General features: G+C 40.9%; 1 long non-coding RNA gene across 1 annotated transcript; it reads left to right on the top strand.

Moving 5' to 3' along the window:
• Window positions 1-25,333: 25,333 nt before the first annotated feature.
• LOC120384659 lies at window positions 25,334-109,158 on the top strand. The gene is made up of 3 exons (XR_005589019.1): window positions 25,334-25,453; window positions 87,249-87,368; window positions 108,257-109,158. It is a non-coding gene; the product is annotated as an uncharacterized LOC120384659 (long non-coding RNA).
• Window positions 109,159-144,179: the final 35,021 nt, after the last annotated feature.

Raw genomic sequence — 144,179 nt, forward strand, 5'->3', positions numbered from 1 at the left:
TGGTGGCCACTGAAAAGCTACACACGGGAGCCCTGTGGCCTCAGATTCCCAGCAGCCTCAGCCACAGAACTGCAGAGGCTCTGCAGAGTCCATCACAGGGAGGGCAGAAATCCTGTGCTGCCAGGAGCTTCTGGTGAGACTGGGAGAAGCCAGCTTTAATGCCACAAATTCACGGCATTCATGACAATGTTGTGGGAGTTGGCAACCTCAGGAGGTGAGTGAATTTTTTTTAAACAAAAGAAGCCAGTTTAGGATATGTGTCTATAGATGTAACTCTCTTGAAGAGGATGCTTGCTTTTATTTTTACGTGGGGGTAGGGAAGCTAGAAACATAGGAGATTAAAATCATCCCTGTGCATGGGGTGGACGGGGCCCAATGCCTAGCCACCATTTAAGTCCCACTTGCACCTTATTTTGAGGATTAAGTGGAACCTGCCAGCTTGTGCTGGCCTTTTCAATATTGCCAGCCCCAAGCGTTCAAAAACCACGAGTCTGGCCCTAAAAAAAAAAAAATCATGATTGCCTTAAAATCACAATATTTTTAAAGAATAATCAATTTGGAGTTCTTTATATTTAGAGGATCACACTGTTGAGCTTTTTCTCCACAACCATAAGGGGGTTGGTTTTATTTTTAAATGAAAATGGAGATTATTTTTACATCATCACATGACTCCAGAAGCTGGGGTTTTAAGAAAAACACCACAAATTGTGAGACTCGTGATAAAATCCTCGCAGTTAACAACACCGCCTTTCTGAGCAGGGGTGAATTTCACCCAGGGTGAACTTCAGTCCTGCTGCAAGGACTACCTTTAAAGTCAAACCCACTTATACCAGTGGCTTGTTAAGGCCAACACAGTCCTGGTGTCTCGGCTCTCAAAGTACAAAAGTTGGATTTTTAAACACTTGGCAAATATTGGCCTACTGCTCACTGGGAGATGATTATGACTGAATCCAAATAATTTAACTGTAATGAGAGGGTTTATTTGGGGCTATAGCATAGTATAGTATAGTATATTTGGGGCTGAGAAAAGGCCCCTGGGAGCCAGAACCATTAGGAGACCACAAAGATGACTTTAAGACTATCGATAATCTGACTCAAAGCTTACATAAGCGTTTGCTGTACATCACTTTAGTCCATGGCTGCTGCTATTTCTGAGGAGCCTGGTGATCTTCCAAATCATGTCTAGAAACAAATGAGAGGAACTAGAGCCATTTCTGTTTTTTTCCAGATTTATTACATGGTAAAATCTTACCAATGGGCCAGACACAGACACAGTACAGAATCAAGTAGTACAAATTACTCTGTTGATGAGCAACTATTGTTCTGTTGAAGGTCTGCAGTTCAAGTTTTATTCATCTCCCATTGTCATAAAAATGCATTTTGGACATTTGATAGCCGTTGGGATTGGGAGGGAACAGCCAGGGAGAGAAAGAGGTTCCATGACCCAGGAAATTAAAGCTCCTCACAGAATTAAAGAAGCAGCTAAATATGAAACCTATTCACATTTGACATGATTTCATTTAGCATTGGAAAAGGTGTTTGCTAGATAAAAGCCTCTACATTCAAAGATAACATTTAACATTTCTGCAATAGCGTTAAAAAAATCATTGGGTAAAAAGAAAAGTAGAAGAGGCGGACATTATCAGAGAAAGGTCTCTGGAAAAAAAAATAAAGCTCTCCTGAGATCAGTAGTAAACTTGCAGGATACCATATTTTTTAAAAAAATCCTTCTGACGGCTAAGAAGGGAGCCCATGCAATTTTAAAATAGCAGGCAGAAATCCATAGCTGGTTTAAAAAAAAAAAAAGGCTACTAGACCTTTGCTTACAACATTTTTAATTGTCCTCCCTAAACTCCAGACTAAAGTCTCATCACCTTCCACCCCACCCAATAAAACTATGTTGGTAAATATAATTACTTCTATTGTCTAATCAATAGCATATTGCTCATGGCTTCAGCTTGTTCAATATCAGAGTCTGAGATCACTGACTCCTGATACTTACCTCAAGATGCCAATATCTGTTCAATGCTGGATAAACTACATTAGTTACTTCAGCAACTGAGATTTTTTTTTATCTCCTTTAATAATCCACATAAGTAAGAAACAGTTTCTAGTAACCTAATAAGAACCATGAGGCTGACACATACTGAACTTCCAAAGTGCATACAGAACTTGAGGTGCTTATTTTGTATGAGCTGATAACCATATTCTGGACTAAATAATCTCACCTAAACTGGGCTCCTCACCCTAGGAGTCCAGTCCCAACCCTAAGGCCAGCTATATGGGGCAAGATGCAGCACCCACTCCCAGTGGGAATGAGGCCAGGACTCTCAGCAGAACAGAGATGTTCTCTAGCTTCTGCAGGAGCTATTCTAGTGCTGGTGGAAGTGCAGGAAGGGAACTATGCTGAGCTTCTCTTCCCACACACTCCTACAGTGCATGGACTCAGCCAAAGCATCCTAACACCTCTCACTTGTCTTTAGGCTCAGATCCTGCATGATGCAGATCTCAGTGTCCCTGCAGAGCCTCGTTGACTGAAGTGATACTAAAAGCAAGCGCCCACATTGGTGTTCGCAGGATCAAGGCCTTATATTATCGATTCTTCAGGCCGGGGCCCATGTTCTCTTACATGTTTGTACAGTGCTAAGCGTGATGGAGTCAAATCGTGATCTGACGCTTTGGTGACAACTGTCATACAAATAAGAGGCCAAGGGTTATTTTTTTGGTAAATGTGAAGTAATGCTGAACCTTCCCCCTCAGCTGTCGAGGTGTGGGGTCAGTGTGAAGCCATGTTGTCATTATGCCAATCAAACTTTCTCAGCCTATCAGAGGGCAGAGAGATGCATAAATGGGAAGGGCACACTGACCTGCCTTTGTACATCACCTCGGTGCTCCTGGTGACTGAACTGTTCCATTTCACTGGAACGGGACACACTTTGTCATAGCTTAGGCTAAACAATGTCCCATGATTATGAGGGAGTGAGAGAAACCAACCGATAGAAAAGGAGACAATATTGCTCACTATTTTAAGAGAGAAAATTAAACAGGTGACTCAGAATCTTAAAAGTGAGTTTCAATATTATTTACTGCACATACAATTCATAACAACATTTTCACTACTAGCTAAGTGAATGCAGTAATGACAGCCCTTATCCGAAATTACCAGAGAAGCTCAGGGCACCACACTGTTCTCAAGATGTTGCCTTTGTGTTCTCTCCTACATATGGCAACAGAACCCCATACTTTAGTATAAGAAATATGCACCAATAAATTATCTTAATTGGAAACACATTGCAAACAAAATGCAAATGGCAAGAAACAGTGATTGTTCACAAAGGCCTGTCTTGAGAGTTAATCTATACAAATTATAAACACTCGATAACTATCCTGGTTTTCAGACTAACTGTCTTTATGTCAGATCCCAGGACTAGGCTCTAGGGATTTCAAAATGTATCATGAAATAAAAACAGCTGCAAGGGAAATTCATATGACTAGGATAGGTGCCATATAGCAATTAACAGGCAGAAGTTTTGATCTGGAAAATCACATTTATTTTAATTGCTTCACTGTTACGTTCATAAAGAATTTGGCTCATTTTATTATTTTCCTTATTAGATATACTATTTAACTTTGGAACAATGTAGTCATTAGTTCCATTGTTCCAGGTTTTTCATTGCTCTGAAATGAATGACAGAGACATGTTCTGCAAGGAAGATTGTTTATAAATATTTATCGTAGTCTGAACAGATATTCATGTAATCCATCCTAATTTTCTGCCACATAATTCACCAGTTATTTTATCTAATCTGTAACACAATGTGTGGCAGGTTTCTTAACCTGTATGTCCAATAAGCTATTTAAAGAAAGTCTACCATCCCTTATAAAAGGGACAGAAAGAAAACCTATGAAAGAGCAAATCCTCCTTGGTTTTCTCCATTTTCCTTTTGTGGACTGTTTAAATAAGATCTGTATATGATTGCTTCCATCTCTGCCATATTTTTTTTTGAATCTGCAGAGATGAAAAGAGGTAGGCAAAATTCTGTCCTCGGAAGCACATCCTCAGCTCCCACTGGTTTCTGTATGCAGAATTGGTCCTCTTGTGTGTGTGAAAAGCTAAACAAATAGAGAGAACGAGTCCCAGATATCATGACTTTGGAAAGGTGTTGCATCTGAAAGGTATCTACATCTGAATTCCACCTTCAGTACTATAATGTATATATAATATATGTATAGGACTGTCTGTTCAAAATGTATATACTCTAACTGAAAGGAATCAGGAGGTGAAAAATGAAATTTGGCAGCTCTATTCTACGCCACCATTTGGTGCTTGTTGTGAGACTCTAGCAAAAGGGAGCTATCACTACAGGCATAATTTACTTGATTTTAAGGATTTGTATGAATTCTGGCTACAGACCAAGTAGCCATTAGCAAAGAGGAATGTTTCCCCATGCTCATTTGTTTTCTATGTGTGAATTTTCACTCGTCCAAACTCTCCCCACAAAAAAATAGTATTTGTCTTCATGAATTCCATGTGGAAATACAACAAAAGTCCTGCTAATAAATTATTCAAGAAAGACAACTGATTTTTTTATTGAAAAAATACTCAAAAAGCTAGTGTTAGAATCAAAATATCAGCTCCCTGTGATTTCAATATTTTCAATTATATATTATAAAATGCTACATATATAGCAAATAGATTCACATGCTCAAGGAGAGCTTTTCTGGGCAAATTATCCTAAACAGGGTAACTCAATAGCAAAGTAAGTAGGCTTTTAATGTTATTACTATTAGGAAAATAACATTAATATGAGACATATGCAGGCTGCTATTACATCAGTGCACAGTATTATTCAGTCAATATGCAGGCCCAGTGCTGTGGATCAGTGCAGAGTTCCTGGGCCTTTAACACATGTACCTTGGCTTAGTCTTAAGGTCAAAATCTAATAATGCAATTTTCTGTATTAAAAAAAAAAGAATTTAAAATCCATGTGTTTTTAATGATACGTCCAGGGTTTGGATTTTTTTTTAATTTGTCCTAGTCAGATTGAATGTGAACTTCTTTGAAATATGTGTTATCTATGGCAAACACTGAAACTAATTTGTGAAATAAAACAAACTTTACAAAAATAATCCTCTGTCCATTTATTTGTTTGAAAAGTTAAATTTTGGTAAAGTCATGTTTCAAATTTAAAAGGTCATTATTGGTAATTTGCATTTACTTATTGAAGCGTTACATTTTGACACGTGGTTTTAGTTTGTTATGTAACCATATAACATAAGTGTGCTGAGATAACAGAGTTTCAAAGATTTAAACATTAATGTGGCATTTAAACAAGACATATAAAAAGGATGCCTAGATTTAAAGAGTTTCCATTTCAAATAATTAATATGTTTTGGTTTCTTCAATTTTTGCGGTCTTGTTGCACAACATGTATCTAAGACACTGTCGAACGTGCCTAGTTTGGATTAAGATCTTGTTTGTGTCTATTAGCAACCCACAGCTGTCTCTGCTTTAAAAGTATTGAGATAAAATTTCATCGCAAACGTTAGTTAACACAAAGAACTAACATTATATTAAATGGGCCTGCCTATGATTGCTGGCCAGACTGGTGGCAGCTGGAACAAGGAACTTACATGCACACAGGGTTATAGTTCAGATGCCAGGGAGTCAGTGTTTGTTGAGCAGCTGATTGCAAAAAGAAAGCGGCACAGCCAAAATCCCAAACGTGCGTCTAGGAATCAGAGTCTAAACATAATATAGGAAAAGGACTCTTGGAGCCCAATGGTAATAAAAAAAGCTCCCCTACAGAGCTAGGATGACAGCAAAAGACTTCCTCCAGCCCCGAAGAGGCACATGATAGAAAAATCACCCTTTAGTCTTCCACATGCTTCTTGACTTCCTTCCCTGATAACACTTCTATTCCCAGGGAGATCAGTTATTTCCTGTCTCTTCAATCCAACAGCATTTTCCCTATTAATCTCCCACTGATCAGTTAGGCTTTGGTGCTAGACATGACCTGATGACTGAATCCCTCTGCAATCACTGCTGGGCTGCCTTTCTGTATAGGACTAGATTTTTAACTCTCTGTTTCCCAGACGGTTGAGTCTACACACCTCGTTACCTGTCCATAGTATAATTGCTAACAAAAAAATACATAGTAGAGTGTCCACAGATGAGGGCCTAATCATCCTGAGTACAAGTGAGAACCCACAGATTCCACTAGTTTCAGCAGGAATTGTGAATATTCACCTGTATTCAGAATCAGGTCCCGTCTCTACTAAGGCTAGAATCCACTGAAATGTTTGGGAGGTGGGGGAATGATATTAGTATTAAGTAAATTAAAGCCAAGGAAGAGGAGGCAGAATGAATGGCCAAATATAATTAAGTTTCCAGATTAGCTGCTAATTTTAAGAGTGCTAAGTACATTATAAGCATTAAACAAACAAATAATAACAAAGGTAAAAATATAATCTGCATTTTTATTTGAATTCTACTCATTCTTCGAAGAGTACCAAGAATTGAGGATAGATGAGACTAGGCTGCTAACCGTACCAGTTCTGAAATGGCAAGATAGCACAGCTAAATGCTCAGGTGTGTATGGGAGATACTTGACTTAGATTACTGAAGAAAAAAAAGTTACATAAAGCTCATGCAAGGTTTGATTGCATTTTCCATGTTAAGTTTTTTGCTGTTTGCAAGTTGCCCGTTGCCATCAAATGAATGGACTAATATGAAATGGGATCATGTCACTGTTCTTAAACACAAATAAGCATTCAAAGGAAAAACTTCTGTATCTAATTAGCAATACATAAGACAGGAGCCTAAGACAGGCTTGTGGTTATTGGCAGGTGTTAAAAAGAGTCCTAGAGATCAGATGTTCTGTTCATGAACAAAGGCAGCTTATTGGTGTACCAAGAAAAAATACAAGGACATATCCCCAAAACTCCCATGTTACTCAAGTCTAGGCATCCCTGAGTGCTCTGGCCAAGATTCAGCAAAGCACTTAGGTATGTGAGTAGATTCACTGGCATCCGTGAAACTATTTACATGCTTAAAATTAAGCACCTGCTTAAGAGCTTTTGTGAACTAGTCTTCTTTCAGGTAAGGATTCTCTTTAGTCAGGCTCCTATTCTACGGACTTAACTTTAACTTTTCCTTTCCAGGAACCTTCCCTTGACCCTTTAGCCTGAACATATGGTACTGGGGTTTTATAACCCTTCACATTACTAGCAGGTTTTCAGCTGGCTAATCGGAGTGCAACTGTCTCTGTAAAGCTATTCCAGTGCCTGGTTCTCTTTGTGTCCCTTCTTTTTCCAGATGCGTTATCGTAACTCAGCAGCTAAGGCCTTCAATGCAGTTAGAGCATTCTTTAGGAGACTCAAATTTTCCAGTACAAGTTACGTTGATATTATACCTTTTTTCCAGGTTACATTAAGCTGTGGGAAATTTAGATAAATTTGCATTCTACCTTCCTTCCAGTTAGTCTAGTAAGCTATGAGAACAGGTTAGCAGCAGAACTATTGATACCAGTATTGCTCGGTCTCCAGCTCCGCTTTCCTCATCACAGTGTTTCAAAGGCTTTCCTGGGAAAAGCAGTGGGAACCTCTATGGGCAAGTCTTACGCAAAACTCGGAGCAGCAACTAACATGACTTTGGGGCAGAATGTTCATGTTCCATATGGGAAAAACTAGCCTACAGTGTCTTCTCAGAAACTGAGTAGGTTTTGTGCAGCTGTTTAGCACTTCAACAACAAAACCCCAACAACAAATCATATCTTGACCCTTACCTTCTCTCTGCCTTCCATATCACCAGATTGAGGGGGGTGGGGCGAGTTCAGCACAATGTAAAATTACACTACAGCCAATTTAATTGGCCTCCATAGAGCAGTCAAGCATGAGCTAAGCATCTAATGTTACATAATGTATGATGAGAAAGCATGAGAAATTCAGCTAAATTGGGAGATGCTGATAAATCGGGTGACAGGTCACCCCATACCTCTCAACCATCTCATAAGAGGAACATTCTTCATCTGACTCCTTAACTTCACCCCCATCCCACTTTCCTTACTGTTTATTACTGCTACCAGAGAAGCTAAATAGTGAAGCAGAATTTTACAGAAATTATTTATGTTGTGTGAACTTTAACAATTTGAGTTTTGCATAGTTTCAGCACACCCCACCAGCAGCTTGAGTTTGCAAATGTTTGCAACCTCTGAGGTTGGTTTGTTCTTGGATGCCCATTTCCCTCAAACAAACACGTGCCAGTTTTTCAATAAATGCAGCAAATTTCAGCATCTTTCTTCCACTCAGTTCGAGCTGAAAGCTATACATGGCTGGTCTTATATAGGTGCATTTTGGTGTGTCTTCTAACAAATAGTGGCGGTTTGGCACCTACAGTAACGCAACAATAGCGTAGCTAAATAGGACCTCGTGCTGTAACAAATTTTAGTGCATTACTAAACTGGTCGCCCGTCACTGTATTGCAACCCCTTATATTTTATATGCTTCATTTTTCCCATGTGGAATATGGGATAACGTGCTTTGTGATATACTGATCAGAAGTGCTATATAAGAGCCAGGTGGTAGTATTCTTTATTTAATGCTAACAGCACACCCAAATGATAGAAATGGACATCATTATTCTTTCACTCAAAGGCTTCCCTTTAGGTGAAGAAGCATAATGAGTGAAAATTCATAGGATGATTGTGGTATGGAGTGAGCCTAATTCAGCCACATGAACTGAACTCTCATGAAGGGAGTAATGTGAACATCTTCTCGTCAGACAGCTCTACAAATGACTTCTGCTTTAGTCAATGGATTTTTAATGATCAAAATATTTTCCAAACTTTGAAGTGTATTTATTCTTCTTGTTCTTTCTAATTATGAAACTAAATGAAAAATTGCATGAGTCATTTCTTTGCTGGATTTAATCTCTTAGAATGCTATAGACGGCTCACAGAATATCCACGTCTGTCAAGTACCGTTTCACAATTTTTTTGGTCTTCAGATTTATTGCTGATATTTGAAATTCGATGTGGATGTCAGTTAGAGATTGGTCAGATGAGACAGTGCCCCAGACATGCACCTGGTTTTTTAATTTACTTCCCACAAAGATTCTTGCCAGTAAAACACAAGTGCTCAATATTCATATAAAGCAAAAAACAAAAGGGATATGATCATGGCAAGGGCAACTTCATTTTAAAAAGTGAGCTTAAAAGTCGGTTGCACTATTTCCCCACGATTACCCTCTGATAGCTTGAAATTTTGTTCCCAAATATTCTTTTCTTTGCTGAGTAAGTTCACTTGTTTGTAATCTTAGGGCTACACATGCTCTACTAAACAATTATTTTTAAGGAGTATTGATTAATTTGTCTTCAGAATAGGACATACTCAGATTCAAGACATTTTAAAATTTTAATGAGAGATAAGGAGAGTGAGGTAATAGCTTTTATTGAACCAACTTCTTTTGGTAAGAGAGAGAGAGACAAGCCTTCGAGCTTACACAGAGCTTTGCTTCAGGTCTGTATTATACCCTTCATCCAGAAGGGCCACAAAACATTTTTCAAAGGATAGGGGTGAAATGCAATGGAGTCAGTTCTGAGATGCGATGCAGTGAAGAATTAAATGGGACTTGAGTGGGGCACAGGCCTTGTGTTGGCCCTCTGCACAGGGGTGACTGTCACCTGAATAAGCTGGTGTAAATTGGCATAGCCCCACTGATCCCAGCCAAGTATCTGTTCCTGAATGATTATCAACATTCATCGGTGTCAGCTGGGAAATGTATAATATCTTCTCCAATGGGACCTGCAAGGGGAATTTAAGTAGGCAGAGCATACAATAGTTAACTAAATATAGACCTAGACCTGGAGCTAATCCCTTCAGGATATGGGTAGGTTCAGATCTGGATTTTGCCACGCAATACATATATATTCCATTATGCAATATGGAATTGAACCAGAATACCAAACTTAAACCTAGTCTTATGAAAATTGCTTTAGGTTATTTATTTACTTTTAGCATTATAGCTATTGAATCCAAGAGCCTTGTAGTTCTTAAATAAAACAATAAAATAAAAACAAAAACTCCTGAGTCTTTCCCCTGGGTGACAGGTTTCAGTGGGGTAGCCGTGTTAGTCGGTATCAGTGAAAACAATGAGGAGTCCTTGTGGCACCTCAGACTAACACGTTTATTTGGGCATAAGCTTTCATGGGCTATAACCCACTTCAGCAGATGCATGGAGTAGAAAATCTAGCAAGCAGGTATAATATACAGCACATGAAAAGATGAGAGTTACCTTACCAAGTGGGGGGTCAGTACTAACGGGGCCAATTCAATTATGTGGACGGAGTTGGCAATGGGGTTTGTTGCAGGGGTTGGTTCCTGGGTTAGTATGGGCCACATCCACCCTAACTGAATTGGCCTCGTTAGCACACTGACTTCCCCCCCACCCTGCCCCTTGGTAAGGCAACTCCCGTCTTTTCATGTGCTGTACATTTATACCTGCCTACTGTATTTTCCACTCCATGAATCTGATAAGTGGGTTATAACCCATGAAAGCTTATGCCCAGATAAATGTGTTAGTCTCTCAGGTGCCACAAGGATTGCTCGTTGTTTCCCCTGGGTGACTAATGGTCACTAACTCCGCTAAAAATCTCATCCAAATCCGCAGCATCTCCCACCCTAAAATGCTCCCCACCCTTCCCAACACCCACCTTGCTCCCCTCGGGTCCACTCAAAAAGCTGCTGCTAAGATAGGCTTCTCGGTCTGGAATTTGATCATGTCACTCCCTTCCCCTTTGAATCCTTTCTGTGAATACCCCTTCCCTATTCCATCAGATACAAGCTTCTGATCCTTCACACCATAGCCCTGCCATGTGTATTTACTACTCTTCTGCCCATTTGGTCACCAGTACCTAGCACAATGGGCCCTGATCCTGAATGGGGCCTCTAGGCATTACTGCAATGCAAATAAAAATGCATAATTAGTGAATTATGGTTAGATTTGCTAGCAAATATTTTAGATGTTCTTAACATGAGCAGTACAAGTTTTATAGACACACAGTAGCAAAAGTTCCTACAGACTAATATTGATATATTAAAACAGGGTGTACAATTATAATTATAAAGTTAGTAAGACACTTTTAAATGTGTCCTTAACCCCCAAAAAAGTACTTTGGAATTTAAGATTTACTACTGCATAATAAAGATGGCTTGTTCTGCTTTAATAGGGGAATTAGTGCTGTTGAGTGGCAGACTCAGTCCCCAGCAGGCAAAAACCTTTATACTGAGAAAATAAAACTTCTTTTTACAACTTCTTTCTTTCCACTTTCAGTCATGTCTCCGTTTTATTAACCAGCAGGCCCAGGTTTGTAATGCACCATTTCTCTGATTTAACCATATAAGATACGTATTGATATCTGGATGAGGAAAGCATAACTACCAGATGGGTTATAAAACATTTTAAAATAGCTGCATTTGAAGGATATTATACTACTGAAGTTGTACGTTTGTTTTATTATAAACTAAGTCAGACTTGTCTTAGGTTAAAAAAAATTGAACAAATTACTGGGGCAAACTTACTTTCTTTGGACTTCTACTGCGATGAAAGAACATAACTTTTCTCACTTTTTTCTATACAGTAGTGGAACGGGCTAAATTTCATATAGATATCTCTCATTATATGAAGGTATGAATGATTAAATGCCATCGATCCTGGGCAAGATAACGGAGCATCTGATAGGGACTCAATTAATAAAGAATTAAAGGAGGGTAATATAACTAATTCCAATCAATGCAGGTTTATGGAAAATAGATTCTGTCAGACTAACTTTATATCTTTTTTCGATGAGATTACAATTTTGCTTGATAAAGGTAATAGTGTTGATATAATATATTTAGACTTCTGTAAGGCTTTTGACTTGGTACCTCATGACATTTTGATTAGAAGACTGTAAAATGAACACATTAAATGGATTAAAAGCTGGATAACTGATAGGTCTCAATATGAGAGAGACAAGGTAGGTGAGATAATATGTTTTATTGCACCAACTTCTGTTGGTAGAAGGTACAAGGTTTCCAAGTGCACTGAGCAGTTCCTCCTCTTCAGGCCAGGGAAAGAAGTTCAGACTAAATTATCTGAATTGTCCCCTCTGGCCTTGGACTCTATGAATTTCTAAAATAAATGTTTGGCATCACGAAGGGCCCAAAGTACTCTAAATTATCACCCGATAGATGTTTGCTGTGCAAAATGATGTGTCTGTGCAAAATGATTTGGTTTCACTCTACTTCCTGGTGGACTTTTATCATTCTCACAAAATCACAATTATCACTAATTGGCATCCTTGACAGTAGTATCAACAGAGTTAAAGACTGAACAGACATGAACCAGAACTATGCTCTCTCTCCTTTTTGTGGTTCCTGGTCCAAAATGAACCAGAACCGTTTTCAGATCTTTGCTGTGTTCCGATAAGCTAAGTGTCCCCCTGTTTTTGTTCTAGTTCTGCTGCTGAAGGGGAAAGATAGGGCCAACCCAGGAATCGTAAGCCTGTGCAAAGCCCTAAGCAGTCATTTGTGATTCATATTGGACCTGATCCCAAATCTCATTGCCCTTCCTCTGAGAGATCTTCCCAACGAGCTCCCGGTATACCATGACCTTCACTTTCTTTGAATCCTCAGTAGCTCCCAATGTGAACGCTCACAGTTGTGGAAAAAAGTTATGGTGCTCAATAGTTCAGGCAGACTTTCTGTTGGATCTCCTGTGTTTCTGAATTTGAACACAATCTATGCTGGCGCTTCCCTGCTAAATATGAACATTATTATTACAGTCTGAGGCTTCTTATGCCCGTGAATTATAAAGCACTTTTATGCACACTTTAAAAATTATGGAATGTTTTCTTGCTAAGGGGCCATTTCATTGCACAAAGGACCATCTTTTCAGGAGCGGAATGTGAGTAATGTTCAGCCAATCAAGCAAAGCTGAACAGTTCTGTCAACCTCCACTGTGAATAAGATACTATTTCTCTCCGATAATCCATGTCATAATTGTCTCTGTTAAATTTATTGTGGCCCATTACCTTCTCTCTTCTGTTTTGCTTGAAGACAGCCAGGATGCAATAAACACTGCACCTATTCACAGTATAAGTGTGAATGGTGTTCCAGTTTTGTTGGTTGCCACTTTTCAGCGGGAAACTGGAAAAGGAGTTCAGAATAATTTATTCCTGCCTCATTGTCATGAATTCTGAGTGCAATTCACCATGAGTGCGGTGCAAAATGAGACGGTCAGCAAAAGCTGAGTTTCTGGCAGCCTTCAGAAACAGATGGCATGGACTAGCATGTCAGGGGGTTATACCTTTAAAAGTGTCAGTAGTTTAATGCCTGAAGTTTACCTATGTTTTAAAGATAATCAAATGTTCATGTGAAAAATACATGAAGTGCAAAGTTGACAGTGTAGAACTACTCTGCAGTACGAATGGGGGAGGTGTTTCTTTGGTGGTATGAAATTCTCCCTGGTGCACAAGGCCCTCCACACCACTTAAGACCGATGATTAAGGCTGGTGACTGAATTAGGCTGAACATGAGAGTGGTCATACATTAAGGCTTCTGCCCATATGTGCAGCACAGGTAGTGATGGGGTGATTCAAAGACAAGGCAGCAGAATCTGCGTTTATGTAAAGCGAGGAGTTCTAACACACACAGCAAGAGGCACGGAGGAGCTGCCGTCAAAATTCAAAAGTTGCCTGATCTTGCACCATAGACATCAATGTGAGCTTTACTATTGACTTCAAAGGGTGCTGGATCAAGCTGGAAAAGTAGCTTAGGTGAGGCTATGCTGTATCCTTAAACGCTCATCCCAGGGATGGGTTTTGGCACTTGCAAATTGCCGAAATTTCATCCACAATTCTTATTTAGCCAGATGTGAGAGTGCCTCATCTCTGTTAAAGATCCTTGCTCTGAAAGAATTTATGAACGGCAGAGTGGGGGAGGAAGAACACTGGGCAAATACATTTACTCTTTACATTTCCTGTATTATTCTAAGATTTTTATAATCTCACATACTCGAGTACTTTTCTATAAAGTACAATTAATGCGGACGTCATGACTTGTCTAGTATCATCCACAAGAGAATAACTAAGAGGATTTTTTAATCTGAATTTGTACAGGCTTTTCTGTCACTTTTTAAGCAGCTTCATTATTATTTTCTCTTCTATAATTTGTATAAAGTACTTAACATTCAAAACAGATCCTTTTTAACCTTTTGCCCAACTTGGCTTTTTCTACTTCAAGGGAGGGGGAAAAAATAACTTGAAGTATACTGGGCCTGGGTTCCTTCAGTCTGCAGGCTGTAAATGTTTTACTTTGATTTGAGATACATGACAATAAATTAGGGGACATTTATCAAAGCTGCTTTGTTGCATTGCTGACAAAAGCTGCTTTTTGCATAAATTACTGCATTATACAAATACACTTAGCAGGATCCTGTTTCTTTGATGTTGCTGGAGGAGATTTATGTTCGATGGGGTTTTTATTTATCTGCCCTGTTCACCTCAACAAGGGCTGGACATATTCCTCAATTAGTTCCATACTTCTAGAAATGACATATATATCTCACAACTAGAAACAAAGAAATTTAAACAAAAAAAAATCAAGTGCACTTTTCCATGGCAAGTAAAAACTACTGTACAGCAAAGAAAGTAAATATTTAGCCAAAGCTGTATCTTTGAAATCTTTGTTCTGAGAACACTTTGAAAACTATTTAAGTAAGTGAATTTTTGACCAAAAAAAAATTTCCTTTTCAGAAAAGCTTTTCTAGACTTCATTACCAGACTAAGTAAATACAAGTCCATTTCAACAAATACTTGATATCTGAATAAGTAGGTTAAAAGAATAGATTCCCTGTGCAGTAATCCTCTCTGGAACTGTATTTATGCTAAAATCTCTTTCAATGAATATCTAATAAACTAAAAGGCCATCTTAGGCTAAATGGTGAATTAAGATTGTTAAAAAGGAACTTGTCAAATGAATAAATTGGCTGAACAGACACATTTCTTAAATGAATACAGAATCTCTTAGAAACAGCTTCTGAGCTCTATTCTTCTGTCACTTACCATCACTGCATCTCAGCTTTCACGTAATTTATTTTGTTTCAAGGTCACCAGTTCAAGTCCAACCCCAGGTAGTGCCCCAAAGTTGTTACTCTGTGATGGCTGTTAAGTGATCAATGTGAAATGAGTTTGATGGACTCTGTTCCATCCCACGTGAAAAACACCAGTATAGTTGGCAACGGACCTTATTGGCAATCTCAGAAGAGACGATTGAAAGGCCATGGGTTACCTTGCCTTGGAGAGTGTCCCTCCAGGCCAGGGTTGAACTAGATTGGCAGGGCAGCATTAAGAAGTGTGCATCATTGCTGCCTATGTTGCACTAACTCTGCAGATAAATTCTCCATAGCTACCTAAGTGGTATCATTCATGGAAATTAATGGGCGCTATATCATTGATTTCAGTGGAGGCAGAATTAGGCCAATGCTAAGCACGTTTGAAAAATCTTGCCCTAAACCATGTACATATACCATGATATAAATTATCTCTAGTGTGCCTCTGAGGGCTTGTCTACCTGGTGTGTAAGTCCACACCTGTGTGGTAAAATTCTAATGTGCACTATTATGTTGCACACTAACTAGCCCATATGGACCCCGCTGGTGTGCCCTAAAAGCCCCTGATGTAGTTAGGGTGCGATGCAGTGTGTTACTTTATTGGCTGTTGGCTGTCATTCTTGTCATTTTCAAGGCTCTGATGGAGTCATAAAACTAACAAGAAAGGCGGCTCTGGAGCTTGTGCCTGGTCTCGGCTCCAAGTGGGGCTGCCACCCACGCTTCCAGCTTGGGCTTCTGCCTGGGCTACCCATTCCCCACTGGGAGCCCTGCTGCCCACTGGGAACAGGGCAGACGACTGGACTCCCAATGTGGATCTCCCCAGTGGAGGCAAGAAGCCCTTGGCAGCAGCCCCCTGGCTCCCAGCTGGGAGTGGGAAGGCGAGAAGTCCTGGGGAGCAGCTGGGCTCCTGTGGGGGAGCTGTGTTGAGCTGAGAGCACTGACTCTCAGCCCCCCCATCCTGCCCCTCTTCAGTCGGTGGAAGCACTTCAGGTGAGGATGCGTCCCACTGACAGAAGGAGGGTGGTGTGGACATCAGCCACTGCAGTAATTCATGTATCAAGCTCACACAGGTTGACTTATCTTTGTAGTGTAGACATAGCCTCACTCTCTTACTCTACCTGTGGAGCAAGAAAAGGTGTGTTTTGTTGGAAAGGAAGGTGTGCTGGAGGGTACAACAAAATGGAGACACTCAGTATGCTGGACTAATCCAGCATTTACTTTATCCCTAGAAAAGGAATAACTCCCTTATGCTTCGGATGGGTATGTTAAGATGGAAATATGGAATGTGCCAAGCAAATTGGTTGAAACGCTACTAAAGAAGAGAACTGTCAGACACAACAATGAATAGGATATGTAACATGACTTTTGTAAAGGGAAATCTTGCCTCACATCTATTAGAATTCTTTGATGGGGGGCAACAAATGTGGACAAAGGTGATCCAATGGATGGAGTGTACTTGGACTTTCAGAAAGCCTTTGACCTGGTCCCTCACCAAAGTCTCTTAAGCAAAGTAAGAAGTCATGGGTAGGGCTCTGTGTCTGTCACAAAGGTTGAGGAAATCATGGATTCTGTGACTTTCTATGACCTCCATGACTGCCGCCGCAGCCAGTGTAGCTGACCCCAGGGCTGCCCAAGCAGCTGGCTCCAGGACCAGCTGCTCAGGTGGCCCTGGGGACAGTCACACTGGATGCTTCTGGAGCAATCCTGGGGCCAGCTGCACTGGCCACTGCTCGGACAGTCCCAGGCAGTTGGCCCCAGGAACCGCCTGAGCAGCAGCCGGTGCAGTTAGCCCCAGAGGCCACCTGAGCAGCGGTCCCGGGGAGCGCCAAAGCAGCCACTGTCAATGGCCCCTGACAGCGGTCCCTCTGGCCCCCTGCCCCCCAGCAGCAACACCCCCACCCCAAGATTTAGTCAGGGTTATTTATAGTAAAAGTCACAGACAGATCAAGGCCCATGAATTTTTGTTTATTGCCCATGACCTGTCCATGACTTTTACTAAATATACCCATGACTAAATTGTAGCCTTAGTCATGGAATAAGAGGGTAAGGTAACTGGAAACAAAGGGTAGCAATAAATTATCAGTTTTCAGAATGGAGAGAGGTAAATAGTTGTGTGCCACAGGATCTGTACGAGTGCTGTTCAACTGATCATTCATAAATGATCTGGAAAAATGCATAAACAATGAGGTGGCAAAAGTTGGAGATGATACAAAATTACTCAAGATAATTAAGTCCAAAGCAGATTGCAAAGTGGTACAATGGGATTTCACAAAACTGGGTGACTGGGCAACAAAATGCAATGTTGATAAATGCAAAGTAATGCACATTGGAAAATATAATCCCAACTATATATATACAAAATGATGGGATCTGAATTAGCTATTACCTCTCAAGAAAGAGATTTTGGAGTCATTGTGGATAGTTCTCTGAAAACATCTGCTGAATGTGCAGTGGCAGTCAAGAATAGTAGTAATCATTAGGATACACATAGATAATAGAAAATATTATATTGCCACTATATGAAGCCATGGTATGCCCACACCTTGAATAGTGTGTGCAGTTCTGGTTGCCCCATCTCAGAAAAGATATATTAGAATAGGAAATGGTACAGAGAAAAGCAACCAGAATTATTAAGGGTATGGAACAGGAGAAATTAAGAAGACTGGAACTTTTCATCTTTGGAAAAGAGACAACTAAGGAGGGATATGATAGAGGTCTATAAAATCATAAATGGTACGGAGAAAGTGAATGAAAAATGTTAGTGACTCCTTCACATAACACAAGAACCAGGGGGTTACTCAATGAAATGAATAAGCAGCAGGTTTAAAACAAACAAAAGGAAGTACTTCTTCAACACACAGTCAATCTGTGGAACTCATTGCCAGGGGATATTGTGAAGGTCAAAACTATAATGAGGTTCACAAAATAATTAGATAAGCTCATGGAGGATAGATTCATCAATGGCTATTAGCCAAGACGATCAGGGATGCAACCTCATGCTCTAGATGTCCCTAGCCTCTGACTGCTAGAAGCTGGGAGTGGAACACAGGATCAGTCGATGATTGCTTGTTCTCTTCATTCCCTCTGACACACCTGGCATTGGCCACTATCAGAAGACAGGATGCAGGGCTAGATGGACCATTGGTCTGCTCTAGAATGGCTGTTCTTATCAAAGAATCATAAAATCATAGGACTGGAAGAGAGCTCGAGAGGTCATCTAGTCCAGTCCTCTGCACTCATGGCAGGACAGGTATTTGTCTAACCTGCTCTTAAAAATCTCCAATGATGGAGATTCCACAACCTCCCTAGGCAATTTATTCCAGTGCTTAACCATCCTGACAGTTAGGAAGTTTTTCCTAATGTCCAACCTAAACCGTCCTTGCTGCAATTTAAGCCCATTGCTTCTTTTCCTATCCTCAGAGGTTAAGAAGAACAATTCTTCTCCCTCCTCCTTTTATGTACTTATTTATGGGCTTAGGTGTAAATTAGAGCTGGTCAGAAAACAGAATTTCCATTCCATAGAAATTCCAATAGTTTGAAATTTGGTTTTGTTCTAAATTGGAACAAAAAAAATCAAAATTGTGAAATTTACCCTGGAGCAGAAATAATTCTGTTTGTAAACATCAAATTGTTTCATTTTTGATACTGTTGAAACATTATGATATGATATAAAATATTAGATAAAATCTAAATGTCAAAACAAAATAATAAAGTTAAAAGTAAATGTTTTAACCTGATCCAAACAAGAAAGTTTAATTATTCTTTTCTACACTTTTCCATTGAAATATTTATAGAAAGCAACACATTCCTATGAAACTGTTTCATCAAAACATAGGAAAACATATACAGTTCCCTCGAAGAGTATATTTGACTCTTTGCATTTTCTAAAGCAACCCACTTGAGCTCCAGAGATGTTTTAAGATGTACAAAAGACTCATGTAACTTTAACCATAGAGCTGCTATCAACCCCTCCATAGTGTCCGTGCACTACAACTCACGTGCTAGTATACACAAGTACATTTCCCTAATTGTAACTTTTCCCCTCCTAGTGCCATCATCCCCCCACCAGACAGATAGGTCAGGCTGCCAAAGGAGACGCTGGGATGGTCATATCAAGCAATGTTATAGGAAGTCACAGAACTGGCCTTGGAGCCCACTGTAGCTTTTGAAAGTGTTACACCTACACCATTCAGCACAGAAAACTTTGCTCTTGGCCAGCATGGACACTAGAGGCAGCAGATTTGGCACGGAGGTTCAGAAGTCCAATGCCTTTGTTATTCTCTTTATAGTCCTTTAAAATGTCTTACATGCAGTTTGGTCAATTTGGGATGGAGGGAGGGTTCCATTTCATCATGTGACTATTAATGTGCTCGCTAAGAAAACTCTTAACTTAATAGCTAAAACAAATATCAATGCCCTACAAAACCACTATTAAATAAATTCCTCAAGGCATGCCCAGCCCCATACCTTGTTACCATCTAGAGACTGGTATAGACTGCTCTACCTGCAGAAGTAGCTTGCATCCTGCCCTGCTTGAAAGGCCTTTCACAGTCACAACCAGATACACATGAGCGTATGTGACTCTCTTTAATTGCAGAATATTAGTCTATTTAGGATTTTTTTCCTGTGCAAACTAATGAGTCCAGAGGTTTCAACCAAGCACACGATTTACCCTTAATTGGCACCCTGGTAAATGGCCCTCTTGCTTAATTGCCAACTGCAGTCAAACATTTTAAACAAAATTTTTTCCATTAAAAATGGTGTTTTGTTTTTTAAAACAGAATTTGTCATTAAAAAGTTGTTTGCCACTATTGAAATGTTTCATTTTATGCAAGAAAAGTGCCATGATCTTGAAAGGTTTATAAAAATCATCAAACTGCATCAAAATTTGTTGTTTACTGAAAAATGTGTTTGTGTGATTTTGATTTTTTTGGGGGGGGGGACACTTTGAGGGGAAAATAACTGAAATTTTTCAAGAGTGGTTTCTCATTTTTCAAGCAGCTGTATGGAACAGATTCCACGCAAGGCATGTCGATGACCCTAGACAATGGATTACTGTTGGAATTTGTTCTTAAAGTCTGTTCAATTGGCATATCTGACCACCTGTTCAAAATAGTTACCTGTGCAGTTTTTGTATGAATTTTCCCAGGTTTCATCCTTCCAGCCCTTCACTTCCTTGATCTATTCTGGCACTAAAAAATGTCAGTCTACTCTCAGTACAGCTTTCCAACAGTCTACTGCTCCAAACTATGTATTTTTCAAATAATCATGGAGTAACTGCAAATATCGACCAATATAGTGTGAGTCTGATAATTGGGACAATTACATTATTGGCACATTTCTGTTTGTCTCAGGTTTTGTGCCAATTAAATGTGTTCTAATGTACAACTAACGGGCATGAAATAATGCATATTCTTTATTTAAAGTAATACAATATAAATTAAAATAGACTTCTCTGGTTTAATTATATGGACCAATTTCACATTGAGGGGTTACCATTCAAAAATATAAAATTGCAGAGAAAAATTCTGATAAGGCCTTTTGAAAGTGTGGTCCATTATCCTCAAATAAATAAGCGACAAGCATGAATTTCCATTGCTGCTATCTTGCCATATAAAGCACCCAAGCACCCATCTTGCCTGACCATTGGCCTCTTCGCTTTCCATACAAGACAGTTGTGAGGCATTTTCATAGGCCCTCAGATTCTGAGAAATATATGGGTCCAGAAGTCGAGAGTAATTAGCACCCTCTAAAATTGGAACTACGGTCTAAACAGCTCAAGCCTTCATTCTGCAAAGCAAACAAACAATCCCAGTTGAGAAGCCTTTGGCAGGGCTGGAGCAAATAGTTTACCGTTCTTATTTCTACAGTTGTTTAATCTAAACAGACAGCAGCATGTAAAAATATAAATATTCTATATTTGTTAATATAGTCTTAAGTTATTGCTATAGCTGTCTGTTTTGATTTCCAAGCATAGGAACCCCTGTGTATAACCCTTTCTTCATATATTTCTGTACAGAAATATTTTTTAAGAAGCCATTATCTAAACTGCTGATGTAATAAGGGCCTGGTATATGAAATACACTTAATAACTCAACCTTAGTTATTTATTGTGAACCAGGGTGCATTCTCCTTGATTCCATTTCCCAGCGAAATATAAGTGGAGCTTTCATCATGAGTGCTTGAATTTATGGCAAGCAGACCAAGTGACATTAAGAAAGCCACACAATCCCTTCATTCAGTCTTTAATAAGGAAGCCAAGGAAAAATTATCCAAGCTGGTTTGCGGGTGACAGCACAAGAACTTTTTGGAGTCAGAAAGTTAGCGCCGAGGCTCCCTGTCAGCCCATTAAAAAGTAAGGTTGGCATTCCCTGATATTAGAACCATGTGTGCAAAGGAATTTTTCTTCTGGTAAGACATTCCAAATATTGTCCCAGAGCCAAACACTTCGGTGTTAGACTAATTTAAGCAGTATGTTGGAATCAGCTCTTAGGACTTTGATCATATGGAGATCGTTTGTTACAAATTGAACTAACCCAGTCTCTATTTCTGGTGGATCAGAACTATGGATTTGTTGAATTAAATGCCTCATTTAATGCAGTTTGCACATGAAAAGAAAGCTGCACTCAGGAATCTGATAGTGAATTTTTCACCTAACCAACAGGTCTACTTTTTTATTACTTTTAAACCTAATCCATACTCAGTCCACACTGTTCCTAATAACCCCTAGGCTGTTTAGAGTGAAGGTTTAAATCAGCTCATATGTTATGGGGGGATAAAGCATCACTGAATTATCAAACCATGTAATAAGGAACACATTTGAATCCTATTCAAAAATAATTTTTATGAAAAAAATAGTTCTTGGTTGTTATTTACCATCTGAATAACCCAATTCTCTTTCATGGCAACAGTGAGGGAAATGTACAAAATGCTTTTGCAGACATTTGATTTTTTTTTCACCCCCTCAATGGCTGTCCCTATCTTTTGCAGCTGTACTATCTTGAGGGTTAAAAGTGCACAAAATAAAGCATTTCCACATATGGCTGCACTTTCTTTCCATTTCTTGAAGTTATAATATCTCTGACTGTAGATAATGATATTATAAACTGTCATTAGTGCATTTTGAGTATATAAAATACATGAAACAACGCTGGGTAAGTCCAGCTGGACTCTGAGCAGAAACATTGCAATTTGATTCAGCAAAACAGAAGACACACACACACACACACAGTTTTCAAGCAAGGTTGCATAACAGTGAGATGCAAGTATAACTTAATAGTTAACATAAGAGATGGTCACATCATCTTTGGAAAATTGCTTAAGTTTCTACAGCTAGAGTTGATACAGAAGTTTAGGCATGATTTCTTTGCATAGTTGGATTTTAGGATTGACACTGGTACATTTAGACCATTTATAAAACTGTTCTAATCTTATACAGTCTCATACTGATTCTCAGTTTTTACAAAGTAAACAGATTTTCTTTTTTCCTCAGCCAGCCCCTAGAAACTCTGAACTGCCAATGAAATCACAGGAATCCTCTCTCTTTGTTCTGAATGATTATAAAAAGTTTATTTTAAAAGAAATTAGAATTTTTTATTTTCTGAATTTTAAAAAAAAACACCTCCAAATGGAAGATAAAGCCTTTTGTGCATCGGGGATGTTTTTCCTTTCAGTCATCTTTGGCTATTCCGGTATAGTTGCAGTGGTGCAGCCCCTCAGGATAGATAGGCTAAATTGTTCCAAACCAAAACTTGCAGCTTAGCCTGGTTTCCAGAAGGGATGAGCTTCTCCAGTGGAAATAGAAACTTTGCCTTTGTACACGCAGGGTTTACAGTGCTGCAGTTATGCTGGTGGCTGCCCCTCGGCCTGGAATTGGGGGTAAAACCCCCAATGTAGACAACACCTAAGGGTAAAAAATCACCTCCAGTGTGGCAATCCAGTGTAAGGCCCTCCAGAGTGATTAAGACCGATAGTGGAGCTATGAAGGGAGAACAGCGGCACACAAAATCCTCTGCGCACCTTACACCCCACAGTAGCATATGCTGGGCCATAACCTAAGCTGCTGCATTTTACATTGTACTTCTAATGAATTCACTGGATCTACTGGCCCAGAGTTGACTGTGAAGAGGGCAAGCAGCTTGTTTTCGTGGATCCAGAGACTCCACCATGAAAAGAGTAAGGCAGAGTGGCTGCAGCTACTAGTCCAGCCCATAGGCTAGATGGTGGGAAGGAGCAGAAAGGATTTTCAGCAGCCCCACATCCTGAACCCAAATCTGGGGATGGATTTCATCTCCCAGTCCACCTTATGCTTCTGCCACATAGAGCCTGATGGCTCTGGCTTGACATGGGAGAAGTAGATTTCAGCTTTAATGAACAGAAGAGACAATGCTTTAAAAAAAAATAGTTACAAAGCAGATACTGATAATAAATATTTTTTATTGGCACGTAAAGAAAGATCAGATGTTTAATGAAATCAGGATGGGTTTGGGAGATGAACTCAAGCTGAACTCCCCAGATTTTCATGCAACTTCAATTAAAACAATTTTAGAAGAGCCACTGACAGCCCAATCTCTGCCATTGAAAATGTAATTAAAAATTAGCAATATTTTTGCGCTACATTTTCCAGTGAAATTTCAGCCCTAATCTTAAACTTTATATATTCTTGAATGGTTTTTTTCTTCCCAGATAAGAATTCTGTGTGTTTTATCCATAGGTTAAAAAGTTTATAATCAGTGTAATTTAAGTTACATGCTAATATGGCACACCAAGCCATCAATATTTCACACACACAGTGTCGTACATATATATATTTCTTCATTGTAGATATGCTGCTGGCAGTTACAATTTCGCTAAGTGCCATGACTAGTAAAAGGTTAAAATGTCCCTTTTTCCTGTTTTAAGTTGGGGCTTAGAATTTAAAACATTTAGGCTTGGGGTTAGTTTCTGTCTACCAGCCCCTTCCTATAAAACTATAGAAGTTCGTATAGTTCAGAGTTGGTACAAATCTTTTGCTGTGTAGCCCCTTTGAATATCCATGGGAGTCATGCAACTAAATCCTTGAGCATTGCTTTGAAAATGTACCCCTGGCATTTTCAGATGCTCTGAGATTCAATCTTGGAAGCAATGTCTGGGATGGTAACATGAACAATATTTTAATGCCATGATAGAAACCAGACAGCGGATCCTATAATATCAGTGGCCCAAAAGAAGTAACTGAACGTAGCTATCTAGTGGGAAAGTAAATTACGCTGCAAATCATTTAAATAAACAATATTTCACAGAATATTTTCTTACAGAATCATTTTGAAATTCCCTTAAATAACAGAAGTGTGTGAGGTGAGGGAAGAGGTTGCCTGAAAAGACAAAATTTAACAACATATGATCTACACAGGTACTAATACACACTTTATATGCACCAAAGTTGGATTCCCTCCTGCAGTTGCTTAACCTACAATTAAACATTAAATTATTTGTAAAATACAACTCAGAAATAAATGGGTGTATTGCACAAGCCTCTCACATGAATGTCAGCAATAAATAGACCTGAGCAAATACTTCCAAAAGAAGAATTTATTTGATGGCCTTGACCTAATTTCATTTTTTAAAAACAAACTTCTGCACAGATAATGAAATTCTTAGATTTAATAGTTCTTCACCAAATACATGGCCTGCAAATCAGTCATGACGATTTGTAATCCTAAATTTGCACTGCATCGATCAGTTACATAAGAGACAGTGTATTGTGTCTGTTCCTTGATTTAATCTCTTACATAACTAATTCACTAGCCCCTGCAAGCCAGGATTCTCTGGACACCATAGACTGTAGGTTAAAATAAAACACAAACAGTAATTTCTTAAAATCTAAGGGGTGAAAACTTGTTTGCATTAAATCAAAGGTAAAACTTCATTATGGCCAAAATTTCACCTAAGGTGTTTATTATATTAGCAGGCATAATAACATTTATATAGTCCAGTTCCCCACTTCAGTTAGTGATATTAATTCCTAAAGACTTCTCCAATATACAATAGGCTATTTTCAAGCTCGAGGAGACATCCCCCCACAGGTTTAAGAAATCCTCCCCCCACCCATTTCTTTTTCCAAGCTCCTTTAAATAGCTTTTCTTTCCCTAAGGTCATTTCCATGAGCACTTAATGAACTGTAGACCAGCCTATATTATAGACCCCTGTCTCTGCCCCTTCCCAGCATGCTTTGTTAAGAGGAGATTGACAGGCATACTTCCCTTCCCCCTAGGCTTTCAGAAGCTCAAGGTTGCTTTGCACTGTCTTAAACTCCTTTAAAAGGTAAGGTCCATTTCCTACAGCCAGCTTTCTGTTTCTTTGCTTGCTTTATCTGAAATTAGACTCCCACAGTCTGGTAACACAGGGAGGAAAAGGTAAGCACTAGTTCATGATTTTCTCTGTCTGACCAAACAACTGTGGGAAAATAGGTCCACCTGGTTAAAAAGGCATGGCCCTTCTTCCCTGGGGTCCTTTCCTAATTCCTGCTGATTGCTTGGGCCAACACAAAGCCAACCCTCCAAACTTGGAATTTTGTAGTCAGTGAAAATTGCTGTAGGTAAATGTTTGAGTATTTGAGCTAAAGTTCATGTTCCTCGGGCACTTGTGATAGTAAAGTTTCATGGCAAGGTAATGTCAAAGGCTGTCAGACTGAAATTCACTTTAAAAACTGAATGAATATTCGGATATCTTTTCCCACTATCCTTTCAGCCCTAATTATGAGACCTCTCTAACTGATCTCCTTTAGGGTTGAGATTGATGGGAGTTTAAGTGATTTCAAGCCCCTATTGTAGAATTTGGGACCTTATTGCATAAGTATTGTATATAGATGAGATGTTAGAGCAGAACCTGCCTGTGCAATATAAAGAAAAGTAGTTTAAATAAGAAGTTAGAATCTAATAGATTCTGGAGGAAGTGTACTAGTCTAGAATGGTTCTATGTTGTTTTCTCTGCGTTGGTATGGCTCTAAACAGATATGTGGCATTAAAAGACAACTAAACTACATTGTTTTCCTGGTGTTACCCCTCTGTGTAAGAAACTGCTGCAGTTGCCACAGTATTGTTACATGATAGTAAATAGGAGGAGAAATGGCCTGTGTGTTTGCAACTCAGAAGGGTCTGTGATATCATATATGGGAGCAGAAGTGTCCATGAGACAATCTTTCTATTAAGATGTGCTCTGAGTTATGAAAATATTTGAGAACCCCTGGGCTTGACCACACTACCTCCCATTTTGGTAGAGCTCTGTTGTCTTAGTCCAATTCCAGAGTGGAGATCCTTATTCTACCTACCTACAACTTCTTATGTAGTTTCAGTTGTGGAAGCTTTGCTTGTCTATAACTCTCAAAAGCTGTAGGATTTCATAGAAAATAAGATCCTTCCTATTACAGTAAAGTAGGAAAAATGGCAGAGAACTTTTCTTTGTATGTCTCATGTTACACTTCTCCCGGATTTTCTCATTTACTATGGGGAGTGGTACTTTTAAGATACTAGACCTATTGTTTTCACTACATAAGAAAGAAAATGGTCTCTCTCCGTGTTATGGAAGCCATCAAACTTTCCCAGAATGGCTTACTGTACTGAATGAAAAGAACATTACCACCTATGTAAAGCAGAGCCAGAAAGGCTGTAGTCATGGTGAAAGCATGCCTTTCTTTAAGCAGTAGCAACACATGAAAGACAAAAACATATTCCACTGAAACTGACATAAATAAGTGGATTTGCCATCTGAAACATTGTTTTTAGCAAGAGAAGCTTTTAATCCCCTTAAATTCAGTTCTAATCTGTCTTGGAAATGCTTGTCTAAAGAATATTACATTGATATAAAGGATTAAATTTATTAAAATTAAATAGCAGCCAGCATACTACTAAAGAATATCTTGTATGCAGTACTCTCCCAAGTGAATAAAACTGCTACAGGTAGGGGGAAAAACTCTCGAACAGTTGGCACAGTATTCATTAGAAATTCACACGTTATGTTCTTGGGCTTTCTTGCTCTGTGTGCTTTCCCCAATGAAGCAAACACTTTGGAATTCATAATACTTCTTTATCCCATGTGCACAAGTGACCTCCTCTCTTTTATGCACCTAGCAAATGAACAAGCACAAAAGGGGATAGAGTAAGAAGAAAAATAAACATGCCCTCCTCTCCCCAAATGCAGAAAAGAAAAGCAATCACAGATTGTGTAAGATGCTGAGAGCTGCCGCAACCAAAGTGCCAATGCTCTTTGTTAACCATGGTTTTTAGAAGCACATATTTTAGTTTCCTGATTGGTACATTGTAGCTGGTGTTAAACTATGTCAATTATACAACTCATCAGCCAAATGGTTTTTTTATAAATGCACTTTCTTACAATAGCAATTGAAGGAAACAAAAGCCACTTGCAAATGATATTAAAGCAGTTCTCTTGCCTCATTGCTTGGAGGCACTGTAATTAGCACCAAAAAATCCCAATATGACCAGGCACCCTTGTCCTGAATATAACAAAATTACAGTTTTACCACCATATTTATAGCAATCCACTTTCAACAATCCCATGGGAACTAAAATTAAATCTACTAATTTACCTGTTTCCAGTAGCATCTCTAATGTGCTAGGTGCTGTCCACCCACAGGAGCTGCAATCCATGCCCCAAAGAGTTTATAGTCTAAAGCCCCAATCCTGAAAGGTGCTTCAGAGACTTCTGGCTATCTGGAGCCCAATAGACCTTACTGCAAAGGTCTGTCCACATGGAACAGCCAGCAGGATTGGCACCTAAATCACTAGAGCCTATATTGCCTCCTTACTGAACAGCATAGTTGAAAATGTTATAGGCATTCTGGGGTTTTTTTTCTTTAATTCGTCAAAAAAGGCAGCATATACTTATGGATAAAATCCTGTTCTGACACCAGTGTAAATCCACAGTGACTCCGCTGAACTGACTCTTTGAGTTCTAGGAAGTCACACTGGAGTCTCTGTGGTGTAAATGCAAATGGTATTTGGCCCCTGTTTTGCGCTCATATTTTGTCTAAAGTAATTATATTTTACATAGTTTCACTCCGTTTTGATCGAATGCACAGCAGTTATGTCACCTCTGACTCTGATCCCAGCATTTCTCCAGCTAAACAGGGTCAGGACTGGTCAATAGTGGAAGAGCTCCAAAGAAAACTATGAATCAGGCAGTGGTGGTGGTGGTAGTGATTTAAAGCTCTGAATCTGCAAAAATGTATTCTTAACTTTAAGCCTCTGCATAGATCTTTGCAGGATCAGGGCCTGAGAGAGCATTGCTCTTTCCTCCGAGTCAGGACTGAATCGGTGCTCCAGCATGGTGATAAGGGGCACTGTGCTACTGGAGAGGCTTCATCGTTATGTCTTATCGAAAAGAAGTATTGCTCGCTCTGGCTCATTAAAGATGAGGCACTTTTTGTTACTAATACTAATAATAAACACTTAAATAACAGTTGTCATTCCTAGCTATCTTAGTGCTCTACAAAGTGGGTAAATGTTGTTATACCCTATTTTACAAATGAAGAAAATGAGGCACAAAGAAACTGTCTTGCCCAGAGTCACACAGCAATTCAATGGCAGAACTGGAAATGGAACCTTACTTTCCTGGCTTTCAGTCCAGTGCTATGTCCACTGGACCCAGGCTTCTCAAATGGTGATCTTCACAGAGCAAGCTAGTCACATAGTGTTGCTGGTTCTATTTTTTTTTTTTAATTCTGCTGACCTGCACTAAAAGACAATTAAACTGCATTATTTTCCTAACGTTACCCTGCCATATAAGCAATTTCTGCAGTGGCCAAACATATTGTTACGTAGAAACGTAGGATTGGAAGGGACCTTAAGAAATCATTGAGTCCAGCCCCCTATGCTGAGGCTGGACCAAGTACACCTAGACCAGTGTTTCTCAAACTGGGGTCGTCACTTGTGTAGGGAAAGCCCCTGGCGGGCCGGGCCGGTTTGTTTACCTGCCCCGTCTGCAGGCCGATCGTGGCTCCCAGTGGCCGCAGTTCGCTGCTCCGGGCCAATGGGAGCTGCTGGAATCGGCGCAGGCCGAGGGACATACTGGCCGCCAGGGGCTTTCCCAAGTTTGAGAAACACTGACCTAGACTATCCCTGACTGATGTTTGTCTACCAGTTCCTAAAAACCTTCATTGATAAACTTGGCAGCCTAGTCCAGAGTTGAACTACCCTTATGTTTAGAAGGTTTTTCCTAATAGAGAACCTATTTTGCTTCTTGTCCTACTTCCAGTAGACTTGGAGAACAATTTATCACAATATGTGGTAGGGATGGATGGAAAAGTGATCTTTGGTGATGGCAAATGAAGGAAGGTAGGTCTGTGTGAGTATGGGAGGGGAAGTGTCCATGAGACAATGTCTCTACTAAGATGTGTTCTGTGTTATGAAAAAGTTTGAGTCTCTCTACACTGGGCCACAAGGCCTCTTTCTTTTATAAGAGGAGCAGTTCAGATGTCTTAGTCCAATTCCCGCAGGGACAACCTTTTCTACCTACCTACAATTCTCTCTGTCGTTTCAGTTGGGGACGCTTTTTTTCCCTTCCCTTCTATGCAACTCTAGAAACCTGAAGGATTTCATAGAGAATAGGATTCTTCGTATAGGTGTTTTATGACTTTATTGTACCAGGCTGAAAAGTGTCCAACTTTTTTCCTAAGAAAGAAGGAAAATTGTAGGTGAAAGAAGCAGTTATTGTATAATGTGCAATTCCTTTTTTGTTGCCATTTTAGCACAGTCAAGTGGTACCTACTGACACTTTTATTCTGGGTAAAAGGCCAGGAAAATATTAAAGCAGGAACAAGTCATCAGGTCAATTTATTAATCAATATACAGACTTTCTCCATGGCCATAACTGATTTTCATAACCATAAGTGTGGTGAAATCCTGTCTCGATGCCAAATCCATTTTTTCTCACTTATGAACATCACAGTGACTTGAGAGACAATCTGTGCCAAAAACCTCACTCTCATCTAACTATTTCTATGAATCTCTGCTTCCAAGGTACAATGGCTGCCATGTAAATACATAGAACATGTATTAGCAATGGGCACATCTCCCAAAGGTTCTGATCATGGGTGCAGCATCTAAACCACTGGGGACTCATCTCACCAAAGTGAGCAACCATCACTCATCCCAAACAACATCCCTCCTTTCCCTGAGGATGCTCTTCCTCTAAAACACTCAAACTCTCCAAATACTTTGTCTTTGGTGGTAGGGTGAGGAGAAGGATATGGAAACTGCAAGTCCCCAATCTGGCATCTTCAAGAGATGATTCTCCACTCATTTTTTTGGCTCTTGGCAAACCAGCCAATAGGCAGGCTCAACCTACCTCCAGTTTCCAGGGAGGAATATTTGTGGAAGTAGGTCTGCCCACTCCCCTTCTCTACAGTAATAATTTAAATGGTACCCTGAGTCCTGCTGTTGACTCTTCATTGACATTTTAACACTCTGGAGCTGTACCTAGAATTTGAGAATATGGATTTTCAGATCTAATCCAGTGCAGCCTGGAATATCTTGGCCCCAGAATATCCAAGGATCAAAGGGAGAAAAGCCATCCACCTTCCTAGAAGATGCCTCCTTGGAGACTGGAGGGAATGCCACCAACAAGTTCCTCCCATAGAAGTGGGCTCTCAGCCTACCTTGGAAAATTCTGGAAGGTGAGGAGGAACAATTGAAGGCCGCATTTCCCAATTTGACAGTACAAAGTGAGTGGATGGTGGGGAACCCCGCCTACTAGAGAAGCAGGGATTCCCGTGGAGGCAGGGTGATGGTCATAGGAGAATGATGAATCTTCTTTATCGGTCAGGGAGGATTGGGGTTGGGGGAGCGCTAATTTTTCTGGTTGCATTTTGGCACTTTCTGACCAGCTGAAAACCAGAAATGAAAACCTCATATCTAAATATTAGCAGTTTAAATAAATACATAAATAAATGTTTGGGGTGTACAGGAGCAAGGGGATCTTTTATATGAACTAGTTTCTACCCCTAACAATCGTACCTGGTCAATTACTTGCTTATTTTCCCCAATCTGTGATATTAGCTTTTACAAAAACAAAAAACTTTGCTTTCAAAAGGAGGCTATTTCCATCATTTCAAAAACAAAATAAACGATTGCAGCCAAGAGAAAAATATTATATTTTGAAAAGATATATAGTTTTGTTGAACACATTTCTGACAGCTGTAATCCCTGCTGCCCAGAAGACAAGCTGCTATTTTGGCTCCCTTCCTCAAATTTTATGTTTCTAAAGGAAGGAATTTTCTTCAATTCAAACATAAATAATAACTAGAAAAGGAAAGCCCTATTCAAATGTCCCCAGATTATCATGTACAAAAATAAATAGACAAACTAAATATGTATTCTGTGCAATTCTGAACTACCTGTACCTCCGGGGGGAAATGCTTCATTTAATAATAATACCTCGCTCTTATACAGGGCATTTCATCAGTAGATCTCAAAGGATATTGTTCCCATTTCATTCAAGGGGAGATTAGGTACAGAGAAGCAAAGTGACTTGCATAAGGTCATCCACCAGGCCAGTGTCAGAGCTGAGGACAGAACCCAGGAATCCTAGTACAGTACCTTATCCCCTAGGCCAGACTGCCTCGCTAATTATTTAGTAGTGATTCTTACTTGACTCCCATTAATAAAATAACTGCAAATCCTGCTTATGGATCAGGATCCATAATGAACTTGGAGATCCTGAAACTCCAGCAGTCGAGTGACAGTCCCATTGATTCAACACCCTTCAACAAACTCACTGAATTTGCAGTTTTCAGAGTAGCAGCCGTGTTAGTCTATATCTGCAAAAAGAACAGGGGTACTTGTGGCACCTTAGAAACTAACAAATTTATTTGATCATAAGCTTTTGTAGGCTACAGTCCACTTCATTGGATGCATGCAGTGGAAAATACAATAGGAAGACACACACACACACACACCATGAAACAATGGGTGTTACCGTACACACTCTAACGAGAGTGATCGGTTAAGGTGAGCTATTACCAGCAGGAGAGAGAGAAACTTTTTGTAGTGATAATCAAAATGGTCCATTTGCAGCAGTTGACAGGAAGGTGTGAGGAACAGTGTGGGGGGGGGTGGAATAAACATGGGGAAATATTTTTACTTTGCGTAATGACCCATCCACTCCCAGTCTTTATTCAAGCTTAATTTAATGATGTCCATTTTGCAAATTAATTCCAATTCAGCAGTCTCTCGTTAGAGTCTGTTTTTTGAAGGGTTTTTTTGTTGTAATATTGTGACGTTTAGGTCTGTAATCGAGTGACCAGGGAGATTGAAGTGTTCTCCAACTGGTTTTTGAATGTTATAATTCTTGATGTCAGATTTGTGTCCATTTATTCTTTTACGTAGAGACTGTCTGGTTTGGCCAATGTACATGGCAGAGGGGCATTGCTGGCACATGATGGCATATATCACATTGGTAGATGTGCAGGTGAATGAGCCTCTGATAGTGTGGCTGATGTGATTAGGTCCTATGATGGTGTCCCCTGAATAGATATGTGGACAGAGTTGGCAACGGGCTTTGTTGCAAGGATAGGTTCCTGGGTTAGTGTTTTTGTTGTGTGGTGTGTGGTTGCTGGTGAGTATTTGCTTCAGGTTGTTGGGCTGTCTGTAAGCAAGGACTGACCTGTCTTCCAAGATCTGTGGGAGTGATGGATCGTCCTTCAGGATAGGTTGTAGATCCTTGATGATGCGCTGGAGAGGTTTTAGTTGGGGGCTGAAGGTGACGGCTAGTGGCGTTCTGTTACTTTCTTGGTTGGGTCTTTGCTGTAGTAGATGACTTCTGGGTACTTTTATGGCTCTGTCAATATGTTTGCACTGAAGCTTTACTCCACTTATGGCAAAGTTTCATTGGACTGCAAATGTGTCCCAGTGGGCTATTTCCCTTGGAATGCAGCAGTTACCACTTGACAGCTAGGTGTTAAATGCTGACTCTAAAGGAATTATCACTTTCACTTTGTCCCCTGCTCCAATAGCAGAGGAGGAGTAGGAAATACCCAATGGGCCCAACTAAAAGGAGATATGCCAACCCTTGCTGCAGTTGCTCCCAATGGCTAGTGAAGAGGAGGCAGGTTGGTCTTGCAGCAGATGCTCTCTGGAGGGAATGAGGTTGAGGCATTTCTAGTGGTCACCCCAAAAGTGACAGTATCCTCTGCAAGTGCATGGCGTCAAAAGGAGAAAAGGAGGAGCACCTCTCTGCTGTTATAACTCCTGATTCAGCACCCCTTGATTTCAATGAGAGTTGCATCAGAGCCATACTTCACTATACGAAGACTGATCTAAAAGAGACTTTTTTTTCCTCCTCTTCTGTCTGATACACTGCATATGATCCCAAACCATGCTGAAGCATGTTAACCTATGTGGCATGTTACAATTCAATGCAGTAATACATAATCCAATGCAACAGTTGTTTTTTAAAAGGTCTGACTGTCTCCATTAGATAGGTAGTACAACTGCTATTACAAAATAGGGATCACCCAAACAACTTTATAGCAATGGGCAAATACGAATGAAATAACCAAATAGGAATGATAGATGCAAACCAGATGACAAATGCATAAGCTACCTAAAATGCAGTAGAGTGTTATGTCTGATAATTAGAAAAGTATGTGATTGTTCTGTTAATTCTACCTTGATTTTAATATTAAATATTTTTCAGTGATTTAGATCTAGCACAGAATATTATTAAACCCCGTTTTGTGTGTGTGTGTGTGTGTGTGTGTAATATATATAAAAAATTGGCTTCAGATTTGTAAGAGACACTTGAAAAAAAAACATTGTCTCAGAACATACTGTCCCCTTCCACCTCCTGCTTCTGGCTTATATCAAGAGGCCATAATCCACCGTGACATCATAAATCATAATGCCTCACCAGCAGCAGAGTCAGATACCAGAGGAAAGAATCATCAAGATTGCTAACCAAACAAGCAAAAGGAGTAGGAGAGTTAGTTATTAAAGAGAGCTTATATATGTTTATCTTCAGTGCTTGCACTGTGAGCACTAGCCCTCTCTCCCTAAGCACGCAGACACCCACTATGCCTTCTTCCAGTATTACACAGTGGGTAGGATACTGTTGACTCATAAGTTTCTTATTATCTGTTTTCTTCAAATTCTCGTTCAGCAGAAGAAACATAATTGATCGCCCCATTAATGTAATTAAATGTCTCAAGGGAGCCGGGTGGAGACTTCATCCCTGAAGCCACATCGCTTTGAGGAAAGAAAAAATAACGACAATAGCCGAAGTACATAAACAGATGTTTCTATAACAACTAAGATAATTATTATTTATTTCTCTTACAGGCTTCAATTTCTATCCACAGGCTCCAGTTGGAGACTGGGGCCTCAGTGTACTAGGCACTATATAAACAAACTCTTCATTTGTCAATCAGGCTGGTTTGCTAGTTATTACATATGAGGGAAATGTGATGGGGGAAATTTGATAACTACTAGAAAATAGAATCAGTGAGTCATTACATTATTTAATTGGGAAGAGTTAATTCCATACAGTCTAGTCCAATGCTGGATTTCATAGAACCCACAACTCAAATGGGGCCAATTGAATGGAGTTTTCTGGTGCCCAGTCTGGCCGCAGCTGCTTTCAATGGGGAATGTAGAGGAGGCTAAAGACATAGGACTTGTGCTTTAGTATCTAGAGAAAAAGCGGGTGGGGGAGGTTCTGGGTTCAGGCATAAAACCAAGACCGTGTATGACTCTGGGAGGATGTTTGGCTTCCTTGAGCCTCTGCTAAAGAAATCATATGGCATTAAGAGTTGCTTCTTTTTTCAGTTGTATTTTGCTTGGCAGAACCTCAGAATATCCTTCTGACTCTTTCTTTCATGTATATTTTCGTATCTATTTATCACCACTACTAGCATTTTGTTTAGTCTTGAAGGAAAGATTGTCTTTCCGAAGTTGGACACTTTTTTGCATCTACATCCATCAATGCCTGAGATATCCCTGACCTTAGTTAAACCTTACGTTTTCTAAATTGTACTCTTATGTTCAGCAAACCCTTAGGCGCTACATTGTTAAAAGTTTACATTGAAAAATCATTTATAATTGGTTTGTTTGAATTATGCCTTCTACAAAGCCACCACGAAGGGCAGTATTAATTAGCAATGGCTTACATAAAGTCTAGACAATAAAAAAAGTAAATCTTTTTAGCGCTTTTAAAAGCTTTTAGTATTTTTATCAGTTATAACAAATGATACTGATATAAATTACATCTAAGAAAAAATGCCCAGCATAATCTACAATAAAGCTGTCCATTTGAATAATTTATTTTTCCTTGAAATATTTTCATGGTACACACATCTTGCTCAAATAAAAATATGTTTGTTTATGAAACTGAGAGACCCAACAAAAAATGTTAATTCCTTTTGCTGTAGCCACTTTGTGGGAGGATTAAATAATAAATTATAGTTAATGCATAATGCCCTAAATTGCATTCTAAAATAGCTGTTTTAATATAAGATATGTAATGATGACAATTACAAAGCATTTTTGAATATACTGGATGGCAGAGAATGTGAGAAATGTTTCCAGAGTTGTATACACAATGTCTGGGCTATATCCTCCAAACCATTAACCAAGTGGATAGTTCTACTGAAGTCATGGGGCTACTCTTAGGAGTAAGGCTCTGAAGGATCAAGCCCCTCTTTCCTAACTTCTTATGTAAGTGGATAACAGTAGCTTTGCAAAGTAGTTCAAAGCACAGATATATTAAAGAATCATTAATTTTATTTATTTATATTTATATATTAAACAATGCCACTGTGAATAAGCAGAAGAGGTTTTGGCTTGTGACACTCTGCACCAGCTGATCATGTGTAAGTTCATTAACTGGCAGTGACACAGCCACAAAACAGTAACAGTGTCTGGTTAATGCTAGGCAAAATATAATGGCAGTCAAAAAAATAAAGTATTTATACTATAGCTACCTTAATTTAGAAACAGATCGCTCTGTGAACTTGGAGGAGATTGTCAATAGATCATGATGCTTATATCAGTCTAGATCAGAACTTTCTCTCTAGCTGGGATGATGGGAGTGCATGTGCTGCAGTTTACTATCCTGTCATCTGATGCTGGCAAGGTCGACTTCCTGGGTGGAAATGTACGCCGGGTAAAAATGATTGCAAGCAAAATAAATTCTCGGGGCTGATTCTGATCTTGCTTACCCCAATGCAAATCAGGAGCAACCAAAGGTCTGCATGTTTTTGAATATATAAGGTTACGTTAAATAAATGTACAGTAGCAAAAATTCCAGAAAACCGTAAGGCAAGCTGGAAAAAAAACTGGTCAGGTTCCTTGAAGTGCTGACATTTTTTCACAGCGGGGAAAAAGAACTAGCATACATACAGGCTTTTCCTACTTAGAGAATTGCTCAAATTGGGGAGAAAGGACAAGCAGGCACCTACCCTATTCCAGGCTGTCAGCCTGAAGACAACTACCAACCTTACATAAAAAGAAATTGCTTACTTTCATCCCCGCTCTTTCTGACAGGAAAATGGAACAAAATAGAGGAGAATGGGGGGAAAGATAACCTTTCTTGATCCCTTTCTCTTGGTCTCTTCTTCCATCTTTTACTCTCACTTCCATAGCTTCTACTAAATATATTTCTTTAGAGAAAACTGATCTACATATATGAACACTTCCATGTCCTTTCACAAAATGCAGCACTCTGCAGCCATGTTTCATGTGGTTCTTTGGTACCATATATTTATTGTTACCTCCATAGTATCTATGTAACACAAAGAAAATATCTCAAAGCTCCATCTAACAATGTTACCTTCATACAAGATAGGTTTTTTTTTTTCTTCTTATGAAAGGAGAGAAATTTTAAAAAAGCTTGGGCAGGCAGGCGAGCGTGTGTGTACACATGTACAGTTAAACTCAAGCTTAGAGACATTGGCTAAAGTTCAGTATACAGTACATACCTTTATCATGTGAAGAAACTAAAGTTTAATTAAACAATAGATATCACGGCACATGGCATTTTGTGGAATTTAATGATCATGTGGGAAGAGTTGATGGGCTTAAACTGAGTTTTGTACCGTTACCTCCAACCATTCATTCATTTCCAGGAAATGGCCCAACCAAGTTGCTGAATTTTGTAGGATGAATTTTTTTTTAAAATACATGTTTAAAAGGAGCCCTTTTCCCTGTTTTTTAAGCAGGAAATATGCAGTATAATGCCAAGTTGAATAGAACAAAGTATGTGCAACAGCACGCTCATGAAATGGGAGGAGATTTGAACAATTATTCTATTCATCTTATTATTTCCCTTTGCATCCACCACATCAGCACTGTCAAAATGCACTGTCAACCAGTGCCATTGGGCAGTTGCCAATGGGATATGATTTTTGCTTTGTATACATCTACAAGGTCTACCACTAGGAGCTCTTTAACAAAATAAATATACTCAGTAGTAAGTGTGTTTAAAAAGAATAACCAAGTAAGAAGCAGAAATGTAAGAGACTAAGGCAGAGAAGAGAGAAAATTTAAAAACACTGACTGACAAATGTTCACACTTGTCTCCTCCAATCCACTTACTGCTAAATGCACAAGCACACCAAATGAGGCCACATTTCTCATGGTCACCTCAGAGAGGCACAAGAATACCTTTGGGTAAATATAGAACCAAATGCTGTATTGCCAACCCCACATGTTCAACAATCATGTGTCAGGCTCCAGAAAACCATGACACTATAAAATATAATAAATACCATATTTTTATTTGCCTTTGTGGAGGCGTTAGCCTTGAAGGTTCATGTTTGCAAGCTTTTATTTGTAACCTGAAGGCTACAAACTCAATTTTATTTTTTTTAAATGGTAGCGGGGTTTGTCACATAATCACATGACTCCAGGAGTCCAAACATTATGAGATTTGCAATTAAAATCATAGAACTTGACAACAGTGTGAGAGGAGACTAAATGTGATTATGAAGGCTGCAATGACAATGTCTGAAATGCACATTGGGCCTGATGCCCATTGATGTCTACAGAGAGACTCCTTTTGACTTTAGTGGGCTCTGGAACTTGCCAGGGGTTGGGATATGTAATATAAGAGGACTACTGTCACGTTTGGGTATATTCCTTGAGTGTCTGTTCTTCTAAAGCCTGATTGCTCTGTGGATTTTCTGTGTGCCCTTCCCCTAGCTCTGAAAATTTAGATTGTTCCTTCTGGGCAGTTATCAGCTAGGCAAGAAATCACCTTCTCTCTGAAGTTTATCACTGCAGAGTTAGCCCAGGCTGTTACTTGGGTGTTACCCTAACCCTCCTTCCCTCTGCAAATGCACCTGAGCTTGGTGATACTTTCACAGCTGGGGGTGTTGGTTAGAGCCCGGATTGTGCTTTCACTCAGGCTGGTAAACCACCCACTTTGCAATGAGAACTCAGGCTAAATCACTCAAATACTTACTGATAGTCCTCTAATGCCTTCTTGCAATTTGTGCCCAGAAAGACAGACAAATACTCCCACAACTCAATGGGAAACAAAGCATAAAGCAGCACAGCTTCCTGTGGCACAAAGAACCATGGGATAGATCCCAGAAGTCCTAGCACCATACACAGGGGAGTACAGCACCAGTGATTTCAGAATAACTTGGGTCTGGCTTTGCAGCATGTCTGCTCAGACCTGGGCCATGCTAACCTGAGTACTGAGACCAGTGGTGCCAATCTCAGCAGTAAAGACGTACCCTGAGTGGTTTCTAAATAAACATGCTCCTATTGTTACCTAACCTGTGGTCTGCTCTGTGTCTGTTTCCCTGCTGACACAACAAGCATCACCAAAAGAAATGAAACATGCCTTTTAACTAATGCTTTGGTGATAAAATCTGCAGAGTAGACAGGTCCTTAAGAACACTGGTCCTTTGCTGTCTTTTTGCCTTCCATTTATAATCATGAATGCTATGTTCTCTTATGCACATCAGTCTATATTATTTTACAAAAACCTTAAGGCCCTGTGCATATTATTACATTGCCTTTCTTCATTTCAACAGGCATAGAAAGATATAGCAAGACTCCTCCATTTCAGCCATCAGGCTTTACAAAGAGATGAGTTAGATACCTTAAAATAGAGACAGACAAATTCTAGTCTCTTACACTGGTGCTACTCTGTTCATTTCATGGGAATCAGGGTGTAATTGAGAGGAGAATTTCATTCTGGAAACAAAACACAGCGGCCATTATTGGCCCAGCAGTAGATTTCTCAAAGCTTTTAAAACATCAGAACCTGTTTTTATTGAGGGGGAACATTGGCCAGGACACGAGTGTTGTTCCCCTTTTTTAAAATCCCCTGGGATTTTTAAATTCAACTAGCCTAACACACATGTAAAAGTGAGCAGAAAAGAGCACACGCCTTTGCAACAGAACCCAGGAGACAGAGGTGGGGAAAAGTTGTTAACTAGGTTTGTGCACATGCTGGTTTGAAAACTTACCCAACAATGTCTGTGTACTTTACCTATGCTGGCTCTTTATTCTGATAGTTGGGTATAGTTGTTAATAGTCATTCAGAAAGAAGACAAATAAAAAGGATACAGTTTTGGAAGCATTACTATCTTAATATAGTTATTTATGTTGTAGAGTTAAAGGCTAGAAGGGACCACCCAATTATCTACTCTGACCTCCTGTGTAGCACAGGCCACCAGTGCGACACACACACTTAACCCATCAACCAAAATGAGACCAAAGAATTATATTCCTCAGGAGAATGGACAGTTATGTGCTCCAGGCAGAGCACAGAATAGGAGGGACCAACGTGCACCAGTACTCGAGGCCAGCGGTGCCAACTTTCTCCGGCGCTGGTGGATGCCCGCACCCCCCTGCCCTGACTCCACCCCATCCCCGCCCCTGACCCCACCCCCAAAGTCCCCCCCTCAGCGCACGGCATTCCCCCTCCTCCCCGCCCCGCGAATTAGCTGCGGCTCAAGGGCTGGGAAGGAGGAGAAGCAGGATGCGGTGCGCTCGCGGCGGAGGTGAGTTGGGGCACCCACCAATTTTTTTCCGTGGGTGCTCCATCCCCAGAGCAGCCACGGAGTTGGCACCTATGCTCGAGGCCCCTGCGATGGCAGGGAAAGGATTACATGAAATATTCCCAGATAATCTTGGCAAGTGACCCACACTGACACGCTGCAGAAAAAGGTGAAAACCCATTAAGGTGACTGCCTGGGGGGAAATATCTTCCTAACTCCACCTATGGCGGTCAGTTAGATCCTGAACATGCGAGCAAGAACCACTAGAAGCACTTGATAGATAGAGAATGCTGGATGCTTCCTCAGGGCTCTGCCACACCCTGCCCAATGTCCCATTTGCAGCCAGGCCATCTCTGATGTTTCAGATGAAGGAGATGTTTTTTAGAAAACGGGGAAAAAAAACCCTCCCAAAATATATGGGGCAGCAAACCCCTTTCTGGACTCTTCCATGGCTGTCTGAAACCCTGACGCATGAGCTTTAGGAACATAAGGAACAAGACCAGAAGTGAGCCCGTGACGGTTACATTTAAGTGGCACCTAAAAGTTAGGACCTTGCTGTGATGGGTTCAGTCACAGAGATCTTCCTGGGACTGTCACCTGATGTGCTGAAATTACCTCTGAGCTCGTTTTCCCTGCCAGCCTGGGACTCCAGAACCCTGCCTTGTTGAGCCAGACATGCTAGCCTGCTGCAACACAGACCCAGGTCTGGTCCACAGCCCCAAAGCTGCAAACTAAACTGAAAACAGCTCAGCAGGTTACTTGCCTCCAGACACCCAGCTCCCAATGGGATCCAAACCCCAAATAAATCTATTTTACTCTGTATAAAGCTTATACAGGGTAAATTCATAAATTTTCCGCCCTCTATAACACTGATAGAGAGAGATGCACAGCTGTTTGCTCCCCCAGGTATTAATCACTTACTCTGGGTTTACTAATAAACAACTTGATTTTATTAAGTATAAAAAGTAGGATTTAAGTTGTTTCAAGTAATAACAGACAGAACAAAGTAAGTCACCAAGCAAAGTAAAGCAAAAACATGCAAGTCTAAGCCTAACACATAAGAAACTGATTACAGTTAATATCTCTCCCTCAGAGATGTTCCAATAAGCTTCTTTCACAGTCTAGACTCCTTCCTAGTCTGAGCCCAATCCTTTCCCCTGGTGCAGTCCTTGTTAGCTCCAGCAGACATCTTATGTGGTGAGCCAGGGTTTTCTCATGATTGGCAGCCTCTTTTGTCCTGCTCCACCCTCTTTTTATAGCTTTGGCACAAGGCGGGAATCTTTTATCTCTCTGGGTCCCCATTCCTCCTTCTAAATGGAAAAGTACCCGATTTAAGATGGATTTCATTATCAGGTGACATGACATGGTCACATGTCACTCTAAGACCCCTAGTCTCCATTCCCCATGGGGTGGCCCACACATACACAGGAAGGCTTTCAAGTAATTAAGGCCATTTACAACTGATTGTTTGTTTGTTTTTGGAGCACCCTTAATGGCCTCCATTTAATGTTTACATCCAGTGATACAAGTTTATATCTTATTCTCCTAACTCCACATATAGAAATAATACATGCAAACAAATAGGATGAACACACTTAGTAGATTACACTAAATACCCCTTGTATGGTGTCATTAGAAAGCTTGTAAAGCATATTCCACTTATGTTATATTCATAAGCATATTTCCATAAAGCATATGGCATCACACTAGCTGTGCAAGGCACTGTACAAATATAAGAAAAAGATGGTCCCTGCCCTCAGAAAAGTAAAATCTGAGTATAAGATGAGGAATAATGTGGATATGGTGAAACAACAGGGGGAAGCACAAGGTAACAATGAGCTCTCGTAGGGTGGCAATGTGGCTTAGTGGATAAAATACTGGACTGGGACTCAGAAGAGCTGTGTCTTATTCCCACTCTGCCTCTGGCCTGCCCGCCTTGGGTAAGTCTCACCTCTCTTCCTCAGTTTCCCCACCTGTAAAATGGGAATAAGGTTAGTGTAAAGTTCTGAGATCACTGATGAAAAGCGGTGCACGAGAGCTAGATATTATTGCTACCTTGCAGATAATTACATGTACATAACTGTAAAGTTATCTAAGGCCTTACAATCATAAAATATATGCAAAAAGGCATAAACACAAACTCAAACCATAAGTAAAAATACAAGAAATAAATTCATGGCTCACTTTGTAAAACACCTTTGCTGTGCAAACCACATCTTCTTAGACTTTTGGCACTAAGCTGTCTTGATGCTTTAGTAACTCATTATTTGAAGTCCTCCTTCCCTCAAAATTATCGGTCCTGTCCTGAAGCTTGTATGACAGTTCCCATAAGCTGCTGAGTTTCACATGATTTCAGTGCTCCAACTCCAGTTGTGCATCTTTTCAAGCCCATGTGCTATAGAATCTTAAGATGCAATCATGACTCTGTTGAAGTCAATGGCACAAATCCCACTGACTTCAATAAAGCCACCATTTCACCCACAGAGCCAATAAGAGTTGGCCTTGCTTACGCCTTGGATTAGGGTGACCAGACAGAAAATGTGAAAAATCAGGACAAGGAGCCTATATAAGAAAAAGACCCAAAAATTGGGACTGTCCCTATAAAATCGGGACATCTGGTCACCCTACCTTGGATTAATTTGGTCCAAGGAGTCTTAAGGCAGAACCTTTATCATTAAGACTCCTTTGTGAGAGAATGCCCTAAATTTAAAGCCTTCACCGCAGGCAATGTACACAAGATAGTGTTTCTCATGTTACAGTGTCATGTCAGATGGATGGTCTGTGGAATGCATTGATTCATGTCATGCTGAAATTGTTTCACGAAATATTTGCTGGATTTTTTTCTACTGTATGGTCATTAAGGTATGCCTACAACTCCTGGAGATTTTCCCAGTACCTACTCTAAAGGCACTGTATTCTGCTTTAGGAGTTCACTACAAATGACTGTTTGGCTAATGCAGTTCCCCAGGTGACTAATACACTTTAAGTCTCTAATTACACAGATGGCATGGCCATCAAGCATGAAAGTGTTCTCCTTTTATCAAAAATATTTTTCACTTTCAGTTTAAAAATACCACATTTTTAAAGTGATTTTTATTATGGGCATTTCTACGGCCCTTCTTCTTTTGGTACATACGCCAAGAACTTCAAGTAGAGAGGGTTATTTTACCTCTGTATTTGGCCACTGTTGGAATACTGCGTCCAGTTCTGGTGCCCACAATTCAAGAAGGATGTTGATAAATTGGAGGGGGTTCAGAAAAGAGCCTCGAAAACGATTAAAGGATTAGAAAACATGCCTTGGAGTGATAGACTCAAGGAGCTCAATCTGTTAGCTTAACAAAGACAGGTTAAGGGGTGACTTGATTAGTCTGTAAGTAATTACCTGGGGAACAAATATTTACTAATGGGCTCTTCAGTCTAGAAGAGAAAGATCTAACACGATCCAATGGGTGAGAGTTGAAGCTAGACAAATTCAGACTGGAAATAAGGCATACCTTTTTATCAGCGAGAGTAATTAACCACTGGAACAATTTACCAAGGGTCATGGCTTTGACTAACAACTTTTAAATCAAGATTGGATGTTTTTTGAAAAGTTCTACTCTAGGAATTATTTTGGGATGTTCTCTGTCCTGTATTATACAGGACGGAGGTCAGACTAGATGACCACAATGGCCCCTTCCAGCCTTGGAATCTATTAATTGAACTTTAGGTTCCTAAATAAGTGGCCTGATTTTTTTTTTCCCCAAAATGTTGAGCAGCTAGCAGTTCCATTGCAGTCAGTGGGTGCTCACCACTTATTCAGCAGTTCAGCTATGGACTTCAGGAGCTTAACTTTAGATTCCTGTTTTTGAGAACCTTGGTCAGGTGAGGAAATGCTAGGTTTTCTTTAGTTAAATGTATTGACTTATAGGCCAACCTCGCTTGCATAAGATCTATATATTCAATTGCTTGAGATGCTTTGTGGCAATATTTGTAAAAGGGAAGCAATTATCAAACATCAGCTATCAGAAAGGAAGTTGATTTATGGAGGTTTTTAAAAATAAATCTGTTTTTCTGTTTTCGCCAATAGGAATTCAGAAATGTCAGCAATATAGGGGTACAGATTAGGAGATATTTAAGAACTCTCTGCTTTAAAAACATCCTTTCCCCAGCCATTAGAGCTGTGTGAAACTCTAATGTTATAGGACATGTCCATTCTGTACAGTGATATAAATTGCACGCTGAATCTACCATTGATGGAATTGGACATGGGTTGAACACCCTACCATCTGGCTCCTTTGAGCTATTTCTGCAGAACAATTTTTGTTCCCTTCAAGCATCAAATGTGGTGCACTGCTGCAATAGTCTTTTGCCAATCACAACATTTAACAATAATTTTGAAAATCTGTTAATATGGTTTAGTACTCAGCGCTTCACAGCTTTGTACACTGACACAAATGGATTTATTACAATGGCATTATTTAGCCTTGATTTTTTTTAAGAGGAGTCTTTACAGAATAGTTTCTCTAGAGTATAAGATCGAATGATGATGCTGAATGCTTAATGATTATGGGATTTTTTGTTTTTTTTGCCAAACTCCCTTGCAATCATTTTTCTCCATGGGTTGTGAACGGTTTGGAAGGTGAGGCATGTACAGATATGGAACATTCATAAATGTATTGAGTTTACATATTCTAATATTTTGTGTTTGTAAATTGATATTTAGGGTGATTGGTGGAAATTTTAATGAATGGGGGGGTGTATTATGTTTTTGTTTATATTATATTTATGCTTTTTCTTAACATTGTTTTAAACCTTTTGAAAATGTCTACAAGTAAAAGCCTGATTGAATAGCCTGTATGGAAATACATCTTCGGAATGTAGAAATATGAAATATGGCTATACTTTCTGCAATGTTTATTCCCTCTTCTCCTCCCTTCAACCCCCAGCTCCCCACGTATGTACATACACACACACACACACAGCCTGAAGGCAATCGTGCAAACCGCTGAACTAGCACTTAGGAGATGAAACTGCTCAAGTCACAGTTCTATTTCAGGTTTCAAAGTAGCAGCCGTGTTAGTCTGTATCCACAAAAAGAACAGGAGTACTTGTGGCACCTTAGAGACTAACAAATTTATTTGAGCATAAGCTTTTGTGGGCTACAGCCCACTTCATTGGATGCATGCAGTGGAAAATACAGTAGGAAGGTGTGTGTGTGTGTGTGTGTGTGTGTGTTTGTATATATATATATATATATATATATATATATATATATATTTTTGTGTCTATATATATACACACACACACACACACACACACACACACACACACACACACACAACAATGGGTGTTACCATACACACTCTAATGAGAGTGATCAATTAAGGTGAGCTATTACCAGCAGGAGAGAGAAAAACTTTGGATTATATATATCTTCCTACTGTATTTTCCACTGCATGCATCCGATGAAGTGGGTTGTAGCTCACGAAAACTTATGCTCAAATAAATTTGTTAGTCTCTAAGGTGCCACAAGTACTCCAGTTCTATTTCAGACATCTGAGGGTATTTAATCATAGGGTGGAGGAACACAGGAAGAACATGGCATCATTTCATTAACAAAACCATACCTCCCAGTTTTGCAGTATAATCGGTGAACAATTCTTCTTGTGCTCCACACTAATCTTAACTGTGAGCTCTGATTTCCCACACAAAGCATGAGGCAGTGACTTTCATTAAAAGGTTTTATAAAAGTTTAAAGAAGTTAGAAGAAGCCTCAATTTACAGCAATTAATTAGAGCAATAAGCACGACCAGGAAAAGCCTGTTTCTACCAATAGAATGACAAGTGGCAGAAAAGTTACAACTGCAAAGATTTCCAATATGCCAGGAAGTAACCAAGTATTCCAAATATATTGGCTCAAATTGATTCTGTTTTAACTCCATTGGAATTAAGGGTGGGTAAGGTATATGGGGAAGTGTTTTTTTGATGCCATGGCAGACAGGCTTTTATCTTTACCCTGTCCTGAGAAGGACAGAGTGTAATATGTCATCTTAATGCCTGCATTAGAATTCCAGATTAGGTAAGGAGATGAAATTTTTCACTCATCCTTCACTATCACAGCACTGTGTTCTGTGCTCCTTCCTCTCTCTCCTCATGGAAAGCTGCTCAGTCAGAGAGTTCTGCCAGTATCAATGTCTATGCCTGCTTGTGGATTGGTTGTGTATATAGGATAGGGGCCATTAGCCACTTCAACAACGTACATCCAAAGCCACGCTCCTCTGGGCCTGAAAGTACTACTGGGAACTTATTGCAACACTGAAATGAGAGGTGAGGGTGCTTCCCACTCCTGAGGAGTGGTCAGCACCTTTTAGGATCATGCCATAGGCATCATATTATCCCCAGAAGCTTAATCTCTGTTAAAGTGATATGAAAAGATTTGAAACTGCTCTTGTGGTGGAGCAATGTTTGTTACTCTGTTACTGGGAAAACCATTTTAAGGCTGTCTGCCACTTCTTCCTGCCACTTTGCTTTTACTGTTGAATGGGAAGAGAGAGAGTTCAGTAGTTAGAGCATCAGCCTAGGACTTAGGAGATCTGGGTTCAATTCTCTGCTGCACCCCAGGCTTCCTGAATGAGCTTGGGCACGTTGCTTTGTATCTCAGTTCCCCATCTGAAATGTGGGTGTTGCCATAGTAACTGCATTGACGGTTGTGAGGCTACCAGATACAATAGTAGTGGGGGCCATGTCAGTACGTTGGCTAGAACGGTGAACTTTATTTAAACAAAATCCACTGTCACTTGTCCACAACCGGAACAAGAGTCCAAAGAGTCTAAAAATTCACCTGTGCACAAAAATGTCGTCATACAGCTCTCACATTCAGATTATCTCACTCTTGTACTCCCACTTTGGCTAGGTCTATGCTAACAAGTTAGGTAGGCCCAGCTACATCAGTCAGGGGTGAGGTTAAGCCTACCTAACCTTTGGTGTAGACAGTGCTAGGTCATTTGACAGAAGAATTCTTCCATCTAGCTATGCCTTCTTGTGGAGGTGGATTATCAATGCTGATGGAATAAAGCCTCCCATTGGCACAGGTATTGTCTACACTGAAGCACAACAGCAGCGCAGCTGCAGCTTTGCCACTGTAGTGTTTCAAGTGTAAACTAGCCCTTAGTAAATAGAGTTCCTACTCATGGGCAAAGTAATTCTTAAAAGTAGCTAGAGTTGCCAGGTGTCTGGTTTTCGACTGGAACACCCAGTCAAAAAGGGACCCTGGGGGCTCTTGTCATCACTGCTGACTGGGCCGTTAAAAGTCCGGTCAGCAGTGCAGTGGGACAAGGCAGGCTCCCTGCCTGCCGTGGCTCAGTGCAGCTCCTGGAAGCAGTGGCATGTCCCACCTCCGGCTCCTATGCATAGGGACAGCCAGGGGGCTCCGCCTGCTGCCCCTGCCGCAAGTGCCAGCTCTGCAGCTCCCATTGCCCAGGAACCACAGCCACTGGGAGCTACAGGGGCTGCACCTGCAGACAGAGCAGCGCACAGAGCCTCCTGGCTGTGCCTCCACAAAGGAGTCGGAGGAGGAGCATGCCGCTGCTTCTGGGGAGCTGCTTGATGTAAGCACTGCTCGGAACCTGTGCCCCTGACTCCCTCCCATGCCCCAGCCCAGAGCCCTCTCCTGCCCTCCGAACCCCTTGGTACCAGCCTGGAGCACCCTCCTACACCCCAAACCCCTCATCCCCAGCCCCACCCCAGAGTCTGTACCCCCAGCCAGAGCCCTCTCACCCACCCCACACTCCAACCTCCTGCCCCCAGCCCAGAGCACCCTCCTACACCTCAAATCCCTCATCCCTGGCCCCACACCAGAGCCTGCACACCCAGGTGGAGCCCTCACACACACACCCTCCGCACCCCAAACCCCTGCCCCAGCCTTGTGAAAATGAGTGAGTGAGGATGGGGAGAGCGAGCGATGGAAGGGGGATAGAGTGAAAGGGGGCAGGGCCTCAGAGAAAGGGTGGGGCCTCATAGGAGGGGCGGAGCAGGGGGGCAAGGGTGTGTGGTTTTGTGCGAGTAGAAAGTTGGCAATCGTAGAAGTAGCCCAGATTCTCTCTTCTAAAACTGCAGTATCCAGGCCTGTAAATCAAAGCTGCCCTAGAGCAGTGACCAGCACTTACTGAGCAGATCAACACAGGTCTCACTGACTGTGGCAGGCTTTCAGGGATCATATTGTCACACAGATGAACTGGTGCTGAACTGCTTCTCCATTGCATTAGATGCAAACAGGCTCCAATTTAAGTGTGGGTCTTTGCTTTCTACAAAGGATGAGCAAACTGGTTCTGACGGGTCTCTTCCCAAAATGGAAATCAAACTCAAATCAAACATATTTTGGCTTATAGTAATAAAAAAAAAATGCACTTTTCTGTCCCCTGCTTCCCAAAGTGCTGGAATATGAAAAAACATTCTCTTTATTGGTTTCTAGCTGGACCTGAAGTAAGGAATACCAATACCTAATTTAAAAAAACTTATTCTTAGTTTCCCCAAGAAATTTCCAGCCAAGTTTCTCGCACTCAAGAGGTCCAGATAATTTGTATCATTCTGTAAACTTTCTGGTGCTTATTCAAACCCCCTCCATCACTGGAAACCTCTGTTACTGATATGGATCCTCACAACACCCCTGTGCTATAGGGAAGCATTATCCCCACTTCAGAGAGGGAAGCATTGAGGCACACAAAGTGAAGTGCGTCCCTGTTTAGAGGGCCAGAAAAAGGCCTGTGCATCACCTGAATGGCACATAAGCTTTATTTAGAGGAATCAAATGCCACGTTGGCCTTTTACTGGCCTCCTGCATGTGTGTGAATTTCACCTTACATAACATGCCTCAGGTCACACAGGGGAGATCTATGTGGCAGGGTCAGGAATCAAATCCAGAGCATCCAAATCCCCTTTCAATACTTTAACTACAACACCTTCCTTGTGCCTCCGTAGTGCTTAAAGTCTTGCGTCCATGAGAGAGCTTGGAGCAGGAACCACATATTTTTATTCCCAGGCCTTTATTCTAACCGCTGTCCCACATTCCATTTTCATCTGTTCCGCTCTTTTCAAATGTGGCGGCATTTTGGGGGAGACTTTTCATTTTGTGGAGATAATGCAGAGGCTTAGAATCGGCTCTACAGCCAGTGGGGCTACAGGAATGAGGGTAACGTTTACCTTTGAGCCTGTCATGGGACCATGTTTTGTTTCTGATTTGAGTGCCATGGCTCACATTAATGACAGACAGACAATGGTTTTGTTTCCTCTGTTTTTGAAATGGAAGTGATCCCTCTGTCAAAATCAATCATCATATCAGTTTTAATCAGATAAAGCTTTCGGCTTCTTCCAGCTAAATTGTCCTTCCCATAGTGCATCATGCTGCTTAAGACAAGTATCAGTATTCCAATGCAAAATAAGTGTGGTGATATTTGATAGCTCATTTGTACGGGCTGGTATTTACATCTAAGTTAGTTGGATTTTCATTTAAGACTAGTTATGGGTTCACATTGAAAATAAAAACAATACTTCTCTGTTTCTATTGCCATTCATGTCTACTTTTGTTTCAGCCTAAAATAACATATTGCTAGAGGGTATTTTCCTAACGCTGCCAAGCCTGAATGCAAGCCCTGTGGAAAATGTTTGTGTTGGGCTTGCCATGGTCCAGGCTAATAATGATGTGATGATGTATAGGTGAATTCCTGCTCCTCAAGTCCTCTGTGACATAGGGATTAGGCCTGCCCTTATCTTCTAAGACATCTGGATGAGTGTCTGGGTTTTAATTTCACAATGAAATCACTGGGGACTAGAGTTATGTTATGTGCTTATGAACAAAGTGGAATATCCCTGGTAAGGGCAAGAGTGGATTACCTTAGATAACTCTACTTAAACCAGGGAACATTTGAGAATGTTGAAGAAAGGAAAGAGGTTCCACCAGTAAAAACAAACATGGGCCTAACTTTGTGTTTTGTGTACTAAACATTTTAAAGCATGGGGTGGGTGAAACATGACCACATGAAAATAGACTGATTAAAGCTCAGGCAACTCCTGAAAGACCAGCTCAGACTGCCCTGAACAACTATCGGCACTAAATCCTAATAGAATGCATAAATCAGCTGGAGACAGATTTATTAAGAAGGTGCCATTTTAAAGTCCCAAATACACAAGTATAATAATTTTTAATCGTGTTTTCACATCCTAATGTTCATAGAAAATGCTCTGGTGCATACAAAATTAGTATCCCACTTTTTCTAAATAGGAAATTTCTCTAAAATGAAGTTTTTTCTCTCTGATTATGTCCGTAAAAATGTCAGATGAAAAGACCTATGAGATCATAAAAGGAGTCAGTCCTGCCCATGGCTCTGCAGCCATGAAAGGGCTTCAAAATGGTGTAATTTAATGTGGTTGCACTGTGTAAGGGCTTACGAGGATCCGCATCCTCCGCACACCTAGGAATAGTGTCTGACTATGCCCATCCTTGAGCTAAAGCTCCTATGGACAGGGGAAATGCAGCAGCTGTGGTAGAGCTGCTACAGCTCCGCAGCCTCAAGGGAAAGAGTCCTTCCACCTGCCTGCAAGTTCCCTGGATGCAGTCCATTTGCTCAAGTAGTACACAGCATTCAGGCTGGAATACAAAGGGCCTGATCCTGCACGCCTTAGGTGAATGGTTGTCAATTGTAAAGTAATGTGTTGTGGCTCAGGATGGGATGGCACGGTACAGCACCGTTGTGAGATTGCACAAGCTAAGCAATCTGGAGACTTGGGTTCTATTCCTAGTTCTTCCATTGCCTTGCTTTGACCCTGCAAACATGTACATACTTAACTTTGAGCACAGGAGTAATACAGCTGAAGGCAATGGGATAACTAATGTTCATAAAATTGTGCATGTGAATAAGCAGTTTCCACAATCTCTGCCTGTGTTACTGCTGAACCCTAGCTTTCAAAAGTATGCACTACTTGTAAATTCCTCGGGTTTCGGGTGCCTAATTTTCAGAGGGGTTGAGCACTCACAGCTCCCTCTGAAGCAACACATGCCAGTGATGAACTTGGGAACGAAACTGAAAAATCTAACGTATATTTCTGATACATCAACTACATGTATATAAAGCTGAATCTCGGTTATCTACTCCTCAAAACACCTTGGAATGCTTCTAGTAAAATACTTACAGATTGAAATATACCAAGGGAAGGGAAAAATGAAACAAAACATCAGGAGCTTGTTAAAATGCTTCTTCGTTAATAAAAAGAAAAGCACAGACAGTTACACCATTTGAAATCGGTAACAATAGACGCTGCAGCGAGATTCCAAAATTCCACATTACTATACTTTTTCCCATTAAGATTGATATGAGATACTATGGGTGAAATCACAGCTACCCTGCAGTCCATGGTAAAACTCTTATTGCCTTCACTGGAGCCAGGATTTCACCAAACAATTGTTGCAGCCATGTTATTCAATTTAATTTTATTTTCCTTCTAAGACATAAAACCAGTAAGCAGTTACTTCCTTGATTTGAAAATATCTTGAAAATTAAATGCCTGTACTTTTGCTTACAGACAAGTTGTCCTTCTTAAGATGAAATGAGCTAAATGAAGTGTCAAGCTTTTTTTTATTATCAGTTTAAAGAGTTTTAATCAGTAATAGATCTAACATACATGTGACACACCATGAGTAATGCAAGAGAAGTATATCGTTTTCTTTTCTGAATACTTCACCTGTTGTCATTTGCTTCATAAGAAATCATAACATAGATCTTGTTCATTGTTTATATTCTAGATTTGGGGGCGGGAGGGAGCTAGGCTCACTGAAGTTTCTTTTTTAATTTGTGTAACTACAGGCTACATAATGCAACATTTTAAGAGACACTAGCATTTTTGCTATTGGAGAGGGCATTGTGCATTCACAACTTGAGATAATACATGTGGCATACAGGGCAATTATTAAATAATTATACAGGGCATACAGGGCAATTATTAAATAATAATAAATAGCTGCTTTGCACTATTCACAGCTGTTCATTTGACAGAGTATTGCATTCAGTGTCCAGCTCCAGAAACCAGGCACAGACTGCCATGTCCCAAGCTGTGTAACCATTGATGTCTTAACTTTGTAAAGTGTTGTGGGGACCCTTTAGGATCCCATCCTATAGAAGTTGTTATAAACACACTTATAAGCCACCCCAGGAGGGGTCTCTAGTTACTAGAACTGGAGTTAACTAAAAACTAGTTAAGTATCATACCTCTGAAAATTGACTCTGGCTAATTTCCAGAGGGGGCTAGGAGTTCGCTTACGTGTCCCTTTGTCCGTGAGAAGAGATGGTGTCTGCCTGCTGGGAGGCAGGGCTGGGTTGGGACTTCAAGGAAGAGGCAGTTTCATTTGATCGCATCTCCCTACATCCTTTCCTCCTTCTATGTCTGTTCCCAACCATGACCAGCCTCTCCCTCTGCTGCTGCTTCTTGACTCCTTCCTCAGGCCAGAAACTAGCCGATGGGAGAAGGGACATGTTGAACAGTAAGAGCAGGAAGTGAAACTGTCATCAAGCCCAGAGTGTTAGATATAAATGGCAGCTGAGACAAAGCCAGCAGGAAAGATGAGACCACTGAGGGGAAGAGAGTGGGGAATTCACCACTCCAGTTATTTCTTGATTGCCATGTTGACTCGGGGGATCGGCGCCCAGGTCTGAGCATCTGGGTTAGCCAAACACAGGAGTGAGCAGCCACTCTGCAAAGCCACACCCAAGGTACTGTGTCCTCACTAGTGCTGCACTCACCCATGTGTGGTGTTAGGACTTCTGGGAACATATCCCATGGTTCTTTGTCCTGCAGTGAGCCACCCTGTGATTCTTTCCCAGGGGATTGTGAGAGAATGTATGTCTCCTTCTGGGCACACAAGGAATTGTGAGATGGCAGTGCATGACTATCAGCACTTGAACGGTTCAGCCTGTGTCTTCTGTGCAAACTGCGTAACTAAATAGGTTACCAGCTTGACTGAACACCTCAATTGGGCTTCAGTCTATAGCACAAGCCAGCAAGCCTAGGTTGAAAGCACCACCAAACTCATGTCAGGGTCTTCTGGATGTGGATGGAAGCCAGGTTAGGGGCGACACCTGAGTGAAAGACCAGGGTTAACTCTGCAGTGAAGACACAACATTGCTGCCTGTAAGAGGCTAAACTGGTGGGAAGGAGGGGTAGACGTCTCTTTAGAGAATGGAGCAGAAACAACTGAGGGTGCCAAAGCTGCAGTAGGAGAAGAGGAGAGGTGCAAAAAATGAGCAGACTTGTCTCTATGGTCTCAGTGTGGTACAGATATGATGACTGTCCTTGGTCTTAAACCAGTTAATTAATGAGAGCATGACAACTAAAGAAGGTTATGGTGTCCCATCTACTGTATTTGTGGGCCCCTCCGTACTCCAAAACTCTCCTCTCAGGCAACCGTATAATAACATGCTTGGTCTTGCCTATGCAGACAGAACCAAACTGTGTTATGGAATTAAGTTACCTCTCTAAGGCCAAACCCTGCAAACCTTTCCTCTGACACATTAGTTTCATTGGCTTTAATGGGCCTACTTACTGAATAACAAGCTACAGGATTCTGCCATTTTGCGTAATGCAGTAACAAGGTCATAACACAGTTTGGTCCCATCTAAGCAGAGAAGAGCCAACTCGTTATAATCTATTCAGATCATTATCTTGTCATGATCCCCTGCCACCATACAATTTCTAGTGTAGATAGGTCCTGCAGAGAATAGTTTGCATTAAAAGTGAGTTGTGTAAGGTTTAAAGTTAACCAATAATATTATGATGGAGAATCACAAAAACCTAGAGATGCCTCTTTCAAAGTCCTCAAGGTGAATATAAATGCATATTAAAATGAAAGAGACTGTTGTGCAATGGCCTCAGTGCTGCCCAAGTTTCACACTAACCCTACGCATGCCACTCACTGAAAACCAAGAAGAAAAACAGTGAACAAGTTTATATAGGCTATCAAAAAACCTGACTGCGAGTGGTTCCAATTTGCCCTCGTAATTAAATCTATAGTTAAAAGGTTTTCACTCAGGTCATTTGCTCCTATGGAATTTTACTGCAGGCTTTGCTAAGAAAACAAACTGGTCTGAGTCACTAGTGATCATAAAGAAAGGATGAACATTGCTAAACAAACTAAAGCTGAGCTCAAGTGGATATAGAAAATACAAGTCAGAATTCTAAATATGGATCTGAGAATAAGTGTAAAAGGATTAGAGGTCTTTGTCCCATGAAGAGTGAACCCACATGCCAGCATGCCCTTTCAGTGCAAGCATCGACTGATCAAAGTAACATCTACCAGTTTGTAAATATGCTAATCTTCTTGTTTACACAAAAGTGTCAGCACTGGCTTTACATCACAAAGGGCTTATACAGTTGAAGATTAATTACTTCCAACACTGAAATAGTGTGTAAATACTGGGTTCACCAGAGCCCTACCTCTTGCTGTATTTGCACAGTTCAAGAGAGGTGGGCATTGCTAAGACAGATCATTCCGAAACACATAAGTGTCAGATCTTCAACTTTATATAGACTTTTTATGAGATGGTGGTTTGTTATGGTTTTATTATGTAGCGGGAATTATGCAGGTTTAGACTCCATGCTGCACATGCTAGATGGGAAATATTTTTGCAATTTTGTATTCTATTTCTGAGTACCAATATCCCCCAAAAACATGAGTTGTGCCTTCAGCTTTTACACTATGTGATTACAAAGTATTTAAAGATTTCAGAGTAGCAGCCGTGTTAGTCTGTATCCGCAAAAAGAACAGGAGAACTTGTGGCACCTTAGAGACTAACAAATTTATTTGAGAATAAGCTTTCGTGGGCTACAGCCCACTTCTTCGGATGCATGCAGTGGAAATACAGTAGGAAGATGTATATAATCCAAAGTTTTTTTTTTCTCTCCTGCTGGTAATAGCTCACCTTAACTGATCACTCTCATGAGAGTGTGTATGGTAACACCCATTGTTGTGTGTGTGTGTGTGTGTGTGTGTGTGTGTGTGTGTCCATACACACTCTCACGAGAGTGATCAGTTAAGGTGAGCTATTACCAGCAGGAGAGAAAAAAACTTTTTGTAGTGGTAATCAAAACAGTCCATTTGCAGCAGTTGAAAAGAAGGTGTGAGGAACAGGGGGGTGGGGTGGGGGGTGGAAATAAACATGAGGAAATAGTTTTACTTTGTGTAATGACCCATCCACTCCCAGTCTTTATTTAAGCCTAATTTAATGGTGTCCATTTTGCAAATTAATTCCAATTCAGCAGTCTCTCGTTGGAGTCTGTTTTTGAAGTTATTTGTTGTTGTTGTTGTTGTAATATTGTGACGTTTAGGTCTGTAATCAAGTGACCAGGGAGATTGAAGTGGTCTCCGACTGGTTTTTGAATGTTATAATTCTTGACCTCTGATTTGTGTCCATTTATTCTTTTATGTAGAGACTGTCCAGTTTGTCTAATGTACAAGGCAGAGGGGCATTGCTGGCACATGATGGCATATATCACATTGGTAGATGTGCAGGTGAATGAGCCTCTGATAGTGTGGCTGATGTGATTGGTCCTATGATGGTGTCCCCTGAATAGATATGTGGACAGAGTTGGCAACAGGCTTTGTTGCAAGGATAGGTTCCTGGGTTAGTGTGTTTTTTTTGTTTGTTTTTGTTGTGTGGTGTGTGGTTACTGGTGAGTATTTGCTTCAGGTTGTTGGGCTGTCTGTAAGCAAGGACTGGCCTGTCTCCCAAGATCTGTGAGAGTGAGGGATCATCCTTCAGGATAGGTTGTAGACCCTTGATGATGCACTGGAGAGGTTTTAGATGTGGGCTGAAGGTGACGGCTAGTGGCGTTCTGTTACTTTCTTAGTTGGGTCTGTCCTGTGGTAGGTGACTTCTGGGTACTCTTCTGGCTCTGTCAATCTGTTTCTTCACTTCAGCAGGTGGGTATTGTAGTTGTAAGAATGCTTGATATATTGTAGGTGTTTGTCTGTCTAAGGGGTTGGAGCAAATGCGATTTGTATCGTAGAGCTTGGCTGTAGACAATGGATCATGTGGTGTGGTCTGGATGGAAGCTGGAGGCATATAGGTAAGTATAGCAGTCCAGTAGGTTTCCAGTATAGGGTGGTGTTTATGTGACCATCGCTTATTAGCACTGTAGTGTCCAGGAAGTGGATCTCTTGTGTGGACTGGTCCAGGCTGAGGTTGATGGTGGGGTGGAAATTGTTGAAATCATGGTGGAATTCCTCCAGGGCTTCTTTTCCATGGGTCCAGATGATGTCATCAATGTAGTGCAAGTAGAGCAGGGGCGTTAGGGGATGAGAGCTGAGGAAGCGTTGTTCTAAGTCAGCCATAAAAATATTGGCATACTGTGGGGCCATGCGGGTACGCATAGCAGTGCCGCTGATTTGAAGGTATACGTTGTTAAAGTATTTAAAAGTACTTTTTCACATACTGGGTTAATATTACTTGGCAGCATTATAGTGGCTTAGTCCCCTTCCAGTCTGTTGGCTTCTTTACAAACCAGCTTTCATATCTGGTTGCTAAATGCCCTTTTCTAAATACTGTTTTTAAGAGCACTGCAAAAACCATGCTGGTGGCATAAAACCACATCATTTTGCTATGTGAGACATCCAGAAATCTGCATGTCCCTGCAGTACCCCAAAGTGCCTAGGTACTGCAGCAGTCTCAGCTCAGTACCTAATGTTCTGTTCTCTATATGCTGCAACCTGGAAGAACGCTAGGGTGAATTGGAAGGAGAGACAGTTTCAGACAGAACTCAGAATGTCCATGGTTTGGAAAATTGAACACACTATCTTTTTTATTCTTCTTAACAAATGTCTGTATATGAATTTCCTGTCCTTTTTAACAGGAGGGGAAAAAAAGGGGGCAAACACTCTTATAATTTATGTATCAGAGGGGTAGCCATGTTAGTCTGGTTCTGTAGAAGCAGCAAATAATCCTGTGGCACCTTATAGACTAACAGACGTTTTGCAGCATGAGCTTTCATGGGTGAATACCCACTTCTTCGGATGCATATAATTTATATAATTTATAATTTATGTCACTGATGCTATGAAACATCGTCCTGGCTCCTTCCAATGTGAAGTCACAGTTCTGTTCTCCACCCATGTGTGTATGAGGTGGACAAAGTGATTGCCACTAGGGGAAAAAAAATTGCCGATAAATATCACCAAACACAGTTATTTCTTGTTTCTTGTTTTTTATACTGAGTACAGAGAAAGAAACATAGTAGGTGAGATACCACTGAGTGCTACTGGTTGTCAAATACTAACATTTGAAGGACAGACTGTAGTAAATGAGTGTAATTTGGGGATTTAATGATGAGGGAAATAGTGTCTAAGTAAAGAGAGGCACAGAAATGGTTTTAACACAAAATGCTAAACCAGAAGGAATGGCATTTCATGGTGGTCTTTGCTCTTGTGGGTAACCAAATCTTGAATTTTTCCTCCTAAAATGTTTAACTCTTTTTTTATTCCAGCAATTACTTCACCCACTCACCTTGACTAAAGTCACTCAGGATAACTGGTTGCCCTGAGACTTTCACCTCATCCAGTTTTAACTGCCAATTGTTTTGTTTGTATCAGTACATATACAACCCTCCACTTTTCTGAAACAACCATGCATGCCATACACCCCTGCTGGCACTAGGAGGTGCTCTCAGAGCAAAGTGGCCCTGTAAACGGCCACACTCACCCCTGCGGCGCCTCCTACTGGTTACTCCGCAACTTAGCTCTTTTTCCAGTCCGGAGCGCCCTCTGCAGGCTGGTGATCCACCTGCTTTACTCTCAGCCCCGTGTCCCTCCCTGGACCCGGTGCCCCTTTTACTCTAACTGGGTCTCCCCCTCTCAGGGGAACCCCCCCCCCACGCTATCCCCACTTGCCTCAGAATGGCTACTGCTCAGTCACTATCGAGCCCCATATCCTGGGACAGACTGCAGTGTCAGCCTTCTCATCACCGGCAACGGGGTTCGGACCTGCTGCTTTGCCTATCCTTAGGTTGCCCCCTGCAAACCCCAGTACCTCTTAGCCCCGTACTAGGCCGCAGGCCTGGGGCTTTCCTAGGCTGGAGCTTTCCCCAGCCCCTCAGCCTTTTCCCCGTCCTGCTTCACCCTAGGTACTTATCTTAACGTCTAAGCAGCCAGGCCCATCTCTCTCTCTAACCACAGAGAGAGACTCTCTGGCTTCCTGGCTGCTCTGGCCTTTTATAAGGCCCTGGGCTCAGTTTGGGGCGTGGCCCCCAGCTGCCACCATTTCCCCAATCAGCCCAGCCAAAAGCCCCTTCCCAGGGCTGTTTTAAAGCCCCAAAGGGCAGGAGCGGGTAGCCAGCCCGCTACAGGCCCTCACAACTCTGCTGAGATTGAGGAGGGGTCACCTCTAAACTGATCCCAGCTTGAGTATAAGGAATCCCAACTCACCGCAGAACTCAGTTGTCTCCACTGAGTCACCAGTCCACTTGGTACGGAACATTTTGTAACAGGCCAGTTTAAATGCTACCATGTTCAATTGGGAAGATGCTGTTGCAGTGTTTTGCTCGGCGCACAGCTCATGCATTGGCTCTATATCTCCTGGGTGTCAGCAACAATATTTAGATTGGTAACTAAGGCTAGTGTGGTTAAAACAATATGCTCAATCTCATATGTGATATGGCAACATGATCACCAGATTAATTGCTAATTACAGTGTATTGCTCTTAAGTAAGTTCACAGTAATAATAGTAATAAAAAGACTAAAGAGAACCATTATTAGCATAGTTAATTATATGACTATTGGTGAGATTGATTGATACACAAAATGCTGTTAAACAAGAAAGATATGTTTGACATTGCTTAAGAGCAGCTACGTTATTGCTTCATATCTTTTTGTTTTTAATCTCATTTCATCTGTGTTCCAAAAATACGAAAACCAGTAATTATTCCATTAGATTTATCAATACATGTTAGTTAAAGATCAAGAGATAATTTCATTTCTAAAATGTAAGTAAATCCAGTAGCCTTTACCAGCCTAAAAGCTTTGGTCAAACTGAATCGGTCTATTAATCTCCATTGTATGAGGAAAGCAGACAATTAATTTATTGGTTTAGTCATAATCCTTTCAGTAGCCCAGATTGTTGTTGCAAATTTGTTAGAAATCTGCTAACATTCACCGAGCAACAGTGCAACACCTGAAGCAATAACATGGGTGGAGCTATGTAAAAGAACATTGTGATATTACTGTACAGCATTAGCTTGACAATGCCAAGGCAAAGGAACACAGAACAATGTCATGCAAAACAAATAGCGATGTCTTGTCTTGTTATGCCACTGAATAGGTAATTCGATCTTCAAATAGAGATGAAATGTGAAAATTTTCAAGTGCTAAAACCTGAAAAAAAATTGATCATACAGCAACATTTGTTTTACGGACCGGCCTAATGTGCTTTTGTAGGATTAACACCATCGACTTAGAAACACTTCTGTCTGAAATGTATTATTTCTCTTTATTTTTTTTTTCAGCTTTCTTTACTTTGACTCTGAGCATGTGACACTTGGTTAGTTTCACCATTTCCCCTGCTCAATCAGTCACTTGCCCTGTTGTTAGCATGGCCCTTTTACAAGCAACTGGGAAGACAAATATTTAAAAGACTAGGAAAATGTTTGTGAAACCACAAATGTTGGCAAGGGGACAGAGGAGCAGGTGTTGCATTTGAAATTACCTTTAACTCATGTTTTGAAATTAACTAGTTTCCAGTTGACTGCATCCTATGAAAAATATTCTGGTTTAGGAAGCTAAACCACACTGACCCTAACTTTGCCACCAGTTGCTACCACATAACCTGATTGCAAGTTTGATGTAATAAGTAGACCATATGACACAAATAAATCTGTTTTCAGAGAAATACTCAAGCAACCAAATAAGCATCCTAGCCACTTGAAAGAAACAAGGTAGGACATAAATAGTTTTATTAGCATGATTCCCTTAACCCTCCACCGCCCCATCCCCCACCCCAAAAAAGGGTATGTTCTGCTCACTTAATGTTAGTCATCACATTTTTATGAACCTCCACCATGAAGACTAATGGGCAAACTGAAATTTAGAACTATTGACCTTTAACACAAAATGGCCATAGGTGTTCCCACAGCTGTTAAATAAACCCATGTTTATGGAGCCATAAATGTAGTGCAGGTGAGGATTTCAGTGATGTAATAACAACGTCCATTACTGCACAGTTTGTCATTTATACAACAGTGTACCATCACTGGTGAATATTGTTTTACAATAACAGCACAGGTTCATAGGATTAAATCACTTTCTTCATTTATGAGTCATTTGACCTTTAGCCTTTCAGAGGCAGATCAAACCACTTCTGAGGGCCCATTCTTTTAACAGTGGAGCAAAGCAGTTGGTTAGATAGCTAAGAAGGTTGGTATGTGCCCCTAGGGTTTCACAAACAACTGTCCTAGATCTTTTTATAAGATAATCTTAACGTAATCATGTAGCCACAAATTATTGTGTAAATTCCCAATTAAAAACATAAAATAGGAGCTGTAAATCTCGACACCACTGCCACCTTCTTGAGAGCTGAATGCAGTTTAAAAATTGGTAGCAAACTCTTTTGCATTATTATTTCAACACTTTAATGAGCCAACAGCAAAACAGCTCACTTGATTTATGAGCATGTTGCAGAGCAACAGGAAAACTGAAACTATTTAAAATTTTAGCTTAAACAGCAATGAAGACCACACCACAAATAAGTACTCCACCCTCCTTGCAGGACTATGCTTGTAAAATCAGCATTTAGTTGGCATGCTTCCACACCCTGCCTTGTCCCATTTGAAATTAAAACAGTAGCATACTCTCATTGGAAGTTTTGTTTTCTTTTGTTTTTTTAAATACTAGTTAGACAAACAGCCATTAAATGGCCTGATTCAACACCCATGTAAGTCAGTCAGGGAGACTTTATATTTACTTCACTGAGCTTTGGATCAGGCCCCAGTTGCAGACATTATACCAAGCCAGTTTGTAGGAAATAATGCTGCCAATCTCTCCACCAAGAAGAAACGGAGGCCTCGTCTATGCTAGAAGTGATTTGCCGGTAGAGCTATACAGGGACAGCTCTACCAGTAAACCCTTCTAGTGAAGTGCAAGTGTGCTTTTGCTGGTAAAAACTTTTTGCCAGTAAAACAATTAGAGGGGTGGGGAGAGGGGTTGTTGCTTTTTAATGACCTTTTTATAGAAGCAAATGCACTAGTGTAGTTGAACTTGTAGGTATCAGCCCGGCCTCAGTCCAGCTGAGGGGTAATAACTGACCATGAATGCTGGTCTCCTCATCTAGAAATGAAATTCCAAGCTATATGAAGTGTAGCTAGTGATCAAAGATAGTGTGCGTTGCTTTCACCACCACCACCCATATCGCAGTCCCTCCTCAATTTTTTTGCCCTAAGAAATCATTCTCCCATAGCTAAAGAAATCAGCTCTACAATCCATAGATTCATAGTTTCCAAGTCCAGAATGGACCATTGTGATCATCTGTGGTATGACACAGGCCATAAAACTTCCCAAAGTAATTTCTAGAACAGATCTTTTTTAAAAAAAAAATCTTGATTTTAAAAATTGTCAGTGATGAAGAATCCACCACAACCCTTGGTAAATTTTTCCAGTGGTTAATTATGCTCACCATTAAACATGTACACCTTATTTTAGTCTGAATTTGTCTAGCTTCACCTTCCAGCCTTTGGATCATGTTATTCATGTCTCTGATCAGTTGAAGAGCCCATTATTAAATATTTATTCCCCATGTAGATACTTAGGCCTGGTCTACACTGGGGGGGGGGGTTCGAACTAAGGTATGCAAGTTCAGCTACGCGAATAGCGTAGCTGAACTCGAAGTACCTTAGTTCGAAGTACTTACCCGTCCTCATGGCGCGGGATCGAAGTCCGCGGCTGCCCCGTCGACTCCGCCACCGCCGTTCGTGGTGGTGGAGTTCTGGAGTCGATGGGAGCGCGTTCAGAGTTCGATATATCGCATCTAGATGAGATGCGATATATCGAACTCCAAGAAGTCAATCGCTACCTCCCGACCCGGGCGGGTAGTATGGACGTACCCTTAGAGACTGTAATCAAGCCACCTCTTAACCTTATTTTTTGTAAGCTAAATGGATTGAGCTCTGTGAGTCTATTATGTAAGGCAGGTTTTCTAATCCTTGAATCATTCTCATGGCTCTTCTCTAAACCCTCTCCAATTTATCAATTTATCTTCTTGAATTGTGCACACCAGAGCTGGACACTGTGTTCCTGCAGAGGTCACACCAGTGCCAAATATAGAGGTGTAAAATAACCTCTCTACTCTTACTCAAGATTCCCCTGTTTATGCATCCCAGAGTTGCATTTGCTCATTTGGCCCCAGCATCAAACTGGGAGCTCTTGTTCAACTGATTGTCCACCACCGCCCCCAAATCTTTTTCAGAGTTCAGATCAGTGCAGGATCAGGCTTGTGTAGTAAGATGACTCCAAAACTTGTTTCCTCCTCTGACACACACACACACACACACACCCTCTCCATAAATTTTTCTCCACCATGACTGCCAGAAGCATGACCAACAATACTTTATAGGTCGCTCACACACACAATCCCAACAATTAATTAAAAACTTTTAAAGTGCTCTGCAAATACAAATGGCAACTGCCTCACCCTATTTCAGATAGTAATCAACTAATGCAACCTCTACTTTTCTCCTCCTACTTCACACACTCCACATTTTTCCATACTCACTGATATACTGTGGTGAGCTAGACAATAGATATTTTGCTAAACATGTCTTTGATATCTACATAATCTTTTAAAATGTATATCATTAACTTGGGCCTTTCCCATGTTATTGCTGCCCCAACACTGCCAGCACATCATGATCTGGAAAGAGATATTTATTGTTCTGAGTACATGACGCTCTTATGCAACTAGTGAAGCTGAAAAATTATGCTCAGTTACACTTAACACAATCACATTGGCTTCTGTTTCCCTCCAGTATCTACTTAAAAAAGACTAAATCAAGGATTTACAGCTGTTCCCTTCTTGCAATCTAACATCCCTCCTGAAAGGTCCACACTGATGATAACCCTAAACCTTCTGGTTTGGCAGGTGCAACTGAATGGAGCTGATGACCACCCTAATACAAGGCATATGTATTATTATCCTCTAATTATAAGTCCTTCCTCTGATCAAATTTTCCTCAATTAAAAACAAAGCCATCCTCACCTCTGAGGTCAGATGGCACTGGGTTACGCTGGTATGTAGGACTGGAGCTCTGTGCAGGAGAACCCAAAGTTTGAAGATCAAGAAAAGTGGGAGACTTAGTACAGATTATATCTTCCTTCAGAGCCTCCTGCTGGCTAGCAAAATAGAAACTTCACATTTGAGGATAAGACTGTGAGCCATTGACTACATTGTCAGTGGCACAGCGTATCATTCGTTACAGATGAATGTAGAAGGAATGGGATTCTAAAGTGAGATGTAGGGCCTGATCCTCAGCCTGTGTAAATCGGCGAAGTTCCCTTGCATTATACTCCAGTGGAACGACATTGATTTATACCAGCTGAGACACTAGCCAATAATATCCCAAAATGAGGTGTGACAACCCACACCTCACTTAGGCTGTCTGACATACTGAGCCATCGTTGAGTCTAAAGGCCCCTTAGCCAATATCCTCATTGGTTCAGTCTGTGGAGGTGAGGAAATGCTTTGATGTCTGGAGTCTGTGTCAGCAGGGGGTGAGGGGGGAACTAGGCTAAGGCAACCTATTATCATGGGCAAGAAAGGTTTATGTCCCTCAGAGCTAGTTCATAAAAATAGACTACTGAACCAAAAGAGACATCCTGAAGTAACATGTTTGGGTATGCAATGTCCCATGTTCATCAGGGCCACCAATTCACTGACCCTAAAGGCTTTAAAAACAAACAAAAAAAAGCAATACTGAAGCTGACCCAAAGAAGCTAAATCAAAAATGCTCTCACGTGTGCTGTACTGAGCCTCCAGCAATCCAGTAATGCCCTAAGGATGACTCTCCTCCGATCAGTCAGCCATCAATGTCACTGAAGCACAATCCTCCAGCTAAGCTCAGATTCTGTTTGCAACCAAATTCAGCAAAATAGTCTGTTAATTCTTTTAGGTTCCTTTCCTCCTTCCTCCATATAAATCCTTTTTCTTTAAAATGGATTTTGATTTCTTTTGGTCCAGATTTAGTATCTGGACTCAGATTAATTGCATGACTCATGCTGTGTCCTCCACCACCACCTCCCCCAAATCATACCTAGACACAAACAACCTCTAATTGGCTATTGAAGTGCTAAAGTTGGCCATGCTGGCCCAGAAAAAGCCATGACCAACTGCAGCAACATCTCCTCTAATCTAGGCTGTTGGCATCCTTCGAGGACTCCATTTCCATTTGAAAAAATCAACTCCCATTTGGATTCCAGTTTTTAGCAGCTACTGGCCTCCCTGACCAAGCTTAGGATGGAGAGGAAACATCCATGCCAGAACATACTCCTTCCTATCCATAGGGGGGAAAGTGTCTTGTGACTATCAAAGCCCACCAGAAGAATCTCCCCTCCAACCAGAAAAAGGTAATATAGCAGCACATACAATAACTATGGGTAGAGGAAAACCAGATGCTGTTTCCCTTGTTGCTCTTTTGAAGAAGAAGGCCAACCTTCTGGTTCCTCCCCAAGACATCTTGGTCAAAAAATGCTGCAGAGGAAAATGACCCACACACACACACTACCCCCTCAAATTACTATTAAAGGTCGGGGGAGAGAGGTGCTATGGTGGAATTGGCTGGCAGGTTGAGCAATTCTTTGTTGGGGTCCTCAAAGTGCAGGAGGAGAATGTTCCTGAAGTCCCTTTGTCCAATACTGATTTTGCTTACTCTGGTGTAAATCAGGAGGCAATCCACTGACAACAGTGGAGTTATGCAAATGTAAAACCAGTGTAAGGGCTTGTCTATGCAGCCCCCAGTGTGGACTACACGAGGGTGAGTTGCAGCACGCTGTCGTGTTGCACTGTAAATGGCTCATGTAGATCCTGCTAGAGTGAACTAAAAGGTACTTAGTTTGTGTTAACCTAGTCCCATTTCAAACAAGACTATGTTAATGCAAACTAAATACCTCCTTGTTCACTCTAGCAGCATGTGTATGACACTGTTACAGTACAACACTTTAGTGTGTGCTGCAACTCAAATCCCTGTAGCCAACACTGTGGAGTTGAGTAGACAAGCCGTAAGTAAGATCAGAATGAGGACCACTGGCATCTTCTGTAAACTTCAGCAGACAGCCTGGTGAGTGGCTTGTGCATTCTTGTGAGACTCCTCTAAGAGAAAAGCCATCTTATGGTGGTCAGGGGGTGAGAAGGATGGCCATGGCTGTGAAATGAGACCTGCAGGAGAGTGAAGAAACCACTGGTCATATATTAGTATCTGGACTCAGATTAATTGCATGATGTAATCTTGCAAGGATTTTGATTTCACCACCTTGATGAAGATTTGGGAGGTAAATCCTCAGTGAAGGAGTCTTTACGAGAGCACCTCCAGTTGTGGATTGGCTGCTTTAAGGGGCTAGAGATGAAACTCATCATGGTATATAAAAAAAGCAGTCTTTGTAGGCTGTATGGGCATGTAAGTGCTAGTGGAGAACTGAAGAGAGGGGAGTTAGAAATAGCAATACTTATATAGCACATTTCATCCTCAAAGCACTTTGCAAACATTAGTGATTTAGTCCTCACAATGTCCTGTGAACCAAGTGTTAAGTCTTTGGGTTGGGGAGAGCATCTAGACAGTCAATGGGGAGGTACATAAGTTATGAGTTTTATTGATCGTGTCTGTACCATATCAGCGTTCACTCATCACTGACTAATTGCTCAAAGCTTGTCCCAGCATGCACTGAGCTCAGTACAATCTGGGAAGGTTCTCTGGGACTAGTCTTCTTTGGTTGTCCCAATGTCCTGGAATCTGAGGGGGAATAGGATTCTAAAGTGAGATGTAGGGCCTAAAGTGAGATGTAGGGGATATTTCTAGGGCATTAAGCCTGGTACTGTACTGTAAGAATTATCCTCATTTTACAGATGTGGAAACAGAGGGAATGACTTACCCAAGGACACAGAGGCAGCTTGTTAGTGTCTTCTGATGCATACATTTCTTGTTGTATTCTAATAGTTCAGGGAAAGAGAACAGGTTGGCATGACCCCGAGAAAAGGTGAACCATTGTGTATGAGAAAACTGCTGTGCCTGACTTACAGGTCCACAAACAAGGAGCCCCCATAACACCTACACCCTATAGCTTCTTCAGATTTCAACAAAATAAAACCTAAGATGTTTCATGTCCCCATGTGTAATTTTTACCAACACACCATGTTATTCTGCCAGTCTTCATTGCATTGGCCTTGAATGCCTTTGGTGGACATGTGCACTGTATGTCCCAGCATCCTATGGAGACTGCTCAAGTATCAATATAGTTGTCTGGTGTAATTTAGGAGTAATTACATTGAAGTCGCTGTTGAAACCCTGAAATAACTGGAGTTACACAAATATAAAATGGGTGAGAATGAAGATGGGATCTCTCCCTTTATTTTAAGAAAGGCAATGCAAGCAAGGTTGGGTAGGCCAACAAAGAATGACCCAAGGAAGTCGGCAGAATGCCACTACAGCAAGCAAACCACTCCTTTGAGAGAGCTATTCACTAAACTTAGGTAGAGCTAATACTACATACAGTACAAGAGTTAAAAGGTCCAGGCCTCTGTTTGCAACAAGTTTGGAGGGAAGAAATATTTCTGCAAATGGGTTTGGTAGAACGGGGAGGGGAATATTGCTTTTGGGGATTGTCTTTTGATAAAACCTTGCCATTGTGAAATCTTTCCAACTGCTCATGAAACTCTCTGGCAAACTGAAACCAGATCCTTTTGCCCGAGCCCTATATTATAGAGCCTTGTGCCAGATGACTGTATTTCTTGCATGCGTAAAAATTGCTTAAATCAGTTGACAGAAGGTTTGGGATTTTCCAAATGTTGTGAACCTGGTTGAGATTATTGGGATGACCCTCAACTACAGAAGTGTTGGGTTACTTTTCTTTTAATGCGTGCTTCCTCTGACAACAAAATGTAATTAAAGAGGCCATCATCTTCATGTTACAGTCTCTTTAGAAGGTCTGGAAGAATGTAGAAAGGGCATAGCAAAAGTTGCTTAACCTTCTTAGAAATAAACTTCCTTAACATTTTTACATCTTCCCTTTGAGCCATGTTGGTCTCAATGATGAAACAATTTAAAGGAGAAAAGGTCATGGCAAAGCAGTGAACTTTATACACTCTTCAGTGCAATAAAAGGTTCTTTAATATATTAGCACAGGAACAGCATGCCTAGCAGTATGAGGACAGGGGGATGGATTTAAAAAAGCATTTTAAAAAAAAACCTAAGTTTGGGTCTGGCTTAGTTCCTTACCCTAGAAGCGAGGAAAATCAAGGCTCAATATTTCTCTCCAATGTGCAGAACGCATAAGTATTTTGGAAAACCAGCTGCTTAGCTTTCAATACATGTTGCACATCAAGGACAGGTTCAAAAACTCTCATGATTAAAACTCGTATCTCTACAGTAGTTATTGCAATACCTATGGCAGATGAAATGAACTATTACGATGTCTGCAGTGATAAATCTGGAGCAGGGAGATCATTTAGGCTTTATTTTGAATATACAAAACCTATATACATTGTTTGTATTATATATTACACATACTTTAAATATTACTCCTGGGCTGAAAGATGAGTGCCAAGTTTTAGGGAGGAGTAAATTTTTAGATCTGATTGTAAAGAAAGGGGATAAAGGGGCTTTAAACAAAAACCAAGAGATCTTTAACTACAGTAGCATTATAGTGGGTGCACCTCGCATCTGCATTGTTGGTCTAAACACAATTGTTCAGCTCTCCACAAAACTCCATCTGATACATGTAGGTCAACTATTTGTTTAACTCTTCTGACCCAGACTGAATGGATAAAGGATTAAAACTTTAATATCTCTGTAATATTTTATGAAATGGTCTCAGGAGTGTTCAGAAAAATTCTTAATTTGTTTCCAACTATAAAATAATCATTAGACAATTTCTCTTATAGAACATCATATCCCTATTCTTCCCTATCACCAATGCAAACACCCACACCGCTCTGACTGGCTATGCTTATGCAAGAAACTTAATACTCACAAGACCTTTGTCACTAATATAATACTTCAGAAATGGAGATTCCATGGTGTCACTTAGAGCATGAATGAACTCCACCTAGTTCACTGCAGGTCTCAGTCATTTTTGCAACTAAACAAAATCGTTTTGGACAATTGTATCTGATAATCTCATTTACATGCCCTTGATTTCAACTTTGGACGTTGTTCACTGCTAAACAAACAGTTGTTCACTGCCAAATGTTAGAGAGGTAGATGAAGGGAACTAGGAGATTTTCTAGACAAGTTGGAGGACTCAAGCTTGAAATGAAATCCCTTTTTAAAATGCTAGCTGAAATTTTATCTAAATGTTTTTATTGAATTTTTTTTTCCATTTTTTATTGAATGTTTTTATTGAATTTTTGTTGAAGTTTTAAAACAAACTTCCACAGGAAAATTTCATTTGGTCCAAAAAAAATTAAAAAACCTGGAAACCAAAACCTATTTTATTTATTTATTTTTATTTTATTTTATTTGGCAATTTTTGGTTTTCAGTAAAAATGTTCAGGTCAGTTTTCAATAAAAATGGTTGGCTTTTCATTCATTTCATTTTCATTTTTATACCAAAAATTACTTTCAGTAATGAGGTTTCGGGGGGTTGACATCTGTTTTCAATGAAGATTTTGAAAACCTTAATTTTTTCAAGATAGCCAATGAAAAATAGTTGGCATTTTTTGACCCACTCTGGTCTTCATCCCTTTTGTATTCACTTTTTGTGAATATTCTAGCCACAGAGTTTACTCAAACCAAACATTCCTGTTGGCAATAACATCACATTTTAAGCAAATTGATAAGATATTTGCAGAAAGCCATTTCTGAGTTTATAATCACAAGTATTCACATGAGCAACCTAATTCTAAGAGTGAAGTTCATCCAATCAGGGAAGAGATACATATTATATTGTGTGGCCTATGTGTCCAGTCAAAACAGCCCAAATTTTTAATCTGAAATATTCATAACCAACTGCTCATGAACAGGTTACAGACCAGGAATTTTATGTAGAAATAATTTAGAGAATGAAAATTTGAGAAAATCATGAATAGTTTATGAACAATTCATGAACAGAGAAAGACGTAAAATTCATTACATGAATTATTCTTTGTGAATTATTCACCCAGTATTATCTTAACAAAAAACCCTACATGATCTACATTTCTGTTAAAGACAATAGAAGCTTATTGATGTTCTAGTGTGGTATGGAAGGAGGCACAGTCACATATTTTTGTGAAGAATGTAGGGAACAATTTATATTATATATTTTGTATACCATGCAATTATCTTCAGTGAACACTGCTAAGACAGTCATTGTGTCATCAAGAGTTAATTTATTCTCAGCTAGCCTATATAGATATTAATCTCCTGGAGCACACACTTGTTCAGAGTTAAAACATCCACTGTGTATGAAATATGAACAAGTTTCTCATATGCAGCTGTTCTCATAAGTAGCTAGCTGGGCTGCTGTTTGGTAAATATTTTTCATTTAACAGCCCTTTTAAAAGAATGACTGAAGAAATCCAACGCACAAAGGCCAGGTTACTTTTTCATATTTATGTACATTTTCCCCTTTTGGTATAAAAGGCAGCAACTGAGCGATTTATCTGATCTCTTTTAAAGTAAACGGCAAGTCTCTTTCAAATGGCAGAGCTACAAGTGAGAACCAAGAGAGAGACGCTCTTAATGAGAGGGTAGTTTGGATAAAGAGAGTATAGCATCATCTAGCAAAACATTTACCATATTGCATTATCTGAATTTGCCAAGGTGTAATTAGAAAGCAAATACAAAGGCAAAATTAACTACAGTACGTGGTAAATGTGGACTTCTCTTTAATGGCAGCCCTGTACCTGCAGGCTGCCCTCTGATGTTTAGGCTACAGTTTGAATAACTTTTAATTAGAAGAATGTGGTATCCAGTGCTGCAAATAGGATGAAATTCATCCTAGTTCAGACAGGGCCAGCTCCAGGGGGTCTGCTGCCCTAAGCAGCCTCCCCCCCCCCCCTCAAAAAGCTGCAATCGCGATCTGCGGCAATTCAGCGGGAGGTCCTTCGCTCCGTGCGGGAAGGAGGGACCCTCCGCTGAATTGCCGCCGAATACCTGGATGTGCCGCCCTGCTCCGGAGTGGCTGCCCCAAGCACCTGCTTGCTAAGCTGGTGCCTGGAGCCGGCCCCGAGTGCAGAGGTCTAGCACAAAACCTATGTCTCTTAAGCCCCCAAATTAGGGTTTATGTGATGTATAGGCCTTGTGCTGGGATGAATTTCACCTGCAGTGACTTTAATGGGACTATTTGCATGAGCAGAGGGATTGCAGGATTACGCAATTCGTTTTTAATGCTGCTGCATCAGCAGGAAAGCTTTTACATCAGTTCCAACTGATAAGATTTGATACACTGCCTTCAGGTTCCTTCCACCCCCATTCAGTGATTTTAATTTGGGTGCAGCACACTGTTTTATGATATCTTCATCAACCATTTGAAAGCTCTGGGTCAGGAGCTTTGAGATTTGAATATGTAACTGGGCTAATTGGCTGAGTGGCCTTTTGACATAGTCAATTTCTACTAATTAGAAAAAAGAATCATTAGCAAATGTTTGTAAAGAGCTTTGAAGCATAGGTGTAGTTTGACTTCTATATCGGGGGGGAGGGGGCAGTTCCAGTCAGGCCAATGGGGCTCTGCCAGGGAAGGAGGGCGGGGCAAATCCCAGCACTGCGCTGGGGTGGAGTGGCAAATTCCATGCCTGCATGAGGCTTGCTGTTCAAGTATTACTAGTGGGGAAAGCTTCATGCTTCTCTTCTTTGCATTAAAGTAGCCCAAAGTGGTTATTAGCAGAGGCTATTAAATGGCCTAACAGCTTCAAAGTTACATGGGCTCTTTTTGGAGGTTACAACTTGTGTTACTTATTCTCATTCTAAAGACACAAGTGATGTGAGAGGGGCTGCATCTAAGTAGAAAATCTAATATTTTCTATATAGTTCTATAACATTCTTTTTATATAATAGTGTATTTTGTAATTAAAAAGGAAATCCTCAGACTACTAATAATTAGTAGAGATTATTATTATTATTATTATTTATTATATTACTTCATATTTCCCTAAACAAAAGCTGAATGTTGAAATGATTATGGTTTTCTCTCTGTCAGCTACACAGCAAGGATTTGTAAACCTGTAAAAATGTCTTAAATAGATAAATTGCTTTTTAAAAAAAAAAAAAAAAAGGAGATAGTTAGCAACAATAATTGTATTCTTTGGTAAGGCATATAAATGAGACTGTACTTGGCTAACATTGTCTCACAAGCCCAGAACATTTTGCATGTATTCAGACTAGTTGTTTAACCTATTGTAGCTCTTAGAAGAAATGTGAATCCTATTATAAACTCATGGAATGGATTCGGAAATATATAACTGTGGAAGCCAAGTGTACACCATGGGTCAGATCTTCAGGTGGTGTAAATCAGTAGAACTACACTGACTTGCACCAGCTGGGTTCTTTGTTACTGGAAATGGGCCTGAACAAAAAACCAAGATCAGAACAGCCCGAACTTCCGGGGGTTGCTTGAAATCCAAACACAGATTTTACAAATGACTCCTGTCTTAAACTGAACCAAGCTACCCAGGATTGAACATGGATAGGGATCCAACTTGGGGCTCATTTGTAATGGAAAGAAATATTACCATCCCTTTGGAAAGAAATACGCCTATTCTTTCTGTATCACATAGGCAAGGTACTTCTCCCATTCTGTCTGCATCTACTTATGAGCACCACAGCTGCAGCTACATTGCTAGAATTCCAGTTTAAGTAACTCCTATTTCTCACTTTCTGCTGTACACACACAAATTCAAACACTGAGCTTCCTCATGCCTCCATTTCTTCATGCTACTGCAACAAGAGCTACACTTTAATTTACCAAACGGCCACTCCTGTGAAATATCTCTGCAGGTACACCTGTGCTGGGACTATGCTTTTCTCCCTCTGCCCAGAACGAACTGTAGCCTTTAGTCCCTGTAACTCATAAAGATAAATGGATGATATATTTTTCTGTATCATAGTCCATCCTCTTACCTGTGAAACTCAAAATAAAATTGCTATGCCACTGCCAAAAACTATTTGTATAGTTTATAGATATTCTAAAGAGAGTTTTAGTAGAATAAGCTTCAGATTTGAAATATCTAAGGCCTGATTTGGCACGGCTTTGCAATTTGTCATTGTACACCTCTGCTATCATTCTGATCTGGTAACATTTCATACCCACTGTGCACAGGTGTAACTAACTATATAAAGGAGCGAGATAGTGGGCAATCAGTGCTTCGGTATCTATGGAATCTTGGGTTCAAATCAGAGCAAGATAGACTTAGCGCCTCATCTTTCTGAGGGAGATGCTTTGAGTCCCATGCATTTTACAGTGTGGTCTTTTCTTTAAAAAGACATTACAAACAGAGGCTCTGTCTGCTGTGTGTGGACATTTAAAAAAATAAATAAAAAGTCCCCTTAATTTTTTTTTTAAGAGGAAGAGTTTGTCCCATTGCAATTGGCTAGAATTCTTTCTGTTGTGCAGTGTGCTATCTGCAGGGATTCCACTGGAGAAGTGGCTGCATTTCAGTTTGCTGGGGTATCATTTTAAGGTTTTCTGGGGTGATTCAGGATGAGGGAGTTGCTATTGTAGTCTTGACTATTATGCTCATGTATATGCTGTGGTTTTTTTAATGCTTTTATAAAGGTGAAGATCAAGGCCAAGAATAAATATTGTCAACCTAAATCTTCCCTAATCTTTCAACAAACAATTATAACTTTTAAAATGAATGTTGACAGTCAGCAAAGCAAGTCTGGTCAAAGGGAATCAGTACATAGGCCCTATTGTTTCCACAAACACAAAATTTAGTTTCTAACCAGCTACCATGACAAATCATGAGTTTCTGGATGTCGGCACACCAGGGATGGGTCATTCTTATGTACTACTGATCCCCAGGGTAAGGAAAATCCAGAGGGATAGTACCTGCGTGACATTTTGGCTGACATGTCAAACAGGAGGATAGCAGAACTCTGTGTGACACCCTGCATTGCTTCATAGCTGCTGCTGCTGCCACCCATGATCTCCTGCCCATAGACGCAGCTCTGGGCAACAGCCCCAAGAAGTCCACTGGAAGGAGAACGGCTGAGCTGTCACAAACAGAAGCCATCCAGTAAAAGAAAAATTTTTTAAAGCAATATCTGCTTTTTTCAGTCATTTATCCATATTCTGTCCTCTGCTTATAGCTGGAAAATGACACACTTGTAATTCCTCAAAACAAAAATAGAAACAAAGGACAGTGGAACTTCAAACCGGTCTGCTAGAAACACTCTTTTTCTTAGAAGTATGAAAAAAGCCTACAAAACATATAAGGCATGTAAATTAACTAGTGCCAGTATCTCCAGAAACACTGAAAGCAAAGGGAGATCCAAGAAAACACTGATATTTATTTATCTGGTGTTTTCTTTCAGATCTAGCAATGTGACAACAACACATGTCAGTGTCAGCCCGGGTCCTGCTGGCAACACCTTGAAAACTATGTGGAGGTACAGAAAATAAACAGTACTAGCTGTGTGATTTCAATGATAAAATACCAATGTAAGGAGAACCTCTTGGGATCCATAATTTGGAATTGTCATGGGATAAGAATTGTCTGTCTTTTTGATAAAAGATGTCAGTTCCCCTTCTGGGTTTTAAACAGAAAGAAACACTTCTGATTATTAGGCTGGCTGTATACCATGAAGTCTGTTGAAAGAATTACTATACAGAGTGACTGACTGTGTCTGCCTCTCCCATCACTGTCTTCAACATTTCTGTATCAAAAGGAAATTACAACCCAATCACAGTTATGAAGAGTCCAATTCCTAAACTCCAGAATGCCTCATTTTCTCTTAGCCCATCATGGTAAATGTGTGCTAAGACTGAAATTTCCTGATTACCATACGGTTCAAAAAGCTTTGAACTTTCTCTTAGCCCATCATGGTAAATGTGTGCTAAGACTGAAATTTCCTGATTACCATACGGTTCAAAAAGCTTTGAACAAAATGACCTGTTCCAGAATCAGCATTCTTAATTAAAAAAACAGAGGACTAGTTAAGTTTGATGAAAGATTTGGTTTGCTGTTTTGTTGATTTAGGACTTGATCCTGTGGGGTGCTGAGTGCTTCCTTGGAAGGGGATGAGCATCCTCAACTTGATTAAAATCCCTTCCAGGAAGCACTCAGCACCTTTCAGGAAGTGGCACTTACTTGGTAACATACTAGATCTATTTTTTAATGTAGATTAAGAACAAGTAAGTGCTTTCACAGTAGAGTCGAACCAAGTAAGAATCATATGCTGCAGCACAATTAGATCTGTAAAGATGGCCAAAGGCTGAAACATTGACCTTTCATCTGCCAGAGAACAGGAAAGAATACAGACTTAAATCCTACAAAAAGAAAATAGGTGGCTCAGAATGTTGGTTTTAAAATTGAGAGACAAGAACTATTTATCTGAACACCACTAATAAAATGGGAACCACATGGGTTCTGATAAAATAAGATCTGAATCAGCCCTAGTTTTGCTTCCCCCTCAGCTAGGGTGACCAGCTGTCCCAATATTCACGGCTTTGTCTTATTTAGGTGCCTCTTATCCCCCCACCTCTTGTCTCGATTTTTCACACTTGCCATCTGGTCACCCTACACTCAGCATAGTGTAACTGATGAGTCCCCAGTTTTACCCATCTCTGTTTTATTTTTTTAACAGCTTTAGAGTCTTTTTTAATAATACGTGGCATTCTCAAACATCTGTATTTTCAGGAATTCCTAACAAAGACCGGTAACATCACTTGACTTAAATTGGTGCATGCTTGCCTTGTTTAAAAAGATTATTCCAAGAGACTCCATCATAAAAGTGATATTTCTTAGGGTGGCAATGCTTTATCATTGCTGATGATACTGGGAATGGAATACTTTTTTTAATGAGGTACTTCTTGCCAAGACATAAGATAGTGGTTTGGGGTTTGGCCAACTAATTTCAAAAAGCATAGATTTCAAATAGCGGATCCAGCTTTTTGACTATGTAGGAACTATGCAGCTCTCACACTCAGCACCAAATTTTCATCTGCCTTCAATCCAGCTTTTAGCTTTGCTCTTCAGTTTCTCAAGCATAACCAGCTGTCCGTGCAAATGATAACATTTAGACATTCAAATATTTAATTTGTAGATTCCAGCACTTCTGCTCCCAAATCAAATGTACATCATAATTCTAGGAGCCTGATTCTTCTCTCCATTGAATTTGGAGTAACCCCGTTGCAATCAGAGATGTTACACATGTGTAGATCTGTTATTGAGAATCAACCTGGTTCTGTGATTGTAAAATTACACTTGCCACTGATAGGGCCAACAGCCTTGCAGGTGCAAACTTGGAAGCTGTTTTTGAATTGGCTCTTTCTATGTGGCATTCTTCAACATCGTCTCCCCCTGTGCTACTGTTTGTGTTCCAGGAATCAGATTTACTTCATTATAAAGTGTGGAAGAACTATCTCAACCCATTCTGCTCTTGCTAATGCTGCTTCTGTTAGCTGAAAGCTTCCTTGTAATGCATCATGTATCGATGGTGCTAGAGAACATTGCCCCTGGGCTTGGACAGTGGCATAGGGGCATTCTCTAGATCTTCATACCACAACATGATACTGAAGAAATGTCACTGTCCACAGATTCCGATAATTGCTCTTCTCTATATCAAAAGTCTTAAATGGCAACAGGGTGGGGACATGGTTTATAGCAGTGACGTGTTCTTTCTCACTGCCCCCCCCCCCACTAAAAGGGCAGGAGGAACTGAAATATAAATGAAGATTTGCTGACATTGAAGAAAAATCGGTTTATGCCTAATGCCCAGGAGAAATTGTTCGAGAACAGATAATGCTTGTGAAAAAGACCCCTGTGATGCTGACATTGGCAATATCAGCGGCAGTGTCCTAGCCATTAAAATGCTGTTCATGCAAGTCAGAACTACCCAACATTTTAAAAAAAATATTCCATATTTTGTGATCATGAATTGCTGTTTGTGTTTTGTTTAAACTGTGCCCTCCCCTTGTTTCCTGGCATCTCCACCCACTTTTGAACTTGCCGCTATCCCTTTCCCTAGAGCACACCAAGGAAGTGCCCAGCATGTAATCTGTGTTGATGAGCAAGTAATTTCATTAATTATACTGAGGAGCTGTAATATTTGCAATATTTTTCAGGCCATTTCTTTAAATTAATCAAAAGTTCTTTACCGAAAAACTGAGCAAAAACCATAAATAAGATAAGTGGAGAGGGGAGACTAGGGGTAACAGAAGCGATTTCTAAATAGAGCCAAAGGGTCATGCAAGAAAAGACAAATTAACACAATTCATGCACTGTACCTCATTGCCCAAAATAGGAAGTCCCCAATGTCCTGATTCAAAACCCATTGAAGTCAGTGGAACAACTTCTCTCCATTAATGTCAGTGGGCTTTGGATAAACTCCATAATCCGTAGTAAGTTTCCAGTGTGATAAATCCTTCACAATTTAGCAAAATCTGAGTGACGGAATTAATGAGAGGCACAATGACACTTTCTCGCTTGTCCTAGTTTGATAAAAATAGCAGTCAGGTAGTGATTTTTTCCCATGTTTCTTTTTTCTTTTCTTTTCTTTACACTTTTTGATTACGTCAGAAAGGGCAAATGGCCAGTTTACATGAGTTGAGCCTTTGATACCTGTGGGTTACATGTCTCTTCAGCAAAGTTCTCATTTGAAGTGCTTTCAGCACTTGATTTATTAAGAATTGGGTGGGGTTAGGCTGTTTTGCAATTCCCGTGAAGCTGATGATAAATCTGATGCTCATATCACAGGTGGTGCTTATATTTTGGCTGGATTGCCAAAAAAAAAAAATGTTAGTAAACTGAAACAAATGTTTCTAGATTGGTGCTTCCATGGCTAGGAGCCTGCAAGTGGCATGTGCTGTCTAGATGGACATTCAAACTTCTACTCTGATCATCATAGAATTCAATCGTCTAAATATCTTCTCTTCATACTTAAACTCATAAATTTTACTTTAATAGCAATGGGTGTCTAAGTGTCATTAAAAAATATTAACACCCACCTCTTGTTTTAAACCTTTTGCACATTTTGTTTAAACCACAGATGTTTCCCCTTACTTATCAGTGTGTTGAAAAGAAACCCAATATTCTCTGCTTTCTAATACAGAGCTGCAGAAACAAGGGATGACAGGAAGAGAGAGAACCATCTTAATTGGGAGACTGAGCTGAGTATAAGCTAGAAGAGAGAGAAAGGACACATGTTGATGGAGCCAACTAGCACATTTAAGCATTCTTACCTTTTTTTCTCACAATCCGTGATATTTTTACACACTCTGTGTGATTCAGTGCTCCAGCTGAAACAAATTCAGATAAACTCCACCCACCTGTTAGGCAATATTTTGCAAATCCAGTATTAATGTCACGTTCCTAATTATCTTTCACTTCTCCTGTTACATTTTTGCTATGATCATTAACAAGAAAGCTGCTTTCAATGAAGGAAGCACTGTTTCTCTCATAATAGAGGAAACTGTTTTTTCCCAAGCACTAGTCATTCTGCATCGCAGAGTAATATTTTCACAGATAATCTTATTCCTAAATCACATACAGTGCAATATTAATTGTGCGGTCTTTCAGGCTGCCTCACTCTTGACTTTTTTCATCAATGTCTCGTTCTTAAAATTTTCACTACTGTGCAGCATGTTGCAACAAAAGCCATTGAGCTGTGGGCCTAGTGTTACGTTGCTTTACTCTCTAGAACTATTGCAAAACTTTTGTATATGCTTCCCTTTTTTTTCAACCAAGTGCCATAAATGTACAGTTCCTGTATTGTGCTCAACATAAATAGGGCCTTTGGGTAAAAGAGGCAAACCACACAATCGACAAATATTTCAACCATGTCTCATTTCAGTCCACTTCAGCACACATCGGGGCAACACTCTGGTCTCTCATAAATCAATTCACCTTGGATTCATTGATATTGGGCCAATGGGCCCTGAATCAGCAAAGCACCTAAACATGTGTTATTTTCCATTGGAGTTAAAGTTAGGCGTGTGCTCAAGTGCCTTGCTGAATTAGGGCCTTAATGGATGCCCTATAAAATGCTCAGTTGTTCCTCACTGAGAGAGAGAATGTTCCTATCCTTTTAGACTTCAGAGGTATCATTTTTTCCACAGAAATCTAGAGTTTCCTTTTATTCCTGATGTAAATTATTTACACCACAAATGCAGGATCAAGAAAGAGGAATGATAGAAATTGCTGTTTATAAAGTAATAGGTTCCTGTTTTAAGCTTTTTCCTCTTTTTTTTCTGTCCTGTATTGTGCTTGTGAAATTGGTGAGAATAGCTGGCTTTTTTAATCAGCATCCAAAACATGAAACTACAAATTTTTTTTAGCGTTCTTAATGTGGAGCATCAAATTTTTCATGAACAGTGGCCCATTTTCTGATTTGTAGTTCAATGGAAAAATAGAATGTGTGGCAACATTGGTCCAAATCTTCTCCCCAGCTCAGCAAGGCACTGAAAAACTCTATAAAGAGTTAGAGGGAAGTGATCCTTTCCCCAAGCTGTGGGGCAGGATTGAAATCATACCACAGCCTCTGCTTCACTCTAATGGCTGGAGTAGGCACTGTTGCTCATGTGAGCAGGGTGGTGATTGGAAAGGATGAGACGTTCTCAGTGACCATTCGTCCAGAACTACCCTGCTGCTGCCTTCAAAAGTGTGTGAGGTATGAATCTGCATCAGGAACCTCTAGAAAGCCAAGACCTTGGTGCACAAATTATTTTAAAAAATACTTGGCAACTGCTCCTTCCATTCCCTTCCCCTGCACTGTGGAACCACAGGAGTAGGAAGGATGTGTACTATCCTGTATCTATTATCAATGTACTTCCTTTATTGCCACAATAAATTTCTTTTTGCTCTTAGGCCTGGTCTACACTAGGGGGGAGATCGATCTGAGATAAGCAACTTTGCTACAAGAATAGCGTAGCTGAAGTTAACGTATCTTAGATTGAATTAAAATTACTTACTTCGCATCCTCGTGGCACTGGATCGACGGCCGCAGCTCCCCCATCGACTTTGCATCCGCCTCTCACGCTGCTGGAGTTCATCAGTCGACAGGAGAGCGATCGGGGATCGATTTATCGTGTCTACAGTACACGCGATAAATCGATTCCCCAATAGGTCCATCGCTACCCGCCGATCTGGCGGGTAGTGTAGATGTACCCTTAGTCTTTTTCATACTCGTGGCAAACTGCTCCTCTGGTGGTTAAGAGAATTGCAGCCACTCACAGATGCCAAGCACCTCTTTTATTAGCAGTAAGTTATAATTGAACTTCCTTTTCTAAGTTTCCACTCTGCAAAGCAGCTTGAAGTTCAGAGCATGGAACATCTCAACTCTTATCCCCAAAACCCCACTAATGGATTCCTACCTAAGAACTTTGGGCACTGGTTTGCCAAGCACTCGACCTTACACCAGCCTTCATCAGTCATGTTAATCTATTGTAACTCTTCTCAGAAGTGTTTACTTTAGCCCTTATACAGAGGTTCTGATCCTAAGATAAGTCTGAGGAGTGCTCAGTGCAGCTCATGAACCACCTTTCCACTCCCCAATTGGATTGGTCCACACCAGTCAGTGCCTGGACAGCCCTTCCTATGCACATTATTAGTATTGCCCAATGGTTAGTTGCAAATTGCACCAGCTACCAACAGCCCCAGGGGGATGACACAGCAGCCAGGGATTACCTAATTTCACTGCACTTGGACCATAGCTCTGGCTCCAATATCCATTGCAGGGCTATGCCAGTGATATATCACCCCAAAATCCCCTATGCAAGGGGAGATCCTCTGGAGGCCAGTTATGCTGGCCTTAAAGTAGATTTGCACCAACAGAACATAAGCCAGGAATCCATATGAAAGTTTACATTTCATCTTTAACCTTTCTGTTTGTGCTTATGTAAATGTGGGCCTTGGAGCTGTCTGGAGATGACTGAGCACTTCTTCTGCATTGCTACATAGCTAGGGACAAGTGGGCATCTTTGGCTGCAGTTGCAGCTTTTACTCTGAATTCAGATTCCAAACGTTATTTCAGTATAGGAGGTTTGCTTTTTTTGGTGTGTGGTTTCCATTGTTTTGTCAGTAGTTGAAAAGAGACAAGCGGAAAGCTTGGAAGCTTATGAGAGCTGACATGATGGCATGCATCAGCCTTTCAGAGTCTCAGTGGTCGGCTGTGTAAATTAGCAGCTAGACCATTTTACAAATGTATATTATTTACCCAGCAGATGCTGTAACAGTCTCTCTAGTGTAAATACATAGTCTAATTATGTACTGCTTTGTGAAAATCCTTTAATAACAAAGGTGCCACTGGGTGCTGAAATAATTAAATCAGCCCATTTGAAACAACTCTAGTTCGCCTCTAACTTGAGCAATATAATATTACACATTCCTGTAAATACAGCCAAAGAAATCAAGAATGATTAGCTATGAACATCAGATACAAGGGATAACGTTACCCATTCAGTAGCTTTGGGTTTGGCACCAGCCTAGTGTCATAGTTGAAAAAGTTGCAGCCAACATACCAACAGCACAGACAACAAACAGATGATCCATCTCCTCTGCCATCTATCATGCACAACCTTGCCAAGTCCAGGGCTTTACCAGCACTGACATTTAAAACAAAGTATGTGTCAACCATATTAAATAATAGACCAAGCTGTGGGTTATTAAGTATGGGGTAACTTGACCACAGCAATTAAACTGAGATTAAAGAATGATAAAGTCAATGTTATATGCGGTATTCGGTGTTTTCTTCTAACATATGGAGTCTTGAATATTTCAAAGTGTGTGAGCCACATCAGAAAGTAAGGGGCTTGTCAGTCAAAATCAACTTTTCTTTTCCCCCCTCCGACAAAACGACATTCTTGAATGGTGATGGTTTTTATTCTGCATATATTCAGCATAGGGAGTATCTTTTGACTTGAGTCTGCAGAGTGTAGCCCAAGGGACATGTTCTCAAAGAAATGGTTTCGATGGCTGCACACTAAAAATGCATGATTTGTCACTCTTTTGCATGGCAAGCAGTCAATGGATAAACCAAGGAAGGTTAGTTTGCACATGGGCAGGGGCGGCTCTAGCCATTTCGCCGCCCCAAGCACAGGGGCACGCTGTGGGGGACATGCCTGCGGGAGGTCCACCGGAGCCGCCTGCCGCCCTGCCAGCGACCGGCAGAGCGCCCCCCGCGGCATGCCGCCCCAAGCACGCACTTGGTGTGCTGGGGCCTGGAGCCGCCCCTGCACATGGGGAAGCAGACTAGTAGGCAAATGGTTCTTTGACTAGCAAGTTTATTTTCAGGCCAGTGTGATAAGAAGCCTGGTGAAATACCTGCTTTTTCTTCCCAAAGGGTTCCTGATTGGAATCTAATGAGGAATTTTCACATAGCTCCTTGTTCACGACAGCAACTGTATTCATTCCAGTCGAGTTAAATCCACAGAAAACTAAAACCAAAAAGGCACAAGGCAGCTCATCGACAAGCTGCTCTCACACCAGGTCTGCAGGCGTTTCCCCTTCCAACAGAGAAGCCAAACAGAAAGGCAGTCAAGACCCAAAGTCCAATCCAGCCAACAAAAGAGGCATTGGAAAGTCAGCCCTGGAATTACATACATGCAACTACGGTCTCTGGAAGGTCATATTCTATGGAATAATTTTGTTTCTTAAAAGAAAAGACAACCTATAATTAAAGATGAACTCACCCAGGTATCCAGCCACGCTGTGAAAATGCCCTCAGATAATTGGGTAAATGGACTTGCCTAGCAATTGCAATAAATGTGGGTCAATTATTATGTTCCTGCCTCTAATACGCACAAATAAAAATCCTAATAAAATGAACCAAGCACATAATCCTTTTATAAACAGTGCCTCCTCGGAGCTCCTGATCTTTCATGATGAAGATGCATCACCACCCTTGCTATTTATACCTTAATATTCCTCCTTTAAGTTTTCCCTTGTATGGGCTAAATGCCCATCTGTAGGAATACCTCTAAAACTTAAAGTAAAAAAAATTTATCTAATAGTTACCATAAAATTGAACACTCAGATATACTAAATAAAGATATTTTGAATGTCATATATATTTGAAAGCCAGTAAACTCTGAGCCAGTTGATCAAAAAAGCAGTACGTATCCAGAGTGGTAATGAAAATAAAACCATCTAAAACATTTGAAAAGCATGGAGACCATAAAGAAATGTCTGTGCTATTTGCTGCAGCCTGCCAAAATGTATATGCAGAAGAACAGACTGAGATAAGAGAAATTAAATTTAGAAATTTCTCCTTAGTAAGTACTCCTCTGAACATTTAATACAAATGTTAAATATGTAGAGTAATATATTACTTATTCAATGTGTAACATAAAATATACAGTTGTGGCAGTTAAGCCGTGTTACTACTACTTTTGTTCAGCCTCAATGTTCCACTAATACATCTTTCAATTAATTTCACTTCATTTTCTGGGGTTGAGTTCTGTTCTCTGGATCTTTGGATAAGTCCTTGAGATGGGGTACCACTCCTAGACTCCAAAAGATATTTCCAAAGATCCCAGTTCTCTAATTTAAGACGAGATTATCTTAAAGTAAAACAAACTGTGTGCTCCGCTAGCCGAGAAAAGATTATTAATGAAAGAAGACCAGCACTGACCACAATGAAGTGGTCTAGGAAGGATTTCTGCATCCAAAGCCCACTGAAGTCAATGGGAGACTTTGCATAGACGTCAGTAGGCTTTTAATCAGGCCCTCTCTTCAGAACTCCGTGAAGTTTCTATGACACAGTGAGCATTAATGATCAGAGGGGCAGCCGTGTTAGTCTGTATCCACAAAAACAACCAGGAGTCCAGTGTCACCTTAAAGACTAACAGATTTATTTGGGCATAAGCTTTCGTGGGTAAAAAAACAACAACACTCTTTCAGATGCATGGCATTAATGAGGGGATCGCATAGATGTCAAGCCCCATAAAAATCCAAACAATGAAGGGGCGCAATCTTGATTTTTCTCCTTGTATAGTCTGTGGTAAGGTAAAAATAGCCCAGATAGGTGCCCAAGCTTGTAGAGCTCTTTCAGTACAAGGACAGAGACTTTTTCTGTGACTGTATCACGAGCTATTCACCCAACTTTCTTGTTCTAGTTAAAAACTGGCAGCCCCATACGTGTGCATATGTTCTAATGGTTCTCACTTGTCCCCAGGACCGTAATATCTTCACCAGGAAGCTGATTGGTTGGTTTTAAAACTAACCAAAGACAGCAAAATCAGAACAGTTTTTAAGCAATTTAAATCCAATTGGAAAACTAAATAACTAACTTCTGGGGGTTGAGACAATGGATGCCAAATTTGAGCCTGGAGCAATTTTTTTTTTAATACAGTCAAGCAGTAAGCCCCTCAATAACGAGGTTTATAATGGAAATGCTGACTCCCCCATTACTCCAGTGGCCTGAACTTGCTGCTATAATCAGCTATTTTTATCATTTAGCTAATTACACCTTAGAAAATGACTAATGGTGCCATAACTCCCTTTGCTTTATTATAGAAACTCCTAAATGCTCTGAAGTGATGCTATAGCTCTTTAAACGGATTAAACTGAAACAACAAAATGGGGTGGGGAGGCTGAGAAGGGATGGAGAAGGGCAATGTGTACAATGGATAAAAATATAATGACTTGCCTTTTCCAGCTATTGATAGCAAAGCAAGAGGCTACTTCTGAGATGTAGCTTCAGCATCAGCGTGTACAAAGCTGATTTTTAGCTTTTGAAATTCACCCAGAGGCCCATGTCATGCACTTCCCTTTGGAACCGCTTGAGGTTTCTGCTTCACTGTATATCTCTGTTGTGTTGATGTGAATCCTGAAGATGGCTTAGCTTTTCTAGAGTTTGACTTTCAGCTTCGCTCTTAGGGGTTGGATCTCCCATGAGTTTTCAGAACTTGTTCTAGATGGTGAGGCATCTTTGGTCTGATCAGTTCAGAGCCTGTTTGTTATCCCCACCTCTTCCTCCCATGGTAAGAGCTACGTACATGGATTGACGCATGTTGTCTGGCTGTGAGTCTTTGAGGTATCAAAGGATCTCTATCTCAGAATGAGACAGTAATACAAGGCCTGGTCTATGCAGTTTTTGTACGTGCGTAACTACGAGTGAGACAAGGTGGATGAGGTAATAAGTTTTATTGGACCAATTTTGGTTGGTGAGAGAGAGAAGCTTTCGAGCTTACACAGATCCCATCTTTGGGTCTGAGAAATGTACTCAGAATGTCTCAGCTAAAATACAAGGGGGAACAGATTGTTTAGCATAAGCAGTTAATACACACTTCAAGGGACTTTTTCACCACTTTTGAAATAGTTTGTTTTTTCGGTTCAAAATGACTTTTTGTTTTAAAATTCAACTTAATTTATACTAAAACCAGGTTAAAAAGAAAAAATGGTTGAAATAAAAATGAAACATTTTTAAAATTATTGAAAGAAAACATTCAGTTCAAGTTAATGGATTTATTTTATTTATTTTTGGTCTCTCAGTTCACAAAAAAATTTTTGACAGTTTGACTTTTTTTTGTCCTGATTACAGATAGGAAAATTCGTTGAAATCTCAATCTCACAGGATGGGAAAACCATTTCCTGACCAGCTCTATTAATGGGTCTTTTATAAAACACTAATGAGTTTGTAAATCCAGTTAAAAAAGAAACATGAATGCAATGTTATGACTAAAAATTTTCAACTTGCAAAGCGTAGGACATTCTAACAGATTTTATTTTTTGTGCAGCAATTGTAAACTGTCCTTCCCGCGTCTCCCTCTCCTCCCCCCCCCCCCCCCGTACATATCATATGTAGCCTGATGTATATGCTATTAATTTATCTTAGGGTATGTCTATGGTAGAGGTGTAATTTCCATCTCGGGTAGACGTACATGCGTTGATCGAGTTAGTGCATTAAAAATAGCAGCAGGCCTGCAGTGATACAGGCAGTAAGAAGCCTTAGTATGTCCTTAGGGTTTCAGACTGTATTGTCCTTGGGTAGCTACTCCACCCAACCACCTGCGCTGAAGTGGCTGCCTAAACTGATATTTTTAGCACACTAGTTAAATCAATACTAGCAAATGTACATCTAGCCAAGCTGGAAATCACACCTGCAGCTCCATTTTAGACTCATCTATATAGACCAGTGGCAATTGCTGGTGGAAACATAACTTTGAGTTTCCTAACTCTTGCAAGTGTAAATCTGAACTAATAGTGTTGTGTTAGCAAAGGGCCTGATCATCCCCTCTTCATCACTGAGGAGAGAGAATGCAGAAGTAGGGAGGTGCCAGTATTATTCCCAATCCTTCTGAGCCCCCCTGTGGCTGCACCGCTGTTGTTCTGCTCCACGGATCAGGAGGCAATAGTCAGGAGGGACCAATAGAATGATTGATTTTTCTCTGATGCTGATCTAGGGTTGCCAACCCTCCAGGATTGTCCTGGAGTCTCCAGTAATTAAACATTAATCTATAATTAAAAATTGTCATATGATGACACCTCCAGGAATATGTCCAACCAAAATTGGCAACCCTACACTGATCCCTCAAACTAAGCCCTGGAATGGGTTACCTAGGGAGGTGGTGGAATCTCCTTCCTTGGAGGTTTTTAAGGTCAGGTTTGACAAAGCCCTGGCTGGGATGATTTAGTTGGGAATTGGTCCTGCTTTGAGCAGGGGGTTGGACTAGATGACCTCCTGAGGTCCCTTCCAACCCTGATATTCTATGATTCTATAATGGCATTCTCCGAATAAGTTTAACTGTGATCTCGGGTTTCATGTCCCTTAAATGAACACCAACTCTTGATGGGTTTTCAGGGACAATGGCAGCATAGTTGACAGCTCCCTAGCAGTGCGTCTCCATTGGACTCCCCCACTGGCCATGTCAGTCTGATACCTTCCCATGGTGCCTCTGTGGAAAAGCCTTGAACTGTACTATCTTATCCAAGAAATTTCGGGGGGGGGGGGGAGAGAGGGCGAGAGGAGCAGGAAATGTGCCTCCCCACCCTGCCTATCCTCTACCTCCTGCACAGATTGTTCTGTCCTCTTGGCATTGGCAAGATGGGCTCAGTGCTATGGAATGTGGCTTAAGTCTCCTTTCTACACTGAAAGAGGTGCAGATGTTTTTTGCAGAGGATCCCTTCCCTGGATCTGTGGGGGGGAGGGGATGATATGAGCTGGAATTTTACCAGATTGTCCAAAAAATATCTTTTGGCCTGAAAACAAAGCAGGGACATGACAGCCCAAAGAGAAATATTTGGAAAGTAATAAGCAGTCAAAGAAAGAGGGGTTATAATTAGGGTGACCAGATGTTTCGATTTTTTTAGGGACAGTCCCAATTTTGGGGTCTTTTTCTTATATAGGCTCCTATTACCCCTCCCCCCCACCTCATCCCGATTTTTCACACTTGCTGTCTGGTCACCCTAGTTATAATTAAAGTTACTCCTTAATCATTATTACAGCTTCTCAATAGTGACATAATTAAACCTTGGTTAAAAGACTACAAGAGCACTGTTCTTCTGTTGTAGTTTACATAGACCCCGATCCTGCTCCCTTTACCCATGGTGAGTAGGTGGTTGTAAACTCAGGTGAGTAATATTGACAGGATGAAGCCAACTGTAGTGAACAAAGGGCCTGATCCTTCACCAGTGACATCAGTGGAAAACTTTGGGTGGGTGTGTCTCTAGCTTCCAAAATGAACTTAACTTCCATACTTTGTGCTCTGGATTTTTCTTAATGGATACTTAATTTCTTTCAAATTCCAGGGCTCACATTCTGGCAAGAGTTAGAAGCACCCACCCAAAAGTCCATGCCCAGCAGAGGGAACCTGGGACAGAAGACCACCCCTACTCCAACTCTGCAGACCCTCCATGACAGGATAACAAGTAAGGGCAATGAAGGGGTGGGACATGGTCGTCAGGAGTAAGATCTTTCTGTCTATATATCCCTCCCTTTTCCCTGCCACCCAGGCGTCTACACCCAGCAGAGAGCTTACACATGGCACCTACACATCTAAATTATTCTTGCTCCTGTCAGAAATAATCTCCAGGAACATACATTCTGGGGGATGGGTGGGTGCCCATTTAGCATTGTTCCCAAATCTGGCCCAAGACATGGAAATGAGTGAATTTTTGTTTATTCCCCCCCCCCACCCAAAGTGTTCCAGACAATGTTGTACAAAGAGGGATATGTAAAGTGCTCTCAGCAAGATACATGTTGCAACTCACTCAGACGGCCTTATTAGTATGAGTGAAGGTGAGCCATCTGTGAAGGTGAGTCATAGCCTCAGACTTTTACAGTAAGTATGAACATCACATCCTTAGCCACAAGGCAAGTATATCACAGGTGTATTCTAGCGCAAGAGCACGAAGAACGGCATGCTCTTAAGCAGAACTTCTATGGTTACAATTATAAGAGCTTTCATACAACTGCACTGTTTTATTAAGCAGAAAACATCCTCTCCACTATGTAGGGGAACAGCAAATCCCACAAGTGACTGAAGTATAACTGCTCTTTTTTTTCTTCTTACCTTTAATTTACTTGTACTTCATGTCCATCAGTAATGCTAAAATTTATCTTTACAACCTATTGTCTAAGGTAAGATTATATCAACAGCTCCAGATGGACCAGTTTTAGGAATAAATTCCACTTTCCCTTATCATTGACAGGAATCACATTTACATATTCTACTGGTGGAACTGATAATGCACAAGATGATTAATGTGCTTCGATGTACTGATACCTGTAGACTGTTTGATCAATGTCTCACGAAGAAAGTGTCTTTCATTCAGTGTGCTCAGAGTCCAAAAACACCCTGTGATTAATGTAACTAAATGTTTGGGGTCAGCTGAAGCTACGGTTTCTGTTCCTGATTCAATATCAAACTAAAGAGAGGTCACAGGAGAGTGGATTAGTCATGTGAAGAAAAAGTCTGGGTGTGTGACTTCAAATATCAACTTAAAAAAAGCTACAGAACAGTTACTACTACAGTAATCCACAGAGTTTTACACTTCATTGTTAAGCACAGAGCCCAACATGCTAAGCCTTCTAATGTCAGGATATTTTCACTATACAAATGAAATGTGGGTGATTCAGTCCTTCTCCTTGAAGTTTGGATTTATTCAGATTTATTTATTAGTTAGTAAACTAGGAAAATCCAAATCTCTGAAGTTATTCCCAATAGGGAGTACTACTTAAAGTTGGAACAGAACAAAAGGTATAAAGTATATTAGGCTTTTTCCCAGTTTTATTTGATGTAACAAAAAGCATTTGGATATTTTTGATTTGTTGTATCTATATAATGTTAGATGCAGCTATGGAGGAACTCTGTCTGCATGTCAGTGGTTCTCAGTCAGGGGTACATGTACCCCTGGGGTACACCAACTCATCTAGATATTTGCCTAGTTTTACATGAAGCTACATAAAAAGCACTAGCAAAGTCAGTACAAACTAAAATTTCATATAGACAATTACTTGTTTACATTGCTCTATACGCTGAAATGTAAGTACAATATTTATATTCCAATTGATCTATTTTATAATTATATGGTAAAAAGAGAGAGCAAACAATTTTTCACTAATAGTGTGCAGTGACACTTTTTTGTATTTTTAGGTCTGATTTTGTAAGCAAGTCGTTTTTAAATGAGGTGAAACTTGGGGTACGCAAGACAAATCAGACTCCAGAAGGAGGTACAGTAGTCGGAAAAGGTTGAGAGCCACTGCTGTATATCACCCTTGTATGCCACTGTAACCAGGGCCAGCTCCAGGCACCAGCATTCCAAGCTGGTGCTTGGGGCAGCAACCTGCAAGGGGCGGCAGTCCCTGTCGTTTTGCCCCCAAGCAGCGCGCCGAATTGCCGCCACGGACAGCGGGGGCGTCCATGTGACCTTAGGGCAGCAGGCGCCTTTCTGCGGCGGCTGCAATTCGGCAGCAGCTTCTATGTTTAGCTGTCCGCGGCGGCTTCAGCTAAACATAGAAGCTGCCGCCGCCGTGGGAACGCGCCTGCCGCCCTAAGGGCACACGGACTGCCCCCGCCGTCCGCGGCAGCAATTCAGTGTGCTGCTTGGGGCGGTGAAAACTGTAGAGCCGGCCCTGACTGTAACAATATGGGGTGGTGCTGGGGACAGAATGGTATGTGTTGGGGGCAGGAAGGGAGTTCCCCTAGCATACGTAGACAGTGCTGGGTATGTTGCAGGAGTCACTATAACTTAGAGTAGCTCCTGCTGAGCTCATTTATGACAGGGACTGTACTAATTCTTAGAGTAGCCCAGAATAGGGAAGACCTAAAAGTGCTCAAAGGCATCTTCATCCACACTTTTTCCTAGATGCACTTTTCTGTGCCAGGCTTCCCAGAGAACAGTGCAGAATCTTGGCCCTCGTTTCGGAAATACCAAGAGAGGCTTTCGTGTATGTTGGTAAATTATGCTGCCACTACAATTAGTCTTTTGTACCCTGCATCAGTCTTGTGGGGTTTTGTGGTTTGTTTGTTTTTAAAGGCTTTTAATGAAGCTGCAATCACAGACAGTTTTAAGATGGACTTGCATTTGGTTATTAATATGACAAAAACCTCTCAGTTGATAGAGAATTGGCCAAAACATAATACTGAGTTCCTCTGGTTTGGGTTGCAGGGGTGGAAGACGCGACAATGTATGAAAAAATAAAATAACTTTTCTGTAGTAAATGCACCAAAATAGAAGGGGGAACCCCCCACATATTGTATTCCAAACATGCACACATAACTACCCATTATTAGTGAAGAACAAGTTTGAGAGAGAGATTTGAGGCTAAATTGTGCCTGCCTCTGTGCAGATCTTCTAGAGGAGAGAGCCTGCAAAAGGAGGCTTTTATCTCTGTGTAGCCTTACAAGGAATAGGCATTTTATCTCTCAGAGCTGGGATTAGTCCAATGCTCAATCCACTAGGCCAGATTGCCTCTCATGCTACTAAACTGCCTGTCCTTGTGGCTGAAGATCATGGTGGCTGCTCCACAGAAGAGCTGATTCAGGCACAGACAGAGAGCTTGCAACCACTTTACCGCCATTGGTGGTACCTGGGCAGCATTGTCTCCCACTGCTAAGAACTGACCTGGGATTGTTCCAGAAATCAAGGAACTTAATGGCTATGATTCTTCCACAGTGGCGCTGAGTGGCTGTGACTACTCTGACTTTAAGAAAAACTCTGTGACTAGCTTTCATCCCTAATGATTAGCTTGCATTAGGTTACATCTCATTGCATTGCCAGGGCTACAGGTTTATAAAGAGAAGGCTGAAAAACTTGGTTTATGTTCTTTTAGTGACAGCTGAGATTCTCCCTTTATTTTTAAAATAACCCAAATTGAGGGGTGGAAGGGATGGCGGCTCAGCTGTGGGCTTTGCAGACCCCAGAAGTCAGCTCTGGAGGCCTAGAAGTGGAAGTGTGAGAGGTGTCTGGAGCAGACAAAGAAAGGATGGGGGCAATAATCGGGAAAGAAGAGTAGGGTTTAGGAAAGTCCTGAAAGGCAAAAGGATTTAAAGGATAAAAGACCTGCAGGCTAGAACCATTTTAGCTTCCAACCAAGGCCAAGGAGCAAGTCAGAAAGATGTGGTGGAATGTTAGAGCCACCTTTGGAGAACTGAAGTACTGTGATTTCCTAAATTTTCTAAGTCTAAAGAGAAATGAGTAAACATAGAAGACAATAGAGAGAACCTTGAGGATAGTCGCCACCTCTCTTCTCTGTCATCTCATAACATTGTCTCCCTTAGCTCAGGATTCTCACCAAGCCTAAATTAATGCTTGAAGTGGGTCTAGAAAACAAGAGTTTAGTTTTGTGAAAGGCTTCTGAAGTTATTTTCGTTCTGAGACAGAACAAAAATGAGACATATGGAGGAAGAGACCCACACCAGAATAACCAGTAGTTTAGGGCACTCACCTGGGAAGTGAGGAAACCCAAGTTCAAGTCTCAGTTCTGAACCAGACAAAGTAGAGTCTTGAATCTGGGTCTCCCAAGTGAGTGGCCTAACCAGTAAGCTGGCATCTTGCCCTCTCAGTTCCAAGCTAGACCTCAGAAAACTTTCTGTTGACAATTCCCATTGAAATCAGCCCAGTTCCACAAATGTTTGGCTTCAACAAAATGTCAGAGCTGGTCAAAAAATAGAACACCTATGTTGCAATACATCTCTCTGCCAGGTAGGGTGGCACAAAACAGCTGTAAAGCTAGCTTCACCAGCCTCTGGAGGTAGGGGAATCCCCTTAAGGACTCCTACACCACCCCTCTTCTGCCCCCCGATGCAAAAGGTCTGGCCAAGGGAAAGTGTGGCCTGGGCATCCCTAAGCTCCGCTGATCCCAGCCTGTCGGAATGGCCCCTTGGAGGCCAAGGGCAGTGGCATAAATTAGTAGTCATACGGCTGCCCTAATTTGCATGGGGATTGGTCTGGCCATCAGACAGTCCTGGTACTGCGGGGGGACCGTAGAGTGACTGCTCCTTTCCCTCAACATCTTGAGCTACACTAAACACAGCTCAGCTGTAGCTGAGGTCTCTAATGTTAGAAGTATTCATATATTGCTTTATCGTAGAACCTTTTCAAATCCCATTGGCTTCAAACAAGCTTTACAATGTGTATAACTGCAGGGAAAAGTGCCTATTTGCTTGCTAAATAATGCAAGTTGTTTACCCCTTCAGAATGCCTGTGTTGAGTTTTTTCCTTTTTTTTAAAAACATGTCCCTATGCAGTATGATACAAACCTAATAAAAGCACAGATATTTAAATAAGCAACCCCAGATAAAAATACCGCACTCCAACACCCTGTTTTATAATTAAACAACTGATTTTCAGCATTATAGCTGACAGTAGCTTTTAACTTAGGGAAACCATAAGAGCCTCTGAGACCATATTTATTATTCAACAAAATATTCAAGATTAATAAAGGTATCTTTAATACTAATATAGCTGCAAGAGTTAATGTATGTAAAATAACTATTATGAAAAGTATTATCAATAATTTTAGGAATAATGTACATGCATAATGAATGAATATTGCCCATGGGTATTAACTTGCATCTTGGCCTGATTTAGAATTGAGAAACTCTGCATTATAATGAAAGGTAGAATTATCACATAGTATAACTGCTAGCTTTATCACTGCTCGGTAGGATCCTAAAACTGTCATCAAAATGTTAAAATTATGCTCACTTAAATGATCTATATAATACAGAACTATGTGCATATTGATTTATTACCTCAGAATAATGCAAACTTCCACAAACATTTTATAAATCAATGTTAATCTGCTCTAAAGATGTACATCAAAATAAAATGAAATGGCACTTTAAAATAGTATAGTCTCTAGGAAGAAATTTTACCAAATCTGCTGTCTTAATTTAGAAATGGGATGAAATTATTTTCTCCTATTCTTGTCAATGGAAAGATTTTTTTCCTATTAATCTCAGATATTTCTTAAATCACTCATGTTAGAGCTGTTAAAGTGGAAAGAGGTTTTTTTTTTCCTTTCTGTGAATTAGATGGGATTTTTTTAAAAACCCACACTAAGAAGTGAAATGTGACTTCCTTTTTTTTAGAAGAAGGTCTAGTTATACAGTGCAATGCATCCCCAAGAACATACTTAAGACAGGGTAACCCTCTTAACTCTGTCTACACAGAACCAAATCAAATGGAATAATAGAATGGAGCTACTTTATACAGAGAGTAAATGTGTTGGGGAAATAAGTTAATTTTGTATAAACATTCATATATCTAAGGAGTTTAGGCTAGATGTTTGTTGAATACAAATGATTATATATTTAGTGAGGTTCAACTACTGTGTTAAAGATTTGTATTGCACCGAATTGCAGTCACCAGCAAACATGCTTTTAAACATCAATCGGCACTTAAGTGTGTACAGTGAGAGTTTTTTCCCATGTGTAATGTAGCAATATTTTAAATTATATAGTCCTATAATGGATTACATAAAATATGAAGAGCATGATAGTCATCAAAATCTTTTTCCTAATTCTTCATGGTCCAATCAGTACTATTTAATTAAAACTATTTGTTACTTAAAATAAATTTAATGAGGCCAAATTTTTAGACTGCTAAATCCAGCTTCAAGGACCCTGGTCCTACAAGAAGACCCCTCTACCCCATTTGGATCTCACTTCAGGATTGGGCCTAATTTTACAGTTGCAGTTCTGCAAACACAAAAGCAGGTACAAAAGGTAGAATTGAAAGCTGTCTTATTAGCTATTACTGCAAGTGCCTAATGAACTCTTGGGTGCTAAAAAACTAGCAATGTTGGGGTTTTTTGGTTTGTTTTTTAAAGTGTTCACAACTGTGGTGACACATGCAACATTTAGGAGTTGGCTTTAAAAATGGTGGCCCTTCTTATAACCCAAGGTGTTGGGAGAATGGTATATTTTGTTTTTGTATAAACAAAGTATTAAAGTGAACTTAACTTCAGAATTGCAAACCATCTCCCGAATCATCAACCTCAGGAAGATCTAGGAGAAGTATCATACGTGACATATTCACACCTGATCCAAAGCCCACTGAAGTCAATGGGAGTCTATCTACTGACTTTTAAAGGGCTTTGGGTCAAGCCCATATAATTAAATCTATGGATCTCCATTCACGATCCATACTAGGGGCTGGAGTTACTGTGCCAGTAGTGCTCCTGGCAGTGATTTGTCTAACCCAAGCACAGTGTCCCCAGGAATGCTGGGACACGTAGGCCAGAGAATTCTGCTACAATTTACACTATGCACTTGCTAACTCATCTCAAATGGCTGGTACAAAGAGGAGAACATGGCCAACTCTTTCCCAGCCCCCCCACCCTGCTCCTTTTACTGGTGATTGCTTTGTACAGTCCTTGTTCCAACAGACCTCAAGGACTGGCATTATGACTAGCTGCTGCACAGTGTCACAAGGAAAGAAAGCTTCTAGGTCCTTCTGTCCTCTATTCCCTTCCACCATTTTGCACCTGATTGGGGTTAATCATAATCTATGGATGGTTATGAAATACTTCTTAATTAAAGGCTCATCTTGGTAGGCTTTTCCTAATTCCTCTACAGTAATATAGCTTAGTCCCAAAACCTAAACTGGTTTCCCTCGGAGTGCGTAAAAAGTATTATTCTCTTTAGTATTTTCACAGTGGTTTGAGCATTGGCCTGCTAAACTCAGGGTTGTGAGTTCAACCCTTGAGGGGGCCATTTGGGGATTTAGTTGGGGATTGGTCCTGCATTGAGCAGAGGGTTGGACTAGATGACCTCCTGAGGTGCCTTCCAACCCTGATAGTCTATGAAACCTGTCATCCCAATAATATTTCAGCAAAATGTTCGACTTTTATTAAATCCAAACTAGATTTCACTTAAAAATAAAATCTTTGCTTGGATTCCTTTCAAGCAACTTAATTTCTTCAAAATCATTTGAGTATATAGGGAAGAACACGTGAAAATTATTGCTGAAGAGGAGGAAGGTTGCATTGGGTATGTCTTCTGAGACATTGAGGAATGGAAGCAAATGGAAATGAATGAACAAATTAATGATTAAAGATGATTTTTTTTAAATTTATTTATTCTGGAGGCTCTGTCCAGCCTGGCCTCCTAGGTTTGAGTAATCGTTTACTGTCAACATATGCCAAGAGATTGATTCAATTAAGATTAGTGGGGGCAGGGGAAGGGAAGGTGTCACCATTTACTTTTGATTAGCATAGTCTTTCCTCTTATCTCATAGTGATTATGAACCCTACAACCGAGGTAGTTTAAATATATTAGATCATGAAAGTAAATCATTTGGCCAGTATGTATAAGAGTGAAGAGGAAACAAGCTTAATGGCCATTTATATTTTAGATGCTTTTTTAATTGCTTTGTAAAGAGTCTCCTTTCCATTTGCACATCTTGAATCTAATTTACTTATAATTGGCTGTTACTCAGATCCAAACACTGAGACAGCGGTACAGTGCTGGAACAAGGGCATCTGATGCTGCATCAATTTACTGCAGCAAAGTAGTGTAATTCCCAATCTTATTAATTTTGAAGGTGGATTAGTTACTTTTCCTTTGAGTCTGATGTGCTAGAGGAGTATATTAGGGACATTTGTTTCTACGTCAAAAGTTAGCCGGTAAATAAGTTTTTAAAAATTAGCTAGAAATTTACTATACCCATATCTCTGCCCTCGCCACAAAAAACAAAAACAACAAAACCATGAGCTACGTTTTCTGCTGGAGTAAATGGGATAAACACTGTGGAAGCCAGTGAAGCTCATTGGTGCTCATTTACACCCGTAGAGAATCTGGCTTTAAGAGTTTTTTTCTTCAATAATTTTTTTTTTTGGTTACTTGCATTAGAAAGGAGAAGGAAACTAATCTCACCATGTTATCCATTCCACTATAGCAGTTTGTCCATTTTCCATGTCTCTTAGGGCTGGTTGACAGATAATTTGTACCACTTCAGCTATACTGGTATAATTTAAAGTGGTGTGCAACATTCTGGTGTGGATACAGTTATACTGGTATAAAGGTATTTTATTCTATATGGCAAGGGGAATAGGCTATACCAGTGTCAAGCACCTTTATACTGGTATAACTGTGTCCATACTAGGGCCTGGTCTACACTAGGCGTTTAAATCGGTTTTAGGAGCGTAAAACCGATTTAACGCCACAACCGTCCACACTAGGAGGCACCTTATATCGATTTTAATGGCTCTTTAAATCGGTTTCTGTACTCCTGCCCGACGAGAGGAGTAGCGCTAATATCGGTATTAACATATCGGAATAGGGTTAGTGTGGCCGCAATCGACGGTATTGGCCTCCGGGAGCTATCCCACAGTGCACCACTGACCGCTCTGGACAGCATTCTCAACTAGGATGCACTGGCCAGGTAGACAGGAAAAGCCCCGCGAACTTTTGAAATTCATTTCCTGCTTCGACAGTGTGGAGAGCTCATCATCACAGGTGACCACGCACAGCTCATCAGCACAGTTAACAATGCTGTCTCCTGAAAATCGAAAAAGAGCCCCAGCATGGACCGCTCAGGAGGTAATGGATCTGATCGCTATATGGGGAGAGGATTCAGTGCTAACAGAACTGCGTTCCAAAAGACGAAATGAAAAAGTATTTGAAAGAATTTCTAAGGCTATGACGGATAAAGGCCACAGCAGGGACTCCGTGCAGTGCAGAGTGAAAGTTAAGGAGCTCAGACAAGCCTACCAGAAAACCAAAGAAGCAAACGGAAGGTCCGGGGCAGGTTGAAAAACATGCCGCTTCTATGCTGAGCTGCACGCAATTTTAGGGGGCTGCGCCACAAGTACCCCACCCCTGACCGTGGATTCCGAGGTGGGGGTTGTAATCTCTGCCATGTCTGAGGATTATGCAGACGGGAAGATGAAGAGGAAGAAGAAGAGGAAGACCTGCAGAGAGCACACAGCACTCCGTGAACCCCAGCAGCCAGGAGCTTTTTATCACCCTGACGGAATTACCCTGCTCCCAGCCCTCACAAGCAACTATTCCAGAGAATGACGCCCTGGAAGGGAGCTCTGGTGAGTGTACCTTTGCAAATAGCAAACAGTGTTTTTTAAGCAAGCCTTTTTTAATGATTGATTTGCCCAGAGGACTTGGGATGCATTCGCAGACAGTATAGTTACTTAGAAAAGTTTGTTAACATGTCCGGGGATTGAGAGGAAATCCTCCAGGGACATCTCGATGAAGCGCTCCTGTAGGTACTCCAGAAGCCTTTGCAGAAGGTTTCTGGGCAAGGCATCCTTGTTCCGCCCACCATGGTAGGACACTTTACCATGCCATGCATGTAGCAAGTAATCAGGTATCATTGCGTGGCAAAGCATCGCAGCGTATGGTCCCGTGGACTGCTGGCATTCAAGAAGCATCCGCTCTTTATCTTGTTCTGTTATCCTCAGCAAAGTGATATCGTTCAGGATAACCTGATTAAAAATCAGGAATTTAAGTAAGGGGGGTGGCCATTTTTCTACTGGTTTCGTGGAATGCATCAGCTTAAAAACACTTTCCTGCACGTAGCGAAGCGGGGAGGAGGAGTGAAATGCCGATGATCTTTTCTGTTTGGTCACCGGTGGGTGGGGAGGGAAGGTTGTTGATTAGCAGGGAGCTAGTGTGATATTAGCCATGCGTTGGGGAGGGTAAATCACTGAGACAGTGGCTTACCATGGCCGCATGCAAGCTGAATTCTGATGCCTGGACCTGATGTGTCTGTGAGATCTGTAAACCCAGAGCTGCAAGCGGTCACTATTAAGATGAAAATGCGACCTTGTAGGGAAATCACATGTGCTAGGTGAATAGTGATGTTCACTGTGAAACAGTATAACCATTGTTCTGTAAAATGTATCTTTCTAAATATTTATCTCCCTCATGCAGCTGCAAATTTTTCAAGCGTCCCTCCTCCATCCCAAAGGCTAGCACAGATAAGGCGGAGGAAAAAGAAGACGCGAGATGAGATGTTCTCGGATATTATGGAAGTTACACGCAATGAAAGAGCTCATCTGAATGAGTGGAAGGACGTGGTTTCAAATTACAGGAAAGAGGCCAGTGAACGTGAGGACAGGAGGGACAACCGAGATGAGAGGTGGCAGCAGGAAGACCGGCAGGAAAATCAGCGGTGGCGGCAGGAAGATCAGCGGTGGCGGGATGCAACTCTGGGGCTGCTGCATGATCAAACTGACATGCTCCGGCGTCTTGTGGAGCTTCAGGAACGGCAGCAGGATCACAGAGTGCCGCTGCAGCCCCTGTATAACCACCCTCCCCCCTCACCATGTTCCTTAGCCTCCTCACCCAGACGTGTAAGGCAGCGTGGGGGAGGCTCCGTGCACCCGCCCACTCCACCCCCGTGGACAGCCCAACCAGAAGGATGCCGTTACTCTGAATTTTTTTTAATGGCCTTCTCCATCCCTCCTTTCCTCCTCCCAAAGCACACCCTTACTTCTCTCCCTCTTTTTATAATGAATCAATAAAGAATTCATGCTTTTTAAATATAAGTGACTTTATTTGCATAAGTAAGCTGTACTCGAAGAGGGAGGGGGAGTTGCTTACAGGGACTGAGTCAATCAAGGGGGTTGGGTGTTCATCAACAAACACAGCAGTCACACTGTACCCTGGCCATTGATGAAGCTCGTTTTCAAAGCTTCTCTGATGCGCACCGCTTCCTGGTGTGCTCTTCTAATCTCCCTGGTGTCTGGCTGCGCGTAATCAGCGGCCAGGTGATTTGCCTCAGCCTCCCACCCCGCCATAAAGGTCTCACCCTTACTCTCACAGAGATTGTGGAGCACACAGCAAGCAGCAATAACATAGGGGACATTGGTTTGGCTGAGGTCTGAGCGAGTCAGTAATGTCCGCCAGCACGCCTTTAAACAGCCAAATGCACATTCCACCACCATTCTGCACTTGCTCAGCCTGTAATTGAACAGATCCTGACCACTGTCCAGGCTGCCTGTGTATGGCTTCATAAGCCATGGCATCAAGGGGTAGGCTGGGTCCCCCAGGATAACGACAGGCATTTCAACATCCCCAACTGTTATTTTCTGGTCTGGGAAGTAAGTCCCTTGCTGCAGCCGTTTAAACAGAGTAGTGCTTCTGAATACGCGAGCGTCATGAACCCTCCCTGGCCATCCCACGTGGATGTTTGTGAAACGTCCCTTGTGATCCACCAGTGCTTGCAGCACCATTGAAAAGTACCCCTTCCGGTTTACGTACTGGGTGCCCTGGTGCTGCGGTGCCAAGATAGGGATATGGGTTCCATCTATCGCCCCCCCACAGTTAGGGAATCCCATTGCAGCAAAGCCATCCACTATGGCCTGCACGTTTCCCAGAGTCACAACCTTTCGTAGCAGCAGCTTAGTGATTGCTTTGGCTACTTGCATCACAGCAGCCCCCACAGTAGATTTTCCAACTCCAAATTGATTCCCGACTGACCGGTAGCTGTCTGGCGTTGCAAGCTTCCACAGGGCTATTGCCACTCGCTTCTCTACTGTGAGGGCTGCTCTCATCTTGGTATTATGGCGTTTCAGAGCAGGGGCAAGCAAGTCACAAAGTTCCATGAAAGTGCCCTTACGCATGCGAAAGTTTCGCAGCCACTGGGAATCGTCCCACACCTGCAACACAATGCGGTCGCACCAGTCAGTGCTTGTTTCCCGGGCCCAAAATCGGCGTTCAATGGATAGAATCTGCCCCATTACCATCAGGATCTCCAAAGCGCAGGGGCCCGCGGTTTGAGAGAATTCTGTGTCCACGTCCTCATCACTGTCATCGCCGCGCTGCCGTATCCGCCTCTTACTCGCCTCGGTTCGAAGGTCCTGGTTCAGCATATACTGCACGAGAGTGCGTGAGGTGTTTAAAACATCCACGATTGCGGTATGGAGCTGAGCAGGGTCCATGCTTGCTGTGCTATGGCGTCTGCACGGTTCACCAAGCAAAGCAAAAAAGGCGCGAAACGGTTGTCTGCCACTGTCAGGGAGGGAGGGAGGGGTGAGGCTGTACCCAGAACCACCCGCGACAATGATTTTTGCCCCATCAGGCACTGGGATCTCAACCCGGAAATGCCAAGGGGCGGGGGAGGCTGCGGGAACTATGGGATAGCTACGGGATAGCTACCCACAGTGCAACGCTCCAGAAATCGACGCTAGCCTCGGACCATGGACGCACACCACCGATTTAATGTGTTTAGTGTGGCCGCGCGCACTCGATTTTATAAAATCTGTTTTACAAAACCGGTTTATGCAAATTCGGAATAGTCCCGTAGTGTAGACGTACCCTAGGAGATGAACTAGTATTACTATTCAGGTTTAAAAAAAAAACCCTTAAGTGACACAATACCAGTACAAAACCTATGTGTAAATCAGGCCTCAGTCCCCTGACAACTTTGCAATACAGTAGAACCTCAGAGTTACGAACACCTCAAGAATGGAGGTTGGTTGTAACTCTGAACAAAACGTTATGAACTTCTTTCAAAAGTTTACAGCTGAACATTGACTTAATACGGCTTTGAAACTTTACTATGCAGAAAAATGCTGCTTTTAACCATCTTAATTTAAAAGAAACAAGCACAGAAACAGTTACCTTACCTTGTCAAATCTTTTTTTAAACTTTCCCTTTATTTTTTAGTAGTTTGTTTAATATAGTGCTGTACTGTATTTGCTTTTTTATTTTTTTTTAACTTGTATTTGTTACCTGATCGCATACTTCTGGTTCCAAATAAGGTGTGTGTGGTTGACCAGTCAGTTCGTAACTCTGGTGTTCATAACTTTGAGGTTCTACTCTATTAGCTTGTTCACCAAGGGCTTGATTCTGATCTCACACAGATTTTATGAAGGTCTGACTTCAGTGGAGTCATTCCCGATTTACATTGGTATAATGAAATCGGAATCAGGCTCTAAAGCAAGTTGAAGCAGTAAAAGGTGGAAAGCGCTCCTTTAGCAGTCTATGTAAATCGTAAGTTCTTAGGGCCAGCTCCTCTGCTGATTTAAAACTTCAGTGACACCATGTCAGTTAACACCAGCTGAGGATCTGGCTCATAAAGTCCATGTGTACATAGCCTTTTATCTGTGCCTCTGAATTCATATTCCAATCCAGTCTGAGTACTAAGGGTAATGAAATCAGCAGTTTCAATTCAGTCCCTGGTAGCATTAATTCACATTACAAAATCATTATACATAATTTGACACTGTTGTGCACAGTTAGCATAGAGAAGAACGTGTTCCATGTCTCTGGGGACATGGGTCCCTATAGGTAAGATTGGAAAGTGTGGTGAGAAGTGCAGCTGGCTGGTTAATAATGAGGACTTTGATGTTCAGTGTTGCTGGTCCCTTAACGCTCATCAAGACCAATATTTGTCAGAGTATAAAAGAAAAAAAAATAGTAAAACTGTTTTTGAAGAGGGCAACTGACTAATATTTGTGTGGTGGAAGTTTAAAGATATATTCTATTTTGACATAAAAAACTCCACCCTTTTCCATTGGTTTTCTAGAACATCACTGTAGTAGTTTAGAACTTTTATTATTTTATTTTGAAACCAGGTTTCAAGTATAAACACTAATCTGGCAAAGTAGCTACTTTCCTAAAGACCCAATCCCATTGAAGTCAATGGGACTACTCACATCTGTAGAGTTAAGCAAACATGTAAGTGCCTACAGGATTGGTGCCTAAATATGTATTTTGGAACAAATTTCAGATATGGACAAAATCAAGAGCAAGCTGTAATTCACAACCTTGGGAGGTGACAGCTGAGCAGTTTTTTATGGACCACTTTGCCACACCTTCCAATAATTATATCTTTAATTACTAGTAAGTCTATGTTTTGGTCACAGGTATTTTTAGTAAAAATCATGGACAGGTCACGGGCAGTAAACAAAAATTGACAGCCCTTGACCTCTTCATAACTTTTACTAAAAATACCAGTGAATAAATCTGGGGGGGTGCTGCCTGGGGGCCCCACATGCGCTGGGGGAGGGCGGTCCAGCTGCTTGGGGGGACAGGCGGGGGCACACAGCCTGGAACCCCTGCTGGTGCTGGGGGAGGGTGTTTGGGGGGCTGGCAGGCTCCCTACCTGGCTCCGTGCCTCTCCCCAGCAGCAGCAGAGTTTGGGTGTGGGAGGGGACAGGGGTCTGGGGCACGGGATGGGGTGAGGTGGGCTCTGGGCAGTGCTTACTTAGGGGGCTCCCCAGAAGCATCGACATCCCCCTCACTCAGCTGCTAGGCAGAGGCGTGGCCAGGCAGGCACCGCCCCCGCAGCTCCCATTGGCCCCCGTTCCCAGTCAATGGGAGATGTGAAGCCTGCGCTCTGGGCAGAGGCAGTATGCAGAGCTGCCTGAGCTGCCCTGAGCCAGGCACACCGGTTGCTGCAGAAGTCACAGAAAGTCACTGAATCCATGACCTCCATGAGAAATTTGCAGCCTTCTTTACTAGTTCTATTTGACAAAATGTGTCTGATCTTCCGTATTTGAAGGCTAAGGAGCAAGTCTGACTCAGAAAACAAGAGTGGTGATTACAATCTCAGTCCTAAAGAACAATGAACATATTCCTAAGCAACTAGTTGTATCAGCAGTTTCAGTTACAAGTTATGCACTTTTCACTCTTGAAAAGTCACTATCCTCTAGTGTCAGATTGGGGCTGACTAGACAACTGGTTAGGAAGCCGCCTCCTGCAGTTGCTAGGGACTACAAGATAGACAGGGATCACTTGGAATTGGAATAAAAAAAAATAACAATAATGAAGCCAGCTGCTACAGAGCAAGGACTGGACTCAGCTTTTATCGGTCAGTGTAAAGATTTCCACTGACTTGAATGAGAGTTGTCTCTTACTATATGTTTTGGGGCATTGTGATAGATATTACACAGTCTTGGTTATGGCCTACTGTAGGCACCACTGTCATATAAATAATAAATAGGCTTGTAAGGCCTGATGTCAGACCACTTTAATAGCACAAAGGACCTTGTGTTGGGAAAGTATGGGAAGCCTAGAACATTAATGTCACGCAGTATCGCCAACCTCAAGCATTCAAAAATCATGTGTTAGGCCCCCAAAATCATGAGATTGGCATAAAAATCATGGGTTTTTTAATAGTAAACTTTGGGTACTTTTCATTTGCTGTCTGGCTTCTGAGAGAGTCTTTAATTGGTTCACATGTTCAAGCTTTTCTTTGCGTCCATGAGGGATAGAAACTTATTTAAAACTAAAAGCTGAGGTTCTCATGTAGTCTTTCAATTCCAACAGCTGGGGCTTTCAGAAAACTACAAATAAAATTGAGACGTGCAGTAAAATCACAAGAGTTGGCATCACTGATGCATGTTTTAGGAAAGTATTAACCGATTCCCTTGCAGTAAGTTCAGGGTAAAGATTTTTCAAAACAAAACTAGGTCTATTTGTTGAATAGATGATCATTCCAGAATGTGACTATGTAGTTTCTAAACTTTCCTGCTCTAAGTTGCTCCTCCAGCAGCTGTAGAAAGTGTCTTGGAGATATCTGGCTTCATTCACTTTTAAATAGCGTAACAGCTTTATGACTCTTCCCGTAATGATCACCTATTGTGTTGTGGATTGCCAATCAAGGAACACTTAATGACAAAACAGAATAATTTAACCCCTATTCAAATAACAATGCCCAGAATTGCCAGTGTTAGTCTTCCTGACACAAGGGAGTCAGAGAGAGAGGTTTTTTTTAGCTGAATGAGGTAAATAACATTAACAAGCTATCATCCTATATCTCTTAGTTTCCATTTACAATAGGTTGACCTTTGAACTTTGAACTTTTTCTTTGACTGATCACAGCCATTATAACATTTGTGTTAGTCATTTAAAACTGCAGGTGTAGCCACTTTACAATGCCTAATAAAGTGTGTGGATGAATGTGTAGGCTTCACTGAAGAAGAGTCTTGAGATTGCTGGGAAACAACGCAAGAATTAGCAAAGGCATTTCAAAAGGATTGATGTACCATAATTCTCTTGCTAGAGTGACAAGGCTAAAAAAGTGTTGTACTCTGCCTCTCATTTGTCCATTGAAGAGAACTTGTGCCAGAAGTACAATGATCATTAGAGCTGGTCAAATCCCATCATCAATTCTCTGAGTGTTCACTCAAATTTGAAAATGAATTTGCATCATCCATGTTCGCACCCTTTCAAAAAAGGAACACTCAATTGTTTGCAGTGAGTGGGCCAGGAATTGACTTTCAATGAGGCTTGCTTTCTAAGCACTTAAGTCACTTTTGAAAACGGGACTTGGTCTGCTAAATCATTTAGCATGTTAGAAAATTTGCCCCTTTAAATTTTTGTGCTTAAATATTCCCTGCAAAAGTGAGAGAACATCGCATCCAACCAGAACAGTAACACTACCATATGATGGCTCCTATTTTGAATACTTGCAGTGAACTTGTTTAAAACAATCTATGCAAGGGGGAATTATTTGTGAATACTTTCAAATTAAAATTCATTTGAGGAAACTGATTTGCTTGTGGACAGTCAATGAGCCAAAAAAGAAGCAATGAGCAAGTTATTTGCAAAAATTATTTGTTCAGCTTTAATTATCAGTACTGCTTGTACAGTAAATCTATTTCAGGTGCAGTCCAATTCCTATGAAAGTGAATTAAAAAAACAACCTGAATAATGTATTCTGTTCCATGCATATAACACAATCTCAGGACAGCAAGATAATCCTCTAACATATGTTTCATGAAACTTTTTTTTTAATGAAACCCATTAATACCAACACGCTGTGAAAGACATATAAGCTAGAGGTGGGTGAATAATGCAAAAAAGTGTCATGAATATTGATTTGAATTTTATATGAATTCACTTTGGTTGTGTTTTCACACCTTATATGTTTACTCCTGCAAACATTCAAATGGTTGATTTTTACTGTTTAAAAACAGGAAGTGAATTTCAAATGCAAATGCATGGTAATACACAATAATAACATAATTATATTCATAGCAATTATTTTCAGTTTCTACATGCAAGTCTTCCTATCTGAAGTGGTATGGGCTGTGTCAGTAATGGAACAGAAACAATATCTTGGGACTTTTCTGACCAATCACAAAAAAGTAACACAGCTCAAGTTTCAAATTATTTATAATCAATCCATTGAGTAAAAAACTGGGAAACATTTATCAAGTAACAAATTCATAGAAACTGAAATCTGCTTGTGGATACTGCGCAATCATTAATGGCTAAATTAATCGAAGAAATTATTCATTGTGAATCATTCACTCAGCTCTAATTTAAACAATTGAAATATTAGCTTTTCTTAGTTTGCACTTGGAAGATAGTATCTAATGCTTTAGATTATTAATATGTAATTATAGCTAATCTAGTGTAAAGAAAATAATTGATCAAATGCTATTTTTAAGTACACTCTTGCAATCTGTATTTAGTTCATGGTGGATTTGGAACTTTTAAATCTTTGTGGTATTAAAAAGAAATGCATGTCAGTTAGGATTATTTCCATTTACAACCAGTAAAAGTCAGGCTATAAACACAATGTCGCCATTTGAACATCATTCATTAAATTAACTAATATATGGAATCATTGTGTAAATCTCTCATGATGAAAATTCAAAGAAAAAAAATTATTTTTAAGTGACACCGCACACGCTCATCTGGCTACGTGGAATGATTTGGGGTTTCTAGTACACACAAGTCAGAGCCCCCCATCACAATTAGTGCTGTTTGGTGCCCCTTCTGACAATCTCAGCAGAAATGCTAAGGACTGAATGAACTCCGAAAAATAATTATCTGTGTTCTTAGAGCGATCTGAAAAGTTTGTCACTGCCTCCACTATGCCTATTGCCTGGGGAAAATAAAGGCTTTCAGCCTCTAGGGCTGTCATGCCAGAATCTTACCTCATCCACTTCCCTTCTTCCACAGGGACAGCTAAAGTTGTTCCTGCATGAGGGCTCGGATGGTAGCTTTCCCACTTTCAAGTGAGGCCAAATAGGGTAACACCTTTCACCAGCGTTAAAATATGCTAGAGAAAGAGAACTTGACCAAGGTGCCATTGCAAAACAGGCTACATCAATGCCAACAATTCTGTAAAGTCTCAGACCTAAATTTACTGATGTCAGATGAGGAAAATCCAAAAAGAATTTTCTTCGGATTTCTGTTCATCCTAGAGTCCTATTCCATTCAACACGCACACAAAAAAGCATCCAAAATTCTAAAGGAAACTATTACAGATCTACAGTATAGGATGATGGATACTTCAAAAATAGGAAAATTACCTACAATTTCTCCCCCCCCCCCCCACACACACACACCATTTTGCAGTGTCCCTTTCAATAGCTAGTGAGCAGAGGCAGGAGGCAGAGGAAGGGAAAAAATACCATCCTGTGGCTGAGGGTCCCTTTGGTTGTAAAATCTTTGATTAAGTATACCAGTTCACCCAACACATATATTACAAGGAAGATGTTCTCTTAAGATAAAGGAAATATAAGAGGAGAAATTAACGTCAAATACAGTGTAATAAAAAACTACTTAAATTCTCCTACCCACTTTTTAGAAGCCCAGAAGCAGCAGACTTCCAAGGTAGAACTCTCCATTCACTATTTTCCTAGCGTCCCAATGTTATACCTCTCCTAAAATATCAGTAGTTGAAAATTGCAACACTGAAAGTAAAGCTCCAATATTGCCCAGTTCATAACTCAGCACTCTCCTACAATGCAAAGAAATGCATCATCACATATAAGATTTTCAACCTTCGCTTTACTTTGGGCATTTGCGGTTGATGTCTGTTATCAGTTCACAACTCCCATGTTTTAGAGAACATCTTGGTTAAATATGCAGACATGTTTTAATTACATGGGTTGGGAAACTTGTTTATCTCCTTGCCTCGGTTGCAAGCATTTGTTATCTTTTGGTGTGAAATTTAGGCTGACAACAATTGATGCTTCCTATCCAGCAGCTCTGCAGCACTCTTACAGCGAAGCTGTGTAATTCCTAGCGTGCAGCTAAGTAGGCCCTGGGCCTTACTGTCACTCATTATGTGAGTGGTAGAAGAGTGGCAGCAGCAGCTGACAAACTCGCTGGTGCCTCCAGAGAGGCTCCCATGATAAAGCATCCTGCTTTGTACTGTAATCAGCTTGCTATACATGCATTACTTCCTAATGAGAGCTGTGTTTAAACAAGTGTATAGAACACATCTGTCCGGACCCTGGGATTTGAATCTCTGTGACCAATTCAGCATCTGAAAGTTAAATTAATGGTAAAGAGTTTAATTGTGAGTAAACAATACCACATTAAGGAGCAGTAAACACAGCAGTGGGGACTAAAAGACTGAGTATTCAATCACAGATGTGGCTGCTTCGGTGTTTTCATTAATGATCTTCCCCGTCTGTACCTTACAACTGTGTCTTTGGCACTGTTCTTCATTTAAATGGACTCTTTCCTTTTCCAACTCTTGCTTCTGCTTCAACATCCTTGCAAATATATTGTGTGTGAGAGAGAGAGAGAGAGAGAGAAGAGAGAGAGCGCAATATTCTGTAACTACACTTTACAGATCTAGCACAAAGGCACTTTGATTTGGCTAATAATGGTATTACAGGCAAATGCTATTTGGAATTAAATAGTGCCTGAAACTGATCATTTCAAAACAGCCACTGCACATACGTACACAGCAATAGAGATGGATGTGCCACCGCGAGGAACTTGTACAGGCAGCTTCAAGAGCTTGTCTAATATTCAGTGACCATATTACCAAAAATAACTGTCTTTAAACATTTTCCCTACCTATGTGTTTATATGCACATGTGTGCATATGCAGCGAGTTGGGCAGCCTGGTTTTGACAAAGATTGAAACTGAAAGCTAGGCCGTCCTCACTGGTAATCCTGGCTCTGCTGATGACTTATGTGACCTTGAGCAAGACACATAACCTCTCTGGACCAAATCCATCCCTTTTGAACCAGATTGAAGTTAATAAATTACGTCAATTGCTAATTTGGCCCTTTGTCTGTTTTTCCATTTGTAAAAATGGGAACAGTAATTCTTGTTTTCATCAAAGGAGGCTGTAAGGATTAATTGTCTGCAAAGCACTTTGAAATCATAAAACACTGCATAACTGCTACTTACTAGTACACTGGTGGAGAATGAGTGGGGGGTTTTCTATCTTATTTCTATGGTTTTACCTTTTAAGTTCATTCTCATAGTCTATTGATTTTTCTTTCCAGCTGGTATATGAATGACAGCCTATATTAAGATAATGCTGAAGTGTCACCTAAGTCAGCATCACTATGCAGTGCTAAGTGAGTGGAGCTCTGCTGTTTGGTGATGCATGTTTATCTCTCCATGGAATGCCTTAGGAAAACGCAACTTCTTCTGAAGAAAGAGTGGGTGGGCTTCTAAAATGCTGCACTGCATGATGTCCAGTAGGAGGATCTCCTTTCAGACAGGAAGATGGATGAGCTGTCATCAATTTCCCTCATATTCTACCATGCGGGACTCCAGTAAGATGGCCAGAGGACAGTTCTGGTTTGTTTAACACAAGATAAAGATATACAAAAGGTGATTTTCAGCAAAGAAAATTGTCAATGTGGCAAACTATTTGAGACCTTATTCTGGAAGCACGAATCAATTAGTGTAACTCCCAGTCATGAATAGCATCTAGCTACTGAAAGAGTGAGTAGCAACCACATTAAGACAGTCACGTTCCTCATATTGTTATTTTAACTTTTAGTTAATTTACCATATTACTTGTACCAACAGCTAATCAGAGTGTGACCACTTCTGCGCAATGTGTCTTAAATGCATTTTTGAAGCCAATGTAAATGTCTACTATTTTATTCAGTGTGTGACTCACAACATGCTGAAGCAGAAGGGCCAAATTCACTTCTGGCATAAGCTGGTGTCACTCAGTTTAAATCAATGGCAATGCACTCACTTAGCCCAGCAATGAATTGGCTTCCCCGTCTTTCCTTGGAGTGCTTTGTATTTAGACATTTATTTTTAGTTTATGAATTATTACATATGAAAGAGGCTAGTTTACCAACCCAGGAGAATGAAATGGTTTAGCTGTAGGACAGATGCAGCACGAGCAGCCATATTAAACAGTTCCCTATATTGTATCGTAACCAGAAGCTAAAGAAACCACCCAAAAAAACCCAAACAAATCTATGATGGGTAAGGACTAAATGAGCCGGGAAACTAAACTCTGCCCTTGCACTTAGGTTTTGTGTATACCAGACAAATTGGCAAAAAAAAAAAATCCCACCAGTGCCACTCCCAGTTCAACAGTCTCAATGGCTGCCTTGGGAAATCTCTCACCAGAGCTGACACTCGTTTGCTTCTCCAGTGGTCGCCCTGATCTAGGCAAGATTCCAATGGTTTCTGGTGTTACCACCATCCTTGTCTACAGAAGCACGCTCATCAATGCCATTGTTGGAAACATTGTGGCTAATATCCCCTAGTGTAGACAAAGCCTAGGCATGAAGACAGTTTACTAGCTGCACATTCAGTCCTCAGCCTCTATGATGGGACTGCCATCACTTCCCCTTGGGTTTTGTGATCTAGATACTTGGCCACAAGGATGTGGACCGTCACCTCATTTAACTTGGCCACTGAACAAACAGCCAGCAGAAAGTAATGATTTATGATTTAGGTTTAACTTGATCCAGTATATGATGAAGCCAAAGGTACCATACCCCATTACCTTGTCCCAGCCAGTCTCCTATATGGTTGATAAAGGTGTTAAAAAGGTGAATCTCCAAAATTAAAACTATAGTATCAAGCTTTTACAAAGCTGAGGGATGCAGCCAGGAGAAAGAGAATGAATCGGGTTTCCTCTTGAAGCCAAAAACTTGAACTGATGATATGAAAAGAGAGACATCCTTACGGACACTCAAGCTTTGCCTTTATGTTCTCCAGTTTACGTAGTCTGCATCTTATTATATCATTAGCTCTTTACTTTTTAATGAATGTAATCCCACAGCTCCCACAGTAAGCACACTACACAATCTGTCCCCAGAAATTATCTCCCTCTGTCCTTGTTTGTCAGAGGGTTTTTATAAAAACAACTGATCCATACTTGACACATGTATCCATGTAACTAACACAATTTGCCAAAGGGCAAAAAAACTCTAAGCTCTATTTATTTGCCTTGTTGCTGAGTAACCTCAATGCTGATGACTAAAGTCAAGCAGTGAGCTATAAGAAGATGGCATGCATCTCCTAAACTCACCCCCACGGCAAGCAATGGAGCTGCCATTTTGCTAATCAGCTTTAATTTCGCTGTCTCACAGCCTCATAAGTAAATAAAGACTGACTTCGTGTCAGAAATAGCAGTATTTAACTGTAGAGTTTAAAAAGTATGGTAATTAAGAGTGCCACAAGTCACAGGTGTGTACAATCCTAACAGATTGTAGGGTTTGTCTTTTTGAACCTCTCAGCACGTTTAGAAACTGGAGGCAAACAACAAAAGGTGTTAATAGCTTTATGGGGAGCACCATGCTGATAGATTACCCATTATGGTTACCCACTCACAGTGAAATAGCAAATAGGTTTGATCAATTAGATTTTAATGTAAAGTGGGGTTTGAAAAAACAGCAATGAGCAGAGAGACCTTTTGTTGCTAATGTGTCTGGGAAAAAAAGCGCTTAATTGAGGTCATAATAATATTAGTAGTTATCACCATCAATAATTTACCCTTATTTATTACTACATGGTAAAGTCCTGTCAAACAGGAATGGTCCCGGCTTTGTTATACATGTTAACATGAAGCTAGCTGTAGGATGATTGGTATATATTTCACCAGCTGCTCAAGACTGCGGGATAGCAAGAACTAATGATATTCTTTCTTGGGTCTTGCATTACACAACGGTTAATTTGCAGTATGCAGAAATATGTTACAAATACAATCGTCCTGCATACAGTATGTGTAATAAAAAAGCATTATATCTGAAACAGTGACTGACTAATCTTGCCTGAACTATCTATCATAAGGAAAACCGTTTCAATTCCTGCATGATTTAGTTCCCCTACAGCAGGAGTAACATAAATTCTGTCGCTTCACACAGTTCCAGTCACCTGTGATTAGTTATCTTAAAAACAAAAAAATCTAAATGAACATATAATTGTACAATTATAGATGCTAACTCCAGTGTTAAAATTTAAAATGTATTCGTCTCATAAAATGCCCCATTAATCTTTGTGTCTTAAAGGACATAGCTGTCCTGTAATGAGGCAAATGTAGGAAATATGTGTGTGATTATGGGTGGGAGATTTTTGGTATTATTTTGTTCTGAGAATAATTTCATTCCCCTAAAATATGTTTACCAAACTGGTCAGTGACAGAGTCCATTATAATTCACCGGCCATTAATTATGGAGCTAAACAAATCTCTTCAAAACAGGTTTTCTTATAACCTATGTTCATGAATTTATAGAACCAACTTCTGTAGGTGAGAGTGACAAGCTTTTGAGCTTACACAGCACTCTTCCGAACCTGAAGATGAGCTCTTTATAAGCTCAGAAGCTTGTCGCTGTCACTAACAGAAGTTGGTCCAATAAAAGATATTACCTCCCCCACCTCGTCTCTCTAATATCCTAGGACCATCAGGGCTACAACACTGCATGTATTCGAGGATTTGTAACATCCATATAATTACTGGCTGGATCTGTACCAGAAAGGTTGGGCTGGAATAGTCATCCAGCCCTGTCTGTTAACGACTGCTATTTCCACTGCTCTGATTACAGGAAATGTTTTATTGAAAAAAATACAGCACACATGTAAAAAAAACTAGCTGACTGGAGACGGTCAAGTGATGGCATTAGCCATTGTAGCATTTGGTGATGACAGTAAGGAAGCCCCACTTTGGGGGTGGAGTAAGTATCCTGGGTTGCAGACCAGTGGAGGGTATGCGCATGGAAGGAGGTGATGGATTCTGTCTATAAGCAGGAGGGAGCCAGCAGCTCCCTTGGAGAGCTAATCCACTTGGCAGCATTGAGATGGCTTCTTGAAGGAGCTAAAGTAGAAAGACACAATGGCATGTGAGGCATTAAAATGGAGGAATTAAAACTGTTAAATTGCACAGAGGGATTCTTAACTTTAGCTCTTTGGCAACATGATGTTTTCTCCTTCAGATGTTCCATGTACATTCATTCCCCTGATCAAGCTTCTGTAATTATGGAGACCAATTCCTAGAGATATTCACACTGCTAAGAAGTGTCTATAAAATGATAAAAAGAATGTCACTCAAGTTAGCCTGTCCTTCCCCTCCCCCACAGTCTTCCCTATTCAGTAACCTTTTTGGTTGTGTAACTGAAATGCACATCTGGATTCATTGAATAAAACCCTTTGAGTTTGGAGATGCAACAGCTCAGGGCAAGCCTTCATTTGGAATTGGCTCTGTGGACCTTCCCAATGAAATCAGAATGAGAAAGGCAAAGATGCATGCCATTTAAAATGTTCAAAATTATTTTAAACTGCGGACCATTATTGTTTGCCCTGAAGCTTTAAGGAGACGTGCATTTTCCTTATTCCTTCCATGAAACACAAGTTATCCTGAGGCTCAACAAACTGACACGTGGTTCATGACAATAATAGGGCATCACTCAGCCAGTTTGTAGAGAACTGCCAGAACAGACTCTTCTGACTACAGTAGCTAGTGGGGTTTTTTTTTAGTGACATTTTAAAAGTTATTAGAGTATTAATTCTGCTCTTTAATGAATAATGCTTTTTTAAATTACTGGTCTGGTATTAACATAAGTTTACTACTTAGTGCAAGTGTCTTTTTTTCCCCCCATTTTACTATCCATTACTTCATTAAATCGACACTGAAAAAGACTCGTCTTGCCAAATTTCTCACTGCACGTTCAACTGTTTGCCCATGACAGTATTTGAATGCGCTTATTATTTCTAGTAAAGCCCTTATCATTTTCACTGTGAAATTTAAATCACCCTGATCCAACTCTTCTTAGCTAAAGTCAGCTTTATCAGCCACAAGAGATGTGGGATTTTAAAAAGATCTGGGTAAAGTCACATTGTTTGGATAAACTCGTTCAGGGGGTTCAGCAAATTAAAGCTGAAATAGATATGTATTCCAAAGAGGCAATAGGCTACTTGAAAACAAAGAAGTTAAAGCATAATTTTAAAAAATAGTTAATGGTATCAGTCTTTTTAATGAGAACAGCCGCAATCCATGTTTTGAATTGATATTTTTAGCCTGCTATACTAATTCAGGTGAAATTTATAAAAACCATAGAATTGTTAACACAGGAGTAAAATGGTTCAATAAAATCTTCTTTGCCACATTGTCTGGTCAGTGTTGTGCTATCGAAAATGTTAATGGTTGCATTTATGCATTATCCCGTGATTTAAGTAACTGTGTATCATGTATATTTAAAATCGTCTCTCTGTAGTTTTAATTATCTCAGTCTGCAGGGACAAAAAGCAGCTCCCAAGCCTGAGACCAAAATGAAAGTGCTGCATGCTGACAGTTAAGATGTCTGTCCTAGCTTGTTGAGATTTCCTGTAAAATTTGCATTGAAAAGGCAGCTTTAAATATACTTAAAATAAAAAGAGCATTTGCATCTAATTTGCTACACTTGCAGTATTAAAGTTTTATCTGAATAAAGACATGTCAAATGGATTTATATAGTTAAGCTGATAGCTTTTAACGTCAACATAGTAACATCAGCTAAATTCAACAAAGTAATGGCAGCAGCTAATGGCATTTATTAGTTTATCATCATTTACTTAAAAACCATAACACAGATCATTTTATTTTCACATTACTGTTTGTGATTCTTTGAATCAGTTTGTATTGATTTCACAAACTATGGAAGAAACTGACATTTATCTAACAATGTTTTCCAAGCTATCAGTGTTGGCTTTAGCGAGAGCATAGGAAGCAAAAGAACTCTTTCCACGCAGTGGTCTATGGTAGAAACACCATATGCAAAAACACGTTTGGCAACCATTTTAGAATAGGATGGTTGCTAGCACAGGCCCCGATCCTGCAAGCTAATCTACCTTCATGAAACAGGTTTGGGACTTCTGCCGTGATTTGCTTGTCCAGTAAGGACTGAGCTTTTTTATTACTGTAAGCCTATACTATAAACTACTCCCTACATAATCTAGGACTTGATCCTAGAAAATGCTGAGGACTCTGTCTCTGATCCAGCAAAGGACTGAAACCCTTGGTTAATTTTAGGTATTCTTTTTATTATGCAGATAAATCATATATAGCGCTTTTAATCCGTAGCTCTCAAACTGTTTTACAAAGTAGGTCAGTATCACTATCTCCATTTTTACAGATGGGAAAACTGAGGCATAGAAGAGGAAATGACTCCAGCAGGTCTATGTAGTACAGTATGGATGAACTAACATGGTTGTGAGACCAGATCCAGCAAGTGTAAACCCAGATTTACAGTACAGTATGGATGATCAAGTATGGTCTCGGAACCATCGAGTCCATAAGCACAGGTCCCACAGACCTAGGTTCACAATGCAGTGTAGATATACCCTGTGTGGAGAGGTGTGATAAATAAAGGGGTAGCTCCCTTTGATGGACACCCAGTTAACTGTAAAATCCCTCGTTAGCTGTTCTCTACTTAGTTTACCTGTAAAGAGTTAAAAAGTCCCCCAGGTAAAGGAGAAAAAAGTGAGCACCTGACCAAAAGAGCCAATGAGAAGGCGAGAATTTTTAAAAATTGGAAAATAAACTTTCCCTTTGTCTGTTCTCTCTGGGCTGCAGGGACACGGAGCAGCAATGCTATAAGCAGGAAAGCTGTGAAAGGTTTGAACCAGGTATGAAAAATTAGCTTTCATACCTAGAAGGAATCACTGGGACAGGGAATGTTTAGATAAACACAATCAGGTTTATTTCTTTATTTTGGCTTGTGGATGTCTGTGCTAACCCCAGATGCTTTTGTTTGCTTGAACCTTTAAGCTGAACACCCAAGAAAGCTATTTTGGGTGCTTAATTTTTGGAATTGCTCTTTTAAAATCTAGCAAAAGCCTAAGTTCCAGATGTATTTTCTTTTTTTGTTTTTAATAAAATTTACCTTTTTTAAGAACAGGATTTGGATTCTTGTGTCCTAAGAGGTTTGTGCCTATGCTGTTTGATTAGCTGGTGGCAACAGCTAATTTCCTTTATCTTCTTCTCAGCTCTTCCCCGGGTGCGGGTGGGGGTGAAAGGGCTTGAGGGTACCCCACAGGAAGGAATTCCCAAGTGTTCCTTCCTGAGTTCAAAGGGTTTGTTTTTTTTGTTTTGTTTTTGCATTTGGGTGGTGGCAGCGATAAGGTCAGGTCAGAGATAAGCTGTAACCTTGGGAGTTTAATACAAGCCTGGAATGGCAAGCATTAATTTTTAGAATCCTTGTGGGCCCCCACCTTTTCTACTCGAAGTGGCAGAATGTGGATTCAGCCTTGACACAAGGTGAACAGGGCACTGACTTAGAAGTCAGGAGGTTTTGAGGTCTATTCATAGTTCGTCTCTCTGAACCCTATAAAATTGCATTGCCATCACCATAATATCCAGCCCCCTACACAGTATCTAGAATTATGCAAACATTTTGAGCCTGCCCACTAATGGTGTCACAACTCTGCTAGTTTGAAACCATTTTCAACATAGTTATAAACACATTTTCAGGACATGAGACTTGTTCCTGCTGAAGTATATGGAAGCTCTTCAATGGAAGTAGGAGCAAACCTAGGCATGGTGATGGCCTAGACCTAAATCTTAGGTTGACTTAGCTACTTCTGTAGAGTGTGAAAAATCCACACACTTGAGACATAATTAAGCCAACCTAATCCCTGGTATAAAGCCTGCTAGGTCAACAGAAAAATTCTCCCATCATTTAGAGGGATGGATTTACCCTTTCAATCTTTGTAGCTAGTGTCTACACCACAGCACTACAGTAGTTTAGCTGCAGTTGGGCTGCTGTGGCACTTGTGTAGACGTTACCCCTATTTTCTGGTTTAGGGTGTTTTTTTCAGAACTGTATGTGTAGATGGGTGGCAGGGTTTGAACTAAATTGTTAATTAGGGTCCCATGTTTTAGTCCCATGATTTAAGCCTTCATCTTCTAAGAGACCAGCACCCTTTTTATTCACAAGAAAAGTGATCATTACATGCCAAAGATAAGTGTGGTAAGAATTTTATTAAATGAATATAGATCACACTTAACTCATGCAATTTTAGTTCTCCCATGTCAAAGGGTTTTGTACTATGGTGTCCTCACTCTGAACTCTGTCTTCTATTTCTATTACAATTGTAATCCACTCTCCCGCTATAGCATGCATAAGGATGAAGTGCACAAAATCCCTGGTTCACAAGAACAGCCTGATGCAGCTGGAGCAATGGATTTCCGAGCGCACAGCCATCCTTCTTTACCCACAACACAGCTGGTCAACTTTCTTTTGTGTGTCACTGCAGAGCCTGACAAAAGAGGGTCAGAGTTAGTGCGCACATTTTTTGGTTTTCATGTTGAGCCCAAATCTGATCTCATTCAAGTACATGGAAAGCTTGCTCTTGATTTTAACAGGAGCCATATTGGGCCCTTTGTGTTTAAAAATGTGTACTCCTGGGGGGAAAAAAATCTCTATGGAAGAAAATGATGAGAATAAATGTTACTTATTTATAGATGTCGACCCTTTTTTCCTAGAGCTTAGGGTGCATGCATATAATTTAACAAAAACACATGCAAATCTGACTGTTGTCAGAAAGAGAACAATCCCTTGCATTCCCCCCAGTAGCACATCAAAGTAAAAGCTGTTGTGTGAAGCCAGCAAACTCATACTTTTTCGACTAGTGGGGAAGCAGTTTCCAGAGTCAAAAGCCCTCCTACTGAGAATATCATGCCACCAGTACTCTGAAACTTAAATCTAGAGTCTGTCTGTTAGCTGTAGCACTGCAGATGACTACAGCTTTCAACTTCTATGGTGGCTTATGGGAACAGAGGTGTCCTGTAGGTAACCAGAAACAAAGCCACAGAAATAAAAGTCAACATTTTGAATTGCACCTAAATGCAAATAGAAAGCCAGTACAGCTGCTGAAAACCTGGTGTAGTGTGTTCCTATCAGCTAGTCCTGCCTAAGAAGCAGCCCTTCTCTTACTGCACTAGCTGTCGCTTCCATATGGATTTCAAGTGCACCCCTGAGTAATTTAGTCTTACCTGGAAGTCACCAGTGCATGGATTACTGTAGGGAGGTCCCTATCAATGGGAGATTGGAAAAATTATTCTTGGCCACTCGTGTTACCTGAGACACGTGAAGCAAAGTGATCAAGTTAGGGTCATATCTTGTTAGCTTGATCTTTCTTTTTTATGAAGACTTTATCTTTTAATTTCCAGCCCCTTTTATCCCACACATCTCCCTCACCCACTGCTCCCAGCCCTTCCCAACGGGTGATAGACATATCTTGCTAACGCTCGGTTTTCCTTCTTCCCCCATAAATGCTGCTCCTATTCTCAACAGGAATGAAATAGCACCACTGCTGGTATCTGTACTGCAGCAGGCATGATGTCAACAGTGCCAGATGTTCTGCTGGTGTGAATAAATATAGCTTCATCTACTTCAACAGAGTTATGGTGCTTTTCATCAGATTAGGCTCTGGCCCTTCATATTTAAAAATAAGAATAATAATGTGCTGGGCTAAAACCCACCATGTCAAGCTTCATTGCGAAGCAAGTGCTACATTAGCACTGAGCATGAAAATCCCAGCATCTAGTTTAAATGATCTTCAAGATTTTGTGCAGTACAAAAGAAGTGGCAAATCTGTCATAAATACAACTGAAGGTGATTAATAACTAAACACCAGGCATTTCACAACATCCCCCCCCCCCCTTGAAGAATAAAGTCTATTCATTAGCCAGGCAGGAGGAGATTCAGTTTAGCATTGTATTTTGACTGGGAGACAGAAGATTGAGGAAAGGCAAAGGGTTTTTGTCCTTGAGACAGCCCAGGCTACAAAAGAAAAGATGGACACGGATAAATGCATAAAATATACAGAGTAGAAATGGAAATGGCTATGAACAAATCATCATGGTTCTTTCCAACCCATATTTTTAATAAGGATTGAATAGTGATTGTTGCAGGCAATCTTTTATAGCCCCTGCACACTGGCAGCAGGAAGAGCCTGTGATGGCGATTTGCTTTCCGGTATCTCAGCTGCCAGCTAGAGACAGTGGAGTTTGAAGTGAAGTCTTCCCCCTCACTCTGCAATCTCATGCAGTGGGTGTACAGCACATTGTAATTCTGAGAAAGCATCAGAGCTCAGCTGCCTGAATAGATTGTTATGACTTGAACTCTACAGTCACAGTGAAGATTCCTCAAAGCAAACCCTAAGCACGTTCTCCAAGTACATTTCCCACGTCTCTTCTTGTACGCATACATTCCTCGGGTTTCTTTTTGTACATGGGAGTTTCCCAAGCATACTGGCAGTAGGTTTAGGCTTGGAGAAGGCCCTGTGACATGACAAATACCTTTATAGTCATATTTCCTTTCGAACTGACTAGGAACATGGGAAGATGCTAATATCTTCTAATTTACACCAGTGTGCCCTAATGAGACTAATACCCAAAATCTTTAGAAATATCCCTGATTAGTGTGTACTGGGAAGAAAGCAAGAATTAGTCAGAAGGGCAGGTGACTTTACAAGCATTATCAACTTGCTTCCTAAGAAGCAAGAAGTGTTTGAACTCTAAGCTTCCATTCCTTTTCCTTTCTGAAGTTTTTACCGCGGTTGCAATGGTGTTTTGGCAAAAATAAATGTTACCTGCTAAGGATGGCATCTCTAGACAGAATTTCTGCTACAGTGAAGCTGTGATACAGTGGATACAATGCTGTACTTCAGTAATCAATAAAATTACTATTCCATTACTGAAGTATTTAACAAAAACAGGTCCCTGGAACACTTCGCTTTGAGAGCCATTATCATCGAGCAAAAAAGTCAGAGACCGTAAGAACAATAGAAAGAAGAGAGCCAGTAGGTTATGCTGTGTTTATTAAGATACCTAATTAAATTAGTTGTGACACACTGATTGTATGTGGGTGGAGGATCTAGAAGTTCTTTGCTTTTCTTGCACTTACCTTAAAAAAAGATTTGTCCATATCTTCCTCATAAGAAAAGTAAATAAGGCCCCAGTTCTTCTCTCAGTGAAGTCAGTGGCAAAGCTCCCATTGACTTTAAAAGGAGCAGGATTGGTTCTTACCTCTCTTTCATATCTATCTTATTGAAAGTATATTTATCCCCCTTTTGGAATCAAATCTATACCAAAGCAGCTAATAAAAGATTAGATTTGTGAAGAAATAAAGTAATTAAGCAACAAGTTGTATGTACACCTGAGCAGACATGTTATCAAGTGCACAGATAGGAAGACTGAAAATTAAATAATAATTAGCAGTATTAACATACACATTTACTGACTCATAATCTCCATCTAAACTTTGTGGTAGCAACAGAAATCTCTTGGCATCCGCTGCTAGCCAGTGAGACCTAATACATATAAGGAAATATGTTCTGTTTTCTCATTGATGTCCACCCATAGCTTACATTAACTTTCATACATGTATTTATGAAATGGTAGGTCCCCATAAAGATGGGATATTACATTTGAATACCAGGGAATTGGGTCCTGAAAAGCTGTTTTACTTTCTTAGTACGGTGATTAGTGATATCTTGAAAAAGTATCCTTAATTATCAGTCTTTCGTAACTGTGGTTTATATCTTATAATCTAGTGTCAAGATAATAAATATTAACATTATCCCACAGGATGTTTTCCAACTTATATAGTATAAAATATAATCACTTTGTCCTCCACTGAAACTCTTTAATGTGGAAGCAGGAGCCATCAAGATGACTGGAACATAATACGCTGCACAACAAGATGGGGAGGAGAAATGTTGGCCGATTGGATGAACCTTTAAACTTACAGCAAAAAAGGGGCTATGGGATCTTTACAGCCTAATCTGAAAACATACACATACAACTATGCACAAAACAGAACGCCATTTGCACGTGCAATTATATGCACAAAGTACTTGGTCAACTGCACTTGTATAACCAGTTCTGTGCACGTGACAGTAATTTTGTGCACAGATTAGTAATGCACATTTCTAATGTCCATGCAAATAAGACAAGAACTTACTTTTTAAGAGCCAAAAGACTACTCCTTCCCCACTAGCACAAAGTATGGAATGCAACCCCAGAAAAATTAAGGGCTGAGTCAGCCCAGCAATTATGTTTACAGCGTGTCTTGGCATTTCCAACCTGATGTTTAGACAACAAAGCTATCCGCTCTCTGGAAACTGGGGAGGACTAAATGATTTCATTTGTGGTCTATTTTAGTTTAAAATTATTTCCCCTTGTAAATAAATATCTATCATTTAAAATAATACAATCACACTAAAACAGCCATTTTGGGTACGATTTTCAAAAGTGCTCAGTGTTGACCTACATCTGCTTCCACAGAAGTCAGCTGCAAAACTCTCATTGGCTTTGATGGAAGGAGAGTGTGGCCAATGTTGTGTGTTTTTGAAAATCTCACCTTTTCTTTTCTACACGGAGCAAGCCATTAGATTCAAAACCAGAAAAAAAAAGCCTCTTTCCGAAAGCCTCATACTGTGCCCCATTCAGTTTATAGTTAGCCATGCTAAACACTTAGTTAACTTTTCCATGGGAAACATGCTCTTTACAGACCAGAAACGAACTCCTCAGTCTTTAAGTAGCAAAATAGAAGCAAAGCTGTGACAGCCAATTGCTTAGGGCCTGATACTGATCCTGAGGAGTGAGTGCCCTTCAATACCGTGACTCCAATAGTACTGAAGGCGATCAGCACCACCTCCCCTGTATACTGCAGGTATAGGCTCTTTCAGAGCAATGGGAGAATACAGTGTATTGTGTTAAATTCGCTCTTTAAGATGTACTGTACAGGTCATAAATTATTCTTTTTAATAAAAAAGAAATAAATTTACTGTTGAGTGCAGTTTCTGACCACTGCTGCTCCTTTGCTAAAGCCCCGGGGCTTCACAGGAGACAGCCTGATGGAATTCCAGTTCACAGCTTAATTTTCCTCCTGATAAAAGAGACAAAAAGTTCCTTTCAGTAAAAATAAAATTTAATATGGTCAGCAAAATTGATCTATTACGACCTTCAACCTTAGCTTAATTGTTCACAAAGGGCTAGTGGTACCACTGGAAAGTAAATGACTTATACAGAGCCTTGTAGCTCATCGAGCTCGGGAGGAGGGGGGCAGAAACGTGACAGATAATCAAAACTTTTAACATGAACCATAGCGAGGGTGGTTCTACAGAGCTCACCAAGACTTTCGGAGCCCTCTGCAGTGCCCCTAATAACTCCTTGGAACGAGACATGTTTACACTCAACCTGTCCGCTGGTATGGACTCAAACACCTAACAGCGACGCTGCCAAAGGACAGGAACGTTTGGGAAATTACAAGGATCTTGTTCTTGGATTTCTTTGGAGCCATTTGTGCTCCCAGGTCTGCGCACATGCAGGTCTTTACCTTCAGCTGAGCGGGGAACTGCTGGGAGAGGGGTGGAGACAGACTTTAAGGAGTCCATGCAGGGGATCCGGAAACTCTGAGCATGACAGAGACCTGTTCTGCTCGGGGTGGGGGTGGGGGGTTCTTCACCTCTCCAACTGTCAGGATTTCAGTGAGGCTGCTGGATCTGCCAATACAGACTGGCCATTGCCAATTGCCTCTTATTTGGCTGGAACACAGAAGCAAGATCTGGCCCATACTTTTTTTTTTAATGTTACTCAAATCCATTTTGAATCCCTTTGTACAGAAGCTTGTGTGTCAGTTCACCCAACAGGCTAGTTATTGGACCTGATTCTCTTCTCCAGTACACCGCTGTGTATCAAGACTTATTCAGTTGAAGTCAGTGGAGTTATTCCAGTCTGAGGGTACGTCTACACTACGGGACTATTCCGAATTTGCATAAACCGGTTTTGTAAAACAGATTTTATCACTAAACACATTAAATCGTGGTGTTTTGAATTTCCGGGTTGAGAAATTCATTGTCGCGGTGGTTCTGGGTAAATGTCGTCAGTCACTCCTTCCGCTGGGAAAGCAACGGCAGACAAGCATTTCATGCCTTTTTTCCCTGGATTGCCCTGGCAGATGCCATAGCATGGCAATCATGGAGCCTGTGTAGCCTTTTGTGACTGTCACCGTATGTGGACTAGATGAGGCGATTCAGCAGTGCTACACAGCAGCATGCTTTTGCTTTTGCATGATAGCAGGGATGGTTATCAGCCATATTGCACCATCTACCATACCATAAATTGGTAATAAGATGATTGTGGCTACCAGTCCTTTTGCACTGTTCCATTTGGGAATGACTCCCTGAGTCAATCCCTCCTTTTTGGTATCTAAAAATAGAATCAGTCCTGCCTAGAATATGGGCAAGTCCCCTAGAATATGGGCAAGTCCCCTAGTCCTGCCTAGAATATGGGCAAGTGTACTAGAGAACCACTGTATCAGAGAACCAGAGAGCACAGCTGCTCTGTGTCAGATCCTGCAGAAATTATGAGCTGTATTCTATTCACAGGGGGTGCTCCTGCAACAACCCCACCTGTTGATTCCGTTCTTCCCTCAGCCTTCCTGGGCTACCATAGCATTGTCCCCCACTTGTGTGATGAAGTAATAAAGAATGCAGGAATAAGACACAGTGATTTGTTAGTGAGATATGAGTGGAAGGCAGCCTCCAGCTGCTATGATAGTCCAGACAGGACAGTAAGGAGTGTGTAGGAGAGGAGCCCAGCATCCCTCTGCTAGTTCAGGGCACTTGAATCGGGCTGATGGAGCTCAGCCCCTGTTTCTATGATGATGATGGTTATCAGCCATACTGCACCATCTACCATGAAAATTAGGACCAGGCACCCTTGATCGACCTAACAGATGCTGGTCATCATGGTTACCAGTCCTTACCAGTCCTTCTTTGCCAATAGGCTGATGATGAGGACGGGTACCAGTCTTATTGCACCATCAGCCACCCATGGCAGTGCTGCAGCATCGGGTCTATCTGCAGCATTCAGTAAAGATAGGGTGACATGTTAGAGTCAAGAGAGGATTGTTTTCCTTTCACTTCTGGGGTGGGTACTGTGTTTGACCCTAGAAGCATTTGGAGCTCAGCCAAGAATGCAAATAGACTGCAGGAACTGTGGGATAGCTTGAATCCTCCAGTCCATGTTTGATTCTTAAAATGATTTTGAATTTGCTGATAGAACAGATTTGTCACATCCGCATGGTCCATGCGGGAGCTCTTTCTTTATTTTGATTTTTAACCACGCTGGGCAAACAGGAAATATTCTTTCCTGTCTACCTGGCCACTGCATCCGAGCTCAGATTGCTGTCCAGAGCGGTCAGTGGTGCACCACTAACCATAATCCGATATGTTAATAAGGCCTGAGTGGATAGCAAGGCCAATTATCTTTAGAGACCATACTCTTATGTTTAGGGACAGGACTTTACTCCCCCTCTCCCCCCATTTCATGTGTATGAGCAGGGTAGGTAGTGAGATACTGTAATTAGGAGGGTCATACCATTTGTAAATTGATGACTTTTAGCCCTGTCTTTATTTTGTTGGACCAAGGTAGTGCAATCCCTTGACTATCCCAGAGTGTGGCCACGACTGGGGCTTGGATGAGTGATAGAGGTGAGTGGGTGAGAAGAACAGATTAAGGATGATATGGCCCCTTTAGCTGACATGGGCTGTCCACCTTTCAAAGTTAAATCACACAGCCCAGGGCCTGCTTGTATCCCTAGCTGCCTTTGCATGTCCAGTAAACAACAGCAGCTAAGAGTGCTTTTTTCAATCTTCATCTAGCTAGAGACTGTGACCTTCCTTTTGGGTATGAATCTCACTACCATCGTCCAAGCCTTTTGTTAACTGCACACTGGACTCCTTCACCATGGTCTATTTGGGTCTAACATTGATAGTTCAGCTACAGTGAAGAATGCAGTATGTCTGGGTAGAGTTAGCTCACATGGGCTCTCTCTGTCAGTCCATCCCCCATGACACCCTCTGCACTGCTGTGCACAATGCCAGCACCGAAACCCTCCGCCACACCTTTCTGGAGTGCACAGTGGGTGCAAAGATCCCCCATGTGGTCACACTGCTGCAGCATCCAAAATCCCAGCTTGAGCAGCAACACCATGGAGTTAAATAAATAGCATGCAAGCTATTAATTCTGGGTTAAATTCAGAAGAGGGCACAGGGCCTACACAAGGTATCCACAGCCTAAGCCGTTTGAACAACATCCTACACCAGTTAAAGTTAATGAGATGATTTCACTGGGAGAAGACTTGGGCCTGCAATACTAGGTTTAAGTGATGCATGGGCAGGTCCTCTGCAGTGCGGTGAATTTCACCCTTTTCGAACACAGTCATGTTTTGTTCCTTTTTGTTTCCTTTTGCTCTAAACTTCCCTTTCTCCTCTTCTTTATTCCCCCCCATCACTTATTATAATTTTTCTCTCCACTGTCTCGTTTTTTCTTTTCTTTTAGACAAAAAAAGGTGACAGGTGGGATTTTCAGAAGCTTTGGTTGAACTCTGCCCCCATTGAAATCAATAGGCGTTTTACCCATTGGTGGGGAAAATCTCATACTACATATTTGAAATAATTACTTAGTGGTCATTCTAGCTGTCCTACTTTTCACTGCTGCTATTCTGGGATTTTTGTCAGAGCTTGCCCTCCGATTACTTCACTTGGATTATCAAATTGATAAAATTATATACATAAATGAAAATACGATTAGTATTAAAAATACAGATAGCTGTTTGCATGTCTTTCTCTAAATATATACAGCTTGCTCAAGAGATGAATTAACAATGCACTTGCATCCAAATGGCTATAAATCATTAGGAGGATGTACTGATAAGGAGTGTGCTAACGGCCACTTCAGCCACCTCCTCCCCCGATTCAATGCATAGTGCAGATACACCAGAATGCTCTCCTAATGGATACATTTGATACTAGCAATAGCAACAGCAGCAAATAATTGTTATTTGCTCTTGCAGTCTGTTTATTGGTGGGCTAGCACAAGTTGATACAAGTTCAGCAAGCGAAAAGAACCAACGGTATATTTACTAGGAGAGGATAGAGAGACAGTTTCCGTCTTGTGGTTGGTGTTGCGGTAACCCAAAGTTTCCCTCTGTCCCCAAGTCAGGAAGAACAGATTCTCCTCTGAATGGCTCAGAATTACTTCCTGAGCAAGGGAGGAGCCACATCCTGTGTGTATGTTGAGGAATGTTCACTCACCCAGGCAGGGCAGTAACTCTGTTACAGAGTATTAACAGAGCTATTTTTGTGTGGCTTTTTGTCACTCAACAATATGTGGTGCAAACACAACCTGCCTCTGTGGAGTAAAAGAGAGTTTAGCTATGAAAAGCTTGCAAACATCAGGGGAAGAACATTTCTTTTGTGAGCTGACGTCTGTGGCTAAATCTAGCAAAAATTGCTAGTCTCTTCCTAAATCTGGTATGTCAGACAGTAGTCAACTTCATATTGTTTGTCTCAATGTTCACTGATAGCCACTACCAAAGCCTTAGGAAATTCAAATTTTATTCCCCTAAATATTTTTAAAACTGAGGCTATTCTAGTCAGAACCCCGAGGCAATTGTCTGGTCAAATGTCAGACTCTGTATTGTATTTGAATGAAATAGCTGTGTCTATGAAAACTCTAGTTTTGGAACCATATTTGACTCCAATTTGAGCTTCTCGGATTATATTCAGTTGTCTTTCCTTCCTCCCCAATTTGGAAGATATTTCAGTTCCATTTCACTCCTTTGATCTGCTGAAAATCTCTCTCACCCACAGGATTTGAACATCAAACAAATTGTTGGGGGGGGGGTTAAACAACTCATTCATTCTTTGAAGATTTTTCATTTCAGTGCTGTTTCTGGATTATCTTTGTTCTAGAATTCAGAACATTGTATCCTGTTTATTTTAGGCTGGAGGCAGCACAGTGCCTGTATTTTGGTGTCTTTCAACTAACTCCTAGTCTTGATCTGAATTTTAGCTCTTTGCTGCCATTGTGGCCTGCTCCCTTTCATCTCTCTGAGGTTCTTGTTTTTTCCAGGTCATCACATTCCTCAGGGTAGGATTTGGCTCCCCTGTTTTCACACAAATTCAGTATGATTGTTACCTGCTGCTGTAGTGGGCACTAAATACGCCTTTATATGCTAGTTTTGCCCTCCCCACTTTCACACGTTACCAACTTCCATTGTGCCGATTGATTCTAGTGGCCATTTTGTTGCTCTTTCATTCCAATCACATCCCTACAGCACTTGCTACTTTTGCCAAATTTGAATCAACATTAAACATTTGTCTTTTAAAAAAACACAACATATTTACACCGTTTAACGTTTCAATTAACGTTGGAGGTTGGAACTTTTGGCTGCCCAACTTGAGATACCTGGAATCTGATTTTCACAAGATCCCAAGCATCTAAAATCCCATTGCAGTGAATGAGCACAGCGAGGTGCTCAGCCAGTCTGAAAATTAGATCGGTGATTAAAGTTGGGCACTCAAAATCAGAGGACATTTTTGAAAAGTTTGGTGTTGATCTATGAAATTAATCTTAGGTCGATCACAGAAGCTGGATTACTGTGCAGTGCCACTGTGGTGATGAAGGTGACAAACATGAATGTAGGTGGATGTTGTTGCTGACTGTGTTATTCAATATGCATTTAGTAAAAATGCTTTGTGGTATCATTTTTGTAATATGTAAAGGCCATTGATGGTGCAGCCGGTGTTGCCCCACTTTTTAATGGTGAATCTGAAAAACTCTCCCAGATTAAAATCTATCTTTCTAACTCACCACAGAACTGATTCAAAGTATGGGGATTACTCCGTGTCTCTTTCCATGAAATATACTGATCCTGCCCTACACACACACCTCAAACTCTTCTGGGTAGCAACTTTAAGGTGCAACACCCTTGTACCAGATTTTCTCACCTGTATGTGTGCAAATGTCTGCACCAGTTTCTCGAATTAAGATAGATTATAAGAGGAATCCAGTTAAAAGAGAGAGGTGGAGAAAAAGTTCACAGCAGAGTTTAAAAGGTTCTTTCCCACCTTGCCCCACTCACTGCTCTCCTTTTATTTTCTCTTCTCATGTTTCTGTTAGGTCTCCTCTATGCAATAGCATGCTGTGGTACCGAATGCTCATAAAACCATACTCAGTCCAATCCCAGGAAGCCATATTTGCATAATTTCTTTCAGACACTGATCATCTGCACTTTTTCCTATGTATCAGTCAGATGAGGTTCCTCCATTAACAAGCTGATCTTTTTATATTACTGGCCAGTTACCCAAGTAGGTAAAATAGTTCAGTCCCCATCCCATCACTAGGTGCAAATAAAAAAAATGGAATGAAACAGTGTAAGGTTGATCAAACATTTGTTATTAAGTCAAAGCCGGATTCAAGTGTTTGTGTGAGGTAGAATTATCTCATTCTCTTTGGCTGTGTCTTTCTGTGATCTACCAGTCAAGTATGTGATTGGATTTCAGCTCAACAAAACCTTAAATTACACACCTATTGTGCCTGAGCTAAGCCTAGTTTCACAGCACTGGAGAAGGCTCCTCACTGCTCTTTTGGCACTGTTCGATCTGGCTTCTCCTATCATCCGCAGGTTGATGAATGAGTAATAGGATTAGAAAGTCTCAGCTCTGAAATGCTGTAATTGTCACATTGGGTGAATTGACAAAAGGCCTGGGTGATGGATAGGTGCTCCGTAACGTAAAGACATATGTTCAACCTGCACTTACCAGCCAATGCTTAAGGGAATAGCAGAAATGAAAAGAAGCTTCCTAACTACCCATTCGATTGAAAGGACAAAAATAATCCACACACACAAAATAAACCTTTGCATAGTTTTTCCTACTAGTTTATTTCAAAGTTACAGAGCTATGCTTAATAATGGATGTTACTGCACCACACTTCAGGGAAGACAATACACTTGTTGAGTCTTAGATTGGTGCAGGTGATTAAAAGACGTTCATCACTAGCAAAGAAAAAGAAAAGCTGATTTCTTATCCTTGTTATGTACCCCTAAATTTAAAGATGAGAGGCCAGAGTGTCATATAAGGTAAATGAGCACAGGTCCTCTGAAGTCAGTGTACACTGAGTATCTGAACCTTTCTATTTGTAGAGATCAATTTTCTCTCAAGCGTCAATTAATATAAGTCACTGGAGTGAAAGTTATAAGGTGCCTCTTGTTTTGGAAGCGGGAATGCTAAAGACCATCCAGCAGTAGCCGGGATGCATTTGACTAGGAGTAAAATTATCAAAAGCACCTAGGTGATTTAGGAGTCTAAGTTCCATTTTAAAAGCAAATTTGGGTCAGATTTATAAAGGCATTTAGGCACCTAATAATATAACTAAGCAACCGGTGTGATTGAGAAAGTGCCTTAGCATGTTAGATGTCTAACTGCCCTTGAAAGTCAAGGGGAGTTAGGCTCCTAAATCACTTAGGCACTTTTGTAAACCCCTTCCCAGGTGCCTTACTGCATGCCTAAGTAACTTTGTAGACCTTGACACTAGACGCTTCGGAGCCTCATAATGCCAAGCAACCATAGTAGACAGGTAAATTCATCCAACTGTTCTCTTTTCTTGTATTTACCACATTTTTTTATCTTCTGCTCTTTATGAGCAATGGCAAGATCCCCATATTCAAACAAAAGGACAGGAAATTAAAAGTCAAAGTGGGGTAGCTGCTTATTTTAAAGTACAATCAGTGCTTGCTTCCACCAAGAAGCGGCTCCATGCGCTGCATATGAATTCCCAAACAACTTTATTTCTGTGGGCTTTTTTTAAAGCCTTTAGTTTAAAAATGTCCCCCCAAATGGTCTACAGATGTTGTGTGCACGGTCAATATTTGCCATCCCCTTGTCTCTGTCTCTGTCAGTGTGAATTTCATTTTAATTACAAGTGCATGTTTTGCACATTGTAAAACACCCCCAGCTCTGACCACCAGAAGAAAATGAACATTTAGCTCAGGAAACAGTAGCTGACCCTGTCTGCTCTTTTTCTTCCTTGGCATCAGCTTAGACTATTAACACCTTACGTGCATTGCCCCTGTGTCCCACGTATGTGTGTTCTGCAGCCATTTCATGCAATACCTGTCGTAAGTGCATAGTAAAAGCTTCATCCTGGGAATTCTCTTCTTCTCGGCATCTTGCTTAGCTATTTAATTCATTTACTTGACAGAAAAACCTTTCTATGTACCATGAGCTTTGTCCTTGGAATGCTGTGACATTAGCCTTAAACGCACACAGACCTTTTTTTTGCCGCCCAGTTCGCCTCTTAATTATTCATTCTCAACAGAGAAATCAGGGGAAACCTCGGCAGCCAATGTAAACATTTTGTAGTGGAAGGCATTTCTTTTTCCTAGAGCCCAGCGTGACCATGACAGTTAAGTTTCTTACCAAGAAACTCTTGTTTGTTCCATTTTTGTCTGAGACAAACAATATTTTTTTAAATAAAATCGTGTTGCTTTTCTCAGCAGAAGGATCGAAACTCACAAAGCAAAGCGCAGGCCCCATTTGAGGTGATTATTTTGCTCTGAGTGTACTTTGCTAATAAGTTTCAGTGGAAAAGGCCAAAAGCTGAAATTTATGTTTCATTTACAATATTCATTATCTTGCTCCTTGGCTCAGAGCAGCAGTCCCACAAGGCCGGCTATTAGCTTGTAACACAGTATAATAGAGTAAGATCATTCAAAGGCTTTTGCCTGAGATAATCTCTATCTAATGTGGCAGCTACTCCAAAGAAGTACGTTCCTGTTTAGCACAATTCCACGCTGCTCAGATTTTGTCCATGTTCACACATATGGACTGAAGCAGCCACTTTTGGAGAAGTCCGTTGTTAACGGTATGAGAAGCTTGGTACACACAGTTCCCAGAACCCGGGCTAACAACTGATCTATAGCTAGGGCCAGTATTTTGCCACTATTACTGTAACGTTGACTGACATACACAATGTTGGCCAATACCCAAGAGTTTTCAGTGGGGAGCAGAAATAACAGTGGGCCATCCACTTGCTGTTTTTTTAGAGGAAGTTTGTCTGTAGTGATATCGAGCTTGCATCACCTCTCCAAAGTGTTTCCACATTTTCAAGGCCTGCACAACTTCTCCCTTGCTGACGTCTCTCCTTTCGTCCCCTCCTACTCCAGCTCTTGTCTCTTACCCTCAGCCCAGTCTTCCCTTCTGATTGCGTCCTCTGGCTTCACCGCCCACTCCTGGCTTCATGCCCTCTTCCGTGCTGCTCCTTACACCTGGGACAACCTCCTGATGATTACTGTTCAGCAAACATACTGCTTCTCCTCCATGGATAAGATGGCACCCAACTCTGTGCTTATTCTGTTGTCTTTGTTCTACTTTATCCTAACTCATGCTTGTAACCTCTCCAAAGCAAGGACTCTATTAGCTTGGCACGTTGTACAGTGCCTGACACTGTGTGAAAACTAATATACTGGGGCAGCCAGTGTGTGAGTAGTAGTCAGATTTCTGAGACCTGGTCTACACTACCACTTAAGTCAATGTAAGTTACATCAGTCAGGGGTGCGAAAAAATCACCTTCCAGAGCGGCATAGCTTACATCGATCTAATGCAGTGTCTACACTGTGCTATGTCTGCGGGAGACACTCTCCCACCAACTTAGCTTCCACCCCTCTGAAGTTGACAGGAGAGTGCGCTCCCATCGAATTATCACGTCTTTATCAGACCTGCTAAATCAATGTTGATTGCAGCAGCGCCGATTTAGCAGGCCAGTGTCAACAAGCCCAGATGAGGAATTGATGCTCATGTAGTTCGGTTTTACTGACCATAAGCAATGGGGACAGAACTAATCCTTTGATCTGCAGCTCCCCAGTGCACCAAATTCTTCCAGCCTCCTTAGCAACTTTCAGAACACACATGCCTAGACTCCAAGATATCCAGGTACTCCATGACAGCACTCCCACACCTGGTGAGTTGGACATAGGTGGTGTGGGACTCCACTTGTCTGCCCCCATCTAGCCAATGCTAAAATTGTGTTGCTTGGTGGGAGTGGAGGAGGCGAGTTCAGATCAGGCCCAGTGCAAGTTCCTCAGGGACCTCGGGGTTTATTTAGCTTGCACTGCTAGATAATATCTGTGAGGCCATTCCACTGGTCAGGACTGCCAGAGCACCCCATGCTCCAGACCTGTCCCTCACACAGCAGGGCACCACTCTAGCTGCCCTAAAACACAGGAGGGGCTGGTGCAAGGATTCATATACACCCAGGGATGTAAATCCTCTTTGTGCTGCTAGAGCAGCAGACATACAGACTGGTCCATAGTCTTTAAGCAAAAACTGGTTAGCTACAAACATTTGATCCAAAACACGTCAGCAAGTAGCATGGCAAGACACTTCCCCAAAGCACCAGAGTGGGGAAAAAACACAGCAGCACGTTCAGAGGTGGACAGAAACTGGCAGCTAAACTGAACAGCAGGACAGAGAATTGATTGTCCCTCCGAAGAGGCTTCACTCTTCTCTAGAGTCCCCATACAGCGCCCAAACACTGGCACATTGACGGAGATGCCAATAGATTGAAAAGGTAGAATGTTTAAGCCATCCACTGCCCCTAATGGTGTACTCAGAAATGGCGGATGCAAAGAAAACTGCCTTGTATTTTATTTTTAAATATTTGTGTATCCTTAATGGTGGACAGATGATGTAGTGACATAATAGTATCCACATATCACATTAAAATCCCTCTCTATGAGGACTAAAGTCTTCACTTGCAATGGGAAGGACTCTCTGATCTGCTACTGTAGGTCTTTCCCTCTTTGTTTTGTTTGTTTGTTTTGTTTGTTTTTGTTTTTTTTTTTTTTAAATCTGATAGCTACTCGTTACCAGTATCAGCAAGTTGCCAGAGTCATCTGGTTTGGTCCATTATGATATTTCCTATCCTACATTCCTACCTTCTTTAAAAAAAAAACATGTCCAGGAATTGTTGTCATTGGCTAAAGGGACATTAAAGGAAACTGACCAATAAGTGAAGTAGGATCATTTCACTCAGCCCGAGATGGCTGACAAAAACTGTATCACTTTCAGTTCTCTTAGCCTGAGCTATGCATATTTAGCTTTGCTGTCCAACATTCATTCCCTTTTTGCTAAAATGTAAACTAAAATGGAAAAATAATTTGTCATCAGGTGAGCTCTACTTTATTTCACAAGCTATTAAATCTAAGTCTTCTCAAGACCGACTTTGCTCCCAGCATTATGCCGCTTCTGAATTAAAATTTAATTCCGGATGGTTTGACAAGTCACAAGTTTAACACAGGTCAGCATTATATTGACATGGAGTTAATTTTAAATTGTGTCAGCATTTCCTGTTTCACGTGTTAATGTCAATTAGCACCTTGCTGCATAATCTCAAAGTCTTCCCTTATTACTGTAAAAGTAGTAAAGCCGGCAAGGTGAAAGCAGCTCTATTCAAAACACCATTAACTAACAGCCAAACAGAGAGCTGTCATAACAAAATAGTGAGGTGAAAGTGCCTAAGCTGCTCTGGATTTGAGGTTAGTAGCCTCAGTCCTTTTCCTTATTCCTGGTATTAGAGTGTAAGTATGTCAACTTGGAGAGAAAGGCTAATTACTCTGAGGCTCTTTGAAAAGTGTGTTACCGTTCAGGATCTCTGAACCTAACATAAAGCTCTTGGCTTTAGATTGCACCATGTGTAGCTTGCTGTAGGTCATCTGTTAGTGTCTTTAACGTGCTCTGCAATGTGCAGTTTTCTTCTGGGAAACTTGTGCATGTCTGCACAACTGTTTTTCCAGGGTTTCACACATGCTACAGAAGTCCAGTGTCTTATAGCACATTTCACTAAAGCATTTTGCAAAGTGTCTCTAAACAAACAAACTCCACAAAATCCCCACCCCTCAATCATGCAAACTGCATTTCCTTGGCTTGACAGCAGCTCGGGGTATGTAGTTCTGGGACTGGCTGCTTTCTTGCCTTTTATCTTATTCTAACAATATTCAGTTGAGAAGATACCTTGTGTGAAATCCCAACCCCTTTGAAGTCAAGGGGAGTTTTGCCTCTCTTTTGCTAAGCATAGACGTGCTCCTGATATGGAATGCTAGAGAGAAACTTATTGCACTTGGACTGTGTTCTGGGGAAACCTAGTAAGAAAATTTCTACACAAATTAAATTTCAATCAAGAGTGGAAAGGAAATGTTGTGAACTTATTTTCCACTTTCCAACCACCTCTAGTCTTGGGTCTAATTGTGTGCCCAGGAATAAAAAATAAGGCCAGGATTTTCAACAATAGGACCCTAAAGTCAGGCTCATGTGTTCAAAAATTAGGGTCCTAAATAAATGGCCAGCTGACCAAAACTGCTGAGTACCCAGTGATTCCAACTGAAGTCAGTGGACACTCAGCATTGAACATCGGTCCACTTATTTAGGAACCTATTTTTAAAAAAAAAATCTTGACCTAAACAGATAACATCTTGGTTAGTTGTAAATCTCACGTAAAAACTTCAGATACATGGTCCTCTTGCTTGAATCCAATTGCATGTCTGGGAACTTAAATAGTAAACTCTTTGGGACAGGGGAAATGTCTCTCTATATGTTTGGAAAGCAACTCAGCCATTTTGAGTGCTACCACAATATACATAGGTTATAAAATGGAACTATCCTATAGAATTTAATAGGACTGAAACCAATATGGTTCTACAGAAATTAAGACCCTATAGGCATTACATTAATAATCTATCAAGAATTAAGTGTATGCTGGAATTCTATAGGTTGGTTTAAATATCCTACAAATCATTCTGTATTGAATTCTATATGGCTTCTCCATTAGGAGAACGCAGGACCCCTTCTGGCACTGTAATTACCTATTGCATTCTGCTGATCACAGTCAAAGTATAAAGCGCATTCTATTGTTCACAGTAAAATCTGAGCTTGCCACTTGGTTTCTCCTAGGCATGGGCCCACGGTATGGTCAGATATGATAACGTTTATTGCTCTTCAGATCTGCTTTCTGTGGGTGGCAGCTGACATAGGCATTATGCACGTGCTTTGCAATGGGGTTCTTATCATCCTTTGGATTCTAAACAAATTGGCTAAACAAATTAATGCCACACACCCTAAATTGGCTGAACAAATTAACACAACACGCCCTATGCGTGAGGGTGTATTTGAAGCCCAAGGATTGTGCATGTTATAGCGAGATTTATTTTATTAAGAAGGGTGTTTCACACAAATGTTTTTTGGAGAGAAGCAGCAGAGCATTAGAGCTTCATGTCAGAGCAGGGCTTTCACCAAGAACTTTCTTAGACTCCAAAGCTGCATGCTGACATTTAATTAGTAAACTCTTAAAACGGATAATTTGTATGATCAAATGCTTCTCATTCGTTTCATAACAACACAAATAGTGTTTCTTGGCAGTTAGAACAAAACCATAAGCATGTTGAAATTGAGCACATGATGCCTTGTTTTGACATGGAAAGAAGTGCCAGGTAGAGAGCAGTATGCCTTCTGCAGGCTTTGGTCGGCAATGGGGTTCACAAATCGAACCCTGCAATTTTGTTCCCAGGAGTCAGCAGTGAATCAACCTCAGCAGGTTCCACTTGGGGGCTGGAGTTCATTAACTTCGATTCTCAAAGCAGAAAATTCCCCTCTTCTAAAGGTCCCTGCCTCCAACAAGCTGCAGACCTCCCTGGAGAGAACTAGGAGGTCTGTGTGTTCCTGAGGCTTGTTGGATGAGGGGAGTAGTCGGAAAGGAGGGATGCTGGCATCGGTGAGGCAAATACATGAACCTTGTAATTGTGTGGACATGCTGTATGCATGTCTGTGGAACATTTAACGCCCGTTAACTTCCAGTGGGATCAATGTGAATGCTTTGGGCAGCTCTGCAGCTAGGCACCTAAATATGTGCTCAAAGATGACGGGATCTAGGCCACAAAACTTGTAGCTTCAGTGAGTCTCCCATCCTCAGCCACTGGCTGAGGTGTTGGTACTGCAATTGTTTCAGTGCAGCAGGAAATGCTGCTCCCTCAGCTTTCACCCAGCAGCCAGTGCTACTCTTCATGCTACTTCTCACATCAGTTATCTCCCTAGCATGACTCCCCTCTCTCCTGTTTCTTGGTAGGTCCCGTGTCTGTCTGGGATTTCTCTAGAGACTTTGTGTAAAGAAGGAAGTAAAAATGCCCACCTAAAAATATACATCTTCAGCTCACTCTGCATCTGGGGCTATTGCCGTAGCACTGAAGCAGTGTTACAAGGCCACTCGAAGTGGTCATGGCTGGGTTAACTGAGTTGCCCAGCGTATGATGGGATGGAGTCATGCTCACGCCCTCCCCCTTATGTACTATCTTTGTCAGTGGGAGTTTTCGCCCCACTCTGATGTGATGCAGTTAAATAAAGCAGCACGTTCCCAGCCTGCAGTCCTGGGATTGGACTTATTGTTGTTTCACTGAGTGGTTCCTTTGCAAAATCCACCTCTCCAGGTGGGAGTGTCTGTTTAAAGGAGGAGTGTCCCCCCAAATGTAAAATGATATTCCTGGAGATTCATTGTAACGACATCCATGGGATCCACCTTCCGGAATCTCAGTCTCTCTGGAAAACCCTGGCATCTTTCCCTCCTTCCACTTTATCCCCTATTCACTATTGCCTCCTTCTTGTCCCCACTAGTAACCTCTTCATTTGTCTATCCATTCACTCTCTTACCCTTCCGTCCCTCTCTCCCCCCTCACCCCTGCTGCCCTCCTGTTCCCTTTGCATCACTCATTCCTCACCAGTTGTATGGTTGCCAACCCTCCAGGATTGTCTTGGAGTCTCCAGGAATTAAAGATTATGTCATGTGATGAAACCTCCAGGAATACGTCCAACCAAAACTGGCAACCCTAACCAGTTGGTGCCACCCTTCTCCCAGTAACTTTCTTCCAGTTCCCACCCACTCACTGGTATTTTCTTCCCACCCTGCCAGCAGCCTTTCCCTCACCTATTTCACACATATGTCCCTCCTGTTTATGTCTGTTAATGCTTTATGGTGGAGACAAAGCAAAGGAAAATCTACCAAAGTAGCCAAGAGCCCATTGATTTCAATGATGTAGAATCAGATGAGTGTTTGGCTCTCAAGGTTTTGTCATGGATCTATAGCAAATGTGCTAGTTTGTGCAATGTTCAGCTAGATATGTTTTTGTTAGGCTTTTTATCAAGGGTCTCAAACTCGCTCTGTCTTCATACAGGGAACTGCTGAAATCCTACGGTCACAGTTCAATCGTAGTCTCTGCTTTAAGTTGTAGCCAACTACTGTGTCCCATTTTTCTCTCCAAAAATTGCCATTGTAACCTTGCCATCAACTCAGTAGCTTAGCATTAGTCAGGAGAGGGGGTGGGATTGAAATGTCTGGTGTCCTCGACAGGTCAGCCAGGAATGTCTGGTCCCCTTCTCCTCCAGGGACCCAGCCTTTAAGCTCTGTAATGCATTTAACCTCTGTCACATCAGGGAACAGGGCTCTCCAGAAGCAGCTTATTACCACTCCACCCCAAAGCCAGCTCGTATGTTTCATTTTATTTTTATAACGTTTGATAAATTACATTCCACCCTTTAAAAATTACTGTGGTTAATATATGACTGTTAAAGAGTTGTTTATAGTTCACATAACTCTGTTATAGCTTGAATTTCGTAACACAGAACATTAATAAAGGTGGCAAATCTCCCTGGGTTAATAGTATTACTTGTTTTTGCATATTTGGACTTGCTTGTATTTGTAAATTTCTCCTACCACATTATAAAGTATGGGCCAGATGCTGATCTCAGTTACACCAATATAAAACTGGTGAAGGTCAAGAGAGAATTGGGCTCTAGACTTTCAAAAGAATTTAGAATGCTTTATTTGAATAACTAAATTCTGTATTAAACAGCTAGCTTTCTCAATGCATCTGCAAGCAAGAGTTTTATTTGAGTTTCTGTTTTGTTTTCATCTTAACAGTCTGATTTTAAAGACAAGTGCATTTTTTCTACAGTCCTCAAAGGTTTATTAAATTTGAAAAAGGCCATATTTCTTTGTTCTTGGTAGTTGGTTCAGTAATGAATCCAGCTGCTCGAGAGCAAATGTTTAAAGTAAGATCAATTGTTCAAGCAAAGCCCGAGCTAGTGCTGTAGCCAGAGCTAGACAAATACTGGGAAAATTATTTGTGACATTCATTCAAATTTTTAAACCAATTCACTTTCTCATCCCTTTTGCGTTTGCTTCTCCTGAATATTCAGCTAGCAAGTCAGGAATGTTCACCCACACAGTGAATTTTAATTGAATACGGTAGGAGTCATAGTCAGCAAATTTTGAATTTTCCAAGAATTCACACATGGAAACAACATAAAAATGTGGTTTTTCATGAAATGGCTATTTTTACACTGAAACCCAAAGAAATGTTCAATGTCACAAGTTTTGGATAAATTGCATTTATTCTGAAAGAAATTTGAAATTCTGTCATTCTGTACTTTAGAAATAAGACGTATTTTTAAATACCATGTTTATATAGCTTTGCTTCTCCAAAGAACTTTACAAACAGTGGCTAACTAATCCTGTAGCCCCGTGAGGTACAGTAGGTAAGTAGATATCATTAGTCCCATTGTGAGAAAGCTGAGGCATAAAGCAGTTAAATGATTTACCCAAAGCCACAGCGGGAGTCAAGTCAGGATTAGAACACAAGAGATCCTGTGCTCAGGCCCTATATCAGAGACTGCCAACTTTATTGATTCAGGTACCACCTCCTTTAAAAATTGTTGTGAAGTAAATGGCTACTAGATCATGGGTCTTTCTCTCTCTTGTTGTACAGTACCAATCCCAGTGTTGCCAACTCTCACAGGTTTATCATGAGACACAATATTTGGTGTTTTTTCTTAAAGCTCAGCTCCTCGAGTCATGAGAATCTCAGCTTTCATTTTAAAAAGAAAAATGTTTCTAGCCCTCGTGTTTATGGACAGAGATTGAAACCAGGAGTCCTAAAGGCTCCAAACTCAGAAAGAATAAAAAGAACCCAAAATGAATGTTGTAAACTCTCCTGGGGTTTTTTTTTAAGCAGTCTCATGATTTTTGGCAGGGACCTGACTCATGATTTTTGAATGCTTGGTTTTGGCAATCCTTAGTGTATTTTAACTACATTGTAATCTGTAGGATTAAAAGTTTAAGGTGTATCAATGCTGTTCCACCCACACAATTCCGCCCAACTTGTATTATATTGTTTTATAACCTACTTGCTGATTTGGAAACTTCACTAAGTGAATCAATTGGCACAAGCAAAGGATGAGGACAAATAGATTAAGTGATCTGAAGACTTTATTGACAATGCTTGGATAAGGATGTGCATCGGATCAGGAAGAGGGTTGAGTAAAGCATTCAGCCTCAGGAAGAGGGTTGAGTAATTGAATTGAATTGAATTGGCCTCCTTAGCACTGACCCCCCACTTGGTAAGGCAACTCCCATCTTTTCATATGCTGTGTATTTATACCTGCCTACTGTATTTTTCATTCCATGCATCTGATGAAGTGGGTTATAGCCCACGAAATCTTATGCCCAAATAAATGTGTTAGTCTCTAAGGTGCTACAAGGACTCCTCATTGTTTTTGCTGATACGGACTAACATGGCTACCCCGCTGAAACCTAGCACATTTCAGAAAGCCATATAGGGCTACCTCTTTTATAAAAGAACCTGGTTCTTATTTCCATCCAACTATAAGACCCTTCTCTGATCCCAAGCTACCACCCATGTCAGAGGGTTGTGAAAGGCCCACAGCTAGCCAAGAAAGATTTTCCCTGGTGCAGGCATTGCATAGGACAGTCATAGGCTGCCCTACATAGGCCTACTCACAAGCACTGGTGCAGGGAGTATCCTGGAGGAGGGGTCATGGGTTGGAGGGTGTGAGATTGGTGCACCAGGGTAGATTATTTTAATTCATAGTTATTACAGATGTGCCTAATGGCCAACCAAGAATGGGGTCCCTTTTTTCTGGGCACCATACAAACATAAAGATAGTATACAGTCCCTGCCACTGGCTGCTAAGACTTATGGGGATTCTGGGCAGCACCACTGGCCAGGTGCTGTGCTGAGGAGGCTGCCATAAATTAGATCAGCCCTTTCAGACTGCCCAAATTGTGCTCCGAGTCGGGATCAGGAAGGTGAAGAGTGTGACTTAAAGCCCTCTTCCAGGGCTACGAGTTCTGAGCTGTGCCCCCAAGGCCAGCATCACAGATGCTCCCCATATGCTTCTTGTAAGAGCAGTGGAAGCAGAGAAAAGGATAAAGGGAATTTGAACGCAGATATCTTAACTTTTAGGAATAAATTAAGAGTCAGGCTAACATTAATAATGTGAGATTTCAGGCAGGGCCTGGGCAAGTGGAACAAAAAACTGTAAGAGATACTGTTTTGCGACCGTGTGTTAGATAAGAGTGGAATACAGACTGTAGCAGGAACTGATGAGAAAAGAAAGAAATCAGAAGGAATATGTATAAACAAGATGCGGTTGTTGATCATTATTGTCTGTAACAAAAGGTATAAATGCTTGCCCTAGTTGTTTATCTAACAGAGACCTGCCTGGGAAGGAGTGCGGGGGGGAGCCCTTGTACAGGTGTACTCTCCCCTTGCAAGTGTCAGGAAAATAAACTGTCTCTGACTTGTTGCAACCAACCTGAGAGTGAAGACTCTGTTTTCTTCCACAGAGCTGTGGCACAAATCCTTCTTGAGGGTCTTTGTTACAGTTTTAGCACTCTCCAACTATAATGTTCCAACTGAGGAAAGATAAATATTGGCATAATTACATTCATTTTCTAAAAAGTTCTCAAATGGCCAGTAAATGAACCCTACATTCCCAATTTTCTTCTTCAGCTGCCATGGTGCAGAAGATGGTGAAACACAATTATGCTAGTTTACAACACTGGGCAAAAATGACTTTCTGTTTAATAAGGAAATACCTGGAAATCAGTCACAAAGCAAATGATATTAATGAATGGCCATTTGGCTGCAGATGAATGGATCATAACCCCGCAAGTTTTATCTGCATCAGTCTTTGTTCTTTAAAAGCCTTCATTTCAAGAGTGAATCAGTCCTAAAATTATCAACTAGGGATGAGGAACCATATTGGGTGCAAACTTGGAAGCCAATCAAATATCAGGAGAATAACATTTGTTCATGGAGCAAAACATTTCCCTTTGTCTGCTCTTTGAAATTTTCATTGGCACAGCTGCCCCAGGAAATGTTCTTAATGGCATACTTCAGTGGACAGGAATACCTCCTTCTAGGTGGATGATGGGGAGGATCAATATGGAAGACGAAAACACCTAGGTGAGGTCTGCTCATGAGTAGAAAAGAGGGTCAGAATTGATGAAAATGGAGTGGTCTGTATTTGGGATTAGCCTCACCAATCTGGTAAAAAACAAAGTACAGACATGGGAAGCCCTGGTTTGCACCAATTGAAGTTACCCGAGTTTCAAGCAAGTGTAAGCTCAAGTGGTACAAATTGTGTCTTTCCCTTTCTACACTTGGAGTGTTCACTATTACAACTACACCATTTGCCAACCACCAACAACCTAAATATAACCAATGCCCTGAATTATCCAGTGCACTCCACATCAAACCCTGAATGCTTTATATCCTTTGTATGTAAATAGAGGGATACTCAGAAGACTGGCTTCTTAACAGCTCTCTTTTAAGTCCTCTGCTCACTTCACACTATGTTTCTTTCACCTTCCAACTGCCTGGTGCATGCTCTCTGGCTCTGTAATGTTTAAGTAATACAAGTTTTTTAACAGGCAGCAATAGAAAACTAAAACCCAAACCATTTTCAGTTCACACAACTATATGAAATGGTGTCCAGCTTCACAGTTGTTTTCCTCAGAAATGCCACTGAAAGGGAGAAAAATTGATTGTTTTCTTGTCCGACCTGCTTCGTGGCTATATTCCTCCTTGCCAGCTCTACATAGCCATGTACAGCGCAGGCCACAACTGTTCAATTATGCATGCGTTCTCCCCCACAGTGTTTACAAGGAAGCTGAGATGGGAGGCCAAATTTCATTTTCAGCCTGAGATCAGACACACCTGTTGGTGAATGAAGCCAAGGTTTTAAGTGCAGATGAAATCAGTAGTTCTGTCCTGGGGGGAAGGAGGGATGTGCCGCATAACTTCCATTTGAGTCTTAAAAAAATAAAACAAAACTATATATTTTTTTGTTGAACAACCACATTTAAGAACCTGCTTATCCCTGTACAAGACCTCTGTGGCTGTGCAAAGGAAATGCCTGATGACAGGGTACAAGGGGCAAAATCCAGCTCAACTTCCTCTCCCCTTGCACAGCTGCTGATGAGAAGGGCATTAAGAGAGGCTCCTTGGAGGGAGGAAGAGCAGTGTCAGAGGAGGAGATCAGGCTTCACATGCAGAAGCAATAGGATTGGACCGAAATCCAAGCAGGGGAAAAGGTTTCCTGATCATTTTAAATCACTTTACTTTCTTGTTATGAGCACCAGCCTTCGAAGAACAGACCTGTTATTGTAATTAATTTTTTTGCCTGTTGAGTCAGTTACCAATTTACATCACTGTCATCAATGTTTCCTTGCCTGGGCTGAGTGGGACATGTTGAAGACAAGCCCGAGTCTCGTTTTTCCTGCTGACTACAGAGTTTGGCAACTCGGCACAAACCCAGACTCCCTCTTCCTATCCCCTTTGTCGGGATGCTCTCCTCTTCATGTCTAGCCACTTTCCTGTCTGACTGGACTATCTGACCTCCAGAGCCCTCTTCTGGGTTGATTCTGGGGAAATGGTTCATCCTCTTCTTGCAACACACAGCGGCATGTCAGTGTTTGTGCTGAGACAATGCAACAACACCATGGCATGACAGGTGGCATCCCTGTGCCTGATGGTTGAGTTGGACAGCTTCAAACAAGGTGTGTTCAGGTAGGGTCTGATTTCTTTTCCAATTATTCTCCCAACCCTATTTTATACTACCAGATAGCAATCAAAGTTTTCACATCACCTGATCCTGTAATCTTAGCGCAAGCAAAGCTCCTATTAAAGCCAATGATAACTTTACCAGGGAGAGGACTACAGGATGCAATCTATCGGTAGCTATTAACCAAGTTCTATCAATTCAGCAGAAAACATTTTGTTAAACAATTAGCCCTCGGTACATTTGATTTTTGGCTTTTTATGTTGCATTCCATTCGCTTAATATGCTCTTGATTGTGAACAAGCAGACAAGTGCGCACACATGGTTCATTTGGCTTTTTGACACCACAGTGTCAAACAGAATGTCCATGTTGAAAACCATTTGAAGTATATTTGTTCCTTCACCACATTAAAACAGTAAGTTTGTGGTCAATGTTTCTTGTACATCTTAGAACCTCATACTGCATCATTTGACGCTTGTCTACTGAAAAAAGTAAAATACAAAGTCAAAATACACAAGATTCGGAGTGGACCCAAAGTCATAAAAAACACCAACACAGAAAACAAATACAGCCCTGGCATGCAGAAATGAGCAGGGCCAGCTATTCCAGTTATACTGAAGACATCCACTTTTATTACATTACATATGATACAAGTCCTAGCTGTCAAAATTCTCAGGAGCACCTAAATAGATAATAAACAATCAGTGCAAGACTTATGGCTACATGTTTTTCATAGTATTGGAAATCACCTGGGAACCATATTTTAATGGAAAATACAGCTTGATGGAGACAAGCTTCATAGATTTATGAAGAAACTGCAGCACAAATCAACTGGAGGGTTTAGCTTTCCAGAGCGATGGGGAAGTACTAGAAAATAGCACACACACACACACACACACACACACACAAAAGTGAAGAAAGGACGAAGAAGGACACGTAAAGAGGCAAGAAAGAAGAAGGAGGGCCCTTCTAATGATTTATGATTGAGAGGGGGAATATGCCTACTTGTGATCTTGTTACACTTACTGCTCTTTGTGATTGTTATTCTTCCCTTAAGAGAAGTGGTCATGTTACGCACTGACAGAAAGTTACACCTCTTCAATGTGATTTGTCCACTTAAAACAACATTTATCATGTTGCCAGTTTATAAATCATTTAGGCCAACTAGATTAAAGCTATGGGAAGCCAGCACCCCTAACCGATCCTCATGCCAGATAATTCACAGACCCGCATTTATTTACACTAAACCTTGTCAGCCAAAATACAAGAGTCCACTGCCAGGTTAACCCTGATTCTCTCCTCTGAATGAGAATGTGGAAAAAGATGTTGTTTTTAACGTGCTGAAAAGATAGATCCATGCCCACTTAACTTTCAATACAAATATAGCAACATCAATCCACATCATGCCAACATCCAGGTTGGGTTCACTAACACTGACACTGTCATAAATAAACAGATAGTTAAGGGTTAAAGTGTGTTTTACCTGTAAAGGGTTAACATGCAGTACCTGGTGACCACCTGAAAGGGGGACATCAGAGAGAGATAATTTTTCATCTCTCTGAGTGGAAGCCTTTGTTGTCTGTGTTCTTGTGTGAACTCTTTTTTTTCTAAGAGAGAGAGAGTCTCCAAGCTCTCCTCAGAGTAGTTTCTACTAATTAAGTGAAATGAGTTTTAATTAGCGAATTAGTCTATGATTGATTTGATTTTTTATATTTGTGTGTGTGTGTGTGTTTGCTAAATTTGCTGCTTTTGCTGAAAAGGAGGGGGAGGAAGCAGGGGAATGGTTTGTTTCTCCTGGGTGTAGAAACTCATGGATTTGGGGCTCTGATCCCCTTTGAGGATTTGGAAGGACTGTGTCTCAAATCATTTTTTAATGATTGAGGTGGTGGCCTACTAGATCTAAACTAGTTTGTGTGCATTCCTTAGGTGGGGAAGTGCCTCAGGTTTGCTGGGGGGAGATAGGAATCTCAAGACAGAGGTTTTTTTTGCTCTGCAAGGAGTGTGTCCTCCTTTGTGTGATCAGGATTCCTTGGTGGGGGGGGAGTGCCTCTGGGATCTCGTCCATCCAACAGGAAAAAAGGGTTTGAGGAGAGAGAGCTCCTGCATTTTTTTTTTTTCCTGTTTCTTTGAAATCCTCTGGGAGCATACATACAAAGGTACTAAGTAGGACCAGCCGGTCAGCTGGGCTTATTAGTACACAGCTCAGAGAGAGAGGGAGATTTTTTTTTTTTTGAATTTTTTTTTGGATTTAGCTTTTTTTCTTCTTTCTCTTTTTTTTTTCTGTGCTTGAAAAAAAACAGCTAGGAAAGAGGTGTTTCTTTTTTAGGAGGCGGGTTAGAACC

The sequence above is a fragment of the Mauremys reevesii genome, linkage group 16, assembly GCF_016161935.1.
Source record: "Mauremys reevesii isolate NIE-2019 linkage group 16, ASM1616193v1, whole genome shotgun sequence".
NCBI classification, from domain to species: Eukaryota; Metazoa; Chordata; order Testudines; family Geoemydidae; genus Mauremys; species Mauremys reevesii.